The sequence below is a fragment of the Scleropages formosus genome, chromosome 17, assembly GCF_900964775.1.
Source record: "Scleropages formosus chromosome 17, fSclFor1.1, whole genome shotgun sequence".
In the NCBI taxonomy this organism is placed as follows: Eukaryota; Metazoa; Chordata; class Actinopteri; order Osteoglossiformes; family Osteoglossidae; genus Scleropages; species Scleropages formosus.
The window spans coordinates 9,981,830-10,126,008 of record NC_041822.1 but is presented as its reverse complement, the minus strand read 5'-3'; the positions used below and the strand labels follow the sequence as shown (position 1 = coordinate 10,126,008).

Below are 144,179 nucleotides of genomic sequence, written 5' to 3'. Positions count from 1 at the left end.
GGCAGTGTGGTTGGAGTGATTCCCTTTAGCTCCGAAGGTTGCTGGTTCAATCCCTGCTGTGATGCCCTTGAGCAAGATGCTTGCCCTCCAATTGCTTCGGTACCTTTGCCTGGCTTCCTAGCTGTGGCCCCACAATGGACTGGTATGCTGTCCAGGGTGTGCTCCTCCCTCTTTAGCCTTGCGCTGATAGGCTCCAGCTCACCACGACCCTGCTTGGGGCAAGCTTTTTACGATGTGATGGATACATTTTTGGACAGACTTCCTGTCCCCGTGATATTCATAAAATGAGGACTCAAAATGCAGAGAGTATGGGAAATGTTTTTCAACTCTGTTTGAATAGTTTAATACATTAGTTTAATACATAATCCCAAAGGCTGAACCTTCAAAAGAATTTAGGAATTGCATTAAAATGTTGTAAGGGGGTGCGGTGGCATGGTGGGTTTGGCCATGTCCCACTCTTTGGCGGGTCTGGGGTTTGAGTCCTGCTTGGGGTACCTTGCAATGGACTGGCATCCCGTCCTGGGTGTGTTCCTGTGCCCTGTGTTGCCAGGATAGGCTCACCACAACCCCACTTGGGACAAGCAGTTGTAGATGTTGTGTGTGTGAGATTAAAGTGATTGATTATATGTATTGCATGATCAATTAAAAATTACTTCTTAAAAAAAAAAAGAAAATTATTTCATTAAATAATTTGTGTATAGCTTTACTCTGAGGTAAAAAAAAAAGCATTGCAAAATGTCCAAAGAGAAAACAATGATTTTCTGAAGGCTTTGACGTGATTTAATGAAAAAGACACTGAATCCAAATGAATGAATACAAATACACGATTGTTACGAAAATTGGATGCATTATTTAACTCAGATCCCTGACCAAGGATACAGACACTTGCCATTGAAATGGAAACAAATGAAAATGAAACACACCAGATGCATAAAATAGAAAAAGAAACTGTCACAAGAAATGTGGTCACTTTCCCGTACAATCATGGAATATATGACAGATTTACTGCATGTAGCAGAGCTCAGAGTGTTTGTTCTGTTGATGCATTTTGTCCTTCCCAACTCAGATCAATTAAATTTAATGTAGGGACCTTTTTAACTGCCAGAGGACTGTGTTCTTAATTTAAAATTACAGTAAGTGTCTGTGTTTCTGAGAACTGTTATGAGATTCCAACCATGAAAGGGTTAATGTGTGGATTGTCAAAAACTGTGTAACATTATCTTCTGACCATATAACACTTTTGGCCAGCTGAAAGTGTTTTTATTCTAGAAAACAAACTGCATCAATAAAAAAATGCTGCACAATGGGATGCCTCAATGGACCCTTCATTTTAGCAACAAAAAATGGGATGAAGAGACAAAACAAGCTAGCTTTGAATGGAGGAATGTGAAACGCTTTTAGGTTTGAAATTCCTAAATGTAATTACTCACAATTAGTCACATTAATGTCTTATAAGGGAACCGCATGGAAATGCATCAATATTCTGTTTCCTGAATAAAAAGTGGAAATTAATTAGAAGAATAAATCCATCCATCCATCAAAAACTATTTTTTCCAGAGCAGGAGGTGGTCAAGAGCCTATCATGGGGGCACTGGATTTTTGCCAGATTTCATCCTGAACAGGACATCATGTCACCACAGAACAATTACACACAAATTTATTCAGTCACACACAGACAAATTGTCAATTTACAGTCACCAGCTCATCTGAAATATATATAATATATATAGAGAAAAGCCAAAGAACATAAAGTGTGAAAAAAATAGTGTTCATTCTCATTCTCAGAATTTAAATACCACATAGAAATACTGGAAATAATTCTGCTGAAATAAAATACATGAATTTGAATGTTGTCTTTTTAACTTGCTGTGTTGACCGTTACCATGAAAGAAACAAAACTCTTGTGTGCTCAGTATCCTCAGAATGGCCTGCCAATGAAAAGAGTCTTGTATCATAGTTTAAGAACACAGCTCTGCGAATCATGGATACTAAACATGTATGCCAAAGCTCCAACCCTAACCCTAGCTCCAACCCTAATCCTACCTCTAACCCAAACCATAGCTCCATCCCTAACCCTACCTCCAACACTAACCCTAGCTCTAACCCCAACCAATCCTAACCCTCGCTCCAAACCGACCCTTTGCATTACCCCTTACTCTAGCTCCAACTCTAACCCTAGCTCCAACCCTACCACTAGCCCCAAGCCTAACCCTAGCTCCAACCCTGAGCCTTGCTCCAACCCTAACCCTAGCTGCAACCGTAACCATAGCTCTCACCCTAAACCGAGCTCCAAGCCTAAGCCTAGCTTGAACCCCAAGCAAAGCTCCAACCCTAACTTTAGATTTAAATCTAACTCTAGCTCCAACCCTACCCTTGCTCTAACCCCAACCAAAGCCCCAACCCTAACTCTAGCTGCATCCCTAACCCTAGTGCCAACCATAACCCTAGTTGTAACCCTAACCCTAGCTTCAACCCTAACCCTAGTTTCAACTCTAACGTTAGCTCAAACCGTAACCCTAGCTCAAACCGTAACCCTAGCTCCAATTCTAACCCAAACTCCAAGCCTAACCTTAGCTCCAACCCTAACCCCTGCTCTAACATAAACCAAAGTTCAAATCCTAACTCCAATCCAAACACGAGCGCCAATCCAATCCCTAGCTCCAACCCTAACCTTAGCTCCAACCCTGACCCTAGTTGCAACCCTAACCCAAGATCCAACCCTAACCCTAACCCCAACCCTAACCCAGGCGGCAACCCAATCCCTAGCTCCAACCCTAACCCTACCTGCAACCCTAACCCTAGCTCTAACCCCAAGCAAAGCTCCAACTCAAACCCAGCTCCAAACCTAGCCCAAGCGCCAACCCCAAACCTAGTTCCAAGTCTATGCCTAGCGACAACCATAACCCTAGCTTTAACCCTAACCCTAGATCCAACCCTTTCCCTAGCTCCAACCCTTACCCTAGCTCCAACCCTTACCTGAGCTGCAACAGTAACCATGGTTCCAACCCTAACCCTAGCTCCTACCCGAACACAAGCTTGAACTCTAATGCTACCTCCAACCGTAACCATAGCTCTCACCCTAACCCGAGCTCCAACCCAAAACTTAGCTTGAACCCCAACCAAAGCTCCAACCCTAACCTTAGCTTCAAATCTAACGCTAGCTCCAACCCTAACCCTCGCTCTAACCCCAACCAAAGCCCCAACTCTAACCCAAGTTCCATCCCTAACCCTAGTGCCAACCATAACCCTAGCTCTAACCCTAACCCTAACTTCAACTATAACGCTAGCTCAAACCTAACCCTAGCTCCAACCCTAACACTAGCTCCAATTCTAACCCAACCTCCAAGCTTAACCTTAGCTCCAACCCTAACCTTTGCTCTAACCCCAACCAAAGCTACAACCCTAACCCTAGCTGCAAACCTAACCCAAGCTCCAACCCTACTCTACGATAAGGCTTAAAGACTTTGGCCACACTGTTTTTCAAAAGCAACTGTGATATAACACAGAAAAATGTGCTGAAAGCATAGAGGTGCTGTTAATCAGTATTACCTTTTCCGTGTATCTCCTGCACACTTCCTTCTCTTTTTGCTTGTTACTCTATTCTTTCCGTCTGACAGCACAAAAAACTAATCAGACAAAAGTACTGCTCCTTAACATCTGTCATTCTGTCAGGCAGACCCCCCCTTAGAGGCCTACCTTTTTGCAGTCAAGTTTATTGAAACTCTCCAGTTTCTTGCTCATGAGTTTGAAGCCTTTTCAAACTATTTAGTTAATTTTTTCAAAAATTCTGTTTATATTTCCCCCCCCTCACATTCATTAAATTGACATTCCCTTATACTGGTCATTTATGTTCCTACGATGCCCACAGCATGTGTTTAGTCATAAAAGAATCTGCATGTCACCTGTAATATTTACTAGAGCTCAAAAAAAGAGTACCTCATCAATTCTATATAGAAAGCATCTGTTAAATGAGTGTAAATGTGACATTCTATTCCATTGTCAACAACTTCTTGTCCCGAGTGGAGTCACAGTGAGCTGGAGCGTCACGCTGCAACAAAGGGCGCAAGGCTGGAGGGGGAGGGGACACACCCAGGACGGGATGCCAATCCGTTGCAAGGCACCCCAAGCAGGGCTCGAACCCCAGACCCGCCACAAAGGAGGCACCGGCTGAATGTGCTACATCTCGAATGTGATATTTGATTGAAAATTATATGTATTTTTTTTAATAAAAAGCCACGAAACTTTTGAAGCACTTACATAAGTGTATTAATACAAATATATTGAACAAGCACATCACTCTTCTGACTTTTTTGGTTTTCCCAGGAATATTTCATGTTGAACTATATAATTTTGAAAGTAGCATTTTCCAATGAGTTACCATGTTTTTGACTGGCACCTTTGTCCAAGCAGACTTACAATGTTAGCTTTGCATACCAAGCTACTTACAATGATTTAGCTATTCATATACTTTGGTAATTTGTTGCTGCATCAAGGCACGGTAAATATCTTACTCAAATTTCTTACAACAGGTGTAGGAATATTAACCATCCCACTGTACAAAAGTTTTTCTAATCACTATGTTACAAAGACATTTTAAGTTTATGGAGTTCATCTTCAGCCACTGTGCTGGTGGGGTTTAAATTCTCTTCCTCATGGGCACTGTACCATGTTTGTGTGCTAACCTTTTTATCAGTCTCTTGTATAAACTGAAAAGGTTGAATAGTTTTGTCAGGGATGAGATGTATCAAGTAAATTATTTCTTCCATGAATACTTGCTACAATAACTTCAGTATGACTAATAATTGCTCCCAAATTTGAATTATTTTCACAGAATGTCTGAACTGAGACAATTATTATTGGAAACATCTTTGAGAATTTTGAACACTCCTTGTTTAAGGCTTACAGCTGATACATGTGACTGTGGTGTTTTGTGCTGTGATTACTTCAAGGTTTTAAACTTAGAAATACATCTTGCTGTTATTTTGAATCTTGTTCTGCTTACACAAAACACTTTTATTTCAGCAAGGTCCTCTGCCAGTTATTTTGCCAAAAAAACATATGTACTCACCCTTTTCTTTGAAAATGGACATTTTTTGAGTAATACCGCAGATGTGCTGTTACTCATGAATCTGAAATAAATCTAGCTAAAATGGTGACACAACAAAGATAATGCTGTGCAGATATCAAAATAATTCTGCTCCTTATAATTTACTGTCATATTCATTGCAACGTAAATTTGTAGGTTCAATTTCATACCCCTAACTGGAGGTCAGCTAAAGACACTTGTGAATCACCTTAAGTAGTATATTATATAACAGTTTCTTTTTTGCTGACCTCCAGGCTGTCAGTTTCCTCTGGTGAAGCATGTTCCAATATCAATGGAGGAAAATTTAAAAGACATTACAATTCCTTCAATTTTCTTTCATATTTTCAGGAATCTGCTGTCCTTTTTCCAGAAAGTCTTGTTGAACTGGACAGTTTTTTTTTTTCTTTGTTTTTTAAAATTTATTTCTTTATTTATTTTTAATTAAGGACAATGGCAGATTCTACAGTCAATAATTAATACGTAGTCACCAGGGTTGTCATTTTGGCACACTACTTTCATTAGCAGTAGTGTTTGAAACACCTGGGGTGCCGAGACAATATACCTCTGCAGTGAGATTAATCAAAAGAGTTTTTTTTTAAAGGAAACTGTGCTGTAAACAAACTCTTTGCCCTCCTACAAATCAAAGTGAAGTAATCTCATGAAAAATGTATTCAGTTTTTTGTGTCTTCGCTCAATGTAACATATATTCACTGGTTAAGATTTTATAACTGTTCTCTTCTCCAAAAACTTACTACCCAATGCGTGATGTTCTCTTAAAAATAGTGCAAATAAGATATGTCACTTCACACAACTACTCCAAGTTTTGTTACTGACAGAGTTTATGCTAAATATTTCATGCATGGTATCCAGCAAACGGACGGCTTCTGCATTTAAACCTTTTTGCATTCAAGGTCAATCAGACACAATTAGCAACGGGGCCATGACTCATCTAGATTAGTGGAGCTGTTTTGTTCAGAATTCCATTTAGGCCATCAGGCTGAAATGGGAATAAAACAGACTGACTAGTATTTTTTTGCGGCAGTTTCTATATGGTTTCACCTGATGTTGTTTTTCTTGTCTTTGAGTGAATCAGTTTGATATCATCCCTCAGTCTCTGATAAAACAAAATCATATTATAAACATATGCATGGATGTCAGATTCTTGTTTACAAATTGTCCTTTCTTACTATCTAATTATGGCTGTCCATTAAATTTTAACCGGAATGTTAACAGTAAAGATTTTTCATACTCAAGACTGGAGATTTGCATATATCACTTGTGACAGTATAATACAAGCAGATAATGGACACACTGTGTGTGGAGGTGCTTTAATATCTTTTGTAAAAATGAAAGATACTCTCGGCACCAAAAGCACTCTGCTAAATACATCTATTGTATTCAGCTGAGCATTATTGTTGACAAATATGGAACACACATGCAATCAATCAGAAAATACTCAAATATACATACTCCTTAATATATGTAAAAAAAATCCTGGAGTCCATAGTCCTTCAAATTCCTCTTCAATGCATCATTATTACTATTCTGCAACACTTTAGGTCTGCAAACACATCCCATATTGATGAAATTATAATTATGACTTATCTATTTATTTGTTAGATAATTTTTACTTGAAGCTGCCAACATTGATCCCATGCTTAATTGGATATGGTCTGTTAGCAAAAACAGACTCCTTGTTAATACGTGACGTTTCACACATCTGTTGGTGCTTTAAAAACAAATTTATCTTGTAAAGCATGTAAAGTGTATTTCTCTGTGTATGCAAGCATCTGCCTTTGCTTCTACTAAACTACTTCTACCATTCATCTGTTAGAAAAGACATTATACCCCAATATCTATGTCATCATATTCATATGTACCCACCGTTTTCATATCCATAGACTGATAGAATTGCATCAACATCCTCTGTTGTTAGTTGGAAACATTCAAAAGAACTAGAGATGACAAAAATCGGATTTTACACAGAGAAAGTCCTGATTTGTGTGGATAATTCTCATAGTATAAGAACAAGATAAACAAGGGAATAAATCCAGCTGTAACTTTGTTTAGTGCTAATTAATGCAGTATGCACAGTGGAAAGTGTTTTCTAGTGAGCTGAAGTTTTTTCTAAGTGGGATTAATTTGGTCCATAGCTGGAGAAAATGACAATCAAACATGAATAAACACTATTCTATTCATTGATGTACAGTTCATTTCCAACAACCAGATGTACTCCCAGCTACTATACCATTCCTGTTTTTGTGACTTTGCATTCACAATTTAAATAATTCAGAATGATTTTATTTGAAGGAAAAATTGCCACAATGACTGAAGATTCAAGAAAATAATGCATTCAAAATTGTCCATGCATCAGACCATGAATTATTTTTTAGTAATTATGAACACGTTATCCCTATTTTTGGAAGTATGTACTACTATCTGGATGGCCAATATAGAGGGATATGGGCAAGAAAACTCAGCTTTACAACACAACACTTCATCTCCATGCTGTCTTCTAGTTCTTAGACCAGCTGCCTTGTATCTTTGCATTCACCGTCTTCCTTACTACTGGCAGCTGCCATTCATTTTCCCACATGCCATTGTTCCATGTTTCTCTTGATGGCAGGACAGCAATTTATAGGATAAGTATCAGATTCCTGTAAATCCAGGTATCTTGGAAATTTTCTTAACTATCTGTATCAGTTTTTCTTGGATCAACCTATACACACACACACACACACACACACACACACACACACACACACACACACACACACACACACACACTGTCTGAAACCGCTTGTCCTGAGGCAAGCCGGAGCCTAACCCAGCAACACAGGGCACAGGGCTGGAGGGGAGGGACACACCCAGGGTGGGATGCCAGTCTGCTGCAAGGCACCCCAAGCAGGACTCAAACCCCAGACCTACCGCTGAGCAGGACCCAGCCAAACCTGCTGCGCCACCATGCCCCCTAGAGCAAACTATAATATTTATTTAATATAAATATTATTTTAGTGGTGCCCAAGAATGATGGTGCACTCTTTTGGCAATTTTTACGTAGCAAAGATTTGATTTAAATTAAGCTGAACCCAACCTTATTCTTGGCTTCCCTAAAAATGGAACTACACACTTACTACATTTTTGGTTAAAAACAGCTGGCCGTTAACTGACGTAATAGGTCTCAACTGTTAATGCTGACATTTTCATTTGTTAAACCCTGCATGAAAGGCACAAAGTCTTTTTGATCAATTTATGAAAAGCACCATTCAGAAGTACTTTTGCCAGAATAGCACTTTCCACATACCAGTTGTTGTCCAGGTTGATTGCATCCACCTTATAGCCAGGTAGTCCAATACAAATGAGTGCTAAAATATTTACTATGCTTAGACCTCTGGGCAAATTAAGATTTTATTCAAAGGATATAAAACAGAAATAATGTTGTTCTGTTATTAACATGTCAGAAATATGAAACGAGTATGTATGATGTATGGATGTAAGTAGTGTATCTAGCAGTGTAAGTCACCTTGGTGAATAAGGTGTGTGGGCTAGTAACACTACATAGTATCCATTGTAAGTCACTGTGGAGAAAAGTGTTTGCTAAGTAAATAAGTGCTAATATAAGCGGTACTTCTGTATATAATATTACATGGATTCTGTAACATTAATATATCCCTTTTATGGCCTAAATTACTATACTGTAGTGCATAAGTCAGCTATTGCTCTAGTTTAAAATAATACAAGACTGTAGCGCATTGCATTAACACATTTTAATTAATTACTAGCGAGAACATAAATAAAAAAAGGAAAATTCACATCCCTAACCAACAATTAAGATAATAACATGATTGAACACCTCAATCTCAAGTTCTACCTTCACACATACTGTCAACGTACAGCACTTTTGAAGTATAAATTTACTGTTGCTGAAAGGCTTTTCACTTTAAATTGACATCTAGATTGTTGAAGATAAAGGAGTAAAGCAGTTATCAACACAAAGAAGAACACATGACCAGCTTTTATTTCTTTCTTATTTTCCAGCAAAGAAGTTGAGACAGACCAATCATAACCAGGAGCAGAGGGTGTGTAGAAAAGAAATAGAAAGACACCAGGGTGGAAGCCTGAGGGATGTATGAGTAATGAACCCTACATGTCCCGACCGGCTTATGCTCAGTGTGCAGCATCTCCATGAACTTGCATGTACCTGCGCTCACAGCAGTGGCCTCCTCCAGCATAGCCCTTAGAGCCCTGCAGTGGGCTGGCATATTGATCCTTACAAAGCACTCAATCATGTTTCCCATAGTCTTTACAGCACCCACAAGATATAATCGGGACACATATGTTTCTAAAGGATGACACTGTATACATTTCTTTTGCTTTCAGCTAAAGAAAATCTGAAAAGAAGTCTGAGCCACATACTTACCTTCTGTAAGGTATAATTCAGATATGTAGGACTTCAAATTTTGGCTTCGGTTCCACCAAGCTTCAGGGCAAAACATCTGATATTCTAGAGGGCCATATTTATCTACTTTTGGAATTTCTTGTCTGTCTCTATTTTATTGCAAGCTCACCATCGCTGCGTGTGGCTTCAGGACCAATATGATATCAAAAGCTGATTCACTGAAGTATGACACCTTACCTATAAACACTGAAACATATGATGAGACAGAAAATGAGAGAGATAAGTACAGAGAGAAAGAAGACTTTGTTTTAGCTGCCAAACCATATAGTCACACCTCCTACTGTCCCTCAAGCCATGCTTTTTCGTCTTCTGGCACTGCCAAAACTTGCCCAGCATTTTCTAAGGCTGCCATGACAACACAACAGTGGTTGAATTGGAATCACTTGGTCTCTTGGTGCCTCAGCAGGCTCCTTGGAGATAGGAATATTAGAATGAATGTCAGCTAATTTATTTCTTTACTGGATAAGCAAATTCTATTTTAGATACAAAGAAGCGCATTATAGGCCTTAAAGGTAACATAATTTTCAAGGGAATCACAGTCGCCTAAAAAGGTTTGTGAAGGCACAAAATGTAAAATGTGGTAAGTATGGATTTTTGTCTATGGAGATGGCAGAAACAGTTAATTAAGACACTGCAGTTTACAGTACATAAAGATTAAGGGCTGACCTTAGGGAAGAAACTGACTCCAAGAAATAAAGGGAGTGAACTCAAGCACATTTACTTCGAAATTTAGCATCAGTTTGTTTTACAGTTTTTGCAGGTTTTGGAACTCTGGCTTCCTACCACAATCCAAAGATCTGTTTTTCAGCTCAGTATGACTGTGTGAGTGACTGTCTATGTACATGGGAGACTATGCTACATCTTATTTCCTATGGTTCTTGGGAGCAGTTTCAGATCATTGTGACCCAGCCTGGATAAGCTGTTATTTAAAATGGATGAGTGGATGGTCAAACGGCAAGTCATGTTTAAAGTGATCATGCGGGAGAATGTTTCTATAGCCTCCTTAATCTGCTAAATCATTTGTACAAATAATGACAACAGTAAGATTTTTAAGAGAAAATGCATTTGAACACACAGCTGAAACAAAGATGTCACAATGGTATCAAATATTCAGTTTCCAGAGGAAAGTAAATGGAATATTCTATATGTGTCTGTGACATTTTTGCTAGTCTCCAAAATGTCACTTTGCCAGGCTTAAAAAAGTATAATGCTGAGGATGACATATAAAAATTCATGAAGTTGATTGGAATTCCCACATAACCTACAAATAGCTTTAAAGTCCTACCACACATTCCATTAGACTATTTGAGACATTCTCTCTATGAATTGCTATAATAATACAATATCCAGCACAGTTTTTGCAGCATTGATTTCATGAATAATTGCTTGAATATATTTTGCAATTGAACAACATTATACATTGTGTCATTTTCTAGCAATATGTCACTGAGGCATTAGCAGTACAGTTGTTAAATCAATGAGTATAACACTTCACAAGTGATTTATTATATGCTTATATTGCATTACTCTTGCTTTGCTAAATGTGTAGCATTTTTAAGTGAACTCAGTGATTTTATATTTGTTTCCCTTGCTTCTCTATTTTACAGACATTGTCAACACCTAAAAACCATCCCAACGTGCGTATAATGTTAGCAGTCTCAGGAGAAGATAGTTTTAACAAAAAAAGTAACTTTGATCTATAGAAATCTGCTAGAAATATCAGACAGACTCAGAACCTGGGAACATGAGGCAAGAATACAAGAAGCTCCAATAAAGTTCATTAGTTTGTCACCAAAATTTGTTTCTTGAACATACTTCTTGGCATACTTTGTGGCATTAAATTAGGGAGAACTTGAGAAACACTCACAATGAAGAGGTGAGTGCATTTACAATGCTGCAGTTGTCAGCAATGGACACCTTACTTATTTATTATGGAAAGAAGGTATGAGCAAGGTTATTTGCTGGTAAACAAATTAAAATGTAATTTATGGCTTGTTTTATTAAATTATACCTTGGGACATTCTTAATCTGGTTAAAGCATAAATAAGCCTGTCTTTGGGATCGTCTCACTTTGCCAGAAAGTGCAGCTTCTTAAAAACTGAGTGAATGGCCCAGGTGATTAGCACAAGTAAATGTGTAAAGATCACTTCCTACTGTGAAAATGAGGGATCACTTATTTTTAACAAGCTAATTTAAGTGAGCACAAGAGGTGGTATACGCAAAAAAGTACAGAACCTGAAAATTCTTTCTCTAAAATGCTTGATGAGGAACATTTATTCTTTTTCTCTGGATATTTATCATCTTAAAGCATGCTCTTAAAAGCATCTATCTTAAAGCATGGTCTGGAAATGAATCTTGTTCCTTAATGTAGAAAAAAAAATGCTTACTTGTTAATTTGACAATCTCAAGCAATAAATAGGTTCTGTTTTTCTAAGACTAGCTTCCGGGCAAACTGAAACCATCAAAACCAGATGTTTGTTTGCATTTATGTGTTCATTTAGCTGACTGGCTGACTGTTTTCTGCAAGGCGACTTACAAGCTTAGGTTTGTATACTAAGCTCAGTACATGTATTTATTCATTTTTACAGCTGAGTAATTGTAACTGGAGAAATTCAGACTTATAGGGGTGCGGTGGCACAGCAGGTTTGGCCTGTGCCTGCTCTCTGGAGGGTCTGGGGTTTGAGTCTGACTTGGGGTGCCTTGTGACAGACTGGCGTCCTGTCCTGGGTGTGTCCCCTCCCCCTCCAGCCTTACGCCCTGTGTTGCTGGGTTAAGCTCAGGCTCGCTGCGACCCTGTTTGGGGCAAGCAGTTTCAGACTCTGTGTGTGTGTGTGAAATTAAGACTAGCTCAAGGTTATGACAGCACAAGTGATATTCAAACCTGTGTCTTTTGATTGCAAAGCCATGGCTCTAAATGCTATGCCAAATTTTGACCTGATAGGTAAGAGTGACACATAGTTCTCATAACAGGTATTTTGTATATTACATTTATTATTATGGTTAGGGTAACAAAATCAAAAAAATGGGTACTTTATCTCAACTACCAACTACTCTTTTTCAATGCTGTAAAGAAATAGAATAAAAATATCCCCAATTTCTGTTGGAGCACAAATGAATAAGGTTTCATATAAAAAGTATATGTAGGAAGTATGATGTTCTGAGATAGGATATGATAAGATATGTCCATCATTCCTACCGCTCTTCTTTTTGCTGTCCAAACACAACAGACATGCCACTATATATCTTATGCATCTTTGTCTATAGATGCTATTAAAAATCTTCCCAACTTCATTTGCAGATTACTACAGTTTTATCACTGATGCTTTTCACTGTTGACTATTATCCTTTGCCAGTGCTGCTGACAGTATCGTAGTACATTGTGAGCTGTTTGGAGGTAGTTTGTTCAATTATGCAATCTATATGATAAATGAATAATAATAAACAGATCAAGTGATCAATAAATCAGTCAAACACACACACACACACACATTTTCAGAACCGCTTGTCCCTTACGGGGTCACGGTGAACCGGAGCCTACCCGGCAACACAGGGCGTAAGGCCGGAGGGGGAAGGGGACACACCCAGGACGGGACGCCAGTCCGCCGCAAGGCACCCCAAGCGGGACTTGAACCCCAGACCCACCGGAGAGCAGGACTGCGGTCCAACCCACTGCGCCACCGCACCCCCGAATCAGTCAAACAATCAAAGTTTTATTTATCAAACGCACAACAATACAGCATACAACAGTGGTCACTGGCAATGAAATGTTTTTTTTCCGCAAACTCATGTGGGGGAGATAAAAAAGTAACAACATACATTAAGATTACAAATAAGCTAAAAACATGTATTGCATTTGGGATCTGTATCTATTCATCTAATATGATTAGATACACACCACAAATGCAGCACATTTCCAGTGGACTTTCTTGGGCTTGTCTTCTGCACTGTATCTCTTGAATTTTGCTTGTGTGTGAGATAGAGATATTTAAATTATATTAAGCTCTCCTGTGACCTGCATCCTCCTACATTTTCAGAGAGAAGGTTTAAAGGTAAATGAGGTTGGCTGGGGCTGATGAGCAGTTTGAAATGAGCACATTCAGCCTGCAAAAGCCTATATGGCGGAGCAACGAGTTATTGTATTGTAGTCTAAACCAAGGTGATTTATTTCAAGCATGCTGTGGAAAGCTTCTGCATGTCTCCAAAAGTGACAGGACTGTTCCTCACTCTGTATATAATGTAATTATTTAACATTTGATTAGCAAATACTGTTCTGAAGTGTAACCCAAATTGATTTCCTACTGATAATTCTAACATGGACCTTCAAGCTGGACCTTCACTGAAGGAATGTGGTAAATCAATGTTTAGTATTCAGCTTTTATATACATTTTATTTAATTATCCAGATTTAGCATTGTTGGGTTTTGGTTGAACTACTGAGGCACAGGGCAGTGCAGAGCTGTGCTGAATAATAAATGAGAATACATGCTGCTTCTGTCGCTTTCTATGTTTTACTAGTATTGTACAGACTGGAAACAAATAGCTCCATTTGGACAGCTCTTTGCAACCTAATTTTCTTCATACTTCATACATCCTTACAAGCAAGCCATTTCTTGTGTTTTTGAGACAGTACAGTACCAGGCATGGCGAATAGGTCATAGATGTACAGAACCGGTTAAGTATAAATAGCAAATAATGATGATTTGATTCCTGTTTCCACTTTTAAACACAGTCAAATGTACATATTTTATTTGTTTAAACTGTATGGGACTGCAGGGTTGCTTGAAGATGTATCACTTGACCATCGAACCAACCCAAGGTTTTTGGAAATTCTAAAAAGTGTGTTGGTACATTGCAGGACAGTTTTTATTAGCTAGGTACACGCTGATTTTATCACTCGTAAAAATTAGATCAGATGGCAAATATTTTGTGAACATGGAATTACAGGGATAGGTTATAAAATGTAATTAAATTCAATCAAATAAAAAAACAAAATATGTGCTCCATATAATTAAGTAATTAAGTAATTAGGATGTTTTTGGTCAGATAACACTTCAAAGACTTGGGGTATTCAACAAATGCACTTACTGAAATTCATCAGGGTGCCTAGATGCAACGATACTGCAATACAACAATATTTCTATCAATGGGCTGTCTGTTCTTGAGAAACATTTGATAGTTACTGTTCTTGAGAAACATTTGATAGTTACTGTTCTTGAGAAACATTTGATATTTACTATTCCATTCTATTTAGATGGTAATTCAATAACGATATGGAAAACTAAAAAAAAAATCCAACTATTCTCTATGCAGTAAGTTAAGACTTGCATTTCAAAATTCTTAAATGATATTACCCAACAAATAAAACCCTTCTACTTTGTTAAACTTATATAGAGGGAAAAAATTACTGCTTTCAAACACTTCTTGCAACCAGATTCTTTATCTTTCTTCTCTACCTCAACACAGGACTCTTCCAGCTCAGAAACATTCCAAGGTTTTCTTGCATGCACCTCTTCCAGTCTCCCTAAAGATTTTCACTAATATCTGAAGAGTATGAAGGCCATTAAAAAACTTCCAATCTCTCATTCCTGTAAGTACCTAAGAGCTGCCTTTGAGATATGGTTTGGATCACTGTCTTGCTGAAATATCCAACATCTTTACGCTTCAATTTCTTCATTCAGTGACATTATCTTCTAGAATTGTTGATATTTAGTTGAACCCATTCCTCCTTCCAGCTAAGTGATATTTTCTATGACATCGGCTGCCACAAATCCCCAAATTCAAATAGATCCACCACCATGGTAAATAGTTTATATACATATGTATTTTTTTTCATGGTTTCACCTAATTGACACGGTCTGATATGTGTTGCTCACAGTGCTTCTTTGAGTTCCACCTCCCAGATGAACGTGAAACACTTCACATCTAATCATAATTTCTCTTCTACTGCCTCCCCTGCCATGGCATATCTCCTCCTCTTCTATTCTATGGGTGCAGTTGGCCCTGTTGGCCCTGTCCTCTGTGTGGTACCTGCCTGTTGTGCACAACATTGGCCACTGCCATTTTTCTTCTGATTTGAGAGCAACAATGTGTTTTTGCTCCCTTCTGTATTCCCTCCTTCTTTGGTTCTTCTCAGCCTTATCGTATTTTCGCTCCATGCTCCTGTTCCTCAGTTGTCCCCTCACTTTCTTATTTGGAATGCTTGAAGAGCCAGGAACAAGCATTACACTGGCATCTGCCTTACTGTGGTGCCACCCAAGCTGACACCACCACCCTGATTTGTGACATCACCATGTCTTCACCATTCGTTTATTCTTCATCACATTTTCTTGCCTTCCAGTTGTTCTTTTTCCTCCTAGGTCATTATCTTCTGGGTTCTCCATGTCACATGGTCCCTAAACCAATGTTTTCTGCTGTCTTCCTTCCTCACTGCCTCCTTGAATTTAATGATTATCTGGCTATAATTATGTCTCTGGCTTCTCATTTCCGTAGTTACCATGAGATGTTTTCTTCTAAATGTCTCACACATTTTATCTGTGTATTCACTGGGAGACACATTTCTGACTGCTATGAATTTTTTTTTTGTAGGACTTCAAGCATCTTTATGCTCAGTTTGTAATATTTTAATGTATCCTTCTCATGTATGTATGTCAGTCAAACTTTTACGACCTGCTGCACAAAACTGAACCTTGAAAAACCATAAATCCCACTCTCTGTACCTGAAATGCTCCATACCAGCAGATGCAAACTGCCTGTGCAATACCTATAGTTTGTGTGGGTGTCCAATCACACTGACTGGAAAGAAAACAAATCGGTAATTTCAATAACTTTGGCTGCTGACTTTCCACTTATTTTCTTCATGCTTGTGGTTTTTGTACAAAGATACATTTCTGGCCAATTTATGCCATTTTAAACTCTGAATCAACTAAACTTTCTCCATTGGCTTTCTCCAGTTGCCTGTAGGAAGCTCAAGGCTTTGGCTATAACTTACATGATGGTCAAAGGATCTGCAGCCTGACTAGACCTAATCACTCCTACACCCAGGAGGAGTGGGGAAGTACTGTGCTCTGCTGCCTCTGGCTTCTTTGTGATTTCACGTAGAAAAGGTTAAAAATCCAAAGTGACTCCAGTATCGTAGTATGGGTTCCCTCCCTCAAAGCTGCAGAATCCATTTTAGACTTCAAGAAGAGCCTTAACACTCACATTTCTACTGATCTTCTAACAAACTAACTAACTGTGATTTGAGAATTATGTGCCCATATCTTAAGCTGTTCACCTTCTGTGAAATGTACTTCATTTACTTTGAGATGTTCATCCCTTTAGATAAAATTTTGCACATCAATAAATGTAAATGTGAATGTAAATGTAAATGTAAGAACTCTTACTCTTCATTTTGACAAACTGATATTTGGTCAGGTGTAGATGTTTAATAACTGCGGACTTTTCATCATACTGCAAGAAAAGCTTCAGGGGTGTCTCTGTTCTCTCCATTAATACCATTTGGACTGGCAGTCATCTCTACCTGTGTACAGGCTTTTTCAAAGTCTCACACGTATGGACGAATTCAACATCTCACATATAAGCAAATTTGAGATTCACATAGAGTATTGATGATCAACAAGAAAGACTTGCAACCACAAGTGATTTTGTGTCAGACTTTGCATTTTCAGAGTTCAGCATATCCTCACTTCACTTAAAGGAAACAAAAAAAAAAAAAGTCACAGCTGTCAGTCTTTGCTATAAGATCAACAGACAAAGATGTGGAAGCTGATGGAATAATTTTCCCTTCCGGTGTTTTATGTGTCATCCATGTTTGTTTCCAGCACAGATTCAAAGAAACCTATGATCATCCAGCTCTGTCTCTGCATTTCGGCACCTTGGGATCTACCTGGGAAGCTGAAAGCTGAGGAGCAGATTGCCAAAATTACAAATTGTCAGTTGCTTACCCTATGGCCCATATGCTTGAACAGTTTGAATTAGCTGTCTGGTTTCTGTGGAACAATCAAAGCACCTGGAGACTGTACCTACGTGTTTTGACAGAGCCAGAATTGTATTATCTTGAACACTGTAAAGTTCTCAAGCCAATTGCAGCTGCAAGTGCCTCCAAGGTTAGATTATTACGCATCTCTCGTGTGCTGACACCCACTCTGTTTGTAAAGGAATGAGAGTTGGTTTCAAGCCTCGAATGCATGTCACTGTACACATCTGTTAGAGGACATCTTGAAAGGTTTCCGCTGATGTGTCAGTGGTTTCCTTGATCTAAAACCAGAGGTCGACAAGACAATATCAGAAAGTCTCACTCACTCAGTTCTCAAAATTCGATCAATACTGTAATCATTTATCAGAGTATGCACATTTGCCAATACAAGATTAATCAAACATTATTTTACTCTCTGAAATCAATCATTTTTATTTAAAAGACAGGATAGGATAGGGTAGGGTAGTGCTTTATTCATCCAGTATTCATTCAGGAAGTTTGATTACTAAACCTTCTGTTCAATGTCAGGTATAGAAACTGTATTTAATATTATATGTTTAAGTTCCAGTAATTCATAGGTTAATAGGACAGAAGGTTACGTTACATTATGAGCAATGCACTTAAAAACTATACATGCTTATACTTAAAAGATCATTTTAATCTACATGAGTAGTTGTGTATGAGGGCTTACTTAAAGAAATTATAAAGTAAGACTAATGTACCATGCAAATTATTTTCATTTCACACTTTTCAAAAGGTATTTCTTCTTTGAGACCATGAGTGCTGCATTCAAATGCATTCCTGCCAATATAAAAGAAGTCAGTGGAATTGCACTTCACTGTGAACTATATGGCCAGAGATGTCGCTCCATGTAAAACCCATTACAGGCAAGGCTGCTGGCAATGACCTCCAAGAGCACACAACTTTCATCCCCATTTAACCCAGGTTTCATTTGTAATGAAAAGATTTAATAGAAATTATTAACCAGCTTTCACATTCAGCCTTGACAAATGGAATAGAGTTGACAAAATGGATTTAAAGAATTGCTTTTAATTCCACCAAGGCAAGAAACACCATCTTCTTCTGCCAAGATTGCAGCAAGTTATCAAAACTCTTAAATATTTCAATATTTATAAATGCATTTGTAAAATTCATTAAAATATTACAAAATTCTACCTCTTGGGTGTGGGGGCATGGTAGTGCAGTGGGTTTGGCTGGGTCCCGCTCTCTGGCAGGTCTGGGGTTTGAGTCCTGCTTGGGGTGCCTTCCAACAGACTGGTATCCCATCCTGGGTGCGTCCACTCCCCCCTCCAACCTTGCACCCTGTGTTGCTTGGTTAGACTCCAGCTTGCCGCGACCCCACTTGGGACAAGCAGTTTCAGCCACTGTGTGTGTGTGTGTGTGTGTGTGTGAGAAATTTACATACAGTATGTTTCCACAAGCAGTTTACATAACATTTTTGAAATATCACTGGGACAATGCCATAAAGGACAACATTGCTGTTGCATTTCTGGAAGTTCATTATTGTGAGAAATCTGAACTTTTTTGAGAAAAAAAACAATGGTCTTACCCTGTACAAACAAATTAACTATGAATTTAGCAAATTGTAAGCACTAGTAAGCTGACTAATTGGGCTCCAAACATTTTTCTGCATGCTCTATGGTCTTATTAAAAAAGAAATAGAAAAGGACTTCAATCTGACCTTTGTTGTGAACAGATACTATTCTCATTTCTCATTTCTCATCATTCCATTCCAACTGTATTCCTATTGATCTTAATTGTATTACATTAATTGAAATGGTGCTGAACAGTATTGCTATGACATTTTAATGTTTTGTAAAATGCTTGTTCTGTTTTGAAATTTGGATATAGAGATTGTACAGGTGCAACATTTCAGACTTTTTATGCAAAAGATTTTTTCATTTCATTGAATATAGTGTTGTGGTGACAATCCTGAGCTGATTTTTACCTGTGTAATATTTTTGTTCAATTTAATGTATTATTATCTTTATACCCTATCTTTCTGAATATTTACCATGAGTAATGCTGTACATTTTCCAGTTAACTTCCAACATGAGAGGGAAAAATATGCATATGGACAAGGGTCCTTACTAAATAACCATTTTTACCCAAAATGAACTACTGCAATTTCAAACTCCCTTTAATTGCCTCATTAAAGTGAGATTGATACTCATGGGGAAACAGTAATTGGATTGCACAGTATATTGAAAGATGTTCCTGTAGTGGTCCTATACTTTGAAAAATAATAGAAATGAACTTTGCCAGAACTTCATTTTGAGACGTGACTCTACAATCTATAGTGAAGCCTATGATTAGACAAAGACTTTTCAGCACTTCTTTTAGAATACTAAGCTTTGTAGGCGGACTTTGCTCTTGCAAAGCACCAAACATCTCTTAAGCCCCAGACATCTCTCTGATGAGCTTCCTCTCACCCTAGTCAGTGAGAGTCTTATCAGTCTATTGATTTGAGAAAATAACATTGGGAATTGATGAGTGCAACTAAAAATGACTCGCTGAGGAATAAAAAAAGATGAAGTAAGTTTAATTTTTTTTCTTATCACTGAGTGATATCACATGGCTTGTCAATACCAAGTCTTTCAATATGTGTGCTTCTGGGAAGATCAGCAAGATCCACTTATACCATATGAATAGAAACACTCAACTCAATATCTATCTTGTGTTATCAGTACATAACCATAATGTGACCCTTATTCAGTAAATGACTTTATATGTGCGATAAATCGCAGTTAATAATATAGTACCCCAAAAGGCTATACCCATACCAGTATTTTTCATGAATTCTGCTATTTTATGCTTATAAAATTCCTTTGTCATTAAAAAAAAAAAAAAAAGTATCCCTGTTATTCAACTTTTGTACTACCTAATTCCTGAACCCATTTTTGCATTCTAGATGCCAATCCCATACTTACTTGTGCTGGTAATAGAAACACGAAAGGGTGGTGAAATGACAAGTTCTTTGTGAAATGGAGTGTGATGATGCTTGTCGAATCGAATTGGGCTTTGAACAGCTCTTTATATTCCAAGAGTTAGGCATTAGCATCGGCAAGTCTATCACATTACCTTAAAAAAGCAGTTTGAAAGAAACAAAGCTGGACTGGTTGAAAGACTAGCGCAAAGTACAAAAAAATCTAGTTACACTCTTCTGTCACCTTATGAAAGTAATGAGTTCCGTGCAGTCTCAGGGTTTGACTGCATTAGTAATGTTGCCATTTACTACAGTTCAACATGAAGCTGGTCATCACTAAAATACCCTAGTTCTTTAGTTATTTTTTATGCTACATTAAAATTACTTTATTATTACTTTATTATAATTACCAAACTATTTTAGTCTGGAGGTACAACAATACAAAGTCCACCACACTTGCTTACTTAAAATTCAGATTATAATCCATCTTGAATAACCCTTCTCTTTTTTCACATTTGAACCAGCAAACAGTTATAAGTATATGTTCAATTATTTAGGGATTGATAAACTATAGCTTTTAAATCAACTGAAGGCAATAACAGAAAGAAAAATGATATCAGAGCTTATTGTAACAACAGGTAGGTTGCAACAAAGCCAGAAACTCTATCACCAAGGGAGAAACAACTAAAGTCTTTCACTGTACCCATGATTCCATGATATTGCTTAAGTGATTAAAAGATATATATCAAAATATATTTTAATCACTTAAAAGTATAATTTAAAATTTAAATTTATGATTTAAAGACTATAATTTAGAATTCTAACACAGCTACACATGACCTTAGCATTCATTGATCATAGGGAGTAGAATTCAATTTTCTTCATCTGATTTCATTCTTGATTTATTTTTTTTAAAATAAAGGCAGTTGTTCTTGGTTAGAATTATCCAGTGCATTGCATGGTTACTTTATTTATTTGGTTGTTATTATCAACTTTGTAAACATGATTTAACTTTAGCTGCAAAAAATATTTACTTTCCAATACACATTTGAAACATTGGGTTTCACAGACTTCATGCATTTGAGGAAAAGGATTTCAAATACATTTTTTCACAAATTTCTCAAAAATAGTCTATGTACTTATGTGCAAGCTTTTCACAGTTTCCCTTAAATCGTCACCATTTTCCAAACCATCTCCAGCACTCTTTCCCCTCCCCAGTCGAGAACCAAAACAGCCCGAGGGTTTGTTGAGACATCATAGGCTAAGCTTCTTATTTCTCAAACTACTCTCCACTGCCATATAAATGGGACACGACAGGAAGAGGTAACTGGCTTACAATCAACTCCCAGCACCCGCGGCCTGTTCTATCCAGTCCGAGTCTTGGGTTATTTCTGTGCAAATTCCTCAATACATCCATGCTGTAGCGCTTACACTCAAAGCAGGACTACCTACAGTTCCTTTATTATCCTTGTTTACACATGTCTCAAAGTGGCCCGTAATTGCAAAAGAGAAATGTCAGTGACCCTAAAGAAACACCTTCTGTTTAGTGATATCAGTATAATTGTTTGATTTGTTGTTTGGAATGTGTTACATTGCTCAAGAGTGAGTAATGTACACGTCATATAGCACGGACTAACATTTGTGAATACACACGATTAAGCAGCTTCCCTGTTGCAAGAAGCACTTGTGCGCCTGTGGAGAAATTCTACTTGTTCATCTGGGCAGACATTATGCTGCTGAAGTCCTGAGGGAGCATGACCATCATACATGAACGATAACAACAACAGCAATGGTCCTCGTGCCATGACTAGCAGGCAGAAGTTCAAGTGCAGGGCAGCCACATTATGGACCTGTTGTGATGAATGCCTAGCACTGACTGCCACCAGATCAGTCCCTGAGGATGTCCTTCAATTGTGAATTGGACTAGAAAATTCTGGGAAGAGACAGAGAGAACTGGTATGTACTGTGGACAGCTAATACAGCAACACATTCCGCAGTGATGAAATTTTTGTTGCACAGGATTTCTGTACTGTGTATTGACTTTGTGATGCAGTTTCCTTTAAATCATCAGTCTTCCTTAATATGTCTGTGAAAGCAATTGTCCCAAATATCAACTTGTATAATTTCCATATCATTTTGCTATCATTTTGCAATAGATGTTTTGCTGTTTTTAATGTGCTTGATGGCTTTTTTAAAATTAAAAGGTTGTGTCACCACATTAATAGGAGCAGTATTTTGGTCTGATGCCTTTTAGTAAAAGGTGTTGGTTTGTTATTTGATGCTGTTTGAAAAAAGTGGAAAAATATATGATGTGACTAAATACTAATAAATAAACCATCAGCCTTTAAATGCTTTTAGAAGGGAATCTTCAAAGTAGCCTTTCTGTCATTCTTGCTTAATTAATTTATTGCATTTCATATCATAAACATGTCTGACTAGCTTGAGCTGTGCGGTTGTGGTGTTGTCAAAGTAGCTGTCTTATAAAACCTTTTGTCTGTGTACAGTAGGAAATTGTAACAATTTATAAACCGATTTCAGCTGCAGACATCCACCCTCATGATCTTTGCCAGGAAAACATAATCATATCTTTTATTTTGTCACAATAATATTTTTGCTTATATCACATACACTTCATTGTTTTGAGCACAGCAATGGATTATGTTTCACTGCTTTTTACTGTAAATAAAATAATGTGGAAACATAGGACAGACATGTCAGAGAGGAATATATATCTTCACCAGGCTGAGATTTCCAGTTCTGCATAATTGCAACACTGTTTAGGATTGTTTGCAACACTGTTCATTTTGTGAATGTTTCAAATAACCCATCACGGTTATCAAATCAACCAGCTGTGTAAATCTTGTTGCTAAATAAAACATTTTGTGTGTCATAAGAAAACAAGAGAACCTACGAGAATACATTGTTATTGAGGTAACCATGTGATAAATGCCTGGCAACCTGAATAAATTCTTTACCTTCTGCAACTGAAGTTTTAGGCCTATGTCTCACTTCTTCCTCAGTCATTGCCACTGTGACATTTATATATATGGTCCCTAACAGTATCTTCATTCATTTTAAAAATTTTGAATTCTCAAAATGTCCAATTTGCACATTAAAAGCAAAAGCTTTTCAGCTTTAGCTATAGCAGTTAACATACTTGTCTAATTGTGCTTCTCTACAATGTTGGATATTTTGTACAGTATCTATGAAAGAATAGATTGTAGTGTGCTGGTCATTGATAACTCTGACAAATTCACAATAAACAAGTTCAAATAAATTCCAAGAAACAGAATTTACTGTGTTCTTTATTACACAGATTTTCAAAACATTGACTAAAACTGCTTGTCCCGAGCAGGGTCGCGGCAAGTCAGAGCCTAACCCAGAAACGCAGGGTACAAGGCTGGAGGAAGAGGGGACGCACCCAGGACAGGACACCAGTCAGTCACAAGGCACCCCAAGCAGGACTCAAACCCCAGATCCACCAGAGAGCAGGACCCAGCCAAACCCGCTGCGTCACCGCACCCTCCCAGTTGTGCTTCAGTTACTTCATCATTAAAAAAAGTCAAAGGTCTAGCTCCGCTGTCATGTGATACAGCCAATCAGTTTAATTGGCTTCTCTTTATAAAAATATTATGTGTGAATTTGTCAAGTTATGTGTTGTGTCATAAATAACTGACTTCACTTGATTGCACTTGGAGAGTTATCGAGTGCAGGAAGATGAAGCTGTAGAAGTCTGCAGGGAAATGTTTTTTAAACTCCCAAGAAAAGTAACCGTACTACTTCAGAAAAACCATACCTACACTGATGGTAGTGCATTATGAAAGTTATTCACATGGGCACTGCGTTCTGGACTAGCAGGAGGTTGAAACTTATAAATGTCGCACTCCACTTCATGTTGGCTGACAGCTTTCTGGAGTCAAATTAGAAAACATTATGCCACTCTGAGGACAACAAAGGGCTTTTAACAAAAAAAAAAAAAAGAAAAAAAAGGAAAGTGTTGTGCGTGTTAGTACAGTACTTTCATTAAGACAAATGCTGAGGTTCTTTGTAATATCTTTTGATCTGTGCTATTATGATGTGGAGTACACAAGCTTCAAACTCTCCAATCAGAAGATCAAGGATTTATTAAAGTGTTTATGAGAAATTAAAAAAGTGCATTTAAGATTTTTATAGTTTTATTATTTTTGCAGTCATAATTCTACGAATATAAGCTTTATTTAATGTCTCCTCAGAGATCCAAGAAACATAGCTGCAACATCAGAATTATAGTGTGGGTTTTGTATGACATCAAAGCATTAAAAATGTCTTTGATTGTATTCATTATTAGAAATCTGAGACTTGGAGATTTTTCTGTACTTTCCATTCCCCATGATAATGATAAACATATTGATGCCAATATTGTCATTTGAAAAGTTAATATAGCTCGATGAATAGTAGAAGAATTGCAGGGTGCACAGAGCCATTTTCGTGATTTTTAATTTTGTGTTTATTTGCATGGCTTCAAAATGAATCTTTGACTGATTTCACTTTGATCTGTATTACAAAATTCTTGCCAGTTACAAAAGAATACATGTCTTTTGTATGCATATATTTTAGTATACTTTATATGTCTTGGGGGGGGGGCGCAGTGGCGCAGTGGGTTGGCCCGGGTCCTGCTCTCCAGTGGGTCTGGGGTTCGAGTCCCGCTTGGGGTGCCTTGCGGCAGACTGGTGTCCCGTCCTGGGTGTGTCCCCTCCCCCTCCGGCCTTACGCCCTGTGTTACCGGGTAGGCTCCGGTTCCCCACGACCCCGTATGGGACAAGCGGTTCTGAAAATGTGTGTGTGTGTATTATTCAGGGGGTGCGGTGGCGCAGTGGGTTGGACCGCAGTCCTGCTCTCCGGTGGGTCTGGGGTTCGAGTCCCGCTTGGGGTGCCTTGTGATGGACTGGCGTCCCGTCCTGGGTGTGTCCCCTTCCCCCTCCGGCCTTACGCCCTGTGTTGCCGGGTAGGCTCCGGTTCCCCGTGACCCCGTAAGGGACAAGCGGTTCTGAGAATGTGTGTGTGTGTGTATTATTCAACACTTTTTTGTCCTTTGACTTTACTGTTCCATTTTAATAAATGAAGGGGAAAAAAATGTCTTTTGTGTCACAGGCATTCCTCAGAGAAAATAACAAAAGGGACACAATAACTTGTGACAGGGCTTGCTAAAAGTCCACCAAAAACAAATACCATGTCCCCTTATGGGTACTGTGGCCCTGCATTCCCACCTTGTGCGAAGGTGTTTACCAAGATTATCCTCATTCATCACAGTAGTGCTTTGCAGGATGCCTCATAACCCATGAGCTCTTGCAACGGAGATAATAGAAGCACGAAAATGAATTTCATTTTTTAAAGTTTCATTCTTATCGGCATCCATGGTTTATCCCCCCCTACTGGAATTTCACTTTCACAGGTGAAGCTGTTTGGAAGCCAAAACAAGTATGTTCTGCCCTGAAAAACCTCAGAAATAGTTTTATAAAATAGGTTTCTAGTCAGCATGTCACCCTGAAACATATGCAGGCAAGACAAGGATGTTCTGTTAATATTTGAAATGAAAGATAAACTATTTATTAGAGCTTCTACCTTTGGATTTTAAGGTCAAATCTCACCTGCTGTTGTAATTCCCTTGAGCAAGGTACTTATCCTAAATTGCTCCACTAAAAAATTACTCAGCTGAATGAATGGGTAAATAGTTGTAAGCAGCTTAACAGTGTAAGTTGCTTTAGAGAAAAGCATCAGCTAAATGAATAAATGTAAATCTAAATATAATACCTGTCATGGCGAACAGAAGATGCAGGGGAGGTTAGACCCAAGTGCGGGATCATTTATTTAGAACCAAGGAATCAGACGTGTTCTCGTTGTCCGGGATGGGCAAAAAGTTGGTCAGTCGGTGGTCAGAGTGAGAGGGAAGATCCATAGCTGAAGTCGGGAGACGAGGTGAATGGTCAGGAGCTGGGAACGAAGAACAGGATACGAGGATGAAGGGGAACAGGACATGGAATGCAGTGAGTATCGTTGGCGAAGAGGGGACAGTTGTCTCAAGGATATTCTGCAACTGAAAAGAAGCTGAGAGGTGTTTTTGTAGCCGAGTGCTCCGATTAACACCAGGTGCTGATGGTTGAGGTGCAGGAGTGGTCGTGACAATACAAAAGACTAATATCTCTTTGATATGTATTGTTTTTCAGTTGTCTTTAGCCGTACTTCAAATATGGCACACAAAGAAAAAGTAATAAAAAAATATAAATATACGAAGCATGAACTGAAACTCTTTGCCAGCTTCTGGGTGCTGTGACTAACTGGATTTTATGGAGTACAGTTGTTTCTCTTTCCTTATATGAGTGTACATTTAATTTAATACCTTCACAGAATTCTCAGATGTCAAATGAACACAAAATTGTAATGCTCTTAACCTACAGTATCTAAGACCTCGAAACAGCTTATGTTGCGGTACATGTCTTTTTCATTATAATTGTTTTGTGACTGACTTCAGGTTGCTGTAGATACTGAATAATGTTAGTGGAATATTGCTACAAAATCTTTATGGACTCAGGAAAATATGACTGAACAGGAAGAAAAAGGAGATGAAAAGTTTCTACAACACAAGTTGCAAAGTTTATATCCTCAAATATTTCTTTGCAGTCCATTCCAAATCTTTTTCTTTTCGAAAAGAACAAGTCAGGACTGAAATGGATAACTATAACTGTAGTCATCTATATCTACATCTAGCTATGGTTGCTTGTGGGTTCCAACAGGGCTTACTTAAGATGCAAAAATTTAAACAGACCTCTAATTTTTCTGTGAAATCTGTAGCTAGGGTGAAATGAAACATCACTTCTGTTGTCTGGAATTTACCAGTTCGGTCTTTAACCCTCACAGAATTCCTTGAACTGATATACCTTTTTTTTGCGAGGTTGGTCAGCTTGGACCTCTACATTAATTGTATCCAACTACCTTCAACATTAACATTTGTTTTTGTTTAGTTTGCTAAGATCGCTTTTAATTATGCCAAGCCAGGTTCATGGTACATTCATGCTATTTATTTATACATTTAATGTTGATGTCCAGAAAAGGGTCCTACTTTTATGTTTAACTGTGTATCTGTTGGAACTGTAGAACGATACTACTGCAGAACAATGAAAACCTTGTGTTTTCAGCAGCAACCCCTCAGCCACTCTAAGGTGTGGAACACCTGTTGCTACATGTCACACTGAAAATATACCACTTTCCCATTTCTCAGAAGTTCATTGTCTGTGCTTCTTACACCACTGAACCCATAAACTGTGTGTTGAAAAGTGTGGTGACTGGTTTCTGGTGTAAAAAAAAATTATGATATGAAGCCTATAAGAGTTTCTTTTTGAATGTTTTATTGACTCTCAACCTAGACTGAACTGAACAGATTTTCTGTTGTTTGAGCTGTTTTGTCCTGGTATTTCATGAGCGTGAAACTGTTCTTTGGTTGCACTATTTTCACAACTTTTTCAGATATTACGCAAGAGACAGTTTTACTTGACTCATTGCAAACGTATCAGTTACCAACAGTTGAACTTTTAGATCGTCTCATTCGGCAAGTCTGATGTTACAGCTTACTAATGTACAAGGACAAGTCAAAAAATAACCACAATATATTGATATGAATGAATACAGAAAGAACTGAGATTTTATTTAAACGTAATTTTTTGACATTGAGTCCACTCAGTTTTTAACACAGTCAACATTAGACAAGCTTCTGTATGCCCTCAGGAAAAACGTATTTCCACTCAGTGATGAGCCAGTCATGCACCCTTCCTTCATTGCTTGGCCTGTGTTGTATTCTGTGTTTGTATTCTTTGGTTAGCAGTCTTGGAACCATTGTACACAAACCATTTTAAGTGGTTATTTAAAATCAGCTGCTGACTTCCAGTGTAATACCCACCTGAATTGCCTCTCTTTCTTTGTTACAGATATGAAACAAGACTGTACTACTGCAAGAAAGAGTTGCCTTGAAATGTGAATTTTTGTAATAATTCATGTCACCTTGCTAAAATTTTATGATTACAGGAGTCCAGAAATTATCCAGAAAAGCAAATCTTTTGCTTTTATAGAAAGTTCAACACTTCAGACAACCATTATGCTTTATTTATGCCACTACAGTGATTCCATCAGTGAGTGAATGCCTAATGGAGCATGCCAAATACCTGCTTCAAAGCCATAAGATTTTTGTAAAAAGTTGTTCGCTCTATTTGCATTTTTTCTTCAAGTAGTAACTGGTGTATATGTTCAATCCTACCAGTTGCTTATGATTTTCTGTGCATATTCAATCTTTATTTATTTATTTTTTTCCCAGAATTTTTGCAGGGTGCTTACTTTGTGTTGAAAACTGCACATTTAAAATACAGCAAAGCAAGTTAAAGTACCTGCGCTGTAAAGCTTAAGCATGGCCATCAATACTGATTGAAAAATACTCTGAATTATTGATCTGGGTCTCCCCTTCTGCCTCAGGAACTCTTGCTGTGTATTATTCAAGGTTGGACTTCAGCTTGGCCTGTTATTAGTCATATGTAAAGATGCCTGAGTATGGATTAATTATTAAAATTAATTCTTCAGTTAATTCAAAACAGAATTATATTATTAAGAGATTTTTGTAGTGCTTTATTTTATACTTTATGTAACTGAGATTTAGCTCAAGGCTAAACATTGAATTTTTGTTCACACTGGTATACCATTGCTATTGACGACTGAAAAATTTTCAAATATCAAATAAGAAGCCCTGGATGATAATGCCTGTCCATCATATACCCTCTTCAAGATGCTGTCTCAATTTGATAGGCAAATACTCCAACCGAAACAGATCAGCTACAAGGACTATATTGGGGTTTCTTGGTGAGCAGCTAATAAAATAGAAATGTAATTCCCAGTCATACTTATTTTAATACTTTTCTCAAAACATTTTTAAGAAGGGTATAATAAACAGGTTGAAAATTGTTTTGATATTGATTTATTGATATTCATCATGCTAATATTCTTTCTTCTAGTATCCGTGTCTCATGTCTATTAATCCAGGGCTGCTAAAATTCTATCCTTCAGAGACAGCAGAAATAAGGGCCCCAATTTATTGTAACACCAAGCAATTGCTACGATCTCCCCAGTCAATAAAAAAGCAGACAGGTATTTCTTAATAAGTTGTTTTAGCATATTATAGGAAAATGACTTGTCTCTGTGAAGAGACCACATTTCTTTCTCATTTCATCTCATAAGAGTAAGGCTACAAATATACACATATATACTATGCACATCAGGGGGTAGGGGGCAGGGGAAGTGTTCAACCAGTTTTCAAACAAGATTAAATTGTCCCCTTTATCTTTGTGAGTATCTCCATTGAAAACTATTGCTATTATTATTACTGTTTGGAGCCAGGTGAAATTTGAGGTGAAAAATACACATAAAATCTTTTCTATTGATTGTTTGATTACAGTACAACTTGGCCATAGCAGACACTTAATGATGCCTTGATTGCAGAATTAAAGAGATACCTTTAATATTTGTTAAGTAATTTAATTACCGCTGAACAAGCAGTGATATGAAATAAAATCCCAAAGTGTGCTGAAAACACACACACAGAGTCTGAAACCCCTTGTCCTAAGTAGGGATTGCAGTGAACCAGAGCATGACCTGGCAACACAGGGCACAAGGCTGGAGGGGACACACCCAGGATGGGATGCCAGTCCTTTGCAAGGCACACCAAGCAGGACTTGAACCCCAGACCCGCCAGAGAGGGGGCGCGGCCAAACCTGCTGCACCACCATGCCCCTGCTGAAAGTGCAAACAGTAAAATTTTGCATTAATTTAATCACATTTAAGTAGGATTACAAGTTATATAACAGCATATAAAAAAGAATATATCCATATACAAACCATGTAAGAATATATTTACATTTACATTTATTCATTTAGCAGATGTTTTTGTCCAAAGCGATGTACTGTACATCTCAGCAAAAGTACCATTTATGCATTACATTGAAAGAAGGAGACATAGCTGCAGACATGAAAGTCTCAAGCAAACCTAGTTTGTTCCCTACCACTTGCTGCACCAAGGTTCATCGTTCAAGTAGATGCATAAGACACAGGATAGATAAATCCTGATACCCTCCCACCATTTTTTTTTTTTTTTAAATATTATAAGATAGAGAGGGGTGCGGTGGCGCAGTGGGTTGGACCGCAGTCCTGCTCTCCGGTGGGTCTGGGGTTCGAGTCCCGCTTGGGGTGCCTTGCGACAGACTGGCGTCCCGTCCTGGGTGTGTCCCCTCCCCCTCCGGCCTTACGCCCTGTGTTGCCGGGTAGGCTCCGGTTCCCCGCGACCCCGTATGGGACAAGCGGTTCTGAAAATGTGTGTGTGTGTGTGTGTATTATAAGATACACAAATGAGCAAGTACAATGCCAGAGTAATGACTGAATAAAGGTTGTATCTGGGGATGCTTATGGAGTTACAATGCGTGAACAGTTACACCGTAAATGAGCTGGCGAGATCTTGGGCAAAGTGGATCTGGAAAAGGTGAGCTTTCAGACCCTTCTTGAAAATAGACAGAGTTTCCGCAGTTCTGAGTGACAGGGGAAGGTCATTTCACCACAACGGACCCAGAACCGAGAACCTCCGAGCTTTGCCTTTTGTGCTTGGGACCACCAAGTGAGCAGAAGTAGACGAGCAAAGGGGCCTGGCTGGGGTGTAGTGGTTGATTAAGTCTTGTAAATAGCTGGGAGCAGTTCCATTGATGCATTTGTACACAGTAACCAGGGTTTTGAATTTGATTGGGGCAGGTATAGGAAGCCAGTGCAGAGAAATGAGTAGAGGAAATACATGAGAGTGCTTTGGCAAATCAAACACAACTCGTGCAGCAGCATTCTGTAGAAGCTGCAGAGGTTTGATGGCATTAGCAAGAAGGCCACACAGGAGAGAGTTGCAGTAGTCCAGATGGGAAGTCATCATGGCCTGGACAAGTAGTTGTTAATATATGAAGGTATATCATTTAAAATCGAAAATACCCTTCAGATTTCTTCACAATACCTAATTTTTAACTGTACAGTTGGAATGATTTCTATAGCTGTGTTATTTTAAGAAATGTGACTTGGAAATGTGTTGTCCGAAGTCATGAAGGAGACACCCGACCATCTGGACTAAAGGTTGACATGCAGTGTTTGACAGCCGGTACCTGTCTCAGTTTTAATTAATGTGGTACATAACGCATCTGCACAACCACCTGGACTTGAGGTATGACTGATGATAATGGTCTTTCGGACATAGCTTGGCTAACCATTTTAACCAGGAAGGAATTGTATCTTCTTGTCTATAATTCTCTGCTTGGCTGTTTGAATGTAAAATCTTATTAGTGATTGTTTTGTCTCTACCTTTAATTTCTTCTCATAGCAATTCCTCCGAACCTTTCGGTTGGGTTCAGCATTGGCCAAGTATACTACTTCCTATTGTGGTTTACTGCCACTATTGGCAGTAGAGTGATTTTCCTAAGAAATATAATAATTTGAAAAAAAAAAAAAAATTCCATTAGAGTATTCCCCCACCCTTTGGTTTAAGGTGAATTTTGATAGCTTAATTACCATTTTTTTCAATGGTAAACACTTTTATACATTCCGCAGCCCCACAACTGACACCAGCTTATGCAAACAAAAATCACCACATCTTGTTAAAATTGACACAAGAATTTCAATAGTAACATTACTTACATTATGCAACATAACGACTGTTTCATTTGAGGTAGTTACTTATTTTCTCATAGTGTGTGAAAGTATGTGTGTTACAATGCTCTGTTGTTGACAGTGCACTTAAAGCCACAAACCGCATCTAACCCTGTCACCAAATAAAATTTTACGGAATTTCATTACACAAAAATGAAAACATATACAGTTTTTCCCAGTTGCTGAAGTGTGATTCTCTGAAGTGTGCATATTTTCGAAATAACTTATGCAACCCACAAAACACTTCATCACATTAGCAAAATAACAGCCTTCTGTAGTGATGTCTGACTGTAATTTCATTGAAATGTATAGTGGTATGTATACATTTGTATAGTATACATAGCTGTACCCTTCCTCTTCCCCTACCGCCACCCTAGACTCATTCAGGCACCCTTTTCATTGACAGCTGGGTGTTACTGTTGCCTTTGTCATCTTTGTTCTATCTAAAAACTCCTTCAAGATATTGATTACATTCTCCCTAAAAAACTCATGACCCACTGATTTACTGTTGGGAGTATTTTAATGCAGCAGATGGTCTGCACCAGCGAGGTAAAGCTGGAAATATATGTGATAGGTTTCTCACAACCACGAACCCAATGATCTGTTTAGTTGAAAACAAGTTATATAAATGTTCTTGTGTGTTTAGTGCTGAGCAATAAGTTTGAAACAGAATTACTGACTTAAGCGTTTTGTGTCTAAGCAACAAGAATGTTGAATCTGACGACTTTGCCTGAAAGTTTTACCTACCTAATATAAAACATGCTTATAAAAATATGTTATTACCCATCAATTTACTAAAGAAACCATAAAAATACAAATATACACAGAATAAATACTAATGAAAGAGGTGCTCTGGTTTCCTTGCACAGTCCGACAATGTCTTTCAGGTGACCTGCTAGCTCTGTATTTCCCCCTTTGTGTGTTTAAGTATGTGTGTGTGTGTGTAAAAGTCTGTTATACTGCTCTGCTGTATAAACAGATGAATGACTTTTGGGGTTCAGCACAATGTATCCAGCAGTGTTACCTTGTACAAAAGTGCCATCAAGGAGCTACATATACACTGACATATATTCACAAAGGATCTGTTATTAATATTACTGTTACAAGACTATGTTTTTAGTAGAAGTATGCTTTGAAATGACTTTGTAGCTTTCCATGCAAATGTCAATATGTCTTCAGAGCTTGGTCAACCTTGCAAAGCTTCATGGTAAATTTAATTTTCAAGTCTGGAATATTCCAGACACCATTCCAAGACTGAGTGTGTAAACTGCTGTTTAAACAGAGAAAAAAAGTCTTGTTTTTGAAAGGAGACAGTGCAAAGTTGCAGGGAAAACATAATTATAGGAGTTAGAATCCTGAATATTGTGTATATTGCTGGAATGCTATGAGAAAGCTATGCATTTGAGATGAGTTATTCTGTTATAGTGCGTGACAGACTGGAACTGGTAGAATAACTGAATACCACCAATCAAGACCCTGACCTGCAATTGTAATTTTGTTAAAGTAATAATATTCATAATAAGTCATGGAATTTCACTGAGGTAGAAAGATGTCTTGGGTTTCTCAGAAATTTGCAGAAACCTGGTATTTTTTAAGACAAAACCAAAGGTTTAAGTTGAAGCACATGATTGATGTCGTGTGGTTGAAATGATTCTGATGCTAAGAACTTCATTAAATTTCAAACAGGCACCAGATTTGTTGGGAGGAGAAAAAACTGACGTTTACTTTTTTGTGGTTCTACAATCAAGTTTTCAACACCTGACTATTTCTCACACATTGGAAAAAGATTAAATATTAACACATTCATAAGAGTAGCTACGGACAATCTTTTACCTTAGTCGGATGTAAGGACACAAAAATGAAAATGCTGATCAACCATCAATACATTCAATGCAAACAGACACACCATTGAAGTAACTCTAACTCCAACAATCCCCTCAGAGGGGGCTTTTTAGGATATTTGTTTTATTATAATGTGCTTACTTAATGAATCTTAAAAGAAAGGTGATGTTTATAAAGCTTTAAATGAAAACTTGGCACATTCATAAATGGATGAAAAACACATCTACATAATTTGCTTTACATTACTTTACAAATATTACTGTAACGCCATTGACCCTGATTGGAAACATCACTTTTTGAGCACGTTTCCCTTTATCTTCAAGCTCATGCTGATAGCAGGTACTTCTATGCCTTCAATCAAAAGCTAACACTGATGGATTTGAAAGTTTTGGGGAGGGAGGTGAGCATGCAGTACCATGCCTAAGTACTGCCAGGGAAACGGTAGACATGCTGTTGATTTGTCAGTGGCTGCTGGCAGTTATGCCCTGACTTTCTGCAGTGAACCAGAGTCTCTTTGTCAGACTCCTGCTGAGTGAGAGAGTATGGCACTCCTCCCACACAGTGGCATGAAGGTAAGGACTCATAATAAACTATTGCTGCTGTTACAGCTCACCAGCGAGAAGAGAACAATATGAATTTCAGCGAGAAACATGCATTGTAACACATTTGGCAGTGGACTTGCAAGAAGCTATTTTTTTCATGCTGTATTATAATGTCCACACTAACCAGGAAAATAAATTACTCTTAAATTTCAAGATCTTTTGCTCTGTGAAATGTAAGCCAGTTTCAAAACATGGGGAACCGCAGTCCTTGTATTGCCTACATCGCTTGTATTTGAATCAACAGGGTCATTATTTATAAGTAGTTGTAAGAATTTTCTAGCTTAATTTTAATTTCTTGTTTAATTTCTTGATCTCAGATGATGTAGAATACAAGTGAGTACAGCTTCCAAATTCTTGTTCCAAGGATATCTTTCTACAGTGCTGTTTGAAAGTATGTGAACCTCTTTTGCCCTTTGTTTTACCATGAAAATATCATTTAATCAGAACCAGTCTTTTTCATCTGACATAAAAGGTGTGTAATTAATAAGTCCATATCTTGGTTTAGATGAAGTCATGCAGAGAAAAAATGGAATTTGTACAGATGCAAAAATAAGTGAACCCCAAGTTGCATTGATTAAACCAAGTAGGTAAGTAGCATCAACTGTGTAAATCATAATCATTTATTCATTTTTATAAATTTACCTTAAGATTTAAAATTTGATAATATTATTTTAATAGTTTTTACACAAATAATAACCATCCCTGTAGGGTTCACATACTTTCAAGCAGCACAGTATGTGTGAAGTATGTACATTAATAATGATTCATTTACATTTACATTTATTTATTTAGCAGACACTTTTCTCCAAAGCGATTTGCTGATCCACAGTTACTGACATTCTTTCGTTTTATTGGTCAGAGGTTTTTCTCCAGCAGCCATACTACAGACCACTTCTTTTCACTTATATTTGTGTTCTCTTTTACTGGCAATATGCATATATTGTAGATTATTGTAGTTAGACAAATGAGGATTACATAGAATGATTTTTTTTTTAAACATTTACATTTATTTATTTAGCAGACACTTTTCTCCAAAGCGACTTCCAATGAACTCTATGTAGTGTTATCAGCCCACACACCTTATTCACCAAGGTGACTTACACTACTAGGTACGCTACTTACAATGGGTCACTCATCCATACATACATCAGCATTTAGCAGATACTTTTCTCCAAATCAACAAACACCTTTAGAGTAAACTGAAATACATTTCAAAAGAGACAAAGATCTTTAAATGCTGAAATGCATTGTTGAAACACAGTCAGTCCAATTCAGTCCAATGCTTTTTACTGGTCCACATAACACATGTAGCGCCCTACAGCAAATGTAAAGGTGATTTTGACAGATGGTGTAATTCAAGGATGGAACAGGTAGAAGATCAGGAAACAAATTGGATTAAAAGAGATCTGTTTTAAGAGGGATTCAGCAGTTCTGAGGGAGAGAAGGAGCTCATTCCCTACTTCAAATCCAAAACTGAGAATCTGCAGACTTTCTATTTAAGACTTCTTATTTATGGGACCACCAAACCTTCATAGGTGGAGGAGTGCCGCGGTCTTACCGGGGTGTGCCGAGTGATCAAACCCTGTAATTATTAAAGTGCCAAACCTTTGTGCGTCTTGTAACCTGTAACCAGGGTCTTGAACTTGATACTGGCAGCTACAGGAAGCCGAGAGAGAGAAACAAGAAGGAAAGATTGTGATGGAGAAGTTGTTCTACACATATAAATAAACATAATGTTTATAAGAATACGTGTCACACCCACGACCGCACCTTAAATACAAACACCTGTCGGTAATCAGCAGGGTGGAGTATAAAGCTTACCGCACCACTACACTTAAGCCAGAGAATCTCTTTGAAACAACCATCCTACCTGCGTTCTCTACCCTCTCCTTTGCCTTGGATGAACTTTGCCCTGCGTCTCCCCTCTTTTCTCCCTTGTCCACCTTCTTGTCCCCATGCCGAGCTTCCCCACAACTTTGACCCCTGCCTCGTTTCTTCGACCAAGACGTTGTGTCTTCACTTGGAACCATGTCCGTGCCTCATTTTGACCTACACCTTTCCCTGACCACGAATGTTGTTTTGACCATCATGGTTCAAGATAAAACGATTCTGCATTTGGGTCCAACCTCCGCTCTCTGGCCCTTGTATGTAACAATATGTATATAGTGACAGGGAATTAGGTTTATATAAAAAATGTAATGGAATCTTATTTATTAGAATGTATATTCTGTTACAAAATTGCAAATTTGTTTGTAAAGATGTGTTGGTGTTAAAATTAAAGAAAGAAACAAATAGACAGTTTACCCTTTTGTAAAATGGCAGACTGATGGCCAAGGTGGCAAAAAAAGAAAGGGTGGCAATTAAAATTCTTGAAATGCCACTATGAAGAATCCATACGGATCAAACTGATTTTAGATTATACCAAATAAACAGGAGATACTAAGCCTTTTGTAAAATGTTTGTGTTGGCTGAAAAACAATTCTTGTTAATTTTAATTTTGTGGTAAATGGAAGGGTTAAGGGCAAAGCCTTTAATATAGCTTGCTTCATTTCAGAGGGAGAAGAAATGAAATCTTTAGATGCCATTATTGTCCAGACTTGTGTTTTTCAACTAGTGACAGTCTTAAGGCTGTGTATAGACATTGATTAGGATTTTCACACATCTAAAGAGTGAACAGGAACATTTTTTGAAAAGAAACTTTTGTGGATTCTTGCTTCCTTGTGTCAGTCTGGTCACAGAGATACATGGAAATGCTTTGACAGGTCAAAGCACATTATTCGAAACAGGTCAAGCACAACTTGTACTTCAGCCTTGTGGACCAGCTGGAGAGGCTTGATGACAGAGGCAAGAAAACCAGACAGAACGGAGTTGCAGTAGTTCAAGCAGGGAGTCGTCATCCTGGACAAGGAGTCGTACAATGGGCTCTGAGATACGGGCAGAATCTTTAGAAGCTATACAGGAGGGTTTCCACTTCAATCTACTTGGAGAAGACCAAGTCAACATGTCTGTGGAATTAAGTGATCAGAGATAGGTAAAGTCCAAAGCATTTCAGCAAAAAGTCATTCCAAGCTGTTCTAAAGAAGAAAGTTAGATCTGGTGGTAAAACAACAATAACACAATCATACAATCATCCTCCTCCTACTCCTCTTCCTAGATATGTTGTGGCCTGCTGTCATCCTGACAGGGGTGAAGAAACAGTTTAGGACAATGAGTTAGTAACAACAACTGTAATAATAATAATAATAATAATAAATAATAATAATAACCAGCAAATCTAGATGCTGAATGTTTTCATTATGCCAGAAAAATTGCTTCTTATGCATAAACTCCTGGTGCTACTGCCTCAGAAAAGATGTGATAATGTGATTTGACTTTCAAAATATTTTGCCACACCCTCACTACTGTATCTCTCAGAGACTTTGTGTTTTTTGTTATTGACATGAGTATCAGGGACTTGCGTGGTCTGGCGTGAACAAAAAAGAGCACATTGGGTAGTTCACTAATTGAAAACTTTATTACCGCACAGCTGAATAATAATGCAAATGGGTGCTGGTGCTCTCTTCTGTCCTGGTCAGAGGTCTGAAAAACAAACAGCTTGGTTGCATAACACTTATGTAACAAAACACAAAGTGTTTTTTTATTCATCTTTTACATGCTATATTGACTATTTTTCATTTTAATTGAATCTGAATATAAAAGAATAGTATGCAATTCATTTTCAAGTCCAAATCATACTACTTTATTTCCTCTATTTTTAAATCCCTGATAATTTAGTAATCGCTAACACCAATTAACAATATGACATTAGATATTAAATTAGGCATTATAATACATTCTGTACTAATATTCATTCAGTGGTATTTTCTGTGCCAAAGGGCATAGAAGGAATAGTGATACAGTATCATCACCTCCACCACCTACATCATCCAAATATGCAAGGATAATATTTATTTCAAACATTGCTATAAACATACAAATTAGTCACTCAGCCAAATTTCACTTTGGTTTCACTTTGTTTAACAGAATACTGGAGTTGAGATTATTCAAAACAGATTTTGCAGTCTAAAGATCATGAATATTTTGATCATTGAATGTGAAAGCATTAGCTTGAATAATAACTAAATGATGATATCATTGCCTGCTGATTAATTTGCATCCAAAACAAATCTAGACTATCAAAGTAAAGCAAAAACCGAATTTATATTTTTGCATTGTGGTATGTAACTTTTTTAAACAAATTCCTAAAATATGGAGACCACAGTCCTCTAGTATTACCACTGTTCCACTGTTATTGCTAAAGCTGTTGTTCTTTCTGTTTTGTACTCTGACAAAGCAACATTGTGCTGATGTTAGCCTGCAGCCTCTGCATATTTTATGTCAATGACCCAAGGATCTGACAAAACTAAGCTTTCTCTCCTTCAAAAAATAAATATGCATTAAGATGCAAGGCCAAATTCTCATTGCCTTGATGAGGCACTAAAATTTTGTTTTTCTTCTCTCCTTCTCTTAAGGGTTGTATTTCCTTTTTTTTCAAATGCCCTGTCAATACCCAGTCTGGAAGGATATTTTTTGACATGTAAAGATGTTGTTTGTCAGTGTCGGTCTTAAACCCAGGTAAATGTGAAGGGTTGAGTTCATGAAAGGTATCCAGTCATAGAAATCTCTGTTCCAACCACATCTCCAAAAGCTGTAGCACTTGGAGGTAAACCAGCCAACCTGGGTTCTCTTGGAAAATGTGCTGTAAAACTGAATAATAGTAATAGAAAACATTCAGGATACACAGGACCTGATGTTACACCCCATACGTATATTACAACGGCTGTATACAAGGACCCAGTCCAGCTGGCCTCACCATGAAGCCACAGAGGAAAACATCCAGCATTGTCAACATATACCTCCATTACTCAGGACCAAGCAGTTTTAATTAATTTCCTAACCACCACAACCACAGGGTACCAACATGAGTATTTCATTCAGATTGTCAAGTGGGCCTCTCCCTTCTTTGGTGATTCCTTGACTTAGGCCCATGACACCTCCGGAAGGCTCAACAGTGCAATCTGGCATCGCAGACCCACCCTTCTGCACACACATGTTAGATACCCTTCACCCTCAACAAACAACTCCACAAATGCAACTACCTCAATTTAACTGCACCTCCATGAATACCTTCAAATGCACCACCTTCACAAACTCAGACCATCCCAGATTGCACCATTCTTGCATACATGTTAACAAAAGCTGCAAATGCACTACTCCACAAGCTTAAATCAATCCAATTAACAAGGCCACACCTCCTTACACACCAACAGCTGCCTCCCATTGCTCGCCATCTACCACAAATTTTACCGACCACTACACACCTCCGTTCAACTGCTAACCCCAACTACCCTGCTCTCTTCTTATCCATAACCACTGACTCTCCTTCTCAATAGCCTCAGACATGTCCTTCACCACCTCCCTTAACAAATGGTCGTAAACACCAAATTTCCAGAACAAAGACACAGCTGATTTAGCCACAAACCCCCTAACACCTACATCTACCGGTCTCACATGAACTTGCCACCCACGGTTTCTTTCCTCTGCCACAAGATACGCATACTTTAACAGTTTCCGCTCGTATTTACATAATGCGATGTACAAATTGTATTTTCTATGAGATGTATCTCACTTTGGAGAAAAGCATTTGCTAAACGAATAAATGTAAATATATTACAGGAAGTAATATATAAATGTATTATTTATTAATAAAATGTTCAAGTTCAACACAAATGTTTTTTTTTTTTTTAGTTTCCATCACCTTGTTTGCCAGTATTCAGTTCTTGTGGCATGTTCATGCTTGACTGGGTTACAATTAAGCAATCATTTAAAATTATGATTAAGAAATTATTTTCTAACAAAAACAGACTTAGGCTGCACAAATGTTTTTATTAGTTCTTTTATCTGACAAATTTTCTGTGCATTTTAAGCATATACTAAAATACAAAGATTTATACAGGTGGATAATTTTTATGACAGTAAGTACCTTACTCAAAGTTACTACAACAGGAGGTAATATTTGAATGTGAGTCCTCTGGGGGAGGTTGTGGTGGTGCGGTGGTGTGACGGGTTTGACCAGTGCGTTGCTGTGTGGGGGTTCTGGGGTTCCAATCCTGCTTGGGGTGTGCAGCGGCCCTGTGTTTGCCTCCCCTGCCATGCAGGGTAAGGACCTGGCCACACACCTCTGTTCCTCTGTTGACTTGCCTTGGAAACCATGTGGCTGGTTGCTCTGGGTTGGCCCATTGCATGCATGCCTCTGAGTGCAAGGCAGCAGGTCTAATCTACATAGTGTCGCAGCCAGGAGTGTTGCTGTCTCACAGCACCTGATATGTGCATGGGTTGCCTCTAGGTGCTCTGGTTTTCACCCATAGTTCAAAGACATACTATTCAGGTAGACTGGTGCCTCTAAAGTTACCTGTAGTGTGTGAGTGACAGAAACAAAGTGGGTTTCACAGGTGTATGGATGAGTGACTTATTGTAATTAGTGTACCTAGCAAGTGTGAGTCAGGTGTGGGCTGATAACACTGCATAGTATTCACTGGAAGTCCCTTCGGAGAAAAGCATCTGCAAAATGAAAAAAATGTAAATGTAATCATGACACCACCAAAGTTATCCCACGACTCTAAGCTCTGAGGAGTAAAATTTGGGTTTTTGAGACCACGGAACAAGAATGTATAATGCAATGATGTTTTCATCACCTGGGGGTAACAATAGCTTAAAGAAATGCATATTTAAATGCAGAACATAATATAAAATCACCTGATGTCATACACACGAGAATGTGATGTGAAAATCTGTTTTTTTTTTTTCAGTTCTGGAAATGTGAAATGCACCTGTCTACCCACCATACAACTGGTAGTAAATAAAAGCTTGTCCGAATTTAATATCCATCATTATACAAACAAAGTTGCAACATTCAACAGTACTGCTGCGGTTCTTATTGTTGATAACACAGTGTACTGTGATGAAGTGGTGACATCACACCTGCTTTTCCCAAAAGTATCCTGAATATGAATAAGCACCTGTCCACTGAAAGCTTTTTTACTCCAATTTGCAAGGAAAAAAGTAAAGAAAAAAGAAGAAATCCTGGCAAATATTTAATGGGTAACAAACTATATGCTGTTAAGTTATTCAAAATGCCACCTTTTCAGGCATCTGATTCCATTTCTGTTGGAAAAAAAATGCTTAGTATTAATCTTAACAGCCTGTGATGAACTGGCATCTTGTACACAACCACTTAACAAAGGTTCTCATATTTAACATACTATAACCATTACCAAGTGAATTTAAAAAAAAAAAAAAAAAAACTATAACTACTGTCATTGTTTTGGTTCAGGCTAATGGATTTCACAGAGTATTTTTCAGAGTGCTTAAAATATAAATTAAATGTGATGAAGGTTGTTTTCTTTTTGAGGACTTAAAAACCAGAAGTTTTTAATTTTCCTTTACACAATCCTACAATATTCACACTTTCTGAAATAACAAACTAGTAAAAATACAGTTAGAAATACTGTTGAAATAAAGCATGTGAAAAATACACCACCGGTGGTCGGGCGATTTCAGCCAGTGCCCGCTGATTGGTGGGTCTAGGGTTTGTTGGCATCCTGTCCTGGCAGCGCCCTCTCCCCCCCTCAGCCCTGCACCCTGCATTGTCGGGCAGGGCTCCAGCTCGCTGCGACCCCACTTGAGACAAGCGGTTGTAGACAATGGATGGATGGATGGATGGATGGAAATATACACCACATACTGTATACAAGTTCCAAAAAAATGTCTTACCCTCTTCTGCCAGTTTACCATGGCGCATAAACTAAATGAATAATTCTTGTTGTAACCAAGATCTTATTTAATTTTTAGTAGTTCTACCATGGGAGAATTTTTAGTCCAGAAAACATGATTTCTGATTCCTTGGGAGCAGAACCCCAGACAGCAGGTGTTTCATAAAAGCAAATGAAAACCAGTGAATTTTAACTGTGAATCCATTTGCAATGCAATATGAGTGTAACTTATTTCAAATTTCCCAATCCTCTGCTTAGTTTTCATACTGTGTTTTAATTGCAGTTTTGTGGTGACACAATGTGTTAAATACATTAAGGACTGATTTTTTTTTTAAAAGTGCACCACAGATGACCTTGTTGTGGCTAGTTGTCTTGGCCTCGGGGAGATATTACACCAGAGGATCATAGGGGAAGGTAATCAGAACTAATTCCACCTACCTGACAAATACCTGCACCTCATCAAAACAGCCTTTGAAAGAAGCAGACTTACCTGCTGTACATACAGAATCTCATTGAGAAACTTTTTGTGCAGCTTTGCTTCTTATGCCTTGTTTATTACTTTTCGGACCACGACTCATCAGACTACAATCTCCGTATTAGAACCATGACTCTTTGGATCATGACCCTCGCCCGCCAAACCACGAACTTAGCCAAAAACATGGGACATGCCTGCCTCCTGAGTGTTCTTTCCCATGTGAGTTTCCGATGCCCATCAATATAGTTGCTCATACAATCTCCACACTTGCGTTCTGGCAGACAGCCTACCTCATGAGAAACATGACATTGGTTAATGCTCATGATGTGACCTGGAAGTATATTTCAGAGTACTGGCATCAAGCTTTTCTTCAAAGCTGGATTAATTAAACTAATTAAAAATGGAAAATGAAACAGTTTTTCTATGGAAAATATTTTTATTATATAAAGTTAAAAATTATTATTTTATAATTCTATGTACCATTACCATTTGTTTGAATTTACCTTGTATCCATTTGCTTATGAAGGCCAGACCTCAGCTTTGTAATTTTTATCTTAAGTGTTCCAATTATATACCTCTTTGTAGAGATCCATTGCTTAGGCAGACTCTACTGGTGGTCCTCCTACACTCATTCGTAGCAGGTCAGCAGTTCCAAACCATTTGTAACAGCACCCTATTGTTACTTCCAACACCTTCTTGTCACATCCCACGGGGTCACTGCCCCTCCTGGTCAGAGGCGGCGCCACTCAGTGCCGCTAGCTAACGCTTACCTATCACCTCACAGTCTCGTAGGACATGGAGGTATAAAAGGAGCCAGCGGAGCAGAACTAGTCGCGGATTCTTAATCAGCAGTTCTCTTGTGCTTCGTTGGCGATTGGTAGTCTCTTGTTCCCTCAGTTTGTTTCCTAGGTGTGCATGTTCCAGTCCCGAGTGCCCGTCCCGTCAGTTCCTGCCTCTTGTTCTTCAGTCCTGGTCCATCGTTCCTGTCCGGTATTTCGTCACGTCTCAGGGTTGCGGTCAGACTCACAGATTAGCGTTTCACTGTTCACCGTAGTTCCAACACCGTGTGTGTTTCCTGGTCTCGTGTTTCTTGTTTCACTTCCACCGAGTGTCTTACAATACTCACTGTACACGTCTAACCTCACACTGCACGTGAAGTCATTATATATTTCGTCTGTGTTTGGACGTAATAGCAACGCGCGTCCGTGTCGGACTCCCGTCCGGACGCTACAGAAGAATCCGCCTGCTAATATGACTTCAGCGGAATGGCGTGAGCTGGCGGATCTGACAGAGGCGAACCAAGAACGACTCCTGGTTTGCACAAACGCCGCTAGCCGCCTCACAGATCAGTTGGAGCAGTTGACACGACTCCTCAGTCACGGTGGGCGGGGCGCCGATCCGACCAGTTCGCAAACGCATGATGATTGGCGGACATGTCTTTTTGATCGTCTTTATGCTTCCTCGGGTCCTCGCGCGGAGCCCACGAGCCCTGTGCAGACCAATGGGATCAGCGCTACTGAGCAGCTGTCCGTTCCCTTCCAGGAGGCTTTGCAAGGTAGCAGAGGTGAGAACCAGAATTACACAGAATACTCAATCTCCAGTCCAGCCTCTCTGTTCCCAGGGCCCTACTCTCCTGAGTCACCCCCTAGCCCAGACAGAAAGACAGAGAGACAGTTCTTCCCCAGCACCAAGAGTTTTCAGGTGCGTTCCTGGTCTCCAGTGGAGAAGACATCCAGCCCCCGATTGTCAAGACCACTCTCTCAGGAGTTCTCGCCGGATTACCGGAGCAACTCCGGTTCCAGCCGGACCCCGACGCCGCCAGGGCAGCAGGTGCCCTACAGCCCTGTGGACAGTGAGCCGGCTCAAGCACGCAACCTTGTCAGCTGTGCAGGGCTCGAAGAACAGTGCGTCAGACAGGGAATAATACGACTCAGTAACGGGCGTGTGACAGAGGAGGAAAGGAGGCGCCGTTTTCTGCAACGCTTGTGCTTTTACTGTGGAGCTGCGGATCACGTTCAGGTTTCCTGCCCAGTGCGGCCACCCCGTGGATCCCAACGGACCGACTTACTGGTGAGTGATGTATCTCTCCATACCTCCCTGTTGACATTACCAGTTACAGTCTCCTGGGGTTTCCAGCAGCAGCAGACGAAAGCTATGGTAGACAGTGGCGCTGCAGGGAATTTCATGGATCATGATATGGCCGCGTCCTGGGGCTTGCCCTGTGCCCGATGCCCAAAACCCCTGGCTGTTAAAGCTATTGATGGCGCTCCAATCGGGTCGGGGCGTGTAGAGCAGCGCACAGAGCCCGTTACTATGCAGGTAGGGCCACTCCATAAGGAACAGATATGGTTCTATCTGATTAAGTCCCCTGATAACCCCATTATTTTGGGATACCCATGGTTATGCACCCATGACCCTATTATCTCTTGGAGTGAGGGGAAACTGCTGTCTTGGGGACAGCAGTGTCCCAAACACCTGGAGACGTCTTGTAACTCCACATCCATAGAGAGCCCTAATGCAGATCTGCCCCTGCAGCTTCCAAGGGAGTATGCAGATCTAGTGGCGGTGTTTAGCAAACACAAGGCTGCAGAACTGCCTCCTCATAGACCTTGGGATTGTGCTATAGATCTTTTTTCGGGCACTACACCCCCTAGGGGGCGGGTATACCCTCTTTCTCAACCTGAACATCAGGCAATGGAGGCTTATATAACGGAGGCACTAGAAGCCGGATTCATCCGGCCGTCTACCTCTCCAGCTTCCGCTGGCTTTTTCTTTGTTGAGAAAAAGGACGGGGGTTTGCGCCCCTGTATTGATTATCGGGGGCTAAATGCCATTACTGTGAAGTACCCGCACCCCTTGCCTCTTATCACGTCGGCCCTCGAACAGGTTTCCGGTGCTACCATCTTTACGAAACTGGACCTTAGGAGCGCATATAACCTGATTCGCGTTAGGGAAGGGGATGAGTGGAAGACCGCTTTTAGCACCGCCCTCGGCCATTATGAGTACCTGGTCATGCCTTTTGGTCTGGCGAATGCACCTTCCGTATTCCAGGCTTTTGTTAATGAAGTACTCAGAGAGCTAATTAATCGCTCAGTATTAGTGTATCTGGATGATATCCTGATCTTTTCTCGGTCCCGTGAGGAGCATATTGGACATGTCAGGGAGGTGTTGCAAAAGCTGGCAGCACATAAGCTGTACGTGAAGGGGGAGAAGTGCCAGTTCCATGTGCACTCTGTGGATTTCCTGGGGTACATCCTAACACCCAACGGGGTCACGATGGATCCACAGAAGGTCTCGGCAGTTCTGTCATGGCCCCAGCCAAAGACAGTAAAGGACCTGCAACGGTTCCTAGGTTTTGCGAATTTCTATAGGCGCTTCATAAGGAACTTCAGTTCCGTTGCAGCCCCGTTGACTGCTCTGTTAAAAGGAGCCCCTAGGCGCCTGACCTGGACTCCTGAGGCGAGTCAGGCCTTTGAAGACCTAAAGAAGCGTTTTACTTCTGCCCCAATCCTGAAGCACCCTGATCCCAAACTGCCCTTTATTGTGGAAGTTGATGCTTCTGAGGCCGGGGTAGGGGCAGTGCTCTCACAGCGCCAGGGAAGTCCCCTGAAGCTCTATCCATGTGCGTATTTCTCACACAAGATGTCGCCTACTGAACAGAATTATGATGTAGGAAACAGGGAGCTCTTAGCCATAAAGATGGCCTTAGAAGAGTGGAGACATTGGTTAGAGGGGGCTACGCACCCATTCTTAGTGTTAACTGATCACCGGAACCTGGAGTATCTGCAGAAGGCAAAGAGGCTCAATTCCAGACAGGCGTGGTGGGCCATGTTCTTCACCAGGTTCCGTTTCACGGTGACCTATCGTCCTGGCTCCAAGAACGGCAAGGCCGATGCCCTGTCCCGTTTGTTCGAGGTATCGCCTCAGCTCTCCCCACCAGACACCATCTTGTCCCCGACGCAGTTTGTGGCTCCTATCCGTTGGGCTTTATTGGACGATATCCAAGCAGCCCAACGTCAAGAACCCGGTCCCAACGAGCAGCCCCAAGACAAAGAATACGTCCCGTCCACTGTTCGGTCCGAGCTCCTACACTGGGCCCATGATGGTCCAAGTACAGGACACCCAGGGGTCAACCGAACCTTGAAGCTTCTCGCTGAACGCTTCTGGTGGCCATCCATGAGACAGGACGTACGAGACTTCGTCCTTGCCTGCACCACATGTGCCCAGGCCAAGGTCCCACGGCAGCTGCCAGCAGGGCTTTTAGAGCCACTCCCGATTCCCAACCGTCCATGGTCCCATATAGCGGTGGACTTCCTTACTGATCTTCCGTGTTCTGATGGAAACACCACCATATTGGTCGTCATAGATCGCTTTTCCAAGGCCTGTCGACTGATTCCTCTGAAAGGTCTACCTACAGCCCTGGAGACCGCGGAACTGCTGTTCCAACATGTCTTCCGGCTGTATGGCCTGCCAGAGGATGTCGTCTCGGACAGGGGACCCCAGTTCACCTCAAGGGTCTGGAAGGCCTTCTTTGCCCGCTTAGGAGTCTCAGTCAGCCTCTCCTCTGGTTATCATCCACAGTCTAATGGGCAAGTGGAACGCCTCAACCAGGAGGTTGGACGTTACCTGCGGAGTTACTGTGCTCAGAATCAAGCGGATTGGAGCAGATACCTCCCCTGGGCAGAGTACGCCCAGAACTCCCTGGTCCATTCGTCCACAAACTTAACTCCTTTCCAGTGTGTGCTCGGTTACCAGCCTCCGCTGTTCCCGTGGACGATGGAGACCAGTGGGTTGCCAGCTGTGGACGACTGGTACAAGAGGAGTGAGTCGGTGTGGGAATCCGCACATGTCCGTCTCCAGGAGGTGGTATCCAACCAAAAGGAGAAGGCCGACAAAAGGCGTAGGACTGTATTGTACCAGCCAGGGCAGAGAGTATGGTTGTCCACCCAGGATCTCAAACTGCATTTGCCCTCGAGGAAGCTTGCCCCCCGTTTCATCGGCCCCTTCAAGATCCTGAAGAGGATCAACCCGGTTTCTTACCGTCTTCAGTTGCCCTCGCATTATCGTATCTGTCCCACGTTTCATGTTTCGCGCCTCAAGCCCCATTGTGTTTCCGCCCTGCAGAGCCCAGCAGTCTCTCCACCTCCACCGTTGGATGTGGATGGTTCTCCTGCCTACTCCGTCAGGGCCCTCCTGGACTCCAAACGGAGACGGGGTACGCTGTACTATCTGGTCGACTGGGAGGGCTATGGGCCGGAGGAGCAGTCTTGGGTACCAGCACGGGACATCTTGGACCCAGCTCTTATTGAGGACTTCCATGAGTGTCATCCAGATCGGCCTGCTCCGCGACGGCGGGGGCGACCGCCTACCCGCCGGCGTTCTGCGGCTGGAGCCGTCCCTGGAGGGGGGGGTACTGTCACATCCCACGGGGTCACTGCCCCTCCTGGTCAGAGGCGGCGCCACTCAGTGCCGCTAGCTAACGCTTACCTATCACCTCACAGTCTCGTAGGACATGGAGGTATAAAAGGAGCCAGCGGAGCAGAACTAGTCGCGGATTCTTAATCAGCAGTTCTCTTGTGCTTCGTTGGCGATTGGTAGTCTCTTGTTCCCTCAGTTTGTTTCCTAGGTGTGCATGTTCCAGTCCCGAGTGCCCGTCCCGTCAGTTCCTGCCTCTTGTTCTTCAGTCCTGGTCCATCGTTCCTGTCCGGTATTTCGTCACGTCTCAGGGTTGCGGTCAGACTCACAGATTAGCGTTTCACTGTTCACCGTAGTTCCAACACCGTGTGTGTTTCCTGGTCTCGTGTTTCTTGTTTCACTTCCACCGAGTGTCTTACAATACTCACTGTACACGTCTAACCTCACACTGCACGTGAAGTCATTATATATTTCGTCTGTGTTTGGACGTAATAGCAACGCGCGTCCGTGTCGGACTCCCGTCCGGACGCTACACTTCTGGACTCCGTCCATGATTTGTGCAAAGTGTTAGGCAAGCAGAAGCTTGTATGTAACTACAAACATTACTGTAGTTTAGAGAAACCTGACTTTTATGTTAGGAAAGTACAAGTTCTGTACAGGTCAAAGCTGTTCAGAACAAAGCATTCATGAAATGAAATACTCACAAATACAGCATTTCAATATATATTCCAATATGTAGTTTTTTTTTCATTACGTATGTAAAACTGTGAAATTGTTATATACCATATAATAACTATCATACAGATAAAAATATAAATGATATAAAAGTTTTTCTTTGGTGAAAGACATTGTTTTGCTTGGTGACCTATGTAATAAGAAATATCACATATTTTTATTTACCGTATATGTCATACTTTTTAAACTTTTAATTATCCAAACTGACTGTCAAAAATGTATACATGGGCTATTTACTTGGATATGCTTGGAAAACAACATGCAGAAAATCTGAATTCCAGTTTATGTATAAACCAAGATGTTACCTCTCTGAATTAATCTCACTCTTGTCTTCAAGGTTACAGTATTAACTCAGGCACTGAGTAAGTTCAGTTTATGAATTGCACTCATGTCGGCAACTCACATCTTGACTAATCACAAATAATCTTTCCCACTGAAACATATTTTTACTAAGCCAGGCTTAATATCAGATGCATTTCTGCTAAAAGGCTACTGTTTCATTTTCTATGGATTCATTAATAAACTTTTCCTATGAGCTTTTATACATCAGTTAAAGTTTCTGCTATTTTAAATCCATTCTCTCTGCTGCGTCTGTTGACACATTAAGAAAGAAGTGCCTAGGAGTTCAGTGAAAAGCAGTCTCTGTTAATGAATACCTTTTTTTATAGAATGTAGAACAGAAAAAAGACCCCTTGCAAAGTAAAGACAAGTTTGAATGAAGATGTATTCATGGAAGAGAATAACTAAAATATCCAGTTTTTAAAAATAAAGAATGTAAACACAAATCTAACAGATTGAAACGAGAAAATTAAGTGGCTATTACCGTATAAAATAAGATCTAAAAACCTACAAGGTGGCAACCATTTTAACAGAAAATAAAATTATTTTTAGGTTAGACAACAGCAAATATCTTATTTTTTAATAAAATGTTCTTTCAGTGTGGAGCTTACCAATGAAATTATCATATAGAGGAAACCTAACCTTAGATAACTAAAAAAGTGGGGCTTTATAATACAGGATATCTGCTTTGATTATTTTGTATTTGCATATTATACAGGGAATTAAGGGAACCAGCCCTCAAGCAGCTTTAAATTTTTGGATTTGTTGCAGGCAGAAAGCTAACACTCAAAAGGATTCCCATCTGCTACTGAGTCTCTACTATTGAGTCAGACCTGTAGAAAGCCTTAAAGCAAGAAGCTTCTACAAACTTTCCATTAGAAAATTTACTGAAAATCAAATGCATTCAAAAATATAATGTAAACTGTAAAGTAAAATGAACATCTAAGATATCATTAACGTTATTCTGGAATGGGCTAAAGCCTCTTGAGAATACATTGGCTCATGCCCTATGCTTCTGGGATTGGCTCTAAACTATTGGGACAAGCAGTTATCAATTAATTAATTAATTATATTAATTAATTAATTACTCTATGCAATTTTACACTACACAACATCAAAGGGTGTCTGATTAAGGTAATGAATGCATTGCATATGTTCCACTAACTTCATTATGCTTATTTTATGTTAAGGTTTTCTTGTCCTTCTAGAAGCATAGCTGAATGTGTTATGAAAATACATTAACATTAACGTTTACATTTAATTACTTTTAATGAGCAAATAAAATGAAATGAATCACACCATTTTGTTAACAGATTACATAATTATCAGCCTATTGGCTGCTTCCCTTCATCCCATCACTATGACTGTTCATTTTTCTTGAGCATCTCACATTTCTCATAACTTTCAAAGGTACAACATGTCCTCAAAAGATTTGAACTTAAAAGAAATCCGGTTACAAATATAAGACTTGACCACTGAACACCCTGCTTAAATTTTTTACTGGTTCAGAACAGAAATCTCTGGAAATCTCATTAAGATAACACTTCTGTAGGCAGTGGACATACACTTGAAGAAAGGAATGAACTCTAGTAGGATATATATGACTAAACTGAAGATATTAGTCTAGGGAAGGTTATGATTATCTTAAACAGCCTAGGGAGGCTTTAAAAAAGCCTCTGGATGCATGGAAAAAAAGAACAGAATTTTCCAGCTAAAGTGAAGATTAATTATTTATTGTTTTTTCAACAAAGGCACTGCAGATTTTAAATTTCTGCCATGAGAGAAGCTTTTTTCCTTTGAAATTATAAATTATATCTGAAACCAAAAGACAGAAGATGCAAAGTGTACAATTTTATGTCTCAGATTAGACAAAAATAGCACCAATAAGCAACACTGCTTTCCTAATGAAAGCAGAACGAAAAGGTGGTTAATCCCAGTTGGGTGAGACCTGATAAAATCTCCCGGAGACCAAGATAAAAATAAAAGAGTCATTAACACAAGTTCATATACGTGAAACATATCAAAATGAAAATGTTCAGGTTGTTAAGGAAATGCACAAATTGTGTTTTCTATGAGATGTACGTCGCATTGGAGAAGAAGCATCTGCTAAATGAATAAATGTAAATGTAAATGTAGGTTCACATCATTGCATTGTTGGAAAACAGAAAAGGGCAACCTAGACTTTAGTACAAGTGTGCTGTGAATCAAATTTTGGAAGCTCTAAAGAAATTTAACCATTAAGTCCTGACCATCAACACCCACTGTTTCCCCCTCATTTGTACAGTTGTGGTGGTGGGGTACTATTGCCAAAGCAATTTGTCAAGACAATAAAACTGTCTATATGCTGGCATCAGTCTTTGCACCATAATGTCAAACAATGACAATATAAGAGGCTTTGCACCCTCTTAAAGTCATTAATTGCAATCAATTCTATTCCTGTTAACCCCAAAGCGTTTTTTGTTTATTTTTTCTGTCACATTTTATGGATCCCCTTATAAACACAGCACAGTGCTGATGGGATTATTGCACTCTGGTCAGCTGATAAACACCTTGTTTGGAAGCATAAGGTAAATTTCATTTATGGAAACTTCTCCTTGGGAACTCATTTTCCTGAAGGACCCTAAGACCAGGAAGGTGTGAAGAAACATGCATTCCACTTTATGAGGCTTAATCTACATCTTGAAGAGCTTCCAAGAACTAAAGAACTTCATCTCAGACTTTTTCATTTAGGCTAAACTAGATTCTTTCTTCATTCGTTACCTGCACATCCATTTTGTCTGTCAAAGATCATTGTCATTCAAAGCAGTCGGCATTAAAAATATTTGTGGGGTTCCTTGCACATCCATCCATCCCTCCATCCCTCCATCCCTCCATCCATCCATCCATCCATCCATCCATCCATTTCATTTTCAATTTCTTTTTATAAAAATTAATATTGTGGTTCTTCTAGTACATGACCTGTCATTACATTTAGCGCAGTAAACAAGTGGAATTACACTTCAAGATTAATTAAACTGTCTACAAAAGCAGAAGCTTGTCGCTGTTTAGCATTCAGGATGAGTCCTGCCAGTTGTGTTATATGTCTCGGTTCCTTTTTTATGTAGTTTGAAAACATTGTCTTACATTGGATCACACACATAAGAAAAATATTTTAAAAAAGTAATTTCTATTGGTCTTTGTGTTAAACAAATGCAGTGCTGCTGGAAAGACATGTCCAGCCATATGGTGGAAAGAAACAAACTAACGACACCTAAGAATTACGAGTCTGCATTCATGTCTGTCTTTCTGCTAATAAAATGCGCACATTGTATTTTCTATGAGATGTATGTTGCTTTGGAGAAAAGCGTCTGCTTAATGAATAAATGTAAATGTAAATGTAAGACATAGTGGAAGGCATATTGGTATGAAAGATGGCGATTTCTTCATATTGAACTGCTCTCTGTAGATTAAATAAGCCTCCCTTAGCTCCTCTTAAGCATCTTGTTTTGAAGTTCTAAATCAGTGGAATGGTTGCTGAAAAATTCTGTCAATTTACTTTAGAGATTTTCAACACATGTTCTAATTCAGCATTGGGGCCCTGAGGTAAAAACGCTGTGAGGTGCAGTGGTCAGCTGTCCATTCAGCACTATTTATGCCAAGTGAGAGTTCAGCACCCCGGACAGCACCTTACCTCACTTAGAGCACCACACCTTGTCTACATGACCACTAGTGAACACCTCAGGTTCCTTTTCACATCAATTTTCGGTATTAATGTCTTACATTATTTTCAAATTTGCACGAAAAGATAAGCATTCAGTACACTGAACCCAAAATAAACCCCAATTTACTTCCAGGATGTGCATGTTGCTTGGTTTTAAGGCATTCTGTTATTCTTCAGGGAGATGAATGTCTTTTCATTAGAGGAAAAATGAGATATTCAATTAAATTTGCTCGCACGGGGTTTCTAATCCAATTTCTACAGTATTCTCACACCATGTCACTTTGCTGGTTGACCGCCAGGCATTTTACATTGAATGCCCCAATGGAGCAGACACATAAAGCAGTAATAAGACAGAATTCATGGCGAGGTCTCCACAGCTTAAGCCGTTCCCACCACCCGTCACCCTTTTATACCCCTGGAACTTATCTGATCCAGTCCCTCCCCTCCGTGTCTAGCACAATCATCCTCTTATGAAATAAAACTGTGATCTCAGTACCTCCCCCAGCCTCTCTCTCCCTTTTGCTCGTCCAGCTCCGTCCCCCTGCCTCAGTCCCACCTTCTCCGCTTTCCCACCTGATCACTTTCACTCTTCTCCGCTCGCTTCATTCAGCCACATCGGATATTTCCGCCAGCCTTTCCTACAGATCTCGCTGCCCTTTCTGCTGTCTAACTCGCCCTCTGCACTGTAATTAAAGAGGATTTTTTTTTTTTTTTTTTTTTGTTCAGCCATCCGAGCATGAGAAGAACTGCAAAATCATCTAAAAAACAGTTTGAAACCCTGGGCTACCAGCATGAGCTCTGGATACACGGGCTTCTGCAGCACAAGTTTTCCTCCAGCACACTGAGCCACCGTGGACACCTCCTAGTCAAAGGGGAGAATCCGTTTTAGGTAAGCTTGCATTTTGCTCTCAGATAATAAGGTGTGTGGATGCTCGGAAACGGGCGAAGGTTCCACAGTATATCGCAACTTGTTTTCAAGAACGCGCTCCTGAGCAATTTTACCCTTATTGTATGGTGTTTATAATAAACGGCGGTCATACATTTCTTTTCAGGTTAAGAAATCATTTTATGGAAATCATCACTCCCTATTTAGCCGGCTAATTTCCCACCTTGTCACGTGTTAAATTGCAAGTTTATCTGGGGGCTGATCGCAGCAGCGATACTTTACATTTGAGCCTTTCATAACAGGTAACGCAGCGCATTTCACTGAAATATATTATATGCACTTCAGTTAGTCTGACCGCCTGAAAGCCACACACAGCGCACTTCTTCTCATCCTCCCGGAATATATTTTCTCTACGTAGGGGTCCGATAGGAGTAATTGCACTGTGTGCAGAAGCTGCAAGGAGACTGTGAAAAAGACGAGAGCTGAAATCAGCGTTCAGAGCACGCGTCGTTTCTATTTAATAGGAAGACAGAGAAGGGTCAGAATATTATACTGTCGGGCGCCCGTTTCACACTGGCAAAATTTACTCATCTGCGCTGGCTCATTTCTGTCTGTTTTCGTGCTTCTGTGTATGTGTGTGTGTGTGTGTGTGCAGCGGATGAGGCGCTGCAGCAATCGCTGACTCTCGATTTGCTGACGGTGTGAGAACTGGGAGCCCGAGCGCTGAACTACTAACCCCGATTGAGCGCGTTTCTGCTTTCTGCTGGCCACGTTGAGCTCAGTGAAGCGCTCCGCCGTGCGTGCCGGAGCTGTGCGCGCGAGGCAGCAGCCATGCCATTGCAGTTCTTCTGGAAAATATTAATCTCCGCTAATGGGAAACTCTTCCTAAAATTGGTTATGCACGAAAGCGGCGATTTTTCATTGAATTCCGTCGACGAACTCGCGTGGATTCAAAGCTGTTTTCAGTGCAGTGGTGGCATAAATTGACACCATACTGTGCAGCTGTCCTGTCTCTGCTACTCGCTACTGGAAATCAGTTCGTACACCGCACCGAGTAATTTCATTTACATCAGACAGAGGGGCTGTTTAAATAACTAATCACTTTACAGCAAGAGCGCGTCAGTCTGAAGTAAGACTTTATCGCTCCCATGTTTGTGAGACGGGAGGCTTTTTTTTTTTTTATTATTTATTTGTTCTCGTCCCTTGTGCATGTGTGCCTCCCAAAGTGTACAGCAGGGGGAGCGCGCGCACTTTCACAATCGCCGCCTCCCTCGTGAACCGGAAGTTCGTTAAAGTAGTTATCGATCGCTCGAAACGTACGGTCTCCTAGGCGGAGCTGATAATCGGCTAATAAAGCTCAGCGTTATGAATCAGGAGTTTTGTTCTTTTTTAGTAATACCTCATCAGGAACTTTAATGATAGATAGATAGATAGATAGATAGATAGATAGATAGATAGATAGATAAGGTTATTTCCAGCAAGTGCTGATATAATTACAGCTGCTTGACTTGGGTCCCAGTCTTTGGTGGGTCTGGGGTTTGAGTCCCGCTTGGGGTGCCTTGTGATGGACTGGCATCCTTCCCTGGGTGTGTCCCCTCCCCCGCCGCCCTTGCGCCCTGTGTTGTCGGGTTAGGCTCCGGCTCGCCGTGACCCCGCTTGGGACAAGTGGCTTCAGCCAATGTGTGTGCTTGGGGAGTTTTTTATTCTTCCGCAAAAGAAGGACTCGGAACACATGTCAGAGTTTTGCAAGAGCAGGAATTATAGCATGTAAAAAAAATTCTCACTCATGATCTGGATGTATGACTATTAATTATGGAAAGACATTTTTTCAGCAAGTGTACTCAAATTTTTGACTGGTGTGGTTTGGGCATACTGCAACATTCAACCTATACAGTCTGAATGTCTAGATGTCATTTGCAGTATAACACCCTGCAGAGCGCAAAAACATCATTTACCCCAGGACTAAGGACTAAGAAATGGTAAATATTTAAAAGATATGAAACACAAATATGGCAAATGAGAATACTGAGATGGAGGTCTTAAGTGTTATTTAGATTAAATATACTCTTTTAGGTTGTACCTGACAGCTTCTGTACCATATTTGTTCAAGGGGAAAATGCAGTGACAAGAAATAGAAACTATTGACTATGGATTTTTTTTACATCTGAATATATGTTTTATATATATATAACATATTTAACATAGTATCACTTAATTTTTCATGCATCATATTAAGTGACACACACACACATATGTATGTGTGACCTACAGCTGAGCACAGAGTGTTCCTGAGCTGTTCTGTGTGTGTGAGTCCAGATCTGGGTGTGTGGAGTTTTCATGTTTTCCTCCCGCCATGCACTGAACAAGGCACTGGCAAACCACTTCTTCCTCCTTTGCCTTGCTGACCATAAACACAGTGTATACCTTTGAAATTATTTTTTTTACCTTGAAACACAAACTGAACACACTTAGCGTGTTTTAACTCATGCCAGTCTTTGTTGAACTGTGTCATAGAAAGTTTCTGGTTCCTGCATTGGGTTTCAGGGTCTTAGTGCTCAGTGCTGCACTTTTTCTTCTCTAGACTGTGACTCATATAGATGAAGAAGGGGTTCATTTCACTCAGGACTGCGAAACTGCACCATGCGGTAAAATGGTTCTTTGTTATTGATGTAAACATTGGTAAGTTGAAAGAAAGCTCTGTCTGTGCCTGAAGAACAGTAAGTACTGTTCCCCCCTTTGGTAGTATGAACAACTGCTGTCTTACACTCTGATGAAGAACACTGACACTACACAGTAGCTTTATTGGATGAATGTGTTAATGAATGTGGTAGACCTGCCTTCTTGGTGTAATGTGAGAGAGTAGACAGTTTTAAAGGAGCAACAGATTAAAACTATTTTATGCCTGTGACTTTATCCAGACGTTTTAACTTAACATTTAACTAATGACTCTAATCATGGCGAATATGTGCATTATATTGCTCTGCTGTATGGATGGGTCAATGACTACAGGGAGTTTACAGTGGTATATCTAATAGTGTAAGCTGCTTTTGAGAAAGGTGTCAATGAATTACTATACTATAGTATAGGGATTATTGTTTGTTACTGTGGAGAAAATGACTGATTCAATAAAAATAAATTTAAATGTAGCACATGCCACTATCCCCCATGACATGTGTGTCATTTAGATATTTCTGTTCATACACCACACAGCAAGCTTTAAATTCCCATGCTGTTGGAAAACTGTATATATTACTTAGTTAAACTGGCAGCTAACAACATTATGCATTCAGCATGGAAATGCTTTTCATTCTGTAAATTATTTACATTTTGGGGCACACACCACTTGTAGCAGAGTAGACTTAGAATAATAACTGATTGGCGCTATTTGCATCTTTTATGTAGCAGCCAGTGTTATATATAGAATCTTAATGTAATCTTAAGGACAACTTCTCCACAAAATAAAGTGTGTACAAAACATCAAGTGAAAGACATATGTTTGTTTTTGATTCTGTGTTATAATGTAATTATCATTCTACTCTCAAGGCAACTATATATACACACACACACACACTTTTCTGAACCGCTCGTCCCATACGGGGTCACGGGTAACCGGAGCCTAACCCGGCAACACAGGGCGTAAGGCCGGAGGGGGAGGGGACACACCCAGGACGGGACGCCAGTCCGTCGCAAGGCACCCCAAGCGGGACTCGAACCCCAGACCCACCGGAGAGCAGGACTGTGGTTCAACCCACTGCGCCACCGCACCCCCTACTGCAACTATATATAATGCAGTTTAAAATATTTTCCCAGGTACCAAATTTTTTTTTATAGACCAATCTTTTCAGTAATATGAATCTGAGAGAATAGTGATAATTAACAATACAAGAAAACAGAGATAAAGTAATTAACCATGTATATACAGTATATGCATAGGAATGATAGAATAAATTTGTTGCATGTGTTTCATTTCTGCTTCAGCACACCAGCTTTTTCATTCAGTATTCTTTTTATGAGACAACTCCATGTGGACATTCCTTTGGTGTATATCCAGTGTATATATCATATTCGTATATCTGATCTTTTATTTAACCATATATTTTCAGGCACTGGTACCTTGTTATTCTTTCCGTTTTTGTTGGGACTGATTTTGAATGAATTACCTTTGACAGAGCTGTTCACTGAATTAATGGTCTTATTCAAATAAGTGAATTAAATGAATCCTTATAATTTCAAATTTTTACTGAAAAAGTCTGATTTTTGTGATGATTTTTTTCTGAGATTTTGCACCTTTGAGTATACCAGAAAGTATATGTTCCCTTTTGTTTAATAATTTGTTGTGTCATGCAAAAAAGTTGCTGCTGTACTTCAGTATGAATTAGCTGGAATTAACTGATCAAAGCTAAAAACTGTGAAATGTATCTTATGTTTCAACGGAAAATTCATGAATATTGCCTTTTTAACATTTTAGTTTGTTAAAAAGAAATAAACTTACTTTATAACCATTACAAGTTGCCTATTCCCTGTGCTATAGAAAGTGGTCAGCCAGCACATTCAGTTTAACAGAGTTTAAATCAGGGAAATCATTACGCAGTTCAAGCAATGTTAATTATTTCCTAATGAAGTTCAAGCATAGGCCAGCATTCATACCTCTCTAGGGGCTCTAGGGACAGGATCAAAAACTGTTATTGTTTTTATGTTATATTTTAGACCGCCCCCTTGTAACAAAATGTTCCTCAGTGGTGGTTGATTTAATGTTGTTATGTATTGCTAATGTAATGCCGTAATGTAATATTTTTTCCTTTTCCTTTGTTTTTTATTTTGTACAGAAGCAAGGCAGCTTAGAAAATTCACCCATGTCAAGAGCAAAGTGTACATCTTAATCACATTTAAATGCGACTGCACGAAATGCCAAACACCCTCCTACTCCTGGAAACAATGGGATAGGATGTGAAGGAGGCAAGTCTTTCCGCATTGGAACAGAAATAGCTGCGATCTGTAATCAGTGGAATTCATTGGTTGTGAAATAATGATTAAGACGGAATATATTTAGCTATGTTTTACTGCTTTGCAGACTAAACATTTTTTCTTTTCTTAGGGAACATTGTAACCCACATAAATAGCATAGCTACAATTCTCCCTTTTTGCCTACTTCCATAAATGCACTTTTACTGAAGAAATTTAGGTTAAGCACTATTCCCCAAGGTACAGTATTATGGCTTACCTAGGACTTAAATCTCTAGGTCCATGGCCACTTGCTGTTATAACACGCACTTTCAGTAATTGCATCATTTTAATTATATTCTGCTACCCATATCATTTTCAGTATCTTTGCGGTTTTGTTCAAAACAAATCTGTCCACCTCTGTCTAATCATCTCAAAAGGTTGAGAGGTACATTGAAAAGCTAAGAGACCTCTCAAGAGTACTATTATTGCATCAGTTTATTGACATATAATTGGATGGGCCCAACACATTGTCAATGTTCACTAGTTGCAGAAAGTCTAATCAGAGATGTTAACAATCTTGCATGTTATCAATGTGGATTGCAGTTTTGTAAGACCTCCCTGACAGTTGAAATAAATATTTTTATTTGAAATATTGGGTGGATCATGCTGGGCATCTCTACTATGGACTAATAGTTGTGCTTAAATGCTCAAGTGCAAGTTCATTAAAAATATTTGTGGGAATCAAAGTCCAAAGACATATCAAGACTAAAGCAAAAGAAAGACAAACACTTCAAAATTGCAACCTGTCATCATCACAAGCCTACCTTTATTTTTTCCATGTTCATGCACTAGATTTACAAATGTTAAAATACAGACATTGATTTTAGATATTGTGTATTTGTGACTTATTGAAATGATAGTCTTCATCCATTTCATGAAAAAATCTGACATTCACAAGTAATTTTACTACAGGGTGAGAAAATATCATTTGATTATTAAAAAAAAAGAAATATCGGTATTAATTAGTGCAGAAATCCTACTTTTGTAGTTATGAAAATTTAAATGGTCTTATAAAATTTTACAAGCCTGGCCCAAAAGACATTGAATTTTAGGCAGTAAAGTGACATGTTTGACACTGCTGGCTGTAATCATAATTTGCACAGCTATAAAGAAAATTTATCATGTTCCTCAAGGCATTTGGTTGCTCTGTGTAAGAAGAGAGCAAAGCTGTTGAAGTACATTGTTAAAACATTTTTCATATGAAAATATGCAGCATACATTTTGCAGAAATGCAAAGCCACAAATTATCTGTTACATAACTGTTTTATTGCAAAGGAAGCTATACATTCCCGAAATGTGATGAATCAGTCTGGATTAGCTTGCCTTCTCCTCAGGGATAATCATGGCATTCTCACGCTTTTATTTTATTTTATTTTATTTTATTTTATTTTGAATAAATAAAACAATTAAATGAATAAAAAATAATAATAATAAACCTAGAGTTGTAGGATAGGCTCTGTGCTGCCATTATCATGACTTAGGACAACCAAATACCAATAGTGAGAGAGTGATTGAAGATAATGCAAGTATATTTCCTTATCCATTCCTTTGACTTTAAATGTGTAGTTTTAACCCAAACCTCATCCTGAGTTGTTTATTGGCATGGTTATTTGAGACAAAATGGACTAAACCCAGCAGTCTACTGTATTTGCTTGTAGAGCCAGAATCTCCCCTTAAGATTTAGATAATACAGTTTAGTTATTCAGGAAATGATTGCAACAACAAGTGACCAGTTTGTCTGTCCTAGCTGCGGGCTGCCGGCTTAGAGGGTGGATTATCCCCATGGCCATCCTGGCACTGGGATGCTTGTGAAAGCTGGCCCATTGGTGTTTTGGTGCTGCTATTTCTGTAGCCCACTAGAGAATGCCAACATTGTCATTGAACAATGACAGCCTTGCAGTGGAGAAGATCCTGCCTTCTGAGGTGGTCGCCTGAAAGAAGAATTAAAAATAAGTTATCAAAAAGATTCTATGAAACATTAAGGATCATGCATGCGAGGGGGGCGTGGTTGCGCGGTGGGTTCAGCCGGTTCCTGCTGTGTGGGGGGGTCTGGGGTTCGAGCCCTGCTTGGGGTGCCTTGTGATGGACTGGCGTCCCCTCCTGTGTGTGTCCCCTGCCCCTTTCAGCCTTGCGCCGTGTGTTGCCAGGTAAGGCTCCGGCTAGCCGTGACCCTGCTTGGGATAAGCAGTTGTTGACGATGGACGAATGGAAAACAAATCTTTATGTAAGCTTAAGTTTGTATGGGAATAGTGCTGTCCTGCCCTTGGTTCAGTTAGTTGAATTATATGTCTTGACTGGTAGGTTCCTCCCTCCAGACTTCAGGTGATTGGTCTTGTACATATAACTGTAAAAGTGCACTGTCAGCTGAGTTTCACAATAACCCTTACTGCCAGGAACACTTCAGATGACCTGAATGTGGCCACATGGAGAATGGTTGCAGACAGAGCCCCAACAAAGAGCCAATGATCAATGGTGTTTAAGTGACACAGGCAAGAGGTGATGACATACTGCACTAAACACCCTTTAATCATTCACTCATCTATTTAGAAGAGGAATGTCACTCATAAACATATCTATACACTACAGGAATAACTAATACTACCTATTGAAGTAATTTTGTCCACTTTCATGGGATTTGGTAATACTTTAAAATAAATGGGTTTCAGAGCTTAGTAATGCATAAACATTTTTCCCATTGAAATTGAATAATTACATTTTGAATTTACTAGAATTCACCTTACAAAGAATTCTGAAGAAATGCATTACCTTTCTTAGGTGGGGGTAGACTGTGCATCCCCAACTGAGTGAAGACTTAAAAATCACAGATCAATCCCTATTCTGTTGTCACCAGTAGTGTGCTATTGTGAAATGACCCCATATAAACCACACATGTGGTTAGTCAAGCTCAGCACACCAAATATAGCTGCCAATGCTCCATTTATTTAGCACTTACCCTGAATTGCTCCAGTAAAAATTACCCAACTGTATAAATGGATAAATAATTCAAATTAGCTTAGTACACAAGACTAGCATTCTATGTTGCCTTGGGTATTGACTTAAAAATAATCTTAAAACATTTCTCTTATTTCTCTTTATGAAATAAAACATTGTCTTTCTAAATGTACAAAATACATGCTCATTTTTTGAGTGTTGTATATACACATATGTGTGTACATAAATATATGTGTGTGTGTGTGTGTGTGTGTGTGTGTGTGAATATTATATTTTGTTGAAAGCCATGACTGTTAACTGCTCATAAATCAAGGTTTTATGCAGGTTTCTTTTTCATATTACCATATCTACATTTTGATTATGTCAAATGCACATATGAAAATGTGCTTCAGAGCTAAGATTGTTGAAGTTATGATTTACATTTACAGAGACATCAGACTGTTTATTTATTGTAGGCTGATGGTGTTTCATTAACTTGAAAGAATCACTCACTATATCACATTACAATTCAGACATAGTACATCCAGTTCATTTTGCTGATCTCTTACAGCTGGATAAGTTCCTGAAAGCGATGTTTAGGCCTGAAAAGAATACAATATAAATCAGGGCTTAATAACTCTTACTATGCCTTTCAATCCTGAAATTTTTAATGCATAGGATCTGAAACCAGTTGCGTGATATGAAGCTGGCTTCACCTGTAGGGAATCACAATGAGATTCTGCAAGATGGGGCTGAGAGTTGACTTGTGGATTTGACAGTAATTACCAGGCACTGTTTTCATTTATCACCTCTCTGCCACTGCAAAAAGTAGCCTTTATTTAATCTTGTCACTACATGGTCTTGTATGTGAAGGGGCAGTTTCAAACAGGAAATTGCAGAGGTACTATCTTTTACTATCTTTTTTGATAAGGATGATGGAGAACAGGTTGAGAATGGGATAGCGAGTTCTATGTGTTGGGGTGGATGATGAAGATTGTAATGTGTTATGCCATTCACAATTTCTGAAATATTACTGAAATTTGTGCTTAAGAAGTGATGTTCAAGAAAGTCAGCGCACCAGTGAAAAGTTGGATAATTTCACATTTAGTGAAGCCCACAACCTGCTTCATTTAAGGGCCTAGAATAAAATACAAACAACAACAACAACAACAACAGTAATAACTATTTTAAATGTGCAATCTAGATTTAGAAAGCATCTACATATAATGATAAACACCACTTTGACTTGTTATTCCTTACGCGTTTATACATTTTCATCCATATGTTCAGACTATGGAGGTGGTTGTGCATCAGTTCCAATCTACATAACAATCTGTAGAATTCATCACTGTCTAGCTGTAGAGAGTGTCATGTGTGTAAAGTTTATTCGTTTTTCGAGGACTATCCCATGTGTACATTTGTCTACCAGTCACATCCCTGCAAACAAGAAATGGTTCTATAATTTATTACCAGGCTCTCCTTGAAACCCTGCTGTATATTAATCTTTAATAAAGTGGGAACCGTGTTGGCCCTGCTTGTTATGTTGAAACTTATTTTCGTATGGTGTTATCTTGAGGTGAAAGGACATTGCTTAAAATGACCCATGTCGAATTTTGCAAATGTGCAAAAATGTCAGAAGACATTGAGCTGCAACAAAATCCACAGAAAGTGAGAACTCATATCCAGTTTAATCACTGGAGATATTTTTGGCACAATGTCCTATTTATAAGAACAGTTGATGGATGCTGGTGGACTATAGACTGGCACCAGTGTTTAGTGTTTAGTCATGCTGATGTCTTGTGAGTTGGCCTCACATAGACCTTGTTTCAAAAACGGAACCCAGGGACAGACAAAGCAGATAGACATTCTTGCAACCGTATCTACAGTTAAGAGAGGTGAAATGGGTCCAAGAAAATTCTAGGAAGCAAACGTGGAGGTTTAGCAGGGATAAAAATCAACATGTCAACATCATCCACATAATATCAGTTATTATGATGGACACAAAGTGCAAAGAATGATAAGGAAAGAAATAAATACAACAAAATAAGCAGGTTGCTTTGTCAGAGGCAACTGGTAGTGTACTTACTAGAGTTGCTGCCTTTGGACCCACAAATTGCAGGTTGAAGCCTTTCTCTACTTACAGTACTCTTGAGCAAGGTACTTACCCTAAAATGCTGCAGTAAAAATTGGCCAGGTGTATAAATACACACACATTGACTGAAACCACTTGTCCTGAGCAGGGTCGCGGCAAACCGGCAACACATGGCATAAGGCTGGAGGGGGAGGGGACACACCCAGGACAGGACACCAGTCCATTGCAAGGTACCCCAAGCAGGACTTGAACCCCAGAGCCACCCAAAAACAGGCCCTGGCCAAACCCACTGTACCACCACACCCCACTGTATAAATATGTAAACAATAATACTAATTATAATAATAGGTAGCCAAATAATAGGTAATACGTAGCTAAACATTTTAAGTTGCTTAGGAGAAAAGTGTCAGCTAAATGAATTAATGTAAACATTTTATCTCTGACTAGCTGTGAAAGGTCTTTTTGTGGGTGTCAAGGTAATTTTATAATTATATACATGGCTGTGCCATCAGACCTGAACACGTACGGTTCTGCAGTACAAAGTCATCCAGTTTCAGTGCCCCCTGTGACATGTATATCCTTTCTGCTTTTTCATTTTCCCTCAGGCTCTCGTTTTATATCTGTATAACTGTATATCTGTAGGAAAGGCAAAAAACTGCTTGAAATGTTTTTCTTTAGTATTTGGCAAGACTAAAATTAAAAGACCTGGACAATATGCACAAAACTAACATCATAAAGACAAATCAAAAGGCCTCATTCAACAAAGACATCAGTCATTAAAACTATGCAAAAAATACTCTTGCAAATTCAAAAATACTCTTCAGATTATTGCACTATAATCATATTTACTTCCCTTATAGAGGAGTCATCTTTTTAGATTTCTGATGTAGCTGTACTTTTTAAGTGTGATTAATCTAAGGCTGATATACCTCTTTAGAAAACAACATTATTCTTATCCGAAAGTAACTCATAAATAAATGGAATCCAGGTTATTAATTTTCTTTCTGTGACTGACAAGGAAAGCTTGAGAGCTTGCAATGAGGCTTTCAGAAGTACTATGAAAGAGGCAAGCTGGCAGTCTGGTTTATTTGCAGCTGGTACTGAAAGCATGTTTCAAAGTCTGTACATTGAAATGCTCTTTGAATACTTTTGAACTGAAAATTAAAAGAAAATTTGCAGTTTGTTATTGTTGTGGATTTGGAATGAGGTTTCTATAAGGCTGGACTTCTTTAATTAAGACTCATCAACACAAGAGAGGTCTATAAACAGTCAGACAGAGGTTTTCTTTTTTTGAAAAAATCAGTCTCCATATATTTTCAAGCAACATTACAGGCCAAAAAAAATGTTTTTATGACAATGGTGCTGTGACATACTATGAAATGTATTAACAAAAAGTTGTCCATTTAGAGAACAACTTTTTTGAGGAAAAAAAAAAAAAAACTGCCATGATGAAAACTTGTCTGTTTAGCTTGCCATTTTTGTTTATTTGCATTTTGTTCACACACACACATACAGACACACACACGCACGAACATTTCTATTCTCTGTGTTATAGTTATCTTTTTTATATAAGATGAAGATCAGCGATATCTGTTACTAATATTGGTCTTATCTACAAGTGCAGCGTGATGATAAACAGCCGGCAGGCTAAAGTCATTCAAATTGTACATGTCTGCCTCCAAGGATAAAAACTGCCAAAATCACTTTTGAAGTTAAAACATTTGTTTTCAAAAGGTCGAATGATGTCTCCTGATGATGAATAGTATGATTGCATTCTTTATATTGTTCATAAGACAGTTTAATTTATTTTTTGTTCAATCGAAAAATAAATATTTGATTTCACGTGACATTACTTCACATCTTCGTTGTCATATAGCCGCTCAGAAATTGTAGCTCAAGATCTGAGTGTCTCTTTATGCTATTCCCTGCTGAACACCGTAGCTTCTTATTTTCAGTTTCTGTGCTTGTTCTTGAGCCTCAAAGTACACATAGGCTGTAACAAAGCAAATGTCACCTATTTTGTCTCAGATTAAATATACATAGCTTAAAAGCAAATGAAATAATGCAGATCAACATAATGGAGAAAAGAAAAATTTTATGTCGAATGTTTTTACTTAGATTTGTTAAGGATTCTGAAGAAAATAAAGGCACGTGTCTAATCCTAATTCATTGAAATTTTCTGAAATGTATCTATTCTATACGAGCAGTATAGTGGTGCTCCAAATTACCTCTAGTGTGTGAATGTGTGTGTATACATATGTGTGGCTGCCGTGTGATAAATGGCCATCCTGTCCAGGGTGAACCCTACTTGGCCTTGTGCCCTGTACTTCTAAGATAGTCTCTGAACTGCTGTGAGCCTGGGTTGGACAAGCATTTGAGGGTAGATATCTGTTCTGTGCTACACAATGTTTTAATTTTTTTTAATAAAAAATTCCTATGAAACGAATACACACACACACACACACATTTTCAGAACCGCTTGTCCCTTACGGGGTCACGGGGAACCGGAGCCTACCCGGCAACACAGGGCGTAAGGCCGGAGGGGGAAGGGGACACACCCAGGACGGGATGAAACGAATAGTAAATCGAAATCCATTATGGATTTTTAAGGATTTTTTTTAAGTTGAAATACAGATTGTGAAACAAATATAAGAGGGGCTATTGAGGACTGGCTGTGTCTGTACAATTAAGAGCTGGACCAGGGAAAAATCCGACACAGAGGCAAAGTAGGTCACTAAGTTCCAGAAAGGCTTTGAGGAGGAGCAGTGAGATGGGCCCTGCTGAATAAAGCTCTGCAAGGGGAAGAAGCTCTGTGCTGCTTCATGCCAGAGGTCCTGTCCCAAGACATGAGGGATTGAGCAGCTGTTCCATTTACCTTGTCAGCATCCACATGGAAAGAGAACCTGGCTGTGAGCATGTGTCTTTGAAACTTCCAGAAAGGGTTAACAATGCTGAAACATGACACACTCATGTTATTTTGCATGCAATGTCATCAATCCAGAAAATGAAATCTGGTCCACCAAAGAGCAGAGTTTTTCTCATAGTGGTATACCATGCTATAAAGCATATTTCCTAAGTTCCAGGCTAGGAACATATTTATTTATACTTCTCTTCCTAGTTATACTAGTCATATTAAATATATGTCTTTTCGAGTAGCAATACCGGTTAAACCTAATTTTATCGCCATTCTGTCAAATTAAAAAGGCAATGTTAAGATGTGTTCATGTGATTCTTTTTAACACAATACGTGACTAGTTATGCAAGTTTTAAGCAAATAGCTAAGGTGGGCACAGAAATGTAAACTCTGGCATATGTGCCAAGGTTTTACTTTAATGTCTCAGTTGCAATAAATATGAAATTAATTTGTACAAAGGCCTTGGCATCATGATTTACATTTTAAATTTTAAAAAAAACCTCCATTTGGTGTGAAGGTATGAGACCTGGACATGCTGACACTCTCCTAAATAAGTAAATACATACCTACATAAATATATGAGGATAATCTAAATCATTCAACAACAGTAGTTCACTAAGCTTTGGAATATTTTGACTGTATGGAGCAAAGAAATAGTATCATGAAGTATCAGGTCTATTGATCTGCACACCCTTGCTCTGCACATTCATAGCCAACATTAAATTTATGGCAAAATTCTACTGTGTTCTGCCAAGGCATAGTTCATTGCTTAGTGTGCCTGATCTGTGTTTAATTAGTCCCTAAAGCATAGGGCAAATTGTCTGTTTTAATACGGAGCCCTTTCTTTGCACTGAAGTGAGTGATAGCCAAAAACTAACTATGCTTTTTACTCTATGTAAAATCTGGCTAGAAGAAAGAAACAGTTCTTGTGTAAATTTACAGAAATGATGTGGTTTGTTTTAAAATACAGCTTTGAACATATGTGCAAATTATGACATAATATGGAATATGATTTTGCTTTGTGCAGTGTGTAGTAAGGCAAAACAATATACCATACAATAATATATTCATCATATAATTATGAATTTGGGTTAAAGTATCATGTGAATTTTTATTTGCTTCAGCATCTAAACCTGTGTTAGTTGTGCATTTGACATTTACAAGCTGTCTGTCCCACTCTTTTCTTCTGTGGCATCCTTTTATCTCTGAAGATATTGTGGTTTTCAAATAACATCTTAAAGTATAAAATATTTTCAGTAGGGATTTTAGAATGCTGATGTAATGTCTGCTAGGTCTTTCTCAGCTTTCTGACATTTTCATGTCCTGTAAATTTTTTCCCATGATGAAATGACTCCTTTTCACATCTTTTTTCTTTTTACATATGATTATGTCCCTTTTAGCAAAAACATGTCAGTTGAAGTGTATACAGTGATGTCTTTATAACCTTTCTGCTGAATACAAAAAAAAGCTTAAAGATTAGATCAGGACATTAGAACATGATATTATTCAAATATATCTTGTCCTTTCAGCTCAGATCTTGGTATGTAGCATCATTTCTCTCTTAGATCTGCTGTGCGATGACCTAAAAAAAAAAAAAAAAAAAAAGCAAAAAAAGCTGTCAGATTAAACAGCACTCATTTCTGTGTTTTAGAGAGAGCCCTTTTAGGTTGGAAGTGAGGTGGGACTTTGGTCAGCAGAACTGAACTTCAGTCAGCAAATATGTACGGATTCTGAGACTGCTGAATGATTTATTTTGTGCTATTTAAAGACCTGAGGACCGCACATGATTTCGTAAATGCAGCACTACCTGAAAATTTATAGCATTGCTGGTACCTAATCTTACAGTCAAGTGTGCTGGAAGAGCATTTTTCTGCTGTCTGCTCCTCCAGGGTGTAATTTGGCATGGCAAGTCTCAGTGGGAACATACATATCTAGTACACTGAGATGTCTTTAAAATCAGGGGAACTTCTAGAACAACAAGAAGATGAAAATTCAAACTTTTAAGGTAATTTGTAAAATATATAGTTAAATTCTGGTTATAAGGGAATCTTGATCTGTATTTCATAGGGCTGGTATTTCAGTGCAGAATTTAAGTGAGCTGACAGTGTAACTATTCCCAGAAAAACTTTATTATATAGTGATCTGGAGGTTTTGGGGGGGGGGGGTCACTTTATTCTTACCATAATGGCAGACCAAAAAATATCACATTGACATTGCTGATGCTGCTTATTTTTTTCAACACTTTACATTTGGGTTTTGACACAGAATAAAACCTTATTGTAGTCTTCATTTAAAGGGGAGTAAAAACAAGGAAATGCCATGAAGCTCAGAAGACTCTGTCAACATGATAGGCCCCCCGTCAATTTTTTTTCATTTAACTTTCACTTAATCGGGAAATGAATTACTGCTGGAGAGCATGAGTTTTACTGATTGATCTGATTGATTGGAACTAATTGTACAAGTTGTATGGGGGGGTGTAGTGGCGCAGCGGGTTTGGCCTGTGCCTGCTCTCTGGTGGGTCTGAGGTTCTAGGTGTGTCCCCTCCCCCTCAAACCCTGCACCCTGCATTGACGGGTTAGGTTCCAGCTTGCCGCGACCCTGCTTGGGACAGGTAGTTTCAGTCAATGTGTGTTTGTGTATGAGTATGAGTTGTGGAAAGCCACATGAATCTACAATGGTTTTCTTTCATTTACGAGTGTGATGTCACCACACTCTTTGCATGGAAATTAGCTTTTAGTCATACCTTTGGCATTTCAGAACCAGACAGTGCTCATCTAACTGGTGCCGAAAATCTAAATGATCCTATAGTATTCCATGCCTTTAAGTGCATAAAATGTTTAAAACGTGCATTGAAAATGAATGCTTTCAGTACAATCTTTACCGTTTAAAATGTCTTACTCTTTGCTTACTGTTTGTAACTCTTCTTTATAGGAACTGCAAAATAGACTGCAAATGCAGGTAAATTAAATTAATTAAAAGAAGATAACATTTCTAAGATAAGGCATAGAAAAATATATTATACAAATCAGTATTGCTAGCCTTTGTTAATATATTGATATTAACAAAGAAAAACACTTAAAACATTTAACTAATTGTCACAGGACTGTGTCTGTCTATAAAAAAGAACTGATAATGTTTTATAATTGCAATTCAATATACTTTTTCTGGATTAATTTTTGTTATGAATTATTACTGTTATTTTTGTAAAAATTAAATAACTGATCAACCTTAACAAATATTTGAGACAGATTTCATGTCTGACATCTTTTGCTGATAGTGTGTTTCCTGCTGACAAGCCAGACAATTTGTTGTGACAGTCAGAACAGGTGGCAAAAGTTCATCTTGCTTTCACGCAACACTTACTTTCCATCTCACACCTCTGATTCAAATAATACAGGTTCACTCATTCATTAAATTAATGAATTTGAAAGATGTATAATGTTTCTGTTGAGTTTGATCTTCTGAGCATTTATGTTCAGCTTGGTGTGCAGCAGATATTTTGTGTACATGAGCTGTTTACAATGAACTTGGATAGCCATTACTACTGCTGTTTCCACAGCATGGACATTTGTGGTATAAGGGGCTAAAAATAAAAGACATAAAAGTAAAGAAGAGCAAGGCAGAAGTGAAAATGAATCACTTAAACCCTTATACAGCCTTAAATAAAATCATTTTTTTCATTGCTTTCTTGATACTTGTCCAGATTGCATCTTCAATGGAACTGCTGACCATGACATATGGTTCAAAGTACCAGCCAGAATGTTTTTATACTTCAGCCCTCCTTAAACTGTATTTATTACAGACGTCCAAATGACCCTACACCTGACTTCTTACAAAAAGCTGCTAAAGGACTCTGCAGTGCATTAAAGTACCAGCAGTTGGCATTCAATCAACAGTAGCTCCAATGAATGCTTTGCAGTGCTTTGTGTGGAACTTGAAAACAGCTTTCCTGTGGTTCTACATTGATTCCAGACCCCTTCTGCTGCCCACTACACCATTTCACAACAGATTAGAGGACAATAAATCATTAAGCACAGGTAAATTGGAACAATAACTCAGCACATTACTGCATTAGAATGTATTTTAAATTTCCATTGATTTTAGGCATTGGTGTGATTGGTTCTGGACAGACCTTTGGATTTAATTATTCTGCGGGATTGCTGAGCCATGGCTTCTGAAGGTCAGGCTGCTGTTTCAGTCCAAAATGAGATCGGGAAAAAAAAAGAGTTGTACAAATGAACTTAAGCCTCTTCAGGTGATTGCAAGTGGCAGGCCATTAGTGCATTGTCCTGAGGTGGCTGTAAACAAGTTATGATAATTTTAATTCAATCTCTCTCAAGGGAAGTCTGAATTCCTGCCCTTCCCCCCTGCAGTTAAAACTGACCAGCCCAGCTGTTGATCTTGGCAAGCATCAGTGACAGAAAGAATATGTGAATCCTTTAGCCAGAAAGTCCCAAGAGGACTTAAACATACCACTCAGATTAACACAAATGTAATGTTAACCTTAGTGGTGGAGCAGAAATCTTTAGACTAACAAACTTGCAACCTTCAAATTTGGTTGGTAGAAAAACAAACATAGCAAAATACAGTACTTTACCGTAGTTCATCATATGGCAGTATGCTACAGTATGCAACAAGCCAGTTACAGCAATAAAAGCACAGAAAAAGTTTTATTTGTTTTTTTTCTAGAATTCTTATATATCTCTACATACATACTACATACATACCAACATCATTTTCAACCTTTTCAAGTCATCGAATAAATTCAATAAATATTATTTCCATTCAAGTTATGGCAAACAGAAGTTATGCTTACAGAAGAAGATTTTTCTTTTTTTTTTTTTTTTACTTTTTGGCACAAGTTAACTCGAAGAAGAAATGACATCTATAAATAAATTAAGGGAAAACATGCATCTTTATCCTTCTGAAAGAAATGCTCATGGTAATTACTAGAAGGCTGTGCGTTATTTGAATCTTCACAACAGACACCATTAATTCACTTAACTGGAACTTGCTTCAAACCCTTACAAAACCCAGGAAAAGGGCAATGAACATGATCCATTAGTAATATGACACTACTGAATAAGCTTGTTCACTGTAAGTGTACAGAAGGTTACTCTGAGGCAGTAATTCAATTCTAACTCATGTCATGCAGTAAACTTAAATGTGAGTTAAGACATCCAGAAAGAAATAAATCTCTTAACTTGCAAAACAGCAGCATGGCTGTCAAAGCAATATGAAGTGTAACGAATTTGCAGTGTCACCTCCCTTATTACCCAGAAGCTTCAGAGTGTGTGGCCTTTATTTGGCTGAGGGTATTGTAAGCTTCTAAAATCAGCTTGAGGATTTAGGGTGTAGAATCCCCATGACCAGAATAAGAAAAATTATTCCCCATTTTTGATTTTTGGGATTTATAAGGTTTTTGTTCCTATAGCTATTGATTGTTGAAGAGAAGATGAGGATTTTATTGTACAATAAATTAATTGCAGAGCTCACAGGCTTCTAAGAATTTAGGAACACAATCACAATAACCCATACAAATAATTTCATTTTAAATAAGACCAGAAATAAAAAATAATTTTACCAGAGAGATAGACATACATAAAATACATTTAAAAATTCTCTACATTTTCCTGCAAAGATAGTATATGTGTCATGTACCTTAATATAGTCTGTAAATGTGAAGCACAAATTACGTGAGTTATGAAGAAATGAGAAACAGGCTAAACTGAGAGCCTGCTGTAGGTGGTACTTCAGTCACTCCACTGTCTTGCCAGCTGTTAATATCTGTCTGATTAACAATACGTAGTGACAGCAGAAACAGCTTTCAGTTACAAATTTTGTAATCACATTGGAAAAAGACAGGTTGCATAATACTTACATATGTAATTTAAGAGGGGGGTGTGGTGGTGCAGTGGGTTGGACCAGGTCCTTCTCTCTGGTGGGTCTGGGGTTCAAATCCCACTTGGGGGGCCTTGCAACGGGCTGGCATCCCGTCCTGGGTGCGTCCCCTCCCTCTCCTGCCCTATGCCCTGTGTTGCCGGGTTAGGCTCCGGTTCCCCGCGACCCCATATGGGACAATCGGTTCAGAAAATGTGTGTGTGCGTGTGTGTGTAATTTAATAGTATGCAAATTTTAGCTTTTAGAACCTTTTTACTGATTTATAATATTTGTATTCAGGGTAATTAATATCATGTGGTTTATATACTATTATTATAATATATTATTATTTTGATGTTTTTATTCTGCAACAAATCGATTTGAACTTTTTTTGTTACTCACACACAGCAGGAATTGTTTGCATACAGTGGTACTACACTGGCATTAAAGAAATAACATTGATATGCAGAACGTCAAGTAATTTAACTGTATAAAGTTGGTTCCAGTTAAAACACAGGGAATTACAGGGAATAATGTCAAGTACAGAATAATGTTTCATGCAGCTCAAACAGCAATGGAAAGCTAATGAGTCCTTATCAGCTGTCTACTGAGTCTTCTGACCAGTCTTCCCACTGCCTTAGAATTCCTTGTAAGAAGAACGACCAATGGGTTCTTATTCCATCCCTGAACACATCCCTGAACACATCCCCTCCATTTATATACTTTGTATGAACTAGCACTCTGTGACTGCACAGCTCTTTTGGCACATCAGGACTGAACTACAAAATCCATCTGCCTACGGTCCTGGTGGGACATTACGTTTGATTCCTTATTTTTTCTAAGAACTTTGGTTATTTGTGATTTATAGAATGGTGCCAGTGGAGATGGATGCCTGGCATGTGGGTTGTCAAAAGTTTCAATATGACGTTGCAAAATTATGAAAATTTACTTTTCTCCTATAGGTGACACAAGTTAACTGTTGAAGTCATAGGGGATGCCCCAGTGGCAAATTCACAGACACTGAGTGTAATGGATTACAGTTAAAGCATGCCAATGCACGTTCTGTTTTGGAATGCACTGAAAACGTCCCGGTTGGACCAGAGGAATACTTCTATGTATCATAAAAGCTCTGCTTAGTAACAGCTCAGAAAGCACACATCGCTTTTTCTATAACAAAAGCCACTGGAATTTATTCAGAAAAATCAATAACAATGCTACTATTACAAAAGCTGAGAAGGCAGAATTATTATTATTTTTAATTTAGCTGCCTTTATTATTTTGCAGATTATATAGTCAGGAAGATATTGGTTTTCGAACCAGAAAGACAAGGATAATGCTAGTCAATGAGTATAGCAAATCTGGGCTACAGTAAGTCCTTAGACCACCCGAAATTTTGTAATACACCTTACTTTAGAGCAGAACTACAGCTTCTGGTACACCGTAGAACCAGTGCTGCAAATTTGGGGAGTGACAAACTGCTTCAAACTAACAAATTAACATTATAAATCTGAGACGTGAAAATTGACTAGGTTGTCCAGTTTTATGTATAAGACAGGAGCACAATAATGTGCTTAATATAAACAAAATAACAATAAAAAGTTTCAATATTTTGACAATTCCTTGGATGTACAAAACCAAATGGAACCATATGAGTCTGCATTGGCTTTGCTAGACACAGCCAAAATAAATTGTTTGCTTTGTGTTTTGTGCTACTCTGACACAACTGTACCTGTGTCTTAAAATTGATCAGAATTAATTGCCAGGCTTCTTTACAACTGGTGCAGCACATTAAACATTAACATACCATATGCACTGTAACTGAAGAAATTCTTCAAGAATGAAAGGAGACATGAGACTTGATCATGTAGAACAATACCAGAGCGCAACAAGGCATGCAGTAATTTCAAATGGTGATAAACTTCGATGGCCCAGTTCTTCTCCATTGACTTCTCCAGTATTTTGTCTGTGTTGTGTATTTCTCCTCTTGGCATTTAGTTTTAATTCAAATGCTTTCAATGAGATTTCCTTGAACTTCTCACATGCAACTATATTAGTGCCTCTAACACTACAACTTTTTTTTTTTTTTTTTTTTTCTAGCAGACTATTAGGGATTCAATCCCTGTCTCAGTAATTTTCTTTTTTCTTTATGACTTTATTGGATTTTTCTTTGGTTCTTGCACATCTGAACCCAAATTTTCATCTGTTTTACTGGACTAGATGTTAGCAATGATACAACTCCTATTCACTGGAAGTTTATCAAATGTAGTAAACCTTCTTTTGCATTAGTAAAACTGTTCATGCACTATATATTTCCATATTTTTGATATGCATTACACTAAGTGTTTGCATTGTGATTAAGTAAAACTGATTTTTCAAGACACAAGCAATTACAGTTATAAGAATATTTCATAAATGACTCCCATTTCACAAAATTTTAAAATCCATCTGTATCAGAGGAAACAAAGCACTAATAATTCACATTTTACCTCAGTTTTCTCTGCTGTATTGATGCATTGAAATTCTTTCTTTTTTCTCTTAATTCTTATGACAGTGATGTCAGTGTTTTGACATGAACATTTCAATTCTCACAGTACATTTTGCTGTAGTGTTTAAGAATGTTGATTTGATTATAGGAAAAATATAACTTCACTTGAGATTTTTTTAAAGATGGAATTCCTTATCTTGTGTCTCTCCCCTGGTAGGTCTCCACAGAATGGAGCAAGAATGAGCAGAGAGTGGCTGAAAGAAAAGCATGAACTGGAGGTTTATTGAGGTCATCTGCTTCCTGTTTATATGGGACCATATAACAGTTCAGTCTTCCCGTCAGGATCCATCCGTTGCGGAGCAACATGTCTCCAAACAATTTGATTGGCTCATCTCTGACCGCGGGCCTTTCCACTACTCTCGGAGTTACCTCTCCTTTGTGGAAAGATTCCGTCAAGGATTTACGACCAGATATAAAATTTATAGGTAAGTGTTTTTCGGGGTTCACCTTTAAAGTCTTGTTATGTGTTAATTTGGACTTTAATATTTTATTAAATATTTAAGATGTTTTTAATATTTTAATATTAAAATGAATGTCAATACAAATACATTTTTGATTGTTATCAAAGCAAACGTAAGACCAAGTTTACTGTGCTTATAAACACAAAACACAACTCTCTTTAAAACATGGTAATTATTATTATTATTATTATTATTATGATTATTATTATTATTACTGTTGTTGTTCTTGTTCTTGTTGTTTTCATGATTAGACTAAGGGTTATGACTTAAATGGAGCTTAGCATGGCTGGAGGCTGACAGAACTGAGTAAGAGATTATCTTATTTTAAATAATGCTATTTTAAATTCTGGACCTTGTAACTCGCTGAAATAAAGTATGATGGTTAGATCTGAGCGACTATACAAAGGCAAGCTAACATTTCAACTAAACTGAGCCTTATGTATTAACATAGTTTCATCAGTTGAATTAATGAAATAAAAAAGGCCGAATTTCTAATTAATGAAGTAAAAAATCAATATGATTAATTTTCAATGGCAGATGCTGAAAACAGTTTTTTTCTGGACAGAGGCCTATAGCACAGAACCACAGAACCCTGGGGCTCTGGGTTCAAACCTGGGTTGAAATCTGGCTAAGTCTCTGTGAAGTTTGTATGCTATCTTTATGTTTGTGTGGATTTCCTCTGAGTTCTGTGATTTTCTCCCACAGTTCAGTTTATTTATGCATGTAACTTCCTTTGTGTGTGCCTGTATGTTTGAATGTCTTGCGATAGTCTGATCCATAAACCAGGATATAGTCTGCTTCAAACCCTATGCTTCATTGGACTGGCTCAGCGATCCACAGGGATACTACTAACTGGATAAACAGTTATTGTTCTTTTATTATTAACCCTTATTTTGATGGTTAAATAATCCAAGGTAGACTACACAAAGCTATTTAGAATGAGTCACCAATTTATGCAGGTATGTAATGAAGAGGTAACAGTTAGGAGTTAGTACCTTGTTCAGGACTACTGCAGCGGAATGGGGATTCAAACCCATTCAAACCCGAGTTCATATGTACATCTCTGTGAGTGATTAGAGTACTTTGAAGATCTGGAATTAAAAAAAAAAAAAAAAAATTAACAGTAATACTCATTTACACTCATGAAATTTTTTTACCACTGCAACTAATCCTTCAATGTCACCAACATAAGTTTTACTTTAATAGCCATTGTAATTGCCTTCTATTCATTATGTTTTAGGGTATTCAGATATTAAGAATGAAATGCATGTAACAGGTCAGGCACCCTAATTTTCATTAACTACATTACCTACATAAATTATCCATAAGCTCTATATTTAGTTAAACCAAAATATAGTTAAAATCAACATCATCAGCTGAGTCAGGCTCCTCTCCTCACCTCTTTCTTAGACTAAACAAGCATGTGGTGGTGAAGAGTAAACAGCATTCTGCACCCCTTCCCCCGAGGGTCCCTCTGTCTGCATTATTTAGACATGGACTGATTAAATTAGATTTCCAAGAAGAGACAGTATTCCCGCCCCTATTATCGGGACAGATTACAGGAAAGCATTATCCCAGACAAATAATTCCGACCAGCTCAGCAACAAGCTATCTCCAGGTTTTTAGCAGCCTAAAAATTTAGCAGTATTGTTTTCAGCCCCAACCTTGTAGTGTAACAGCTTAAAAGGTGTGTTGGCAACCGCTGAACCTCTCAAGTGGCTTTTTCCATTCAACATATAACATCTATGCAGCACCATATATTCTATGACCCTCAGTCATGAAGATGGAACCTGGAATTCATATATATAAATATATAATAAAGAGGTACATGCTCATTTTTCGTTATTTACAGGGTTGATTTAGACTAAAAATGTTACTGTAGTAGGACTCTGATTAAAAAGCAGACACAGCTGCTTGAAAAAGAAGTAGTAGAATGTACTAGACAGCATTTTTTAGTCCAAATAACCCACTTAATTAGGGCAAAATATGTGAATCTCTGAAGGCTAAAGCAGCATCACATTGTCTTGCACAATTATGATGATCTGTGGTTTTTCTGACTGTTCTTTTAAATCTTCCCCCTCACCATTATAAAAATGCAGTATGTAGTAAATGCACCGTTGATACACTTTAACTGCATTTTGCTGCAATCCGAGAAAATGTGTGTACATTATTTACACTAAAAAAAGAACATACATGGGATTCTCATATATGGTTTCAGATAAATATTCCAGTTAGTCTTGTTATCCAATATTGTTAACACCAATATTCTCTGTACTCCTCTCACTCAGGCTGGTTCTGTCACTGAAATGAAACAAACTACATTCAAGAGACACCACCCAGAACAAAATTTAAATTATTGAGGAATGACAATAACAAAATTCAAATATTGTAAATATTTAACAAAACTACAGTATTTGCTGTTTAATTTAATTCAAATAACAGCATGAAATCAGTCTGCTTTTACCTCCTGTTTCTGAAATGCAAAAGAACTAAAGCTTAAACTCACCTTTTTGTCATCTAGACATCAAGTTGCCATTTTACAGTATAGTAAGCTGTGTGTTTATTTCTTTCTGTAATCTAACACCAGAAAATGTCTTTAAATATATTGACAGTTAACATTTAACAAAGTACATTTTCCTATGAAGAAGATATTCTTGTGTTTTTATAAACATTACTTTTCACTATAGACATGTTCTTACATCTATATTCTATCATCTTTATTCTTATAAACAAAAATTCCATTCACACATGTGGAGTAACTGTTTCATCACAGCCAAAGAAAACACGTACAGCTGTCATCCATGCAATATGTTATACAGTGAAATATGTATGTTCATCATGCAATACTTGGAAAAATAAACAAAATTAAATTTTATGGAAAAGCCTCTAATGAAAGTCCGTATCTTCATGAATTCTTCAATTGATTTTCAGTTCTGTATGATTGTATTCTTGAAAAACACATCATTTCACCTACGTCTTGGCTTTTCTTAAACGCATTCTTTAATGCCTTTTTTGTGCAAGAGCACCTCAGATATAATGGTTACATGTATTCATTTATCTGATGATTTTCTCCAAAGCAACTTCCGATGTTAAGATTATAATTATCACAAGCTTACAGTTATTTACCCATTTATACAACTGGGTAATTTTACTGAAGCAATTTAGGGTAAGCACCTTGCTTAAGGGTACTATAGCTAGAGCAAACCTGCGATCTTTAGATCCAAAGGCAGCAGCTCTAACCACTACACAACCAGTTGTATTTCCAGTCCTTTACTTGATAACGATATGTTTTGTCACCTATTTTGGAATCCATTAATGATTTAACTAAGTGCAAGGCTACTTATATAGATTATCTAGAATAAGTATCACTGTTTTCCCAGCTTGGATTATTTTTTGTGTCTTAAGGCCACATTCTTGAAAAACCTTATAGCTATTCTTATTAATTTTATCCACACCATTTTCTTTACCATTGACAATTATGACAAAACAAATGCTTGTAGGCTCTTCATTCATTTAAAAACCTAGATATTTACAGAATCCGGGCTAAATACTTTCGTTGAGAAATTTCTTTGAGATTACAAGTTACACAAATGCAAACATACCCTAGCAAAGTTTTCCTTTCCCAGTTGCAAATCTCTTTTTGGGTTTCAGTTAAATGTTGAGATTGCCAATCACCTTTTGAAGCAATTGATTTAATGTCAATATTTGCATCACTGTTTTTTTGTTCCTTGGTACCAAAACATCCTTTTCTTAAAGAGAGGGTTTCAACTTAAGCAGTCCGCCTTATTATATTTGCTACATCTCTATCAAAGCTGTATTTTTTACGATGACAAACTGGTCTGTCTTATTTTCACGTTGAACTTTTTTTTTTTTCTCTGCTTTTACCTTGGTTTCTGCATGAATTTCATTGCAGCAAAATCACTCTTCTGTTTCTACTCATTACTATTTATTGGCCCCCTGCCCCTTCGATTCCATCCCCTGATGAATTAGATTTCTTTCTTTCCTTTATCTCATGGGCTCCTGTTATTTTTTTGATGATTTCAACACTCATCCTTCAGATACCTAGCCTCTAAGCTAGCTTTTTTCTTTTTCTCATTGATAATTTATCTTTCCCTCCAATGGACATTTTTTTAAATACTATCAGTAATTTGAGATAATAAAGCCCTGAAGCAGACATTGTCATAACAAAATTGCAATGAATGAATAAATCAAAAATAGATACTAAGCACAATATACTAATTTCTGCTCATGACCTTACGAAATTATGTTAATTTCTTTCTTCTTGTTGCTGAAAGGAAAACGGTATCACCGTTCACTGGTTCCTTGTGCTGTGAACATTTGACTAACTATTAACTTGAAGACAGACATTATTTATTCAAAATGTGTCTTCTTACTTGAATTTTCTTCATGTGTTTTTTTTTATTATTATTATTATTTTTTAGTTGTTACAGAGCAAAAATTATTTCTGTATTTCCCTGTGCAGTCATTAGCTGGCAAAAAGATACAATTGGAAAACAAACACAATGGGTATTTAACTGCTTTTGGCTGTGACCCTCTAGAATTGCGCCCTATGTTGCCGGGTTAGGCTTCGGGTTGCTGCGACCTCGCTCAGGACAAGCGGTTTCAGCCAGCGTGTGTGTAATTTCTAGGATGTACCCTGTCTCTTGCCCCATGCTTCCGGGATACAGCAGATCATTACATCCATGCAAAGGATAAACAGTTATTGCCAATGGTTGGTTCAAAGAAATACACACACACAGTCTGAAACCACTTATCCCACGCGGGGTTGCAGCAAGCCAGAGCCTAACCCGGCAACACAGAATGAAAGGCTGGAGGGGAACACCCAGGATGGGATACCAGTCTGTCACAAGGCAGCCCAAGTGGGACTCGAACCCCAGACCTATCGGAGAGCAGGACCTGGTCCAACCCACTGCACCACCACATATCCTTGGAGTTTACAGTTCTGTCAAAACATAAGTTTTATAATGGGTGAATTTTTGTTTTAGGTTATTGGGAGCACATTGTGCGGTGGCGCAGTGGGTTGGCCCACAGTCCTGCTCTCTGGTGGGTCTGGGGTTCAAGTCCCACTTGGGCTGCCTTGCGACGGACTGGCGTCCCGTCCTGGGTGTGTCCCCTCCCCCTCCGGCCTTCCGCCCTGTGTTGCTGAGTAGGCTCCGGTTCCCCGCAACCCCGTATGGGACAAGCGGTTCTGAAAATGTGTGTGTGTGTGTGTGTGTGTGTGGAGCACATTGTGTTTGATGTTATTTTGTTTGTTCCTGTTTCTTCTGCACTTTTCAAAGGCTTGATGTGGTTTCACATTCAACCACATCACCAGTTGTGATGATGTCATTAGCTGCCTATTATTCCATGTATTATAGCACTTTAATGGTCACAACTACATTGGCACAACAAAACAAAACATGCTAGAACTACATTTTGGTTGAAATCAGCAACCCAAAAAACCATGCCAAGGTAACACACTTGGGGATGCATCTGGATGTATAAAACCATGGTACCTTTTTCGAGTTTTTTCTGAAATATTTGATTTAATACATGGTAATGTAAAACAAAATACTTCACTAAACATAATATCCAAGATTCATTAATAGTATTGCACTACAACCAATGTCTTCACCTGCTTGTCTCAAGAGGGGTCGCAGCGAGCCGGAGCCTAACCCATCAACACAGAGCACAAGGCTGAGGGGGAGGGGACACACCCTGGACGGGATGCCAGTCTGCCACAAGACATCCCAGGCAGGGCTTGAACCCCAGAGCTGCCACACAGCGGGCACTAGCCAAACCTGCCATGCCACCACACCCCCCTATTAGAGTACTTTATGTTTTAATTGTTAATTTTTTTAATCTGCAATGAAGCAGGACTTTGTTATCATTGGTATTATAACTGTCAAATGCTTTAAAATTTTTACTGTGTGTAAAAATGGGAATAGGAGTCCCAGAAGTATTTGTGTGCAAAGCAAGTGCTAGTATCATTTCACACTGCTTAATCAGCCATCTGCTAATCAATTTGGGAAAAAAATGACACAGCTGTATTAGTACACTGCTGCTGTTCATTGCCTCATTTGTATGGAATCTAGTCTTTTCTTTGAAGTTCCACGTGAGGGGCATTTGTCCTCTCAAGCGAACTCACCTCCAACAAGTAGAGGGATGGAGGCAAGTATAGAGGCTAAATTGTGGCTAGATTGCTTTCATCTCCTGTTGATGGATCAGTATTAGTCGTTGCTGAAGCTGATAATTTATCACTTGCCTTAAAGATGCAGTGTGGTGGCTTTTACCCAGTAGCATTCTGCATTTGAAAAATTAGCAAGAGCCGCCAGAGGTAGACTGAACTCAGCAAGGTGACCTCAAGGCAGGCAGGGTGCGATGTGCTCTCCCTGGGGACAAGAGACCCTTGCTGCTGCAGCGGTGGCAGGTGGGTCAGGGAAAAAGAGGTCAAAGTCAAGGTGAGAAAGAATAACGGGCTCCCATTTCACACAAGGCAGCCCCCATGCCCTCTCAAACTCTTACGGTCGCAAGTGGAACACTGAGTGAGAGGTCACCCTCGAGTGCACATCTATAACTTCCCTCAAACGACAAAGTGAACTCACCTATAAAACGACTAGGTCATCTCAGCAGGGTTACTGCACATCAATGCACAGTGGTGAAATATGTGGTTAGTGACATTTGAGATGTGTCCCAAAATGGGCCACCTTTGAAATAATTTCTGAAGCACAGCATGGATGAAACAGAGTTCGCGGTGACGAGCTGAGCAGGGAATTATGCCATATCCATCTCAAACCACTGATAATCATCCCCCACTTAGGAATTAGTTAATTACGACCGGGAAGATCTTGTAATTAGCTGAGAAATAGAGCTGGAAAGTGTGTCAGGGTTAAGCACTGATTAATTTCAATGTATGGAAGGTATTCCTGTTGGAGTGGTGCTCCACAGAGAGTTCTGACATCAGCGTGGAGAAAACAACATTATTGCTGCACGTTGCGTGCATTTACATTTACATTTACATTTATTCATTCATGCATATCCCAAATCTCATACTATACAGATCTGATGCTAAAACAACAGACTTTTGTTATTATTAATGTGTGACAGATTATGTTCCACTACCTGCCTCCTTCAGGTTTCTGGTTCTCTTTAACATTCCCATGGTATGTATTGTGTTCAAAACGATAATCCTGCAATCCTTTCCAGTAGTAAGTTCAATTAGGATTCCAGCATGAAGAGTGCTCAAAGTTTTCTTTGGGTGAATGTGTAAGTCACCTCAAATAAAATGATTTATATCTTGTTTTATTGTGGGCACTTTCAGTCCAGAGGTAAATTTGCTTATGGGATATAGACACTTTGTTTATTTCACTATATTAAATCAGTACAGTATAAGATTTAAGGTGGGATTTTGACAAAGAAATTCTACATCACATTGTCTCCTTTGAGAGAACTTTGTTACATATTGATGTATTTTTTTTTCCTCTTTGTGTAAGCAGCTCACACCCTGAGTAGTTTTCCAATTACTGACACACATCTGGAGTGCACTCATTACCTGCCAGACACAAACAGCCCAATGGCTATTGCTATGGAGATCTCCATTCCCCATACAGTCCGCAGCAGGGCTATGACGATGTTGTTTTCATCAGTCCCATTCCCAAATTGCAGAAAGCCATGAGCCTTTAGCATTCACCACTGCAGCTCTGTGTGTGACCGTGCAGTTTAATGCACAGTAAACCCTTTAGAAAGCAGAAATCCAATTCTGAGAAAGCTTCCATCAGCATGTCAGAACCACTGCAACACCTCCCTTATCAGAGTACCCAGACTGGCAAGGAAAGCACCATGGGAAAGAAACAAAAAATAAATTAAAAAAACAACATGGCAGCAGGATATACTTTTTTCATAGGTCTGCATCTTGACAAAAATTACTCTTGTTTTGATGTTAAAAAGAAAGCTTTTACACTAGGGGCAAGGCAGTGTATGGGGGGTGTGGGAGGAGTGGTATTCATTGGCAAGAAATAAACTCAGGCTTGTAACCTAAACTAAATATAATGAAAATAGGTCTTACACAGCTTAATACTTTATTTTTTTTGGTCTGAATTCACTAGGGCTTAGTCTTTTTCCTAATCTTCTTATATTCACTTCACTGTCACTAAAAGGCTCTTGCAGCTAGTTTTTTCTAAGGAGATTCTACTCTGTTTGCAGAGAAGTTGTTAGGAACCTAAGCAGTACAATTGTCTTGTATAGCTTACACAGTGATGAGTACCAGCTAAGAATAAAAGCACCACCTTCTTTGGTGGTGTGTTTCTTTTCTTTAAAGCTTTTGTCATTTCTCAGGCTTTTCTATTAGGATGTTATAATTTTATATCTGCAATTACTTGTAATTGCAGAATAGAATGTAAATGTAAATGTACTAGTAATTGCAGAATGTTGTATTTATTAATAAGAGCTTGAAATCTCTGCTTAAGAAAAAAATTAATACTTTTAAGATATTAAGTTAGGTTCTGCAATAGTGTTTCACTGCAGTACCCTATTAGTCATCACTTTTTTGGTATTCACATCACATTTATTTCCATGTTAGCATATGTGTGCTTTATGACTTTTTCCATGCTCTTTTGGAGGCTGTCACACTGGGGAACCAACAGGGCTGGAAAATGTTGTTAAGGATTGAGATTATAACGCATAATTGTAATACATTAAACTGGTCAAAAGTTTTTTTTTTTTTTTTTTTTTAATTTTCTGTGGATCTGGAACAATAGTAGGAGTTGTGATAGGTAAAAAGACTGTTGAAATATATAGTTGAAGTAGTGAACTACCGTTAGCTAACTAAAAAATATGCGTTAGTTCATTTATTACCAAATAAAGTTCTTAGCATTTTAATCCCCATAAATCCAACATTGAAAATGCGTGTGTGTGCGTGTGTATTATTTAAAATAGATTATGTACTAATTACTCCTTTGATCACAATATTATTAGCAATATAATTTAGAATGTCTATTGTATTGTATTGTATTGTATGTCACAGGAAATAGACATAGAAACTGGTCAAGTTGTTTTTATTTTTGTGAAGGGGAATGGCTTTGTAGAGATGGTCGTTTATTGACTGAGTCATTGATATGCAGTCAAGCAGCCCTTGAGTAACTGAGTCAACCAGTTATAAGTACTGTAGACAATATGGATGTGACACAGGGAGCCCAGTGACAGCATATAATTTGCTAATACACATCACACAAAATGGGGACACTGGGGACATGTTAATCCTTGTTTGCACCCCTTATAGCCGTTACTATATAATTACCATTAGTATGTGTCAAAAACATCTCATTTGATGATTACATTTCAGAAATACTTACCAATGTTACCTTTTATAATGTTACTGACTTTCAGAGGGTGATCACTGATTGAGAAAATGAATAACATGCTACATTATCTTTACTGTACCTGGTTTCACTGCAGGCTGCAGTGAGGATTAATCATGTAAAATGCAATAAAAATACCCAAATATTTAGTTTATTGGCCTTTATGTCACACACTATGCACAGGAATAGTGCCAGCACCCATGTGAGAGGTAGTAAGGCGTGAAAATAAGATGCATTGATTTCTTCACAGCCCTCCAAAAAGGTATTGGATTAAGATTTATTTTATAAAATGTATGAAGGGCTCAGTGGCTTGAAATCATCCCGGAATTCAATTGTATCTGCTGCCATTTGATTTATGGCTTTACTTTGGCTGTCTTGTGAATATGAAAACCCCGAGTGCACTTGCTCTCTTCAGGCATCCACCCAGGAATGCAATATTGCATAGAGTCAAAGGCAAGTGGCAGAGCCATAGAAAAGTGTGCAATAAGCCAGCTCGCTCAGAATTTTTAGAGATTTAAAAATACTGAGATCTCACAGTATATCTACACCTATAATGTACAAACTTCCTTTGGTATGTTTTACATTTTTACTGTGTCATGGCTACTGAAGTATTGTGTGTTAATTCATTTTCCGCAGTGGTTCCCATGATTTCACTTGAGACATTTCACAGAAATTCTGATTTTTTTTCTTTTGCCTTTGCTTTACCTTTTACATATGTTGCAGTAAGATCCAGTTTCTGTATATTAATTACCATAAATAGTATATATTCTAAGATATTTATATCTATAAGATATAAGATATTCTAAGATATTTAATGATAAAGACTGATAAAAAAGTGTCATTCATTCATTTATTTTCCTCATCTGGAGTTTATTGCCCCTTTAAGCTATCCTATAGTGCAACTATTAGTCTGGCAAATTGGCCATGGCCAGGCTGGTGCTTGTCACATCTGTGCATCACCAAGCATGTAACGATTATTTTTCTTTTAATGAGTAAAGAGTGTAATATGAATCCGGAATAAGTACTTTTGCATAGATGTAGTTCAATTTTTTCTGTAAGTTTTTCTTCTTTCTATGTTTTTTTTTTTCTTTTTTGCTAGAATCTGAAGCATCACTGTACTGGCTCACCCATATTGAGTCTGAAATGTCCATAAACCAAAATATAGCTGTTTTTCTGTTTGGGTTACCAGCTGATTTTTGCAACTTGGCAAGGTAATTGCCCACATGATTTTCTGTTCTTTCAGGTTATGTCTTTTTTTTTTTTGTCTTCCTGTGGAATACAGATAAACGTGTCTGAAGCACCATCTTTCGCATTACTGAGATTAGAATCCGGTGAGCTGTTTCTCATTCAGCTCCAAAGAGTCAACTCCAGACTTTAGAACCTGATTGTTCCCAATTATTTAGCTGTCTGACAGTCTTCTGAGGAACTTCTTTCTACAAAGCAAACAATCTCAGCAATACCTTTTGCCTGCAAATATAGAGTAGTTGTTAAAAGCTCTTGACAAATTGTTTCGAATGGATTGAGTGAACTTTGCTCAAACAAGAGCTTAGAAGACAGACATACATATATTGCATACCATGTGGATTTTTCATCCTATTACAGATCGTAAACCATTGGGATGGAAAAATTAACAGTTTCTTTCAAGTGACACAAACAAGTTTATTGCAATATTTGAAAGAAGAACTTTTAAAAATTAAGCTTATCTGAACTATCTCCAGGGGCGCAGTTGCATGGTGGGTTTGCCCTGTGCCCGTTCTCTGGCGGGTCTGGGGTTCGAGTCCTGTCTGGGGTGTCTTGTGACAGACTGGCATCCCGTGCAGGGTGTTCCCCCTCCAGCCTTGCGCCCTGTGTTGCTAGGTTAGGTTCCAGTTCACTGTGGCCCTGCTCAGGACAAGCAGTTTTGGATTGTGTGTGTCTGAAATAGTTCTTGAGTTGCAGCATTTTACCTGATGAGGCTGAAATAATAATTTATCATGCTATGGTTTCCACATGAACAGAATCAAACTCTCCCACTTAATCCTTACCCTCCTGGCCTTGCAGCACAGACATTCATGTGCTTCTCTACACCAGACTGCACAAAAAGGTCATTAAAATGGGTGTTGAGCTGAGAAATACAGCTCTGAATCGTGTCATAAATTCCATCTGTCAACCACATTAATCTCAGCATCAGAGTTAAGATACATATGGTTTTCCACATTTTGCACTGTTATGAATTTATTGCTTAAATTGTGTGAGAGCACTTGATTAATCAATCAATGCAAGTATGTTCAGGTAGCTGGTTTTGCTCAAATTGGACTCCCTAGAAGAATGAGCGGTAAAGTTTCAGAGTGGCAACAACCTCATAAATATTCATATATCAAAGAGCTATAAGCTTCTCCACCAGATTGGATATATAAAATAGAGCATGTGAGGAAGACAACTAGTCTTTTCAGTCATTTTTTGAAGAGCATCTTCAGTTGTAAACAATTGTGGTGTTTTCTTAAGAAACAATAACATTTTGTACTGTTTTCTTTGGTAATGGTTCATGGGCGAATTGCTTTTTTTTGTGATGTATGACTGATGCAAAGAACACTGCCTTTCTATAATTGATTTACAGTAGATCATGCATAGAACTTTAATATTACATTTTGGAGTTTGCATGTTATCTCTTTGCTTGCTTGGGTTTTTTTTTCCTTGTGCTTCACTTTCCTCCCACAGTCCGAAGATGTGCTGCAGGTGAACTGGAAACTGTAAATTGTCCAAATGATTATGAGGGAGTTGTATGTAGTGCATCTAACTCTCTATGTCACCTTGGGTAAAGGTATCAAATATATACTACACAGTAATTATTGTGCTTTGATTTGTAGCAAAACATCTGCTAAATGAATAAATGTAAATATGAATTTTATGACCAAACTGAAAACCGGGTTTGTGTGCTAAAACTCTTGAAATCATATTTTCTCAGTCAGGAACACCCCACTGCCATCTTACTGCACCTGCCAGTCCATTTGTCTAAGTGTTCTCTGAGTGTGTGGAGGTGCTTAACCTCTCTGGCTCTTCTTTCAGTTCAATTCAGCTTAATTTAGTTTTTATACAGCTAGCTAGTTTTGCCTGGGATAAATATTGAAAGACAAGCACTAAGTGTCAGGACCTGACCTTGCGAATATAAACTTGCTTTTTATTTTTTCTTTTGAGCCACTTGAACTATGTTGACACAAGCTAGCGATTCACCGGTTAACTCAAGATTGTAGAACCAAAGCAGCCTGCATCTAAAAATAAATGAATGAATGAATGAATAAATAAGTAAATAAATATTGTTTTATTTTTATTTATTTATTTATTATTTAGAGAGGGGCGCGGTGGCGCAGTGGGTTGGGCCGCAGTCCTGCTCTCCGGTGAGTCTGGGGTTCGAGTCCCGCTTGGGGTACCTTGCGACGGACTGGCGTCCCGTCCTGGGTGTGTCCCCTCCCCCTCCGGCCTTACGCCCTGTGTTGCCGGGTAGGCTCCGGTTCCCCGTGACCCCGTATGGGACAAGCGGTTCTGAAAGTGTGTGTGTGTGTGTATTTATTATTTTATTTATTTATTTATTTATTTATTTATTTATTTATTTTTTAATTTTTAAATTTTGCGATTAGCTGAAATGTAGCCATGGCCCGTCACCTTGATAATGACAGCCTAATCCAATTATTATGAGTAACATGCTATTACAAATGAACTTGCACTGTTGGTATTTGCTCTTGTTGGACAATGATAGAAATGTAATTCAGTCTGGATGCAGGTTTCAGTTAAATGAATCAAATCCAAAAATATAAGCTATTATTACCCAACACGTGCTTCAGCCTATTACTTACAGGTAATCCATCAAGTGAAACTCAATGTCGCATTGTGTGCTTCACCTTACCTTGAGATTTGTTGTCACAATATCAAAACGCATCACAATTTGCATACATTTGTTCCCATTTCCCGTGAAATGTGATAATTACAATCCTTTTAAAAGTTGCAGCAAGGCAGAAATCACCTGTGTCACACAAACACCCACAAAGAGATTGCCAGGAGGAAAAGGAAACAATGCACTTGCCATTTGTTTCAGCATACAAAATGTAATGCACTCCTCAAATATTACATGATTGCTGATGACTTAATGTGATTTAGTCATAGTGGCTCTTCAGTGCAGCCAAACTATATAAATTGCTCTCGCATCAGCTACACAATAAGCATCAATTACTGCAGCTGGAACAGCAGAGTAGTATTATTTTCTGTAGGTTCCCACTTCTATAATTTATTTTTTTAATTACTAAAAAATCCATTTTTAGATGCTTATCTGAAAATGAAACAACATAAATGTTTTCGTTACAAAAGATAAATCAGAAAAAGAATCATTTAACCATGCAATTATTTCATTTTCAAAATTATAGCCTTAAATCAAGTTAAAACATTTTCTAAAACAATAAAGCTTATTCTGTAATAATAATAATAATAATAATAATAATAATAATAATAATAATAATAATAATACAATGCATCCATGACAAAGTTTGTTTCTGGCTCTTTAAAGGAAACCCCTTTGATCCTTACCAACATAACCATTATCAACTCCCCAGTGGCTATGAGCTCTCTGCAGGATTTTTTTAAAGGTTTAATTATCCTACAATGCCTTTAATCATAGGATATCTAACTGTATCTGGAATTCGAGGTGATCTCAGTCTGTTAGAATTCAGAAAATAGAATAAAACCTTGATTTACATTACAAGTTGTTCATGAAATGTGAGCAAATTTAATGATGGTCATATACGCTTCATTAGATCATGAAAAGCTGTGGAACTAAGCTTTTTGTTTAGTGTAAATTTCTTACTGGAAAACTGAACAGGACTTCCTGTATCTATCTGACAGAGAGTTTGCACGCTGGAAGGTGAGGAACACTGCCATTGAGAGGAGGGACCTTATCCGGAACCCAATTCCACTGATGCCGGAGTTTCAGCGCAGTTTGCGGCTATTGGGCCGACGGCCCTCTACTCAGCAAGTTATTGACACCATCATCAAGAAGTATGGCACCCACATCCTTGTCTCTGGAACCCTTGGAGGTAAAATGAGTAACGTTCTCCTGTACAATTTATTAAACAAGCATCTGAGCAACTATTTCTTCTAAAGACAGATATACTGACCAATACTATGTTGTAGTATGTTACTGTAACATGAGCACCACTTCTTTGACACCGTAATTGCAACATTACATATAAAAAACAATATTGGCCATTTTGGGCACTTCTCTGAAGTATTATAGTAATGGTGTCTGGAGGTGACATATGAAACAAATTTGCAGGCATTTAAACACAATATAGTTCATCACATATGTGGCATACCCCCAATATTGTATATTGGAATAAATGGATTCAAAAGTCATTACAAGCACTTAAGATCCAATATTTCACAGAAAAATATTGAAACATAAACCCTCTGTGGTTGGCAAACCTTATCTATAAAAAAGTGATAAAAAACTTGGCATACTGCAAACAATTAGGTACTGCCAAGACTGTGTGCTAGGTGTAGTCTGTTACAGTTACACACAAGATGCTAAATTCTGAATGTTCCTTACGGTAACACACTTGTGGTTAAACTTATCTACGTTTAACTTATAAATGAGGAGACTGCATTTGCATAAGGAGAGGCTTATTTTATTTTCTTCTTTTTTTTTTTTTTTTAATTTTATTAACAATTTTTCTGGAAATTTAACAGCAGCTGGAATTATGAAAACGAATTAAATATTTGTCTTTCATGTTTTTCGATGCAAAGTATGATATTAAATTTTCATGTTTGTACTGTATGTAGCTGACACCTTTGTTTGTAATGGCTTACAATATTAAATTAGAAATCAAGGAATAAAAAAAAAAAAACCCTTGGCGCTATTGAAGAGGATAAACTCTGTACCTGTAGCATGTTTTTGCTAAGAAAATTGGACAGTTTGTTCTCATAATGCTGTGTCTCGATGTAAAACCTAAAATTTCCAAACTGTCAAAAACATCTGTCTGAGAGATGTACAAATCCACTTGGGTAGAAGCTTCCATAGTGTGAATTAGTGTGTGTATGTGCACATATGTGTCTCAGCAAATGTGCTGAGACTGGATAGGTATTCATGTGTTTTGACAGAGGTAGACACCCTGTGGTGCTACAAAATCATTTAGGACTGCTGACTCTAACTCAGAATTGATTTGAAATGGGAAACTGCACCATCCCTTTAAAGGATTCTCTTTATACTTTCTCACAAAACAAACCTTTCAGCTTTCAGCTTCCAGGAGCAACAGACGAAAATCAGTTCATGTCACTTTCCATAAAATCTTAAAAAACCCAAAACATCATTAGTGTCCTGCCCAAATGAACATCACGAAAAGCTGGTACCCAAGCAGCAACATTAACATATGAGAACTGAAAAGTAATAATTTCTGTAACATAATTTTCTCTTTGCATATTGAATACTTGGTTTCTGCAGGTGAGGAAGCCCTGACAATGTATATGGACAAAAGCAAGCTGGACAGAAGGATGGTGAATGAAACTCAGAGCGTCGAAGCTTTACATCAGCTGGCATCCTCGTATTTCATAGACCGAGATGTGACAATGAGGAAGCTCCATGAGATTCAAATTTCCACGAATGCAATTAAGGTTAGCACTTATTTTCATGTATTAAAATATTCTACCTCACTACCAACACGCACTCATATTCTCCCACAGCCACATGATTGTCATGTAGCAGATTTTGTTGGTTGAAAATGTAGCAGGAGAACAAAAAAGTTCAGCACCTTCCTTAAACCTGTGATCTAAAGGTTCAAGGTCATGTTGAGGTGATCACCTTCCACTCACTTGCTGATCGGGAGCTGTGATGTTTGGGTGAATACTGGCACTATTCTATCATGTTTGTAACATGGGAAAAAATAGATTGTGTTCCAGCTCAACTCAGCTTATCCCCTAAAGCAATGTCTTGTTTCACACTCTGTAGATTAGACTTAATTTAACTTTCAGTCACAATTTATTATATTCTGATTACATCCCAGCCTGACAGCTCTCTTTTTGTGGTGCCGAATGTATTGTTTGTAGCTGTCACTAACAAACAGACAGAAATTGAGCATTTTCAATTTTACTATTTATGTCCAAATCACTTCTGGTTCAATGCAGGGGATTTCTTTTGTGAAACAAAACATTGTGATATTCTGCTATTCTGATTTTAAAAGGATTTTAAAAATTACTGAGGGAACACTGAACCCTGAACAAAAGTTACAATCAAATTTCAACAAATTAAGACATTAAATTTAAAAGTGCTTGTTAAACAGATAAGTCAAAAGATAAAAAATGGGGTTGTATCTGTGTGATTTATTACAAAGGATTATGTAAAAATCAAGGGAGCACATTTTGGGAAGAAAAAAGGGAAAAATTAAGTTGGACAGGAGGAGAGAAAATATGAATAAATTAGATTTGTTGGAGCTGACTTCATGCATGCTGCTGTGTTGTTTGATGTGATATTAATGCATACTCATTAGTTTTGTCAGAAATACAGTTCACATTACAGACAGCTCCATCATTTTGAGGCAGTGCTATCTTATTAGTTCTTCTAGCAGTTATTCAGCAGCCAAACTTCATTGACTACTGCTTCTTTGATCCATGTGAGTAGAGAGAGATGGCTTTCAAAAAAAGAAAATGAAATAGCAATGAAACTGCGCAAAGAATTGTAATCATTAATAAGGGCAAAATTAAAAATAAAAATAAAAAAAATCTCTAATTTGATGTTTGCCAAAGTCATAACTCCACAAACAGATGGACAGACAGGTAGATAGTTAAAAATACATCAGTCCCATAGCATAACCATGCACTTTACCGCTTTGATACTTCTTCCACCCCAGTCAAATACAGCAGTACCAGGTGTTTTTTTTTTTTAAAAAAAGTCTCTGCAGAATGTGGTCCCAACTGATTCCTCTCTGCAAGGGAATTTGCCCTGGAGCACAAATTAATCTGCCTGCTTTGCAGTTTAGATTTAACTTTCAAAACAAATGTTGGGAGGAACTACTTTTCCCCATGTATTTATATCCCTCTTTACAGAGGTTATGCCAGTAGTCTTCATTCTTAATCACTTTGATATATCCTAAGGAGTCTATAAATGGCTTGTTTAAAAATATATAAAATAACCCCTGCTTTGTGTTTATTTTCTTTTATTGTTACCCATTTGGAACAGTATGACATTTGGTCAAGAAAATTAACTTAGATATAATGACCCAAAAAATAAACTTTTTTAATTTTTTTTTTTTTAATTTTTTTAACCAGTCATAAATGAGCAGGTTAGATTAAAAACAACAATAATAGTCTTCCAAAGATAGTAGTAGTTTCTTTTTGGTTTTCTTTTTCATACTTTCCCAGATTGGTTCTTTGTGGACTACTATTCTTGCCCACTAATGCATCCATTTTCAATAATTGCTTTCAAGTTGTAGTGACCTGCAGCTAGGTCTTGAAAGTATAGGTCATAAGGCAAGATTGGATTTTGACCAAACAGTAATTTTTTCTCTGCATTTACATATATATTCTGGCTGCTTCTGTTTCATTTGTGAATCACAAAATCACCTAAAGGGCATCCAGAATATCTCAATAAAAGAACCACAGAAGAAATATTAAGAATATGCATAACACACACTCAGATATCAGACAGTATCCCCGACAACCAAGCTTTTAGACAGATAACAAGGATGTCCAAATAACACACATAAAATGTGTCGTTTAAGCTGGTTTAATTTTTTTTTTTGAGTGAATCAAACCAGTACCTTATAAAGCTGCACCACTACTGAAGCACTAGAAATCACAGTTCCACATTTGTTGCTATTAATGCTTCAGTCTAAACTGCACCTGGAACCCATAGATTCTGATATGTCATTTTCCAGAGTTGGGAAAAACGCTGCTCTATCAGTTTTGCGACAGCTTTCCTCTTCACTACCGAGGAGTTTATTTGTGCTCCATCCCCGCTCCAGATCGTTGCAGTGGAAATGTGGAGGTTTGTCCAGTACCCATGGGAAATATTTATCACTGAGATCATACTGCTGAAATACTTCTGTACCACTGAATTTTGCTGATGCATAAGTTAAGTTGTTTAAATTGTTTTCTTACCTATATTGAAATAGTTTCCACAAAGCAGTTAGTATAAAAGGCACAGTCCTAAAGCCGCATGACGTTCCTCCTTTCCCTTGCTTTGCTTGGTTTCAGCTTTCTAACATTATTCCTTCATTGTAATAATGAAACAAAAAATGGTTTAGCAGAAGTTAGCAAAGTAAACAATAAATCTGAACAGCCGTAGAAGTTATAAAATATACATTGCATCCAGTGTCTTTTGCAGTAGCCAAGTAAACGTAACAGAGGCAAACAAACAAATAAATATGAAGATAAATAACTAGAAACATGTATTATACAATTTCTTTGTGTCACGCCCACAACCTTGTGCCAGAAGACGGCACCTGGCAACCTGCAGCGAATCGGGGAAATAAGGGATAAAGGGGCTGCTACGACGCACCGGTTCACGGAACCTCATTTGAGTCACTGCGGCCTCAGGGACTACTCAACACAACCTCGTCTCCTCGTTTCTTCGTGCCTTCCCTGTATACCCCTGATCTGCTCCTCTGGTTTTTGACCCTTGGCTTTGTTCCCTGGACCCCATCTCTAGTTTTCCCCCGTCTTACGACGTTTGCACATCGGCGACAGCCTGCCTGTTTTTGGACTACACCTCTGCCTGTTGCTTGTAGGCTTAGAAGAAATAAAGCACCAGCAACTGGGTCCGACGCCTCAGTTTCATGTAGATGCCATGACACTTCTGGATCTGCACATATGTAACTTCCAAGCTTGCCTTCTACAACTGTGAATTCCAAAAAAGATTTTAAGACAAGTGTGTTCCAGCCGATATGTGACAGCTGAGAAATGAAGAAGGAACCTCCTGATTCACATACTTTTTTATGAAAAGCCAATAAAATGTCGAGCCTTATGTTTGAATGGAGAAGATTAATTCCTAGTGCCTCAATACTAATTTCCATGAACAACCTTGAAGTTACACATATGGTTTTTTTTTTTTTTTTTTTTGTATTCAACACTGTGCACCACTCAAAGACTGAATATATATATATATATAATGAAGGATTGTAAGTTCTACATATTTATGCATATTTAGACACACAATGCCATTTTTATTAAATTCACAGCACTTTGCTTTCCATGAAACAAAAAAACAAAACATTGTTTCTTATGCCAGTGTCAGAAATCAAGGTGTCACAGTTGTACCTACAAATCAATAACAGTGAGAATTCATTTGAGATTTAACTGGATGTTGTCCAACTAGAAGAGAAAACAGTAGAACTAAATCCATTTGGTACATTTCTTAGAGCAGTTCAAATTTTAATTAAATGTCAATTTTATAGGAGGAAGCTCAAGCTGCTGCAGGTAGTACTGTATCTCAGGCATGGAGCTATTCTTTCTGATGTGGATTTGAAACAATTTCATTCTATGCAGAGATTGCATGTTCTCCCCGTGTCTGCTTGGGTTTTGTCAAAGTACTATGGTTTCCGCTCACATTCTCACTTTCTAGAGGTGTGTTTTAGGTGAACTGGTGACACCAATTTGCTTGTAGTTTGTGTGTGACATTCAAGGACTGTGTGCGATTGTTCCACCATAGACCAGTAGCCAATCCAGGGTGTACCCCACTTCACACTCTGTGCCTCCATAATAGGCTCCAACCCACCACAACCAGTGCTGGACAAGTAGTTCCAGAAAAAGGATGATGTAAATTTACACACACACCCATCATCTGAACCACTTGTCCCATACGGGTCACAGGAGCCTAACCCAGCAACACAGGGGATAAGGCTGAAGGGGGAGGGACACACCCAGGACAGGATGCCAGTCTGTCACAAGGCACCCCAAGCAAGACTTGAACCCCAGACCCACCAGAGAGCAGGACCTGGTCCAACCCACTGCGCCACTGCACCACCCGATTTACAAACTGCAAAAAAAAAAAAAAAAATAAAATTCAAAATTATCTCAAATTCTATTAAACTGTAATTCCAAAATTATCCCAATACCATTGTTTGTCTAGTCACAAAGTGCAGGTAATCCACATAGGGAGAAAAACACACAATAAAATAAAGAAAATAGTGCTACTTGTATGTTAATTACCATAAAATCTGAGAATACCTCTCATGTTCAATTTGTGATGCTTCTTATGCCTGAAATGGCATTTGACTTGAGAGATGCTGACAAGCAGATCCTATAACTTGCTACAACCTGAATTATTTACAAACTGGAGTTTAAAGCTGTGACAGGTGATAGGCAGATTAATAAACGACACTTCACACATCCGATAAAACTCTTCATTTTGCCTTTTCAGCCATAATTTATGCCCTCAGGTTATGAGGACATCGGAGTGGTGTAATCTCACAAAACAGAAAAAGCCTCCGTTTTGATGACTCTTACATTCAGTCCTGCAGAGACAGCCTCAAAAGTGTCATAGTGAAAAATGCAACCATGAAGCAACACGAGTGTTGGCAAGACCGTGCACAGTTAAACATGTTTTGCTGTAGTTGGCTTTTATTGGATGAATGCTGCCACAGCTGGCTCTTCATATTTTTCCTCATTGTCGACACTGGATCCAGCTGTGAATAATTGGAGAGAGGATAAGAAGCAGCAGGAAGAGAGCATGACAGCTGCTGCCACAACATATTAATATTCATGTTTTCATCCACGCACAGCTAACTGAACTCTCTGTAAGGACCTGTTGGTTTTGTATTCATACTGTGTGCTAAAAAAGAGCACTGAACCAAGTGTGACATGGAACTGTGAAATTCTAAATTGAACAAACCTAAGCACTTACAATAGGTGAGGTCCTGTATGGTTGATATTGTAAGGTAATGACAAATGAATACACACACACACACACACACATTCTCAGAACCGCTTGTCCCTTACGGGGTCACGGGGAACCGGAGCCTACCCGGCAACACAGGGCGTAAGGCCGGAGGGGGAGGGGACGCACCCAGGACGGGACGCCAGTCCGCCGCAAGGCACCCCAAGCGGGACTTGAACCCCAGACCCACCGGAGAGCAGGACTGCGGTCCAACCCACTGCGCCACCGCACCCCTGACAAATGAATAATTATTGTAATTAATCAATCTGTGTACCTCATCTTACAGTTTTTTTCTAGTTTCTCACTTTTGCTCAGACTCTAAACAGGAGCACAGCCTTAGATATTCATTTTTATGCAGAAATCCACTAAATGCAATTTTTTACATTTATTCATTTAGAAGATGTTTTTCTCCAAATAGGCCTACAACTCTACAAAAACAAAAGTGCAATTCACCAACCAGTGAAGAGACAGAAATGCAGACACACAATTCTTGAAGAACAGTCAGTTTGTGTGATGCCATAGTGTAAACCAGCATACATTACATGGGTAGCTGTATCCAGCAGTGGTAAATACTGCATTGGCCAGTGGTATGTTACCTTGACTAAAAGAGATGCTGCACAGTTTCTGGTCTTTATTATAAGCTGTGCCATTTTTGAGCCCTTTCTGAACTCATTTCTCCTTCCGTGCCTCAGGTCACAGAAACACGCACAGGCCCGCTGGGATGCAGCAGCTACGACAATCTGGACTCAGTGAGCTCCATTCTCCTGCGGAGCCCAGAGAGCAAACTGCACCTGCAAGGTAACATGAATTACTGCTGAGATGCTGATAGCTTGTACACTCGTCTAGTATGGAGGCAGGCATTGCACCAGTCCAGAAACCACACTTTTGATTCATGCAGCTGCCCTACAAAACATGCTGAACTGTTTGCTCTAGGCTCTTTAAAACACTGAGCATTTTTAAATATAAACACAGGTTACACATTTTCAAAGGTATAATTTTGAAGCTTTTAAATTGCATTGTCAATTAAATTTTTACATGGGGTTTTTAGAAGGGTAAGGTGGCGGCTCGTGCAGATGCAGCGGTATACAGCAGTAGCTTTCAGTGCATATTACCGATCTCAGAAGTAGGATGTTTTTGTTCCATAAAATATAATGGAATAAGTTATTTCAGCACAACTACTGAAGATCACATTTGCTTGTCTAAGATTAGAAGAACATAGACATATTGCAGTTATCTGACATTTTTCTCCAAAGTCACTTACGATGTTAAGCTCTCTACAATTATTTACTCATTAAACAGCTGGGTAATTTTACTAGAGCAATTCAGGATAAATAGCTTACTCAAGGGTACTACAGCTAAAGGTGGAATCTGAACCTGCAACTATTGAATTCAAATGCAACTCTAAGCACTGCACTACTAGCAAATGAAAACTTTATTACACATCTGTACCCCAAAATACTTTTAAGTTTTTTTGTCAAAAAAATGTACTGTACTTTTACATTGTAAAACATTGTATTGGTTGTATTGTTTTTTTTTTGTGCCTTAACATGTATAATATTATTTAATTATTAGTATTTAATTTAGAGGAATTTCTGTTTATTATTCATTCATTTAAGCTACATTCAATGAATTATCTATTGGCACAACAAGGTAATTATTGTAAACATATAGGTATAATTACCAAATAAATAAGAGTGCAGCAAACATATATAATTATGTAACTTATAATTATATAACTAAGCAATTAGAATGGTTTGAAAGAAAAAAATAATTAATGATGATGACCATGTAAAGTAGAACACTAGACCTGAACAGAAAGTCCACCTTCTGAAGTTTCTGACCTAAGTGAAGTTTTTAAGAAGATACAATGTAATCAATTGTCTTTTTTTGTTAAATTATTATTATTATTATTATTATTATTATTATTATTATTATTATGTAGACAACACACCTATGTACACACAGTACTGTTGCACACCTACTTACACTGCCCTGCAAGAGCTGAACAGTACATAACTAACAAATGATACTCACTGTTCTGCTGGAGTTCAGAAGACAAGGTCACCAGCGATGACGACGACTGTTCAAAGACGACTGCAGTTCAAGACCTCAAGACTGAAATCTTGATGTTGTGTTACCTCTCTGGGGGCCTCCGTGGGTGTCTCATATAGGACTCAGCAGGAGTTAAACAGTGAATTAAAGACAACTGGGTTCTCACTGACAAGCATTTTGAAAAAGATTAATGTTTTCTTTCAGCTTGGTGATCATGAGGGCATTGGATGGGCATCCATGTGGACCCTGTGAGACTTCAGTAGGAATATTGTGAGGCTTTGAGCAAACTCTAGGGGTTATATTGCTATAACACTGTGCAACATCACATGATATTACTAGAAAAAAAAAAAAAAAAAACAGCTCATTGTTAATGTTCTTTGACACCATGGTATCAACTATCCACCTTTTCGATGATTTGATGATTGCTAAGAAAAATGTGCATTTTTTTAAAAGCCAAGTAATTATAATTATGTCCCTGTTCCTTCTCTGTGACTGGAAAAGAGCCACTGACTGAACTCATTAGCATTCATCTGCACACTAGCTGACAAGAAACACATTTAGGTGCACACCCCAATCCATTTGTTTCCTTTAATTAAACTTTATAATGAACTGGGCCTTTTTTAATCTGTTTAAAAAACATCCTAAGAAACTCAGAAATGCTTCAGGCTAAACCCAAAATACTTCTTTTGAGATTTCTATTAATTCATTTCTTTTTACATAAAAGGCATGGAGAGACATATTGCTGTTTTTTTATTAATAATTCTCACAGGCAATATGGTGGGGGGAATATATCCCGTGTAGTCTCAGTCAAAGTGTACAAGATTTCAGGCAAGTTGTTGTTGTTGTAGAGATAAAGCTGACATAGTTGAAGGTAAATTAATTAGTCTTAACTCACTGATGACTTTATGTAATAAAGAAAAATACTACATTAACACTGGAAGAAAGAAACACATTTACAAGACTCACTTTGTGAACTATCAAACATTTTTGTAGATTATTTCAGAGTCTGGCATGGTTGTTGACCAGTGTTCTCTGTAACACACATGAATGCTGTGTTATGCAGTTAGCACTAATATGCCGAGCATTTGGCAGCATAACAAAGTATTTGAACCCTACGGCGTTAAAAATACCACGTTTTGAGCCAGACATCAAATGAGACTGCTGGAATCTGCAAATTGCAAAGGCAGATAAATTTCAAAACATGTTTTACTTTTGTATTGTCTCACAAAGCTGTATGTCTGTGCCATGCTATACAATAACCATTGTTCTATAACTGACTTTTCAGTTGTTTATCATGGTCAACATTTAAGAGGGGTTAAGGAAGTTTTGCTCAGGTAAAACCCTTGCATTTTTAAAACTCATTTTAAATAACAATGACCAGGTTTAGGCTTGTGATGAGGAAGGACAGTCCTAAACCCTTGTTATAGTTATTTTAATTTTTTAAAAATAGAAATCATTCAGGAACTATATTAATGAAATTGATTGATTTCTTTAGTTTCAACGGATTTTCAAAAGCACGATTTAACAATTAAAATATTAATCATTAAAATTTTTTTTGTTGAAAACATGTTTTGTGCTTGTGTGATATTGCACCATTTGTGGAGGGTGAAATTCAGGTAACCCAAAGACTCGTGATTGTCGAAAAGGGTACAGATAAATTCTATGTTATGTGTCAGGGGCTTGTTGAAGACACACGGTGGGAGCTCACCTCCTGCTGGAGATAGAAGCCGTATGAATCAGCATCACCATGGTCTGAGCCTCTCATTGACAATTACTTTGGGATTCTTGGCATTTGCTGATCCACAGTTACAGACATTCTTTCGTTTTATTTATCAGAGGTTTTTCTCTAGCAGCCATACTGCAGACCATTTCTTTTCACTTATATTTGTGTTCTCTTTCACTGGCAATATGCATATATTGTAGAATATTATAGTTAGACAAATGAGGATTATTTACACACACACACACTTTTTGAACTGCTTGTCCCATATGGGTCATGGGGAACCGGAGCCTACTCAGCAACACAGGGCATAAGGCCGGAGGGGGGGGGGACACACCAAGGACGGGACGCCAGTCCGTCGCAAGGCATCCCAAGCGGGACTCGAGCCCCAGACTCACTGGAAAGCAGGACCTGGTCCAACCCACTGCGCCACCGCGCCACCCAGATTATTTACAGTTACATTTATTTATTTAGCAGATGCTTTTCTCCAGAGCGACTTCCAGTGAACTCTTTGTAGTGTTATCAGCCCACACAACTTATTGACCAAGGTGACTTACACTGCTAGATACACTACTTACACTGCTACTTATTTTGTCAGTAAAACAGCTGTTATAAACAAAGAAAGGCACTTCAGTGAAGAACAATATATATATATATATATATATGTAGTACAGTCAATAAGTTCTAAGACTGGACACAGTGTGAAGTGGCTACAAGGCAAAGTTGTTTTGTTGATTTGTGGTGTCACACTGTGTCCAGTCTTAGAACTTACTGGCTGCATAATGTATTACCTTACTGAATTCATTTTTAGGTTGAACTGTAACTATGAATATTAGTGATGTTCAGACACAACATTTTCCATTTTCACTTGATAGAAGCAAGAAATAATCAGAAACATAGTTTTAAAAGCTTCTGCTTTAATATTTTCTTGTCCTCCCTCTACTGTCCTCTGTGGCTTCTGGCTGTGTGGTATCACTTCAACATCATGGACAGCTGACTTCCCTTTTCCTTCTAACTTCAGTCAAGCCATTTCATGCAACATGCAATTTCCGCTATACTTGTCTCAGAAGCAATCCTTCACCAGAATGCCGGGGTAATTTATAAGTTGAATTTAATGCTCTTAGAGTGATTAACCACCCAGTATTTTGTGAGGAAGTGCTTATGAACAATTACGGTTTTTTGATTTCAGCCAGTGACCTCATGGTGACCTGCAGTCATACTAATATGTCACAGCATTTAGTGTATCCGTTGTGCACCACTGTGTTAAAAGGTACCCTATAAAAGTAAATGCCTTTTTAGAGAATTAATAACCTGGGTTCCTACTTAGAATATGTAGATATTGGAATTACCATAAGATTAGAACAAGTACTCACTCTATTACATGTTACACAAGATCTTAAATAATGCTTTGTTTCCTTGATGAAAAATATAAGCAATCTGGAGTCCTACTTTATAGAAGATAGCAGACATTTAAATTTGTCTGCAAAATCTACCAGTTTGGGAATATAGGTGTGTCTGAAGTATATGTTTCATGGTTATCCCATATTTCTTTTATTACAAGTTTGATGCAAAATTATCACAGTCTCTATTTTGTCTACCAATACAGTGTTGGAAGATTTTTATATGGACAGCTACTTTGACAACATTATGAAGCTCACAGATAAATAAAATTCATAAACATAAAAATGATTTTACCATTAAGTTTTCATTATTTCTTTTGCTATTTGTTAATGCCAGTTTTCAGCATTATTTTAATATTGTCTTGAATAGAGCAATATTTTTTATCCTGTAATGAATTTTTGTGACTATATTTTTACAAAACAGTACATTTGGCAAAATAATCAATCAACAAACATCTATCTATCTATCTATCTATCTATCTATCTATCTATCTATCTATCACCATTTTTAACTGAATTAAACACTAAAGCATGTTCCTTGAACAGAGCATTCAGTGACAGTGTGACATCATGACCTCTGTCCTTTATTGTCTAAAAAAACTACTGAATGGAAAATATATTTAAAACATAACTAAACAATAAATCTAGCCTTTAGTCTGTATTCACACTATCCTTGCTGATGTTATGGGACTGGCATTATGCCTTTCTTTGTTTCCAACCCAAACACCTAATTGGTGTTGTTAAGTGGTCAGAGTCCTCTGACATGCATTGAAGGCTTTTGGCTTCCCTGTCAAAACAGTTTTTTTGGATCTTCTTGAATCAGCAGGGGTTGAATCAATGCAGATCCAGTTTGTCAGTGTTCTGTGCCGAAATTACCTGCCGCCCTGTGTGACCTTGCACTTGCACACAATGCTATCCAGCAAAGCAGAAACTGAAATAGAGATGACACACACATACACCTGGATGAATCACCACGGGGGATGCATACAGCTCTGCAGGCAGGAGAATGGGGGCGTTGCCTTTACTCCTGCCAGCTGAAGTGTTCAGTCACCGACCTTTTCAGTTTACCATTCGTGTCCCAAGTTAATTCTGCAGTGGGCCTGATTTTGGCAGAGGTGCTCAAATCCACAAGCCTGTAATTCTGTTTATCTACTCCAACGCCTTCATGTCCACAGAGATCTGAGATAAGCAATAATAGAAAAATATATATCTGTGTAACTTAAAGGATGCTTAATAAAGAAAACGAAAATTGAAATAGGAAAAAATCTGCCACTATTTATCTTTTGACCACAAGAAGAAGTTTTAGTTAACTGAATCACAAATGATACTGTGATACTGTGCAATAGACTGAAGTTCCATCCAGGGTCTAACCCCCCAGCCTTGCACTAAGTGATTCCGGAGATAGGCTCTGTACCACTATAACCCTGAATAGAACAAGCAGTTAATGAAAGCGACTGAGTGAAGGTGATATTTTTTTCTAGTGTTGGTGCAAAAATAAACTTTATACACACACACAGAGACACACACACACACATTGGCTGAAGCCACTTGTCCCAAGTGGGGTTGTGCTGAGCTGGAGCCTAACCCGGCAACACAGGGCGTAAGGCTGGAGGGGGAGGGGACACACCCAGGATGGTGCATTTCCATTATTTAAGCAACAAGACTACACAAACACATCCTCTAGAGTCTTCCATTGATCGAATGTCTAGCCCTAGACAAACATCAAATAAAATGATTATTGTCATGCCTACTTTTGTGGTTAAGAATTATATACCTGGACCTTCATTCACATGGCAAGTTTTGCTGATTTATAAGAAACATTTAACAGTAAGTGCTGCTCTCTCATGGAAAGATTTTATTTTAGGCTTATGTTGTCTTCACCCCATTACAGTCCTTCCTGTAAATGCACAAGAGTAACTTAGATCATGAGCCCTGTCTTCACCACACATATGGGCAACCAAATTAGTATCTCTCTCAGTTGAAAGGACCATCCATTACTGCAATTGTAAAATAACATAAAGCACTAATGTCCTTCTCAGAGACATCATCTAGAAAATACATTTAACACTATTGCATTGCATGAGCAACATACAATGTCAGCGAAATATGGAGGTTTAAAAAGTTTTAAAACTGTTGAAAATGATTAAAATACAAAGAGTAAACTCCATTACTTTCTGTATGCTAAAAACATTTTGTAGGCTTGATGACAGTATTTTCCAAACATTAAAATATCAGCTGTATCGAATAATGCCTTTACTGTAGTCCAGCACTTTATTGCCTGTGCATGTTTGCTGCGTTATTCTGTCACACTGTGCCTTTTTTTTTTAACGAAATCTAATTCAGAAATGAAGGTAATTTTTGCAGGTAAAATATCAGTACCATTGGAAAAAAAAAAAAAAAACAGAATCACTTTGGATCATGGTGGGGGGGGATGTGGGTTTGGCTGGGTCCTGCTGTCTGGCGGGACTGGGGTTCAAGTCTCACTTGGTGTGCCTTGTGATGGACCGGCGTCCCATCCTGGGTGTGTCCCCCTCCAGCCTTACGCCCTGTGTTGCCAGGTTAGGCTCCGGTTCACCGCAAGCAGTTTCAGTCAATGTGTGTGTGAGTTTGGATCATAAGGAAGGGGTGCGGTGGTGCAGCGGGCTGGGCTAAGTCTCGCTCTTTGGTGGGTCTGGGGCTTGAGTCCCTGCTTAGGGTGCCTTATGACAGAGTGACATCCTGTCCTGGATGTGACCCCTCCCCCTCCAACCCTACACCCTGTGTTGCCAGGTTAGGCTCCAGCCCACCACGACCCCACCTGGAACGAGCACTTTCAGCAAATGTGTGTGTGTGTGTGTGTGTGTGTGTGAGTTTATTAGTAAATTCAGGTTTTCTTTTGAACTGTTTTTGTTACTGCTGAGTTTTTGATCATTCTACCAAGGAAGTGGTTATAAAGCATAAACCATATATAGATACTATAAATATAATGTCATATTTTAGGTAGTTCAAGTTAATTTATAAGATTAACAGTATAGTATATAGAATACAGTTTTTGTTGAGTAGTTTACTGTTCAGGTTCAAATGTACTTATTTAGTAGATACTTTTCTCAAAAGTGAATTACAAGTTAAGAACGTACAGATATACAGTAGTATATGGCAGTGATCTTGAGTAGATTTAAAGTGTCATAATGTTATGAAGGTAGGATGAAATGTAGAAAGTCATTAAAACACTTCTGAACTCGATCTGGGCTTTGATTTGTAGGACTGACAAGAGATCAGGGAGTGTTATGAATAACTGGGAATATTTAGACAGCGTCAAGACAAGTCATGTGGGGAGGGTGGATTCTGCTATTTTTCCTGAGCAGAAATCTGCAGGGTCGGTCAGGTAGTTTCCATTTTGTATTTGTACATGTATCTACAACTACACATACATACTCAGAACACTTACAATAAAACCATGCTATTACATGTTTTTGTGCTTTTATTAACAAATAATTAATACATAAGATGTGTCTGTTGCACACATACCAGGTTTTAAATTTATTTGACCTTTACAGAAATAAATTTTGTTGATTTTTTAATGTATTTCTAATGTTTTTTATAATGTGACATTCTATGTCTAATTAAGTTACTAATCAGAAAATGAAAAGAGGAAGCGTATAAGGTTTTAAATGAGGTGCATAAACAATACAAAGTGTGAGAATATATATAATGGTTTATTTATCATATTTTTTTACATTATTATGCCAGTCATATCATCTGAATGATATAACTCATGGTGTTCTATACTGAAATGTATAATTACGAATTATTTTGTTGTATGTTTATCCAAATCAGAGTAGAGTTTACATATCATGCTCAAAAGTACTTGAACAAGGCCACTCCTGGGGTTGGAACAGGCATTATTTTGCCTGTTGCTGCACACAACTGCGAGGTTCCAGTGACCAGGTGTGAGGTGGCCCAAGTTTAACTTTTTTTAGAACATTATTATAACATTAAACAAGCATTGCAGAAATGACTGTTTAAAAAACAACCCAACAACTAAACAAACTGCAATAATCTTTCATTTGCAGCACAAATCTTCTATAATAAAAAATAATTATAGAACCACTTAGTTCTAGAGTTCTTCAGTTCTTTCACCAGTGTCGACTTAAATAACTCGGGGCTTCTCTGGCCCTCTCTGGTATTCATTTCCACCCCAGATGTGGCTGATAGCCCTGAAGGTGGGTGTGTAGCCTGAACTCCCAAGTGCCTTAATCACTATTCATGATTTACTTTGTTCCTTGCTGTCAACAGGGTTACAGGTAATCATACCTGTATATCTGCAGGAGAAGTTTGTGCAGTCTGCACTGAGCTACATCATGTGCAATGGAGAGGGCGAGTATGTGTGCAGAAACAGTCAGTGTATCTGCCAGTGTGATGAAGAGTTCCCACAGTGCAACTGCCCTATCACCGATATCCAGATAATGGAGAACTCATTGCTGGGAATGGCCAATTCTTGGGCTGCCACTTACAAAGACTTTGAAAATTCAGGTAATAATGCCATCACGGTTTTGTCAGGTATGTTTTCATGCATTGTCTTTGACATAAGTGAGCAAATTGATTAGAGATGTGAGCCCACTTAGTACAATAACTTATGGATGTATTCCAACTTTAAAAGATTTTTTTTTTTTTTTTAAATTTCATTCAGAAAATGCAAAAAGCTATGTAAAATTCTAGGTGACAGGAAGGTAAGGATACAATTTAATGATTATTTTAAGAGAATACATTAAATAATACTATTCCAATGTATGCTAGCAGATTTACTGCTGTTTATTAATATGCCTCAGAAGTCCATTTAGTTCTTAAAACTATTACAGCACTTGAAATTAAGACAAGCTTCGATCCCATATTTATGTGAGTCACAGCTGTTGTATGAAACAGCCTTAAGATGAATTTCTAAAGTTAGATTATGTAGCATGTGAAGCATCACTACAGGCAAAGCAATCAAGAAGTGAGTGGAGCAGAATTTCTGAAATCAGATATGTACAGAAATCAGTCTGTGGGGTGAAACAGCACAATTTAGCATCCACTGGGGCATTAGAGAAGCAGAATACATATTTATGCAATTTTCAGCATCCAAGTAATATCAAGAAATATTGACCAGAAAGTCCTGCACAAATGCAGATACTCTACTACAAATAGACTGGATCATACAAACAGAAGTTGGTCATAATATTCAGTAAAATTTTACTTTTTTGTTCTAACTTGTCATAGAGTATATACTTAACACCTCTAAATACTGATGTTTTCTTTGTTGAATTTGTGTGAATTATGCTCCACTCTTGCAAAATTCATTAAATCCATCGGAGGGGGCGCATACAGTGTTTACACAGGCTGTTTTTCTATCCTGTCTGTCAAGTTTATTTTTAACTGATATTGGAACCTTGGTGGTGTGCTTTTGGGTCATTTTACATGTTCTTATTTCACAAAATGTAGTTCAAGCTTACCTTCAGTATATAGTGTGAACTGTGAACACAGATTTAACTAATTCAATAAAGCCTATAGTCGAAAATAAAACAAATAGCACAATAAATGAAACTCTGCTAATATTAACAATAAAACTCAGCACATTTCCTTTCTGTTTCCTAAAAAGAAAAAAAAAAAAATCCAGTCTGTCCCCATTACACAGAAATGTGCCATCAAATACTGTGCCTTACGAATTCTTACGGAATGATCCACGCTGAGCTATTTCAGGTGTGCAAACAAAATACATAGAACATAATGCCCATAAGTTCTAAATAATGCTACTTTAAGATTGGATTTACAGTATGCAGCTTCCTGGCATCACAGTTCACCATACAAAAGTCTCTGTGTTAGATTCTTCAGGCCAATCAGCAATACAGCAATCATAAATTATTCACTACTCTCTGAATTTCCCCTGCTTTAGACGAAGGCTATTGCAGTTATTCACAAAAAAACTCATAACACTCAATTCTGTCATGCTGCAAAGTTTTGCAAGGCAGGCCTCAGGCAAGAAATGAGGGGCACTTTTTTCCAAGCAAATTCACCCAGAAGATATGGGAAAGTGCTCTCTGCTCAACTGAAATTCACATGCACGCACACAACTTGAAGGATGAAACCGTTATTCTTGTTGATATCTGGATATATGGTATGAATTCAGCTGAAAGGGATTTACAGCTTATAGGGAAAAAATAAAGTGAGCCTTTGAATTTCAGAAGAATTTCAGTAGAAGGCCAAGGTGAACTTTTTTCTTTGGAGCACATGTTGCACATAAGTCCCAAGTCAATTAGCAATTCTTTCAGTGTTTTCTTTAAGGGACGGGACTTCAATAGCACAGACAGCACACACATTTATATAATCCACACTCTATTTCTCTATCCAGTGCTGTTCTTCCTGGTGTGGGCAGTGACTGTCTCATCAAGATGCAACACAATTTTCGTAATAAAAGGCCCTCTGTATTTTCACCTTCACAAAAATAGTCATATTAAAATAAGAGGTGCAGGAAAAATCCACACAATACCATATTCTGCAGGGATTTTTCTTTGTGTGTGAGTGTCTCTGTGTTTGTGAAGCTAACTCTTCCTGTCTCTCCCACTCTCCCAGATGAATTCAAGTCGTTCCTGAAGCGGCTGCCTTCAACTCACTTCCTTCCCATTAGCAGCGTTCACCTGCTGTGGGGGAATGACTGGGACTTGCAGGCTCGCTATCGGCAACTGCAGAACTCCCTGGAGACCCAACGGTTGAAGATGCAACGCACAGCTCGCAAGCTCTTCAGCCTCAGCATCCGTTGCCACCATAACCCTCATCACCAGATGCCTAAAGAAAGGTGGGCTTTTCAAATATATTCAATTCTACTCATAAAAACATGGAAAGCTGAATTAGGTAAATTACACATAATTCAATTTACAATTAAAACAATATTTTCAAGTAACCTTTTAGTTAATATTTTCAAGTAACCTTTTAGTTAATCACATTTAGTTTTAGTAACTTCTCATTTTTCCTCCGATTTACAAAAGTCATCCCAGGATTCAACTGAGCAATAGGCAATAGTTATAGATATACCACATAACATAACATTTTGCTGTTTTATTCTTTAATATAAAACAATTCTGAGAAACTACATGAAAGTTTATAAAGCATTGTCATTTTAAGACATTTACATGCCTGGATAGCGGTAAGGAAAGACTGACATGTTCCAGACAATGTATTTATCTTTTGGTCATTTTGCTTTTTATGATATTCAAAACCTATAGTGCATTATACTTTTGCACAGCTGGAAACAAGCTGAGGGAATTCAAATTTAGTTATTTCAAGAAAGAGCTTCTTTCTTTAATAGCAGCTCCCCTACAGGGATTTGATCTTAAAAACTTTCCGTGAAAAATCAGCTTTTTTTAACCATTATGTCATCATCCGCCCCTCTTTTGACACCGCTCTGTAACTATGTAGCCATCAACCTGGTATGGTGTGGAACCAGTGACATAGCCGTAGCCCTGGGAATGCTGAAGAAATGTTTTTGCATATATTTATTCCACAGATCCTCTTATCTTTAAAGGCCCATAGGCCAGTGCTGACAAGGTAAAAATAAATCCAAAACACTTTCATTCTGAAATTCTGTCATTGCAGTGCATGTTAATTGCCCTTACAATGCATATCAAGGGCTGCTGACAGCAGCAATATGCAGAAATGTTTTACAAGGAGGTAGAAAAGAATGAGAGGTAACATGAGACACCTTGGGAATTGTTGGTGCCTAGCATTACAAGTATAGAGTAATGGTGCAATCTGAGTGAGGACAAAAAAATTGTTTACAGAAGATGTTGATCGCATCTGTTGAGTACACTTTAAATGGCATGCATTGCCTTTAGCAGCAGCAGGTGTGCGACCTGGCAGTCAATCCCTCGGCTAGCCATTAACAGGGCCTGCACTCTCCCTGGTGACCAGCACTCTGCCCAGAAGGTATAAGAGAGGAGACAGGGCAGCTGATGGAAATTTATCAGAATACCAGCAGCTTCTGGGATGTGGTCTCCTAATTATCCAGAGCAGTCAGCCATTGTCCATCCAATCCTCCTGACATTACACCCCAATATGGATGATACCCTGCATCTCTGAGGCTAAAAGGATTGGAACATGTGCGCTGTGTCTTTCTGAATTTAAGATGGATTTTTCTTTGCCCTGGCATGTTGGCTCTATTTATGTTTATAGCAGCAAGAATATACTGTGGCTGGGCAGAGCAGAAACAAAATTGAAAACATTTTAATTGACAAAGAAAAGAAAAGAACAGAAAAGAAAAGAAAGACTCCGTACTGCTAATATCAAGCACAAAGAAAAAAAGAGTGCAACTTAATGTTTGTTCATTTATTCATTCAACTATTTTCTCCAAAGCATCTCAAAATGTGAAGCTACTTTCAACAATTTACTCGTTGATACGGCTATATAATTTAACTGGAGCAATTCTAAGGTAATTTGCTAAGTAATTTGCTCACGGGTACTACAATGGGAGTTGGAATTCAAACCGGTGACCTTTGGGTGCAAAGACAACAACTCTAACCACTACTATCAGCTGCTCCACAGCTGCTGTTTCTCTTCTTTTTGCACCCCTCCCCCCAAACATGCACGGACGAAAGCACTGGCAAATCACTTCTGTTCCTTCCTTGCCCTGGAAGGATGACTCACACTGAACTCCACTCGCACTGAACTCGACACTTCCATCCATCCATTCTGTCCGTATCACCTGTAAAAACAATATGTATATTATTTTGCAATGGACATTTGTGGACATGTTTTAAATGAACTTGGATATAAATTCAAAGACTTCCAACAGTTTCCCAGTTTTTTTAACTGATAACATGTATGCAAAATTTTACTTTCTCAAAATGCACTTCCCCTATGTTAATATCATGTTACAATATCAGACTGAATTTTGTTAACGTATCAAGTTAAATGATACAGAACAGATAGAAAAACTTGCGTAAGTGGTATTGCCATAATTGGTATTACTACCTGTGAATATGGCACTCAACACTAAAATTCCCTCATTCTGTAGCTTTAACACTTAAATTGCTGCATTAGCTACATGAGTGGAAACCCTATAATAATTTATGTAATCTGAAATGAGTTCCCAATCCATCTGAGAGCTAGTATAAGGGCTGGAACAATATTTTGCTTCATGCATTCAAATTTCTAATTTGTAGACTTGTGTCATTCTGCTTAGAATGAAGTATGGTATATTTCAGTGAACCTCATTTACACAGCTCATTTACAAAATACATAGATAAAATTAGCAGGCGGTGACGGATGACTTTACAGAACTATAACTTTACAGGAAATTTAATATATGTGCTACTGTCAATAAGTTATAAGATTGGCCACTGTGTGGTGCTGTGCCTTTGGCATATGTGTTACAGCAGTATCACACATACAAGGCAATTCATCTTAATAAAGATCTGGATTAAGTTGTTCGTTTGCATTATTTTGACAGTATTTGAGGTTTGTCAATTACAACTGAATTTCAGCGCTATAAGCAAAAAAGGAAAACAAAAGAAAAAAAAACCCGTTCAAATCTGAACATTGCTTTCAGTAGACTCTGTATTTGTACAGTAAATGCTGAGTGGACTGTGTCGAGGTTCGCAAGCCTTTTCTGACCGTGAAAAGCTTAACAATAACTTCTTCTTTTTCATTTATTTAAATTGACTGCCCCTTTTCATGATACAACGGCAGTGATACTGCATGGTCTCTTTATCAGCAGAACTCAGTGTCATTCTGGTAGCCTTTGCAAACTTGTCTCATTTACATATTACACTGACCTTGTCCCATTCATTTTCCTTATCTAGATGTAGCTGTTTCTTCAATGTCTGTTAGAATTTACCCTCCCCTAACTGTACTGCATATAATATTAATATACATGATGTGACCAGGAGTGGCTGGTTATTACTCTTTCTTTCCATGTTATTGAAAACTGAACAGATCTGAAAAAAAAAATATTTTAAATTTTCTTGTGACTTTCACCAAGTCAAAGGAAAGGAACGAAGTACAAAATACTCTGTTCAAAAACTGAAACTTTTCAAATTCACTCACTCACTCAGTCACTGTATTTTTGGGGTCTAATTTCACTGTAGGAAATGGTACAAAATTGGCCATTACACTCACCGGCCACTTTATTAGGTACACATTGCTAGTACTGGGTTGGGCCCCCTTTTGCCTTCAGAACTGCCTTAACTCTTCATGGCATAGATTCAACAAGGTGTTGGAAACATTCCTCAGAGATTTTGGTCCATACTGACATGATAGCATCACGCAGTTGCTGCAGATTTGTCAGCTGCACATCCATGATACGAATCTCCCGTTCCACCGCATCCCAACGGTGCTCTATTGGATTGAGATCTGGTGACTGTGGAGGCCATTTGAGTATAGTGAACTCATTGTCATGTTCAAGAAACCAGTTTGAGATGATCTGAGCTTTGTGACATGGCACGTTATCCTGCTGGAAATAGCCATCAGAAGATGGGTACACTGTGGTCATAAGTGGATGGACATGGTTAGCAACAATACTCAAGTAGGCTGTGGCGTTTAAATGATGCTCAGTTGGTACTAAGGGGCCCAAAGTGTGCCAAGAAAATATCCCCCACATCATTACACCACCACCAGTAGCCTGAACTGTTGTTACAAGGCAGGATGGATCTATGCTTTCATGTTGTTTACGCCAAATTCTGACACTACCATCTGAATGTTGCAGCAGAAATCGAGACTCATCAGACCAGGCAACGTTTTTCCAATCTTCTATTGCTCAATTTTGCTGAGCCCATGTGAATTGTAGCCTCAGTTTCTTGTTCTTAGCTGACAGGAGTGGCACCTGGTGTGGTCTTCTGCTGCTGTAGCCCATCTGCTTCAAGATTCGACGTGTTGTACATTCAGAGATGCTCTTCTGCATACCTCGGTTGTAACAAGTAGTTATCTCAGTTACTGTTGCCTTCCTATCAACTCGAACAAGTCTGGCCATTCTCCTCTGACCTCTGGCATCAGCAAGGCATTTTCGCTCACAGAACTGCCACTTACTGGATATTTTCTCTTTTTCTGACCATTCTCTTTAAACCCTAGAGATGGTTTTTTGTGAAAATCCCAGTAGATCAGCAGTTTCTGAAATACTCAGACCAGCCCATCTGGCACCAACAACCATGCCATGTTCAAAGTCACTTAAATCACCTTTCTTCCCTATTCTGATGCTCAGTTTGAACTTCAGTAGATCGTCTTGACCATGTCTACATGCCTAAATGCATTGAGATGCTGCCATGTGTTTGGCTGATTAGATATTTGTGAGCAGGTGTACTTAATAAAGTGGCCGGTGAGTGTATATTGTGATTTCAATTTTGCCTTAGTGTAAAATCCCGCCAGGGTACAGATGAGCAAATTTTATACTATTCCACCTTTACTGTCAGGACATTTATCATGATAATTAATCTTTGCATCAGAGTGCAAAGATTAATTAAAGAAAAGGTTACATTCCAGTACTGCACAACGGAGCCTTTTCTTTACCTGACACACACACACACACACACACACACACACACACACACATTGACTGAAACCGCTTGTGCCAAGCGGGTTCGCGGTGAGCCGGAGCCTAACCCGGCAACACAGGGCATAAGGCTGGAGGGGGAGGGGACACACCCAGAATGGGACGCCAGTCCATCACAAGGCACTCCAAACGGGATTTGAACCCCAGACCAACCAGAGAGCACAGAGAAAGATCATTTTTCAGATAAATGTATAAAGATATACTACATGTCAGACATACAGTTTTTGGAATAAACCTTCCTTCTTTATGTAGCACCTTAGACAGACACACTTAAATATAGTCCTATCTGACATTCCCTGAAGAACCAGTATTACTTTTATTTTCAAATACTGCTGTGTGAAATAGAATATCAGTTGGACTACTTATCTCTAGGTACTTACTGAAAATAATATTTTCTTTGTATTTTTTTTTTTTTTGTCCAGAACTGTGCTACAGTGGCTTAACAGAGTTCAGTCCTTTCTATACTGTAATGAAAATGGTTTTTGGGGAACCTTCCTGGAGAATCAGCGGACCTGTGTATGCCACACAGGAGTCAACCTGTGCCAAAGACCCATCCCCTGCATCATTGGTGGAAACAACAGCTGCGCTATGTGCAGCCTAGCTAACATCTCACAATGTGGTTCCTGCAACAAGGGGTACAAGCTGTACCGTGGCCGTTGTGAGCCCCAGAATGTGGACTCAGAGCGTAGTGAACAGTTCATCAGTTTTGAGACAGATTTGGACTTTCAGGACTTGGAGCTAAAGTATCTTCTGCAGAAGATGGACTCCCGTCTGCATGTGCACACCACGTTCATCAGCAATGAGATCCGACTAGACACTTTCTTTGATCCAAGATGGCGGAAGCGGATGTCCCTCACGTTGAAGAGCAACAAAAACCGGATGGACTATCTACACATGATCATTGGGCTTTCCATGAAAATCTGCCAGGTTCGCAACAGCAGCATCGACCCAATGTTCTATGTTTATGTGAACCCCTTTAGTGGAAGCCATTCAGAAGGCTGGAACATGCCTTTTGGAGAGCACGGATACCCCCGGTGGGAGAAAGTCCGGCTGCAGAACACGCAGTGTTACAACTGGACTCTTCTGCTGGGCAATCGTTGGAAGACCTTCTTTGAGACAGTGCACATCTATCTGCGCAGCCGGACCAAGTTGCCCACCACTCTGCGCAATGACACTGGACAGGGACCAGTGGATCTGTCTGACCCCAACAAGAGACAGATCTACATCAAGATCTCTGATATACAGGTGTTTGGCTATAGCCTACGGTTCAATGCAGACCTGCTCCGAAGTGCCGTCCAGCAGGTTAACCAATCGTACACTCAGGGGACTCAGTACTACTCCTCCTCCTCGGTGATGTTATTACTTCTGGACATTAGGGATCGAATCAATCGCCTTGCCCCTCCTGTGGCCCCTGGAAAGCCCCAGTTGGACCTCTTCTCCTGTATGCTGAAGCATCGGCTTAAGCTCAACAACAGCGAAATGATTCGTGTCAACCATGCCTTGGACATGTACAACACAGAGATTTTGAAACAGTCTGACAACCTGATGACCAAACTCTGCTAAAGAAAATTTAAAATAAATAAAAGAAACAAATAAAACAATACAATAAACAAACAACATGATAGTTATTTAATTTATTTGAAAGCAGTTTTTTTTTTGCTGTGAAACATGAACATTTGTAAATATTAAATAGAACTGAATAAATGGAAAAAAATAAGAAAAGAAACCATTTGACAATGTTGTACCATATTTGTCAAGCATGTCTGTTCCATAAATGAACATAAAGAAAATTAAACATTTTTTGACTAAGAGGCCTTGAATTTGCAAAAGTACATCACTACTGCCATTCTAAAATTAGTAAAATATTCTGAAACAATGCAGTTATTTTTTCAGTTATCATATTTTTGAGACTTTTAAGGTATAAGGGTGTAACAGTTTTGGAAAAGAAAATATTTTGGTTACAGGATACAGTGTCCATAAACTCATCCATTATTTGATACTCAGTGAGAGAATAGATGGTATATTACCCAATAAAAAAAGACTAAAATGTATATTATCAGATAGTCTGTTCTAAATCAGAACATCAAATAACAGTAGATGATTTTACAACCATAGAAAACTTCAGATGTTGTTTTGCTTTAAACCCAAGCATGTAATTATTTTCCACTGTATTTTAATAGTTGGAATTACTAATTTTGTGAAACACAAAGAAAATAAAGACATTCACATATGTTTGTTGTGTATTACATAAAAGTCTTTGTATGTAAAAAAAGTGTGTGAAAGAAAATGCTTGATTACATTATTACTCTCAGATACACTTTCTAATAGCAAAAGATTGATATATTATTAGGGGGGCGCAGTGGCGCAGTGGGTTGGACCAGGTCCTGCTCTCCAGTGGGTCTGGGGTTCGAGTCCCCCTTGGGGTGCCTTGCGACGGACTGGCGTCCCGTCCTGGGTGTGTCCCCTCCCCCTCCGGCCTCACGCCCTGTGTTACCAGGTAGGCTCCGTGACCCCGTATGGGACAAGAGGTTTTGAAAATGTGTGTGTGTGATATATTGTTACATCACAGATGGGCAAAATAAATATGCATTAATATTAAATTATACTGACCTGCTACTTGCATTGTGAAATAAAGCAGGTGTTCAAATAAAAACATAGGTGGTACCAAGTCAACAAGATGAAGAGTCCAGAACTGTTACACCCCTACTGATTGATTAGATTTCTGTTTTAAAAATATGAGCAGCATATTAAGTAGTGTATGTCTCTGTTAGACTGACTGTTCCTACTTTTATTTTATTTTTTATTTATTTATTTTTAATTCGGTTGGGGGGTGCGGTGGCGCAGTGGGTTGGACCACAGTCCTGCTCTCCGGTGGGTCTGGGGTTCGAGTCCCGCTTGGGGTGCCTTGCGATGGATTGGCGTCCCGTCCTGGGTGTGTCCCCTCCCCCTCCAGCCTTACGCCCTGTGTTACTGGGTTGGCTCCGGTTCCCCGTGACCCCGTATGGGACAAGCGGTTCTGAAAATGTGTGTGTGTGTGTGTATTTTTAATTCAAGAACATAAGGAGCTACAATTTTCTGTTACACAAATATAGACTGAGTAGCAAAGAACTGTTTTCTTGCGGAACAAAATGCTGAGTTTTCTTTTTACTTAGTTTAATGTATACTCTTGTAATTACTATTATGAACTTAATGGAATATGCTCAAACTAACTTTTTATCATGGGTGGCTGACAGAATTTTAAATTCTAGCCATATTGTTCCTCAGATGTTTAGGAAAGTACTGTGAAATCCAAAAAATGAATCCTGTTACATACAGGTACATCAACACAGTATGCTGCAGTTTCTGATGTTTAAATGTCAATTACTTCAACAGAAAGGGAACATTAAAAAAAAAGCTAATTTTCTTTAACCTGTAGTTTTCCCAGTAGTAAGTATAAACCAGAAAAGGCATTTATCCAAAAGTGTTCAATGTACCTGTTGTAAAAGCAGACATGGTAAAGTGAAAATTCAATATAGGATGTTAGGGCATCAAATTATAAAACAGTTAATGAACTTTTTCAGGACAAAGTGGATGTCATAATCAATTGAAACACATAAAAAAGACACTGCACAGCACACAAGACCCTAAGACCCTTCTGTGATTAGAAACTGTTACTGCTGATACAGTTACTGCAGTTATACAATATTTATAATGTGATTAAGTGCCTAGTACATATCTCTTTAAAACACAATTTAACAAACAAGGTACATGTTTTTTTTTATTTCTTTCAACAAAAATAATCTGCTAAATATTATCTAGAAAATGGAAGAAGGAATACATCCTGCTTTGCACAAGTGGCTGAGATGAAAGTATTAAAACCTTTTTCCCATATTAGTCCTGCTCAGTCCCTTAAATCTATGTCAATGTGCACACATGAGAGAAACATTAAATGAAAGATTATTCCAAAATAATACAAGTTACAGTCATAACCTATGTAAACTACAGTCACTTACCATGCCTATGAAATATAATAATGAAAAAATGATATTTGCTAAAAACTGAAATAACTTGAACTAAGAAAAAAACATGATAAATGCAAATACCTTGCATTTTGAGACAGTATAGCATGCCAGGAATTTCTATAAAACAGTAGTTTTAATTTTAGAATAGGGCCTCAGGACAGCAAGTCAAGAGGCAACTAAACTTTTTAAACAAGCAAAGAGATTTAAGTTATGCAATATGAAATGTTTTAAACTTACAAGCACTACTACACTACAATCTTTGTACACTTAAAACTTAACGTGTACCTGTAAACATAAAAATCTGGAAAATTTTCTACTAAAGCTATCAGCAATGTATACCCGTAGTTATTGCTGTCCTGCTAACTTTGAAAACAGCTCTCCTCAAATAAATGTTTTAGAATACAATGCTCTTATTTCTCATTAAAATTTCTATTTAATAAGAAAAGTCATGTCTGTGTGTGCCATGTTAAAACAAAATGTAGCCAGAGGTATGTGAGGGATTTATGCACAAAATAAAATTTTTTCCTTTGTTTAATTAAACCTCAAGTTAAATATTAGGTTACCAAAAGTGCACCAGTATGATTTTAAGAGATCCAGATTTTGCCAGGATTTTTTTTTTCTAAAATGAAACAAAGGTAAGACAGGGTAGGAAAAAGTAGTTTACTGAAGCTTCTGAAACTTTTGCACTGTTATTTGTATATATGTCCCCTGGTTTAACATGAAAATAGAATGTGACTGATCAGACTTTTTGCTAAAGATTTTGCATGGTTCAATGAATATACAGTCAGTTAAACTCCATTCTATCACAGTGTCAGAATATAAGTATATTATCAAAGTTCCAAGAGCAGCCTTACATATAAAACACAGCTGACATGTCCCTGGTCACATTGAATAAATATGTAAGGTAGGCTCTATGAATGAGCTTGAAGTTTTGTTCCTGGGTGTATGGAGAACTTCAGGCACGGAAGACTTTTGTACAGGCACATAACTATTTATTGTCTTTGAAGGACAAGTCTAAGTCATTTTCACATTTACATTTACATTCATTCATTTAGCAGACATCACATTTATTTTCTCCAAAACGACAAACATCTCAGAGAAAAATACAGTGCATTACATTTAGAACAGACTGGATGCAGACATGTGATTCTACACTCGCTTCCTATAGTTGCCCGGATAAAATTCAAGACCCTGGTTATTGTCTACAGATGCATCAATAGAACTGCTCCCAGCTATTTACAAGACTTGATCAACAGCTACACCCCACCCAGACCCCTTTGCTCATCTACTTCTGCTCACTTGGTGGTCCTGTGCACAAAAAGTAAAGCACGGAGGTTCTTGGTTCTGGCTCCGTTGTGGTGGAATGACCCCCTCCCCCCCTCACTCAGAACTGCAGAAACTCTGTCTACGTTCAAGAAGGGTCTGAAAATGCACCTTTTCCAGACTCACTTCGCCCAAGATCTCTCCAGCTCATGTATGGTGTAAATGTTCATGCACCGTAACTTTATGATGAGATAAGCCTTTACATAACTGCAACTCCTGTATTGTATGTGAAGGTCTGTGTACCTTATACAGTATATATATATATAATATTTATATATAAAAGTAGAAAGGTTATCAGGATTCATCTATCCCGTGTTTTATGCACCTACTCCAGTGATGAACATCAGTGCATCAAGTGGAAAGTAACAAACTAGGTTTACTTAAGAATCACGTCTGCAGCTATGTCTCTTTCTCTTAATGTAATGCACAAATTGTATTTTTTGCTGAGATGTACGTCACTTTGGAGAAAAGTGTCTGCTAAATGAATAAATGTAAATGTAAAGTACAGTTAATTTGTCACAATCTACCAAATGAACCAGTATAGACCACATGAGATCCTACTTAAAGGTTTATCCATTATCCTTCTAAACACAGAATTATTAAACATAAATGTTTACGTCACAAAAGTTGCTGCATGAAGGTTTATCCATAGATCAACAATTTGTAATCACAAAATTATTGAACATAAATATTTACAAATTTATCATGCTTTTAAGAGATCAGCAGAGAAGTTAGCGTGAAAAAGGTCAGTTTTGAAACCCTTCTTGAATGTAGAGAGAGATTCAGCAGTTCTGAGTGAGAGGGGGAGGTCATTCCACCACATCAGAGGTAGAACCAAAACCTTTGTGTTTTTATTTTGGTCCTTTCATTTGTGGGACCACCAAACAAGCAGAGGTAGAGGAGCATAGCAGTCTGGTAGAGATGTAGTGAGTGATCAGGTCTTATAGGTATTGGGGAGCAGATCCATTGATGGTTTTGTAGGCTGTAACCATAATCTTGAATTTGATCCAAACAGCTATAGAAAGCAGAGATGTGGAGATGCAAGGAGGGGTGATACATAGAACGCATTAGCAGGTCAAACACAACTCTTGCAGAAGCATTCTGAGTCATCTGAAGTGGTCTGATGTCTTCATAGGAGGAGGTACCATCACTTTTTAAACAGTGTATAATACACTGTATAATACATTTTACTCCTGAAAATACTTGGTACAATTAACTACTTTTCAAGCATATCTGTTCATGTCTGTTAATTCTGTCTCTTGCCTATTTTTCTTTTGTAGGGCTAAAGTACATTAGTACAAATGTAGTACAAATTGTAAGTGTTTAATCTGTATTAGGTAGACCAAATTTTTAAGGTGATTGAAATTTACCACAATCTGGTCTGTAGGTCAGTTTGACAGAATGATGGGGGATATCTGGGTTAAAGGTAATGATGATTCAGGGGAGATCAGCAGGTATTGCTTAACATCTCTCTAGACTAGAAGGACTTTATTATGCTAACAAGCAAAGATAACAGCTCTGGCAATTAAAAATGATTGGTTTCATTTGTAAATGTAATCTATGGTTTTATTTGGATTTAATTTAATAATTATCCAACTGTTAAATGGGTAGCATGATGGCACAGTGAGTAGTGCGACTGTCTCACAGCAACCTGGGTGGTGTGAGAGGATGTGGGTTCAATCCCTGCTCAGTCTGTGTGGAGTTTGCATGTTCTCCCCATGTCCACAGGGGTTTCCTCCCACAATCAGAAAACAGGGCTCTAAGTTACCCCTAGTGTGTGAATGACAGAGCAAGTGTGTTTCACTGACATATGGATAAGTGATCCATTGTAAGTAATGATAGAATTGTAAGTCACCTTGGGTTAGTAAGGTATGCACTGATTATGCTACATAGTGTTAATTGGAAGCTGGTTTGGAGAAAAGCATCTAGTCACACACACATCATCTGAAACTGCTTGTCCCATATGTGGTTGTGGGGAGCTAGAGCCTAACCTGGCAACACAGGGTGTAAGGCTGGAGGGGGAGGGGACACATCCAGGAGAGGACACCAATCTGTTGCAAGGCACCCCAAGTGGGACTTGAACCCCAGACCTATTGGAGAGCAGGACCTGGTCAAACCTGCTGCGTCTACTGAATGAAGTAAACTATAACAGGGCAATAGCTGTCATGATTTCACAGAGACTGGTAATGATGTGAACCCAAGTGTAAAGTTTATCTACAGGTGCAAATGGTGAACAGTGAAGCTTGAATATGAGAAAACAGAGACTTGAAGATATGCTGACTGTGGGACCTGATAATGAAGGCACAGTGCTGGATGACAAGGAGGCACTTGGAGCACAAAGGGAACAGGTAAATCAAGGGTAAGAAGAAACAGCAAGGGTCCCTAGGCACAGCAAATAACTATACAGACAGAGAAGATCATAAGCACTGGTCAAGACTTTACAACATCCATAACTGCATTTAACTCTGTTAAAACTGGGCTAATTGGTTGATTGAAAGCAGATGTGCTGAATCCTGCTGGGTCATTTCATTCAGGAATTGTGGTGGTTAGCTGGAGAACTGCTTTGAGAGGTTTCATGTCAGAAAACAACAAAGCACATATGCTGAAGGTATGGAGACACAAATATGGGCCGTTAAAGGTTCACATAAGGCATTTATATGTTGTCATCAGTAATTCCAAAGTGTTTTATTTAATATTTAAAAGTCTGTCCTATGCTGTTACATCCCTGTACAGGTTTTGGTGTGGTTTGTTTTTCTTTTCTGTGTTTGTTTGCTTTATGGCTCCTGTACAGATCTGTTGTCTCCCATTGGTTCCCTTCGTCTATATGGACTAACCAGTTTCAGGCCCTGGCACTTTAAAAATCCCATCATTTGTCCAGTGACCCCCAGACTTCTGTCTCATGGTCCTTGTGTTTGGCTCGTTTTTGATCAGTAACTTTATTACTTGTGTGTTTGTTTCTTGATGTTTGTTTAGTCATTGTACTTTGGTTGGTTGACGTGATTAATTGTTTATTGTCTTGCTGGTGTTGTCTTACTTAAACACAAAGCAAATCACTGCACTAGACAAGTCGCAACAAATAACTAGTACTAAAACTTTGAGTGCCTTTCTGTGAAGAGACATATTCTGGATGAGGTGCCAATTATGTTACGATCCAAGGTTTTCTAGAGGTGGACAGAGATGTAATACAGGTTTTGCACCAAATTATGAGTTATGAATTAGACAGCAAAAAGGGTGCACAAACAGCAGTGTGTGTTTACTGTTTTGGTGAAAGAGGAGTTAATCAGTGTATAAAAATAAAGACTCAACAAGAAAACCTTGCAAAGGATAATTAAAAACAAAGGAAAAACATAACTTAATCCTTGTAGAGCAGCCATTTTTTAGCTCCAACCTGGAAACAAAAAGGAGTCAAACCAAAACAAAGTCTTCCACCACCTTCCTAGCAACACAACTTTTACACCATCTAAAGAAAGAAAGAAAGCAAACAAACAACCAAACAGGTGTACAAGGCGTATAAATATGGTGCAAATAAAGAAAGAGGCAAAACTAAAATAAAATTATCCCTGAGCAAGCTCCAGGAAGTGTCTTTTCAATATTTGGGAAGTCCTACATTTCCCAGTCTTGTGAATCAGTTCCATCTGTTTTTGCTGGACAGATGTGACACCAATCCAAGTTAGGGGGAGGGGTCGAACAAAAAAGAAATCAAAACAGACACCCACTGTGGACATAACGGGGGAAAGAAAACAGGTAAGTATATCACCTGACCTACATATCTAACCTGTAGGTTTTAGTACCCTGTCTAGACATATTATGAAACAGGTGAGTGCCACATCCTGAAATTTCGGTTAATATTACACAGAGTAGGGGAGTTAGGGTGTTAAAGATGCTGAAGACTGTTTTGTGTTTTCTGTAGCTAGGGTAGTCATCACTAACTAGAAAAAGTTTGTTTGGTTTTTATAAGTTCTTTGCTTTGCCACTGTCTTAGGCTCTTTTGCTCTGGAAAGTGTTTATGTAAATATTCTACATAGCCAGTTGAACATCTGTAGCAGCTGGCACAGTAAAGGGCCACCATCACCCTGACTTGGACTAGCAGTTAATGATACAAAGTAAGTGATTAAAAAAAATGCTCAATAAAAATTAATAAATAAAACACCTTATGTGGTTTCTATTCTTTTGACAAGTTCTGCTAATGGCCCTTGCAAGAGCTCCATTATGGTCAGGGTTCACACAAAACTGAAAAGAACATAGTCTGAAGTAAGGAACGGGAAGCCTGAAATTGTGTAAACCATTTTGTGTGGTTCTGCACATATTTTCTATATGCAACGTTTTTCAAGTCAAGGTAACACTGTATGAATTACAAAACATTTACAAAAAGCAAAGCTTTTAAGTATACATGCTCTCCCGTGCACCCTTTATAATAGATTGGGGGGGGGTGTTTCACTTGGATTTCATAAAACACACCATTAATCTGTGTCTAGTATCACATTTAAGGGACAGCATTAAAGATGAGTTACAATAAGTAAGCAAACTAAAACACCCAGAAATGCATTCTGGGATCTTTTGTAAGCTATAGTCTCATCCACCTCCTTTTCAAGGGAAGACTGAGCAGTTCCAGACATCCTTTTGTCTCTTCTCGCAGCTAATGAACTGCAGGCTGTCAACATGCTAATGAGGTCAGCCAGTTAGTCGAGATCATTGTTCTTGCAGTATTTTCGAAGCCTGGCCCACCTCTGCAAAGGAACAAGTCAGTGCAAGGGCATAATTAGAGTACTCCAATGAATCAGACAGTGTTGCTTTTTATTGAGTTTAATGTTTAATTGCTAAGATGGTGGAAGAAATTTACTGGGCTGGAGCATTCACTTTCAGTATTAAAAAGCAATTTCTTTACTTCTGCAATACCTAAAACTATGAATAGATTTCCTTTGTTCCTTTGGCTTTACTTGAAACGTGAAGAACTAATTAGATCCATTTAGAGACAAAACTGCACTGAACCTACATTTGTTTTGCAACTCATTTTTATTTAATGAACCTTGTTAATACCTGCAGTGGGCTTGCACCTCATGCAGAGTCTATCCTTTCTCATGCACTATGATTCTGGCATTTGCTTCAGACCTTAATGAATGAATGACTGAACGAATGAATAAGTGACCTTGGTCATTTGTCTGATGTTTTTATCTAAACCTACAATTTAGACATACACTCATCTTCGTTTGATTGAGCAGACTATTATTACTGAACCAATTTAGATTAAGTATCTTGCTTAATGAAGTTCAAAGTTATCGTTTTACACTCTAACCACCTCTAATCATTTCAGTTTTTAGGATCTATTGCATGAAGTGAATTGCCCAAACTTTTTGCAATTATACAGAAATTACAGAATTATAGTTCTGTTATGTAGTACAGTAAGTTCTAAAAAGTCAGTGTAATTAGAAAAAAGTCATAACCTATATATGTAATATATTTAATATATATGTTATAGGAATACGCAGTGGGTTGGACTGCAGTCCTGCTCTCCGGTGGGTCTGGGGTTCGAGTCCCGCTTGGGGTGCCTTGTGACGGACTGGCGTCCCGTCCTGGGTGTGTCCCCTCCCCCTCCGGCCTTACGCCCTGTGTTGCCGGGTAGGCTCCGGTTCCCCGTGACCCCGTATGGGACAAGCGGTTCTGAAAGTGTGTGTGTGTGTGTTATAGGAATAATTTGTCAATACATGTTCAAATATTATTTTGAATTTTATGCATTTCCTAAAATAAATTTCAGCTGTATTCATAGGACAGGTCAGAGAATAATCTTGGATTTTTCAGTGGCAAACTGGGTTTTATGTTTCTTAGACAATATTCCAGTGTTTTGGGAGAACTTGCATATTAAATTCCAATTGATTGACTGCTCAGTGTGATTGATGATCAGTTTATTGATATTTCTGAAATGCAAAATAGAACAATTACAATAAAGCCTTCAGACACACAGATTCTTAAACACAAAGTCCACCTGTAATCATGACACCTGCAGGTTTCAGGTTATCAGTGTATATTCATTTTGAAGGACTGAGTAGTGAATGGACTGTAGATTTAATCTCTCTGCAGCACATGTCTCAAAAGCAGGTCGGTGCCAAAGTTTGTACATTTTTCAGGGGAGTGGGCATTTCTGTTCACTGCACCTACATTGTGCTTAACAATGATATACACACTACAGCAGTTTTTTTATTTTACGTTTACATTTATTTAGCAGATGTTTTTGTATTTTGAGTGTTATTTTGTTTTGAAACGTAACACACACACACACAGATTAAAAAGATATGCATACTGTGAAATTCAACTGGGCTACAATAAAAATGGTGAATGACATTATCATAATTTGATCTTAAATGTTCTAAGATCTAAATTGGATTTGCAGCAATAAGCACTATTAAATCTGTGATTAAAATATATAAATGCAGAATCTGTTCCGTTGACTTTTTGCTAGTTTTACCAGTGGTGTTGAATGAATAATGTATTGTACTCATTATAATAAATTACACTTTATATAATGATATAAGTAAATTGTCTGAGAATTTGTAATTAGAAAATCAATTGTACAAATACCAATACAAAACCCCATTTGATGACTACAGCAGTAGCAGCCTCATCATGTTAACTACATGCAAGGAGTTTGTGTTACCAAGGTTTTACCAGTTTCAATAAAATTTTACTCCAAAAAGTTTTTTTTTTTTTTACATCATATGTCATGACTACTGCAAATTTAAGCCAATCACCTCACTTTCTTCTGATGAAAATGGAGCAACAAAAGCAGGAAGCACTGATTATAAATGTATTTTCTGGAGCATTTCTGAACTTCGAGTCAAACACCGACACATTCTTAACAAATTTGAAAAAAATGTATGTTGAGTCAAAAATGCAATTATGCATAAAGATGAAGTTCAACTCTCCCCACCACTCCCCAAAAAAATAGTTTTTTCTCTTCATATGTTACATAATAACTTTTGTGTCAGCCTTATACTGACAACTGGTTTAGCTGTGAGTTAAGGATATGATTGATTACTGCAGTTTTCAAACTGAATAACTATTCAATACCTTGGAACAGAAGTTACCATCATCTTTATGTAACATTACTGTAAAGAAATGTATTTATAATATACTGAAAAGCTGAAGTCTGTGATTCCAACTGTGACTTTATTCTGTGTGTGTCTTTGCATCACATGGCAATGGTTCTGTTTCAGACCAGAGAGAGATATAAAGCCTTTAATGAGAGAATAATATTTCAATACTCACTGGACAGCAAAAAGTTGACTTTCACATTGTCACATTGACTTTCTATCACCATCTGTACTCTTATTGTGTCAAAACAGGTAAAATATGTGTTCTACAATCAGCATGTACTGCACCAAGTTATTTGGTGATTCTTTATTACCCTGAGGAATTAGGAATCTTCAAAAAGCCAATCCACACTCTTCCCAATTTGGTGTTACTTATTATAAATGCATGAATGAGTTTATGAAGGAACGGTATCCTGAGGTTTATTCAGACTAACTATTCATTTATAGGGCCTATACTTCTTTTTAAAATGGACATTTAATTAGGCAAGCATCTAATTTTGTCCCTGGCCTTTACTTCGAAATAATACATAATTTAACAAAACAGTCAAGTCATCTATACTCTTAGGGAAGTACTGTAATTTGGTTGTTGCCTGCAGTGATCTCGCTTGTCTACAACTAAGAATGACTTAGTTGTTAAAAATTCTTTGGTTATTTAGTATGCTGAAGTATACACACACTTCTGCTAATTAAAAAAATACACTTCTACTAAGGGGCACTGACTTTTAAGGTTTATTTCTATTTAATGTCACAAAACATAATTATGCAAAATTTAATATGGAGAGATATTTTCAGTTTTCCTCAGTCTCATTATAAATTTTAACTTTGATTATTGTTAAAGTTGATGTGCATTATATTCATATTTTCAAAAGATTTTCCAGATACAAGAACACTACATTAAAACTCATTCTTGCCACCTTAGTGCTATAACCTTCATACCTGTACCTTAAGTATCTCCTCTATCTCTTCCATTTCAGCTCCTACTATTTACTCCCTGCTTCTTGTAAACTGCCACTGCATTTCACAGTCTGAGTGTTTCTGTCTGTTCTTGTTATTAACATTAAAAAGAGATATTACTGTACACCTGAAGGTCATGTGAAGATACTGAGTTGATATGTCTTCATTCAGTACTCACCACCCATTGTTATCCTGAACAGGAGGAGATCAGAATATGAACAATGAAAATGAACTAGGAAGAGCTTGGAGACACAGAAAGTGCCATGAGTAAAAATATTAATGTTTTAAACCTGACATACGTCAAAAAAGTTAAATAGAGATGAGTGGCATAAAGTTATAGAGTTTCAAATTTACTTGGTGCCACAAATACCAATAATAAAGAAGCTTTTGCAGATTGGATTCATAGTTTCAAAGACCTTGACATTGTTTCACCTGTCCATGATTTTCTGAGATGCTTTGGAGAAAAGCATCTGCTAATTGTAAACAGACACAAACTGCCTGAAACCACTTGTCCCAAGCAGGGTTGCGGCAAACTGGAGCCTAACCTGACAATGCAGGGCACAGGGCTGAGGGGACACACCCAGGATGGGACGCCAGTCCGCCACAAGGCACCCCAAGCAGGACCTGACCCTCAGACCCGCCAGAGAGCGGGACCCGGTCAAACCTGCTGTGCCACTGCGCTCCCCTAAATGTAAACAATGCAGGATATAATTATACCTGACAGCAAATTAGAATGTTGTAAAACTGTCTGTTTTGCAATTGAAATTATAAGTGAAACGTAATTTTGTTTCCACATCCATATTCAAATTATACAAGGACATTTTTTCCATAATTTATTCCTAATTTAAAAAAAGAAAAAAATACAAACATGAGTAAACTAAAACACTGATACATATACACATTTTCGAGATATTTCTAATTAGTGACAGCATGGTCACGTAAAGGGTAGAACTGGTGCCTTGCAACTCCTGGATTATGCCTAACCTCTTGATATTTGCATGGTATCTCATTTTATTGTTTTCCTCATTATATGAAAATGTATTTATTTTGGGAGTATAGCTATGTATTACTTCTTTTCCTTGCAAGTTCTTACGATAGCAAAAGCATAGCATGTTTTTTTAAAATTTTGTCAGTTTGCACTAAATATCAGAATATCTTTTACTGATCTATCTCCTCAGATGTTCTTGTGTGTTAAGACCTTAATCAACTATTGCAATCAGAATTAAATGTTTCGGTCAGACAGAACTGAGAGTGGGGGGTTAGTAATGATTTGGAGCAATGAGACAGTGTACGATGAAATGCCAATGGATACCAACTTCTGATCTATTTAACTTTTAGAATTTTTTTTGCTTATAACAGTCCTACTGTCTTGTTGCTGGAAAAGATGACAAGATGATGACTGAATCCAACTGACAAATAGTTTTTCTTCTCTACTGAAATATCAGAGGAGTTTATTGAAAGCCATTTGGCAGAAAGTCTATCTATCTATCTATCTATCTATCTATCTATTCATAAATGAAAGTCTAAATTGAATACTGCATTGAGTACCAAAATAAAAAAAGAAAACGTGATGTAATTAAACTAAGGAAAATTTTGCAACCACACTAATATTCTGACATTTCAAAAGCACACAGCACTGAATTAAAGGAACATGTGTTAATGAGGTGATGTATAGTCATGAGTGAGTTTCTTAAATAAGCCTATTATACATATTTCTACCCAGCTTCTACACACACACACACACACACACACACACTGTCTGAACTGCTCCTCCCATCCAGGGTCGCGGGGAGCTGGAGCCTAACCCGGCAGCACAGGGTGTAAGGCTGGGCGGGGGGGGGACGACACACACACCCAGGACAGGACGCCAGTCCATCGCAAGGCACCCCGAGCAGGATTCAAACCCCAGACCCACCGGAGAGCAGGACCCGGTCCAACCCACTGCACCACCACGCCCCCTCCAGCTTCTCCAGTTTATGATTATTTTTTTCTATGTGTGTGAAGGACTGCAGGACCTTGGTTACAAACCATTTTTTCTGTAACTTCATTTAGCAGAATGAAAGGACTCATGAAAAAGAAAAAGAAAAAAGTAGTGGCAACAGGCAACAAGAAATTTCCTTTCGGTATTCAGATTTACAAATTTGCCTCAGATTTATGTCACGAGTGGAGTAAACCTCATGAATCTTTAGTAGTGCCAAAAGAGGTAAGTTAATTGGAAACAGAAATACTGTATGATTTTAGCATTTTATATATTTGCACTGTCATGTCTTGTAAATTATTGTTGCTGCTGTTTGCGCATTGCTCATGTTTGCACTGTTGTCTTTTTTCATTTTGCGCACATTGTAATTGTTTCGGATATTGTTATTTTGTATTTTTTATATTTTTACCATTATCTTATCTTATTTTGTTTTATCCTATTTTTATCATTACATATTTTTTATATTTCTGTAGTATGCTTCTAATTCCTTTTATTTGTATTTCCTTATTTTTATTATCGCTACTATTAGTATGTATCACTGACAGTGGGAAAAGACTTTCACTGTACGTTGTATTAAGTATGGTTGTGTATGCGACAAAAAAAAGGTTGAATTTGTTATTGTTCTGTGTTTCGGCATGGAAACATGACCAATTCCTGTAGGTTTTTACATAATACCAATATGTAAAAATAGTGTTCCGAGTTCTGTGTTCTGAAAAGAAAAAAAAAAAAATAAAAAGTGATATCATATTCAAACATGTTACAAGAAAAATATTGCAAAGGCCATTCTGTCTAAAGTCCTGTTACTATGTTTCTCTTTTATTTAATGTTATAATCATAAGTACCCAAACAAGTTGCACACAGCAACACAGCAGAGGGGACGCAGAGCTTGCTATTTTGTACTTGCCCTCGCAGAGCTTCCCTGGTTATTTACAGATGTGTCTGCATTACATAACTAAGTGGAATAGCAGCATGAGGAGATATTGCACACGTAGAGGCTGAAAATAAGTTACATTAATAGACCACAACACGTAAAAAGTAATTGTGAAAGAACAATTTCAGTATGGGTATAAATTTAAATATGCCAACAAAGTTTGTACTGATATCACAAACAATAAATTTTCTTTGGAAAAGTATGTATGAGTGTGGTGAGGCTAAAATCCTCATCAAGGTGTCATTCCTCCAAAACTCAAAAACTTTGAATATTGTATACTGCATGTTCAGGACATAGGAATTTCTGGCATTTTCTGTCTTTACTGAGATATTTAAATTATCCTGAATCTACGCAATATTGGAAAATAAGCCCAACTGCTTTAGTATAATGCGCACATATATTCACGTATATATAATTTTTATGTGCAATACCGCCTAATAAATGTTATACTGACTAATAATTATGTTTATTCTCTCCTCTGATCGCAGGATATTTGTTTTGCATCTGAATCACTCAAAAGCAAAAAAAGAAAAAAAAACGCTTTAATTTCCTCCGCCTCAACTTCAAAGGGAAGATAAATTTGAAATGGCCTTCTTTCACCAAACCATCCCTGGTCCTGCAGCTAATGATGATTGTAGTTTAGCAATCCTGTGAAAACACTCTGCTTCACTTTTTTGCTTAGCCTATGCACTGCAGACACATTTTTTTTTGAGCGCCGACATTTTCAAAAGCCTACAGGATAAAGAGCATCCAACACCTTTATATAAACTCCTGAGCTGCCACTTTAGACTCAGTAAATATAGCTAATATTAGGAGACTAGATACCTTCGCTACACTTGCAAATGTCCCCCGCCAGCAGGTCTGCAGCCTTGTCAAACATTTATTTATTCATTTAGCAGACTCTTTTGTCCAAAGTGTCTTCCAATGAACTCTATGAAGTGTCATCAGTCCACACGCCTTATTCACCAAGGTGACTTACACTGCTGGATACACTACTTACACTGGGTCACTCATCCATACATCAGTGGAACACACACACATTCTCTCTGTCACTCAGACATTATGGGGGAACCTAAACAGCCTGTCTTTGGACTGTGGGAGGAAACCAGAGCACCTGGAGAAAACCCACGCAGACACAGGGAGAGCATGCAAACTCCACACAGACTGAGTGAGGATCAAACCCATGTCCTCTCGCACCACACAGGCACTGTGAGACAGCAGCACTATTCGCTATACTACCATGCTGCCGAAACAGCCGTTACAATTTATTCGTCTTTCTACTTTCTGTGTAGCCATATTTTGGAAACACTTGAATGTGACATAACAGGCTTTTACATAGAATATTAAGAATGAGTTGAGGCTACCCATGAATAAGTAGTGGAAGACAACATTCTTGAAGTATGATAGTTTTGTTACGCTGTCAGTTAGTATAAGAAAAGGTGATATTCCGATAGTCTTTCAGTATTACTATTCCTCAATTAACCAAATTTGTCTCTCACCCTTTTTGTGTCTACACTAAACTGTCACAATTGAATAGACACTTTCTAGACACTTTCACTTGGAAACCAGCTGAATTATAATGCCTTTTTATATGCTTCAATGATAAACTAATACATCGATAAACTGATGAAGCAAATGAAAAAAAGAAATTCCTAGAAATTCTGGAATTATGTCTTTGAAATGCAGTTTTGTAGTATAAGATGCATTAAATTAATATTTTTTTATTTATTTTTTGTGCCTTTAAAATTTTCTTATCCTCCCTCATAGGCGCTAAACATTTTTATATGCACTGTGTGTACAGTGCCTAACGGGAAATCTGGCACTGGTTCTATGTCCTCACTTGTTTTCCTTCATACTTTTGGAAAAGCAGTAGTAGACAGTACATACATTTTAGTTCTGGATATTATCAGTGCTTTCACCTTGATTTCTGTGTGCAAATGTTTAGGCTCATGCTCTCTACATTTTTCAGAAGCAGGAATGTATTACTTCAACCCGATTCGATGCTTTATGCTGACTGGCTTCTTCATTTAAAACACCATTGGGCGTCTCAGGGACCGCACACCTGTGTTTAATCAACCTGTTTGTGGCATGGTAATAGCAATTCGCAGTCATTTGCATGTATTAACATCCTGTTAAGATCTTAACTACTGTTAGTGTGAGGTTTTTTTTTTTTTTTCTTTTTTTGTGGGTTCAGGGGTGGGGGTAAGATATTTCAGGCTATGTCCTGGCAAGAGAAATTGTCCATGCACTAATTACTGAAAGAGGATTATGCTGTATATGCTTTATATCACTTTGGCACAGGTAAGTATTCATTTAGGCGGAACACCTTAAGGAATGATTGCATATCTCTCAGCTAGGTTATAATTGCGTTGAAGAGTTTTCTCGTCAGTCATCTTGTGATTTTAGACCTTGTTGATTCACTGATGGAGACAATTTGTATTTAAGAAATTTATTGAAGTCATTTCGCATTTGTCAGTCATTCTTAGGAATTTACTTATATGGTCATTTTAATGAAATTAGTGTTTTCAGATATAAATATTATCTTTCAGATTTTTTTTTTTTAAAGTGAGTTCTGTTTTTTTAGGGTTTTCCATGCACCCCAGAACATCTACATTAAGAAATGTGCACACACTACTGCAGCTACACATACACACAAAATCGCATGTTGTAAAGTTAGTAAGTTCTAACAGCTGAGATAATGAATCAGTGAGGATCCTGCACAGTTAATCCCTTCTTTCTTACTACATAATTAGCAGTGGCTGACCAAATGCAAGCCTGTTATCTTAGTGAACGGATATTCAGATCCGCAGTAAAGATTTTGATGTTCAAATAATGTTTGCAGAAGCACCTGGCAGTAATGGAGGGTGTTTGTGAAGCAGACCAAAAAAGAAAATAATAGGGAAAAAGCCAAATTCACTGCATTCCTGACATGGTCAGTTTTTCAGGTGCAGCAATTTACTGTCATATATTGCTGGGATGTTACTGAACAATGACTTACAAAATGGCTAATATTTACAAAGTAAATTGGGCATTCTATCTTTAACAAAGGCAGTAGTAAATTGAAACATACTTTCTTTTCCAGGAAAAAAATAAGTATTGCATTGAAATTTTCTTTCTTCTAATCTGTGCCTATGTTGTTGAGCTGTTAGTATTTCCTGAGAGCTGCTAATACAGCCCTGTTGGGACTGCTGAGATTCTTACACCAAGTTGTACTCCTCAGTAAACTTCTCACTTAAGAACTAAATTTAACAAGAGTGTAATTTAGATAAGCAAGTCAAGGTGCAGAAAGAAACAAGTTTCCTTGGCTGTCTGCCTTTCTCCTTCAGTTTGGTTAAAATGTAATTGTTGTACTCCTGTCTCAGTAAGAAAATTCCCACTAGAGGCTTCCATCAAAATCTGTCCAGACGTCTTAAGACCAATCATTCTGTGAAATGATATTTTGTTTATAATTTAATTAGGGGCTTACCCATTTTGGAATCTTTTTTTTACCCACATGGAAAACCTCTTCCTTATCCTGTAAAATTGGTAAAATCTAATTGTGATATGACCAGAATATCAGAACTGCTCTGTATACCTTCAGTTCCACATATTGAAAATCACTGTAATTTTTTTGTCATGACTCAATAATAGTAATAGCCTTGAAACAATGTTTTAAAGACAGTGCTAATTTAGACATTTTAAAATGCAAAGAAACAACTTATGTGAAATTTTAAGTGACAAAAAAAAAAAAAACCAAATAATTCTCTTGAAACGCAATTTCATTGTGAATAGCTGTGTGATTATTATTTTTTACCAAATCTGGTAAATCTCAGTTAATAAAGTGTAAATATATAACTGAAACATAAACTTCTGCAGTAATGAGCAGCTGCTAATATTGTATACAAAAAGGAGTTAAAAGAAAAACTTTTCACAAGGTTTTAAAAGTGAATTGAGTTTACCCCACCTCATGATAAACAGAATCATAACCAAAACGTATTATAATAGGGTGGAAAAAGCTTTGAAAGAGGATCTGTCATCTGTAATGAAACTCCATGAATTTATTGCACAGTTAGATCTAGTTATATCTAGCTACATCTAGGCTTCCAGAATGTCTACGCAGCAATGTCTCTAAGCAAGGCATTTTGGAAACAGTAAAGAGAAAGTGGAATATCAATACTGTAAGAGTACATTCTACAAATTTCTTGCTGCTTTCCTCACCATTGCTTTGTAAATTCCAGGTAGGTGCTATACATATCTCAGCTTGTGCTATAAATTGTAATTGTCTGTTAAGAGAAAAATAGTACACATACAGAGACAATTTCTTAAGTTCCTAATGTAGCAGAAGATGTCCCTGACAACAATCTAAAATATTGTCTCAATTAGTAAATAGTATGAATGAAAAAAAAGGCCTATGTCGATTCATGTGGAAAGAGGTCATACAGCCAGGGGAGTGAGGGGGAAATGAAATTGTACCCTTTAACAGACAAACTTGTTAAAACGCATGAATGAAAACAAACATACAACCAAATATTAGCACCTAATTAAGCAGGTTTTCCCTAAATATGCGTTCCCTACCTTGTGCCCAGCTTGTCTCATTTACCCCAGGGGGTTATTTCACTTTCATCAGGCCCAGCTGAGCATCGTTAACAAAGATGTCTATTGGCATCTGTCAAATGATTAATTGCTAAATATACAATTATTCACCAAAGTCACCCACATGCCCTCCATCTCTCTGGTGCCAGTTCACAAGTCATGAGAACTGGAACAGATGACTCACCTATACTTAGAATACAGAATATTTGTCATGTTCATAACTATTGGATAAAGGCAGGTGAATGCCGAGGAAGTGGCAGGCATGAGCAACATATGCAAAGATGGACTAAACATAAACCACAGAGGCGGTCATTGACAGGTGACGCTGCATATCTCCCTGACGAACTGAACGCATTTTATGGCTGCTTCGAGTTCGAGAACAAAGACCACCCGCTGTGAATCCCCACAGTACATGATAACGCCGGTCTCACCATCTCTGTGGCACGGGTGAGAAAAAGTTTTAGCCGAGTCAACATCCGTAAAGCTGCTGGTCTGGACAGAATTTCAGGGCAAGTTTTAAAAACATGCAGTGAGCAACTGGCTACTGTCTTCATGGACATTTTTAACACCTCCTTAAAAAGCTCAGCTGTACCCACTTGTTTCAAAAACACCACCATCATCCCTATTCTGAAGAAGAGCAAAGTGAGCTGCCTTAATGACTATCGCCCAGTGGCACTGACCCCCATTGCAATGAAATGCTTTGAGAGGCTGGTGCTGGAACACATTAAGAACACCATCCCAGGCACTCTGGACCCACTGCAGTTTGCCTACCGCCATAACAGATCCACTGAAGAGGCAATATCACACACACACGTCACACCATTCTGTCTCACCTGGATAATAAAAACTGCTATGCAAGGCTATTGTTTGTAGACTATAGCTCAGCATTTAACACTGTCATCCCAACCAAACTGATCCAGAAACTACTAGGGCTGGGACTGAGTGCCGCATTGTGCAATTGGATCCTGGATTTCCTCACCAACAGACCCCAGCATGTGTGGATTGGCAGTAATATCTCCTCCCAACTGATCCTTAACACTGGCACTCCACAGGGAAGCATCCTGAGCCCAGTGCTATACTCCCTGTTCACACATGACTGTGTGGCCAGTCACAGCTCCAACACCATCATAAAGTTTGCTGACGATACCACCATTGTGGGTCTGATGACCAACAACGATGAGACGGCTTACAGAGAGGAGGTGAGGCTCCTGGCAGAGTGGTACCAGGACAACATGTCTCTCAAAGTCAGTAAAACTAAGGAGCTGGTGATTGACTTCAGGAAACAGGATACCGTTCAGGCACCCATCTACATAGGAGGGGACATTGTAGAGAGGGTCAACAGCTTCAAATTCCTCGGGGTAACCCTCGCTGCCAAACTCACATGGGCTGAGCACACAGCATCAACCATCAAAAAGGTTCATCAACACCTCCACTTCCTCAGGCGTCTGAAGAAAGCCAGGATGTCCACTGCAGTCCTCACCACTTTCTACAGGTGTACTGTGGAGTCCGTCCTCACAGGGTGTATTACATCCTGGGGTGGCAGCTGCTCCATACAGGACAAGAAAGCCCTACAGAGGGTGGTCAAAACAGTAAATTACACTGCCACTTTAAGCATTCTCATTCTCTTGTTTTGAGTTCTCTGACTGTCAACTGGCATTATTGTTACTACTGTTACTATTATTTATTGCTATTGCTGTTGCACTACTCACTGTCATTGTCATTGTTTGTGGAGTATTTCTATTGCCTTTGTCCCTAGTCTGTGGAGAAGCATTCAGGAAGATTTTCATGATACATGTACGTGATGCTTGTATCTATAACAATAAACTTGAAACTTAAACAGGAGAAACAGAAACAGGCTCTGGGAACATGGAATGTTGCGTTCTGTAAAGAAAAGACCCTGAGTTGGCACAGTAGATGGATAACTATGAAAGAGATACAGTTAGTCTCACCTCGCCAGATAGAGTGGGCTCTGGAACCAAAGTTCTTGCTTGGGAGTGGTCTCTCTCCTATTCTGGAAACCCTAATTATGAAAAGCTCGAGGTAGATGTGACAATATTCACACGCCCGGTGCTGAGGCTTATGCAGTTGGGTTAAGTTTTGGATTAAGAGTTTCTCTGGCTGGATGAAAAAATTGACTCCATGTGGTGGCAGTTTGCAGAGAGGAAGACTGACTGTTTGAGCATATGCATCAAAACAGCTATTCAGAGTGTTCATCTTTCTAAGAGAGGGTTGATGATTCTTTGAGAGGCTTCTACCCACTGAGTCTGTAGTCTTGCTGGGGGAATTCAGTCCTCACCCTGAGAATGATGAAGATACCTGGAAGATTGTCACTGGGAGGAATGAGTTGAGGCTGTAAGCTCTGAGCACACTTGGAGCAAGGAGTAGAGCTGCCAACTGATCACCACTGATAGTGAATTAGATTCAACTTATGATGCACCACCAGATAGCCCTGTGGAAACCCAAATGTTCTGTGAAGGTTTTCTAGGAATGATTTGTAAACATCTCAGTGCAAGATTAATTCAGCTCCTCCCTTTGAGAAGACTTCTCCCTTGTTGGACATGACTGCTAAAAACTAGTTTGATGGCAATTGGTTCCTCCCAATGTGGTAATCCTAGGACCCACTGGCGAACACTAGTGGTGATTGAACCTGTTAAGCCGAAGAAGGAGGCCTTCCAGATAATGCTTTAAGGGATCACGTGATTTTGCTGAGAACCACTGGCAGATCAAGAGTGTCACAGTTATGGCCACTGAAGCAAAAGCTTGGGCATGGGAGGACTTTGCAGGGGCCATGCAGAAAGACTGGCGACTGACCTCAGAATTATTCTGGTGCATCTTTGGCACCTCTGGAGAGGCAGGCACGATCATATGCAAGCTAAAACAACAGTGGGGAAGTGCTAACCATTCCTGAAGAGATTATTGAATGGTGGAAGGAACATTTTGGAGAACTCAACTTGGTGGACAAGTGCTTGATATCTTTAACTGACTGAATAAATTAACTAATGACTGTATTTTGCATCAGTGTTTAGATATGTCTGTTTCAGTAGTTTTTGTGTGGGAGTAATCAAGATCTGACAGCAGCATCTCTGGACCTTAGTAATAAACAGACCTCTGCAGTCAGCCAGGGCTTCTGAATCAGCTCTAGGGCTAAGCAGAAGCCCTGGCTTACTGCAGAGGTCAGCTCATTACTAAGGTCCAGAGACACTGCTTTCCGATCTGGGGAGAAGGCAGCCCTATGGATGGATATAGCCAACCTTTCCCGTGGCATCAGAAAAAGCAAAGGTCCAGTATGTGCGGAAAAATTAACAAGCACTTCATGGATAACAGGGACACATGGAATTTGTGGAGAGGCATTTAGGCCATCACAAACTACAATCCACAGCCGCAGAGTTGCGAGAGTGATGCCTCCCTCCCAGATGCATTTAATGACTTTTACTCACGTTTTGAAAGAAAAGTCAATGTGCAGGCCCTGTTGCAGTGACGGCCATCATCATGAAGTGCTTTAAGAGGTTAGTCATGCAGCACATCAAGTCCAACCTCCTTGCCACACTCAGCCCTCTTCAGTTTGTGTACCGCCCAATCACTCCACCAAGCCCTGTCACACCTGGAGAGAAAAAAACTCTCCTCTGTGAGGATGCTCTTCATTGATTTCAGTTCAGTATTTAACACAATCATCTCCCAGCTTCTAATATTGAAGCTGAGCCACCTGGACTTCAACACCTTCTTGTGAAACTGGATGCTTGACTTCTTGACTGACTGTGGCCTTCCAGTCATGATTGGTAGACACACCTCTAGCACTGGCATATTGAACGCAGGTGCCCCACAGGGCTGTGTCCTCAGCCCACTTCTGTTCACACTGCTGACTTCTGACTGCACTGCAACACATTCCTCCAACTGCATCATCAAGTTTGCTAATGACATGTCAGTGGTGGGTCTCATCAGCAACAACGATGAAACGGCATATAGACAGGAAGTGAACCAACTTGCTACCTGGTGCAAAACCAATAAACTTTTCCTAAACATAAGTAAAACAAAGGACATCATTGTCAGCTTCAGAAAGGCTCATACTGCCCATCCTCCACTTACCACCAACAGCGCCACTGTAGAGAGAGTGAGCAGCTTGAAGTTCCTAGGAGTGCACATTGTTGAGGATCTCACCTGGTCCTCACATACATCAGCATTCACCAAAAGAGCCCAGCAACACGTCCACTTCCTGCAGCGACTGAAGAAGGCAAGCCTCCCCCCACCCATCTTTACTACGTTCTACAGGAATACCATTGATAGTGTACTGACCAAATGCATCACTGCTTGGTATGAGAACTGCAAGGTCTCTGGTTGCAAGTCCCTACAACGGATAGTGAACATTGCAGGAAGGATCACTGGTGCCCCTCTCCCCTCCATACAGGACATGTACCACATATGGCGCATCCGCAAAGCCATCAGCATCAGTCAGAAATCTTTATAGCATCGTGTACATTGTGTGTACATTATATTTTCTGTACATTGTTGCCAGACTCTGGCCTTTGTACTGCACTGTTTTGTCTTGTTTTCTACACTTGTCCATTGTATATGTTTTTTTATAAACTGTACTATATGTTTGGTGTGGCACGGAGGTCCAAAGAGAAACAGAATTTCACTCTCCTGTATCTGACTTGACTTTGAAGTACACTTTCAAGCATACAGTCACAATAGCCTTTTCTCATTGCTGTAGAAAACATACTCTAGAGAAAGACATGTACCATCACAATATTTTCTTAAAAATAATTTTGTATAGTAACCACAATTTTAAAATACAAGTATCTGTAAATCATTTTTAAACCTTTGACTTTGAGTTAAATATATATCCTTCTGTGGACCAAGTGACATATCTGTTGGGAAATTGTCTTGACAACTAAAAATGAGATATACTATAGTATCTGTGAAACAACATATACATATACTGGAGTGCCATATACATTTATTCATTTAGCAAACGCTTTTGTCCAAAGCGACGTACATCTCAGCAAAATATAGTGGGACCTTCTGTACCCTTTGCATTTAAACAATGTACTGTAGATTTTTGTTTTGCTTGGGTCAGTAATAGTACAAATTGTTTATTTAGTTTGGATTTCTTTTCTTAACCCTGGACCATCCCATGTGTCACTGTACCATGCTGTCATGGGTATATGACCTTCACTGTTTTCACCTTACTTGACATAATGCAAAGGACATCCCGGCAGGAATGTTCTTCAGCTGAAGCAATCTTACTGGTCTTCAATATTTATCTGGAATACTGGTTTAGGATTAGGGTCTAGGTTGTCTACAGTCCTGGAATGGGCTGGGTGTTGGGATTGCTTTAATATTACACTTTGATATATGTGTAATATTATATAATGAATGTTTTAAAAAGTAAATTTACTATCCCAGCTTCCCACCCCCTCCCACCCTGATGCTGCTGGCAAAGTGCCATGCACATTTAAAAGCAGTTATACCCATGGACAAGATTAGCTATGTTTGCCAAATCAAATTAGAGTGCTACATTAAAACTTCATGGTGAATCGATTTGCAAACTTATTTAAAAATGTGGATCGTTTACCAATTCACTGTGCAGAGATACAGATAGTTTTATTTGATAGATTCTTCATATTTAACTTAGATGGTGTTATCTGATTCATTTATGTGTACATCTTAAAGAACATTTAAAGCATATGCACAATTTCCTTTGGGATTAAAGTTTTTATCTGTCTGTAGTTAAAACATTTTTTACCACGTAGCGGATAAGTTACTTCTGCACTGCCACTTCTGTACAGCATTACTAGTTTACAGTTAAGACCCCAGAATACACAAATGTGTAATGCAGAATATCATAATAAATTATTCTAAGTGTAGTCTGGTCTAAGATTTAAAAATCCTTAGCATGACAGAACAGCTTTGCCAGTTAATCATTCCCTAAAGTTCCTCCCCGAACAGTTAAAACAATCTTAGTGCGTACTAAGATGTGTGCTGCTTGTGAACTAGTGACTCTGTATTTCTCTTAACACGTGTTTGTGTGAGTGAATCAATGTGTGATCGCCTGGCCGCAGACTGGTATCTTATCCACATGAATCCTGCATAATGTGCTATGTTTCCAGGATTTGTTGAGAACAACAACACCCTGCACTTGACATGTGGTTATTGATATGGATGGGTGAATGACAGGAGTTAAAATAAGTTATCTAGTGAAAGAAAAAAAAATTACTGTAGAGTGAAAATCACATAATTACTGGATCACATTAAATATGGAGTAATCATAACCTACTAATTTGTATTCCCTCCATCTTTTTATAAACCACACACACACACACACACACACACACACACACACACACACACACACACACACAACCATAATTCAAGTACTAATACTAGTTGCTGTTCATGTTATATGTTTACTATTATTTTTGTTATTCACAAAATGTATCACAAATTTTGTTAGTAATTGGCCATGATCACAAATTTGAATCTGAACTTAATTAAGTAGTCATACTCAAATACAATAATTTTCTTATGCACTCAGATGAGGTGGAAATTATGAAAAATGATTCACCTGACTTACATTACTTCTGCTCTACACAGAAAGACAGTGGAAGGAACAGAAAAATTACTGTGCCATAAGAGAAAATACAAAGCATATGGAGAGTAGCTGGGTGTAAATCAGCGCACACTATTTTAAAAATGCAACAAATAATTCACTTAACCCTTCTGTACATAGTATCCACATCCACCCAGTATGCTTGGGTAAAGGCATTGCGCAGTTACATGGATATGAATAATATAAAACTTATGTAATGATACTTTACTGTATATACCATTGACTGGGCAATCAGTCAGATTCATTCAGATAAACACATATTAAGAGCCATAGAGTGACTTGTTCACTAATAGTACACAACTTATGGTGTATACATAAATACAGTAAACAATGTATTTTAGACAATGAGAAAAAAGCTAAGCAGAGCATTGAAATGTGCCAGGAAATTGCATTGAACACTTAAAAATGTAACATACATATATTTACCCCTTCACTTTCACCACTTTATCTGCATATTTGACTATGCACTTCACCTTTTGGTGACTTTTCTTTTGGAAGAACTATATATTAATACCAAATACACAGTGCACATTCATATTGTACTTACATAATGCATTAGAATGCACGATGTAAGCACTCATAAATATACAAGAACTCTCATTATAAAGTACATACATTATAACTAAACATGTTTAAGCACTTAGGATAAGAGCTTACCACTTCTCCTCTTACGTAGAGTCCTGCAACCATAATGCCATAAGAAAAGAATATGGCAGACTAATACCCCAAGATTATATTGCGCACCTGCCACAATTCTATCTCCTGTGGTATCCATTGTAGCCAGAGGCAACATCAACTGCACATGGATGTGAGAAATCAGACACTGAAGGTCATTAAAGTCAAACAAATGTATTGTAGAGCAAAGCTAAAGCCTAAATTTGATACACATATTTCCTCTGACATAGCATATCATTCTATTCGCCTACAGCCAGACATAAAATGTTTACAGGTTTTCAGTAATTTAATAGTAGGTTTAATAAAATAGCCAGCACTGGCTTATTGAACCTTTAAGTAAGGTACTTTCAATAAAACAATACTAATAATACAAACTCATATTTGAGCTCACCCTTATTTTCGCTTATATGTGTGTCAAATATGTTTATCTGATGATTTAAATTGTTTAAATTACTTAACATTTGCTTACATTTACATGTACTGGCAGAAGACACTTGGAACATGGAAGGAATATCAATCAAATCATTATATACGGAGGTAAAAAAAAATAGGTTTCATTAAACAGAATGCTGTACTTAACCTGTCATTTGAGAGCTGTCAGCACATTTCAATGAAATTTCAAATCTTTCCATTCTTTTAATTGATCCTAAAATCTGTGTCACAAAATTTCTTTTGCATATTCAAAGTATTCTGAAGAGGAAATAATAATAATAATAATAATAATAATAATAATGGCACCGTGTTTTTGTCATACAATAGCATTGTTTACTTTTCCATTTATTTATTTAGCAGATGCTTTTCTCCAAAGCGACTTCCAATGAACTCGATGTAGTGTTACCAGCCCACACCATATTCACTAAGGTGACTTATACTGAAGATACACTACCCACAATGTAACCTATAATTTTGTTGCTTTGCACAATGGTACAATGACAAAGTCTTCAATTCAATGGGTCACTCATCCATAAATCATGTTTAACAGCATAAGGCAGAATACTGAGTTTTACATATATAGATATGGGGACTGCCTGTATATATACACACAGTATACATACAGGCAGTCCCCGGATTACGAACGAGTTCCGTTCCTAAGTCTGTCTTTGAATCGGATTTGTATGTAGGTCGGAACAGTTATGTACAGTCTGTGTCTAACGACAGTTAGTGAAATGTTTGAGTATACAGTAAACGTCACCACAGTATTTATGATAGAAAGAGAGAGGAGGAGGAGAGAGAATGTGTGTGTGTGGCTATGAAAACATTAAACAAATGTTAATGTTGGCTTTTCCAATGATCGCTGGTATTTCACCTTTCGCTTTATTATTTCCGCTTTAGTTTCAATCCTTTTTCTTTGATGCATCACATTTACACTTCACTGCCATGGTTAGGAGGGTAAAAACAAACAAAAAAAAAAGCCAAATACAGTAACACATGACACACTTAAAAGCATCATGATCAGACTGAAAAGGAAGTCTTTGGCCTGCCTCGGGCTCATACCCGCACAAGAACAACGAATTGCTGTAGATGCGCAGTGTTGTGATGTGCGTCACAAAATAGCGCCCGTTTGCTATTATGAACCACTGAATGTACAGTAACTCAAATTTTTTATATAATAGGCTTCATTCTGAATTTTTCCATTTGATTGTTACATAAGGGTGACACAAAATTATTTTCCGGTCAGTGAATATAAAATACAAATATCTGTCTCATATTCTTGTGCACATATCAACTTCTACTGTTTCACAATAAAAAAGACAAAATTCAATATTGTGTATAAACATCACCATGCCATAAGCATGCATAACCTTTCCAGGGAAACTACATGTATCATGCTTCTCATAATCCCTCCCCCCCCAATTCGCTGAAAAGCCAAAACCCTAACATGACAGGGTCAAGCTGTATATACTGTGCTGCTTAAAAATATGTGAACCTGTTGTGTCCCTTAGTTTTACCACAAAATGGTTATTTAATGAGAACCAGTCTTTCTCATCTGATATAATACATGTGTAATTACAAATTCAATATGCTGCCTTAGAGGAAATCATCCATGTAGTACAAAAAAACATAAGTAGTGCAGGTGCAAGAAAGTTAATCCCAAATTGCATTGGTTAAACCAAGTAGGGAAGTAGAATCAGATGTGTAAATCATTCATTTTATAAGTTGAATGTACTATTTTATAGAATAAAAATGACCATCCTTATACAGTTTGCATACTTTCAAGCAGCACTGTATTTATAATTAATGAAT

General features: G+C 38.3%; 1 protein-coding gene across 1 annotated transcript; it reads left to right on the top strand.

The window, feature by feature from the left end:
- Positions 1 to 53,667: 53,667 nt before the first annotated feature.
- On the top strand, positions 53,668 to 115,402 carry LOC108938644 (BMP/retinoic acid-inducible neural-specific protein 1-like). Its single transcript, XM_018759434.2, has 8 exons — positions 53,668 to 54,016; positions 75,537 to 75,804; positions 90,066 to 90,256; positions 91,660 to 91,829; positions 97,779 to 97,884; positions 106,534 to 106,770; positions 108,844 to 109,066; positions 114,232 to 115,402. The coding sequence occupies exons 2-8, from the start codon at positions 75,587 to 75,589 to the stop codon at positions 115,370 to 115,372; spliced, it is 2,286 nt and encodes a 761-aa protein (XP_018614950.2). The 5' UTR covers positions 53,668 to 54,016; positions 75,537 to 75,586; the 3' UTR covers positions 115,373 to 115,402.
- The last annotated feature ends 28,777 nt before the right edge of the window (positions 115,403 to 144,179 follow it).

Excerpts from the sequence above, each read along its gene's own strand:
- LOC108938644 (XM_018759434.2), top strand. The coding sequence starts at position 75,587 with ATGAACTGGAGGTTTATTGAGGTCATCTGCTTCCTGTTTATATGGGAC. Across the intron at positions 75,805-90,065 it reads ACCAGATATAAAATTTATAG|AGAGTTTGCACGCTGGAAGG; the intron begins GTAAGTGTTTTT and ends TCTATCTGACAG. Across the intron at positions 91,830-97,778 it reads TTTCCACGAATGCAATTAAG|GTCACAGAAACACGCACAGG; the intron begins GTTAGCACTTAT and ends TCCGTGCCTCAG.